Source organism: Abramis brama (assembly GCF_963993115.1).
Source record: "Abramis brama genome assembly, chromosome: 19".
NCBI lineage: Eukaryota > Metazoa > Chordata > Actinopteri > Cypriniformes > Leuciscidae > Abramis > Abramis brama.
Window position 1 is genome coordinate 6,783,748 of NC_139981.1, and position 104,452 is coordinate 6,888,199.

The window sequence follows — 104,452 nt, forward strand, 5'->3', positions numbered from 1 at the left end:
TCTTTTTTCTTTGTTTACATTTATCCAAAATAACAATAAGAAGGTGGTATTAAATGCTATATTTTATTTGTAAATTGATGTTCAGCTGATCTTTTCAATAGTCCACTTATTTTCGGGATCATCAGTCATCAAAGTTTGGTAAACTGGTGTCATGATGCTGGTCACAGACATGGAGATGTAACTGATTCCTTTAGGCATTTATAAATCCTGTTTACTTAATTTTATAGCCTACATATTTTATTTATTATTTATTCTGACGTAACTTTAATAATAATTTAAAGTATTTTTTTTAATTATAATTTAAAGTATTTAAATACTTTGCCCTCTTGGAAGCTGTATGGGCCCCCCTGGTTGAGAACCTGCTGTAAACTCATGACTCAGGTGGAAGAACATATTTAAAACACATTAAATTCATTCATTTTAGTCATGTTGATCAATTTTATTTTAATGTTTTGTGTTCGTGCAAGAGAGAGAGAGAAAAAAAAAAAAAAAAGATTTGTAAGGAAATACTTAGCAAGGCCCCTGTTGAGTTATTTGGAAAGCAGGGTTAATCTTTCACACAGCATCCTCGATAGTGTTTCCTAAGCTAGCCTATATCCAATTCACTAACGTTATAACCTTAAAAGGTTAATATCATAAGGAATCTATTCCTTGAGACAAACAATTTAAGACAAATATTTATAAAAAAAATTGTTTTTATTGTTACATTGTTTGGTTTGCTTTTTTTTGTTTTTTTTGATACCTGGCCACAAGGGGGAGACCCGTTCCATGTAGCCTAGAACAAAACAGCTGTTTCCCCAAAACTAATAAATCTAGTTTCCATCTCACGTCGGTACACAATACTTTTAATGACATTTCTCTGACGTGCATCTTTGACTAAAGCACACTGACCAATTAATTGAAAACCTTTGTCTTCATTTGCCAAACCGGTCAAACCATATATGATGAAATTACAATTCAATTGAACAGGGTGTGTCACAGTTGTTATGGTATGACGAAGTTTTCCCCTTTTTTCCATATGAACACCTACAGCTCCCTGAGGGATGCGGCGCTCTCCAATGAGCACAGGGATCCGTCTGTTTCCTCACTTCCTCTGTCTCGCTCAGGGCTCGGCTCGAAACTCCTGCGCTGTTGAGCAGCCATCTTGGATCTCGCTTTGAACCAGAGGCGACAGACGCGGCTGTTCGGGTGGAATGGAACCGTCAACGAGCGTGACTTCCCCGCGGACCCGACGCCTGTGATCACCCGCTTTACCCCGCTGCTGCCGTTACCACTGAATATACCGGACAGTCCGTTTGAAGGACCGTTCGATGAGCAGATTGTCTTTGGGGGGAGATCGCAGAGGAGGCCCCGAGAAGTGCAATTTTCTCTATTCTTACCTGAACCGGACATCCGAAATATGAAGCAGACAGCGACGCCAGGCCTGAAAGTATTATGTTTTTAGCAGTGCACAAGTTAACCGGTCTCGTTCGCTTTTCAGGGATCTTTTAGATGGCGTCCACTCGGTAATAAAACGCAGTAACGTCCGCGAGCGTCCGGAATATTTCTCCCAAACTTTTAACAACTTTGTTACCAGCTATAGAAGCAATTCAATGATATTGACCAAGCGTGTAATCGGTCAAATATATTTCCTATTCGTTGCACTGCAAAACCTGCTGCTCAAATTGTAATTCTGGGAAAGCAGCTTTCCATCAACACTATGTCAACAACAAGAGCCCCCCTGCCAACCGTCAACGAACGGAAGGCTGAAAACGTAAGTAACTTAGCCTGTTTATGTTGTAGTAACTGGTTAATAGCAAATGATAACTGTCGTGAACTGACCCAATTCTGTGTTGATTATTCACTTATTGGTGTATTATTTGATATTGTCGTGTCTGTGTCTCAACATCTAGTGAGAAGTCTAAGTTAACGTTACCTAGACAGCGATTTTAGTCAAACCGATGCTGCCGTCTAAAACCATTCAGCTCATTTCCTCCAGAATTAAGGGCAGTGTCGCATTCCACACCGTGTTTTGTGTGCTTTAAGTGGATTAGCAGTATCGTGCCAGTCTTTGGACAGATGGGGCACCAGGCTGAAGTGACGCATGGGGTCTGGGGCATCGGTACTTTGGCTGCTTTTCTGCATAATGAGTGCAACATATGCTCGATTAGTTAAAGTCCTGCACACTAGTGAGTGATCTTGCGTGGGTTTGCATGTTTAATGCGCCAATAGGATGCAGATATTGCGCATTGGCGTCAGTCTGTCCTATAGGTTACTGCTCATACGTCAGCAGTGAGGGAAGGTGACATGGGCACGCGCGCTTATGCAGGTCCCCCTTAAAGATGCCTGTGAATAATGAGCATTAAGTTACAGTCTTTGACTTTTCCACTGCATATATGCTGTCTGTCTGCCATTCAATCTGTTTTTCTATATGTCTGTCGTTCAGTTTGTTGTTCTGTCTCCATCTCTCAGTCTGTCTGTCGTTCTGTCTGTCGGTGTCTGTCTATCGCTCATATGGATGTGTCTGTTTGTCTGTTGTTCTAGCTATCTAAATATGTATGAATTGCTCTTTTTATGAATTGAGAATATTGTGTGCACCCTGTTCATATATTAAGTTAAAGGATTCTGTAGATGCTTCGGTGTGTTCAATATCTGAGTGAATGTCATTCTTTATGGATTATGTATTGATATTTATAATGTCTTACCAGAATGTACATATTTGAATACCCAACTCTTGCTCACTTGTGAAAATTAAGTCAAATGAGGTTTCAATCACCCATCCACTCAGCCCCACCTGCCCCAAAATCTCTAATACACACACACACACACACACACACACACACAAGCACGGTGTCAAAAAGACTCCAGCAGTGATGCAGCTCGTCAGTATCAGTGTTGCTGGATGAAAGAGTATTGATGAGTTCTTCTAATAGAAAAGACAGGGCTGTTTGGTTCAATGCCATTTAACTTGCAAACACAAAAATGAGAGGATCACAATCTAATATGAGGCATCGTGCAAGCTTAAGCGTAAGTGACCTTTATTCAAGATCGTTCTGTGCGTTTTATTGCAGGGGGGTCGTATCATTTCTATGGTTATGTTATTTAACGTTTATTATCAAGTGTTAGAGTGTTGGTGGATTTATAATCTATTAGGCAGAGCTTTGTGGATAACAGTCAAGTCGGGCGTCAGGGACAATATGCAGGATTTAGTGGGAACATTGTATAGCGCAGTGTCAGCGTACCCTTACAGAGGTGTTAGTACCACATGAGAATCACTGACTTAATAAACATCATCCTGTTGCACTCGTGACCTCTGAATGGAGCAATTTGTTTATTTGTAGCCTGGTGTATGTTGCACAAAGGTCCTGTCACAAGGTTACAAGAGACCTTGAGAAATGTTAGAGTAATGGAATTAACTTAAATTGTGTTTTTAATTTCAGACTTCGATTAACTTTTGTTAAACATGTTTGACGTCAAGGTAAATGCAGATGACTCATGATATAATTTTGTGACCGTGACGATCATTTGGGGTGATGATGGATGCGACTGTTCTAATAGAGCTCTCTGACACTGGATGGGTGCAGTCAATATTAGTGATTTCTGCTCTGGCTGGGACCTTTGTGTCTGTTGCCAAATACCTGGTCTTTGTGTGACTGTCGGAAATTGTGTAAATTCCTGGAGGGCAAATGCTGGGATAAAATGAGCAAGACTGAAATTATAATTTAGAAATTTAGTTTTTTTTTTTTTTTTTAGTTTTACATTTTTTGTTGTTGTTATTGTTTGTAATTTACATGTGTTTTGAATTCTAACAGCATACAACGAACGGCCATGGCCGAGGGGAGGTGACCTCTCGATCTGTGAGGTCAAGTGGTCGAAACCGGAATTCTGGCTCAGGATTGGATGATGTGCACCCTCTTGTTGGAAATTACCGGCTGCTAAAAACCATTGGAAAGGGCAACTTCGCCAAGGTCAAACTGGCTCGCCATATCCTCACAGGAAGCGAGGTGAGGAATCAGAAGTCATGAGTGTGTTTCCTGATCTGTGGGCTATGGGAGTTTTCCAGAGACGGACATATTAGCTTTTCTGCTCTCATGTTTCCTTTTGGAATTTTTTTGAATTACAACACGTATACAGACATTTATAATAATGTTACAAAAGATTTCTGTTTCAAATAAATGCTGTGATGTTGTACTTTCTATTCATCAAAGAATCCTGAAAAAAAAGTTTCACTGTTTTCACAAAAATATTAAGCAGCAAAACTGTTTTCAGCTTTGATGATAAGAAATATTAGCACCATATCAGGATATTAGAATGATTTCTGAAGGATCATGTGACGCTGAAGACTGGAGTAATGATGCTATGCATCGCAGGAATAAATTACATTTTTAAAATATATGTTTTTAATAGTAATGTTTCACAATATAAATGTTTTGAATAAATATTTTGATCAAATAAATGCATTTTTTTACAGCCTCTAATCCTTTTTAATGGTAGTGTATATAGTTTAGGTTCTCATTTTCCTCTTTTCCTCCTTAGGTGGCTATAAAAATGATTGATAAAACCCAACTGAATCCAACAAGCCTTCAAAAGGTGAGGTTCACATTTGATATTAAAATGTGCATGTGTTATACTGTATGTATTGAATGTAAAACTGTCATCATGTTTCAGGTTTATTCTTCCTCAATGCTGCTAGTGTTGTGTAATTTACCTTCAGGAAGTTCACGTTCTCTGTTTGTTCATGACTCTGGGACATTGTTTTTGGCTGTGCTATACTGTGTATTGGCTACTTGGTTAGTTTTGTGTTTGGTAGTGGCACAGTTCCACATGGATTCATAGGTAATGTTGGCTTTCAACTTTCAACAATCTTAAACTGAATGCAGATTGCAGTGCTGATCTTCTATCCAGAGCGTTTATCAGAGGCTTGTGTAGAGGAAATGGAACATCCTTTCAGCTGGTGTTCTCAGTCACCCATCATCATGAGGAGTCTGTTCAAACAGAAGCTCCTCCTGCAGTAACCTTCGCACTCTTGAGCACAAATACTGAAGTACACCAGCTGTGCTGCAATACTCTGCCCACCTACTGCAGGCTGCGCCGCCACTCAAGCCGCTCTCGACTGAAAACACACTTCCACACTTGTGCATTTGCAACCTTGTGTTTGGAAAGGTTTATTTCTAAATATGTACAAAGCTGTGTGGGAATGTGGAGCGAGCAAATGCTGTGATTTGTTAATGCAATTAATATAGCATGGGCAACTTGTGTTCTGTATGTTAAGACATTTTGTTCCCTTAAAGCGTTAGTTCACCCAAAAATCATTTACTCAACTTCATGTCGTTCCAAACTCGTAAGACTTTCGTTCATATTTCGTTCAACTTCCATTGACGGCTACGCAAATACCACTTTGACGGTTCACAAAGTTCATAAAGAGATCGTAAGACTAATCCATGTGAACTGAGTGGTTTAGTCCAATATTTCTGAAGACTTGATCGCTTTATATGATGAACAGATTTAATTTAGGGCTTTATTCGCATTTAAACATTGAACAGCGAACATAAACAGAAGCTTGACTCACGAGAACGAACCTCATTGGTTGTCACACGTCAAGCGAACATGCTTGAGTTTCCATTTACCACAACTGATGTGAATGTTTAAATGGGAATAAAAGCCTAAATTCAGTCTGTTCATCATATAAAGCGATTGAGTCTCTTTTCAAGCGATCCATTCATATGGATGATATGATGAACAGATTTAATTTAGACTTTATTCACATATAAACATTTATCAATGCACATACAGAGTACATAGAGCACATCAAATATGGTAAACGCAAGCGCAAACATACTTGATTGGCGAAACCTTGTTGTTTCATGTGTGTGAGTAAATGATGACAGAATATTTAATTTGTGGTGAACTATTCCTGTAATATCTGTATTCTTCCACTTATTTGGCTCAGACACAATCTTAAAATGCTTTGTGACACTGTTATAGATTCATTCAGTATTGCTAAATCTAAAGTGCCACAGTTTTTATTTTTTTATTTTTTTAAAGTAAGTTTTTGGACCCCAACAAAAACCTAAATTAATCAATTTTGGATTGCTCTGGTGGATTGCATGCAACAATAATCATACAGCGTGACCATTGTAGTCTGATTCATAAACTGATGATTCTTATGATTTTTAACAAACCAGAAGGACTAGTGAATCAGTTTTGACTCACGGAATAGTTTGGAGTGGCTCTTGTCTTCTTTCGGAGTCGCAAGTCATTACTTTCATCATGTCAAACTCAAAATGAATGAATAAATTATTATTAATATTACTTTTAATTAAGGAACTGAAAATTTTCCCATTTCAAATGTCTCTTTAATGGTGTGTTCACATTTGCGAAATTTTGAAAAAGCTCAATTGTATGAGGCACTGCTCAGTGCTCACACAAAAGTCACTGTGGTCTGTTGGTCAATGCAGCAAATTGGCATGGCCAACTGAACCTGTTGCCAAATCTGCGTGGATCTTTTCATCCTCTCTGGAAATTCCCAACCATGTGGATTCTTATTGAAATGACTGGATTTTGTCTGTGAAAATTTGCAGAGCAATGGTAAATGTGACTGTGCCTAAATGATGCTCCTTTAGTAGGAACTCTGGGATAGTAGTTTAAATGGAATTACCCAGTGCAGTGGCACAGAAATAAAAAAAAGATCAACTTATATTGCTTGTTGCTTTATGCCATTGCGCCTGGTTAGGACAGTGTTATGGTGGTGAACAGTTTGGTGTTCATAATCAGTCTTCACAACAGCCAAGATGAAGGGAGGAGGAAGAGGATATGAGGGGGAAGGACAGATGGACATTTTGGTGGGCTGACAGTGAAGTGACAGACTGGAGGGACCTCAAAATGGTATGAGATGGAAGATAAAGACTGGAAAACAGGCACAGACACAAACAGCCTGATGACAGTCTGAATGAGAGGAGTAGAAGATGTACATACAGTATGAGTGATAAATGTGAAATGAAAGGCTGGAGGGAGATGTGGGAATGGGATGATCAGAAGAATTCAAATGATAATGCTAATCAGTGCTCGCTCAGAGATACACAAGCCGAGTCGCGTCTCTAATTTTAGCTGGAATCTGCTCGCCGCAGCCACCATTAGTTTTTCCACAGCGACCATTGATTGGGATTCAGAGTATATCCTCTCTCTGTGGCCTGCTGGTCCTCAGCCAACACACGACTGTGACTCACGCACCGCAATGATGACAGACCGACACAACCAGGCCGTCTCTTTGGCTCTTTTTATGTTTTTGCTCTAATCCTCTATGGTGCGTGGTGTAACAATGATGTTTTTTTTTTGTTTTTTTTATGTATATATATGAAATTTGAGGTAGTGTACAGATCAAAAGTTTGGTGTCAGTAAGATTTTTCTCTTTTAAAGAAATTAATACTTTTATTCAGCAAGGATGTGTTAAAGTGATCAAAATTGACTTTTAAAATGCTACAAAAAATTTCTATTTCAAATTTCAAAGCATTCTATTTATCAAAGAATCCTGAAAAAAGCATCAGGGTTTTCACAAAAAATGTACAGCTGTTTTCAACATTGATGATAATGTTAATGATTAATGAATGATTTCTGAAGGATCATGTGACACTGTAGACTGGAGTAATGATGCTGACAATTCAGCTTTGCATCACAGGAATAAATCACATTTTAAAATATATTAAATTAGAAAAGTTATTTTAAATTGTAGAAATATTTCACAATAATACAGTTCTTTATTTTTTAATCAAATAATGTAATCTTAGCTACTCTGGAAGTGTAGCTTCTGTAAAAGTAAAAACTTATTTGGAAATATGGCATTAAAACTCTGAACCATACTGGAAAATGGTTGAAGTCCAATATTTCTCTTCTATTTAAATTATTTTGTGTGTGTGTGTATACAAAGTTGATGCATATTCTTTGTTTTTCATTTTCTAGAAGTAGTTTAAAAACCTTGCTGTATTTTTGTGTAGTAAATTAAGAGAAGGTACACCACCATCTTTCTCAGACGAAAGTGACTTGAACGCACCTAATGTCGCAAACACGACTCAACTCGAAATACGCAAATACGAACTTCCCAGGAGGACTTGAATGCACCATTAGTTAACGATAACAACACTTTTCTGAATAGCGTGAAAGTATGTGTCCTTTATTTCTGTTGTTGTCTGTTTGTCTTCATTTCTTTTGCCGTTGAAGCAGTGGAGCATGCGGTGATGTTTTTAGAAATTAGTTGTGTTACTCTAACACGTGTCCTCATGATTGTGCATGTGTGTTGTTGTGAGTCGGAGGTTGTGTAATTGCCCGTGGGCGTCTGAGCTCCACACTCGGTCTGGTTCCTCGACTGAAGTGAGATGTTCTGCTGTGGACTGGTGTTTTTTAGTCATCACAGAGGCGTTAAGATGGTGCACCAAAGGGAGGGAGAGTGTGAGAGCTGAGAGAGACCAAAGAAAATCTTAAGAAAAAGAGAGACAATCATGTGGAAAATATAAATCTGATATTAAATAAATTAAACCTGGAATAAATGATGTAAACAATGATGTGAAAGCATAGTTATGAAAACATGAAACGTGTAAGTGATTAGATATTGTCCTTTTTATCCCCCTTTTCAATATTCTGGTAGCATTTTACAATAAGGTTCATTAGTTAACGTATTAACTAACATAAAAATACTGGCGTTCATTGTCGTGTTAGTTCACAGTGATAAACAAAAATAACGTTCGATTTTAATAATGAATTAGTGAATGTTGAAATTAACAACTAAGATTAATGAATGCTGTTCATTCTTAGTTCATGTTAACTAAAGTAGTTAACTAATGAAACCCCATTGTAAAGTATTACCATAATTCTTTTATCTGAAATTTAAGAAAGCATTGTTCTTATCACAAACCTCAGATCTGAATGTCTTTTCATCAAGGAGTTGATTGATTCAGACATTTTGAAAGTGCCACTGTCTAATGACAAACGAGAGACCAGGATGGCATCATTTGAGTCATGTGTTATAAATCAATAGAAACACAGCCTTTTCTCAGGCTTCTGTTTTTCACCCAACTGATAGTACTGAGATAATTCTCTATTGATGTATCTTTATTGTTCCTATCTGTATTCTGAAGATTTTTAGAGAGGGGCTTGTTCAGATATAATTCACCTGATTTATAACGATTTATTCCTAAACTTTTTTTTTTTCTGACCGTTGATTAGTTTCTTATTTATGTGATAAAAAAGAGAGATCAAAAATCATCACTGTAAGCTTTGAAAGGTTAGTTCACCAAAAAATGAAAAATCTGTTATTTCCTCACTCTCCTGTTGTTCAAAATCCAATCCCATAAGACTTTCATTCATCTTCGAAAGACAAATTAAGTTATTTTTAATGAATTCTAAGGGATATCTGTCCCTCCATTGAAAGTCATAGGAGGTCAAATACCCATCAAAGGTAATTTCAACATTTGTTTGAATACAGTGGGTGTATTATCATGTAATTAATCGTGTCTTTAAGTTACCCTGTAGTTTCGTCAATCAACACCACCAGCTGGTTCGTCGAGTCAGCTGTTTTTGTTATGAGTCTAAGCTAGGCTAACTGTACGTTCACATCGCCGCCGGCGAGAGCGGCAAAATTCATTGAAAATGAATGACTTCCGGGCACTTTGACGCTCTCGCCGGTGGCAGTGTGAATGCACAGTAACAGCTGTCGTCTTTTGCTAACAACAACAAAAGTGTGTGATAGGTTGTTTTGAGGTTTGTGATATCTATGGTTTTCAATGAGAACCAGAGATGACCCAACAGTAGAGCTAGATTATTTATGGAGGAATTATTACTGCTCGATTATCTTAAAAAACCTTGTCTGCTTTACACAATTTAGCTACCTTGGAGTTAATCCTAGTCCATATTTATGCAGCTAGCTCGCTAACAGACTTGATAGCTACTAGAAAGACCTGGATCTACAGGACTCTATGTTGAAAATACCCGTTTGTTGCCCGCCAGGTATCCATGGTAGTCACGTGACTGCAAAGTATGAATTCACTCAAAACTTTGATGATTCATAAAGAGATCACAAAAGAAATCCAAATGAATCAAGCGGTTTAATCCAAGTCTTCTGAAGAGACACAATTTGCTTCATATGATGAACAGATTTCATTTAGGCTTTTATTTACATATAAGCATTGATCAGCGAACATGCATGAAGCTCAACCATCTTTGCTTGACGTGCGAGAACAAACCTCATTTGATTCTTGAGGAGCCTCAAACATGCTGTAACAAATGAGAATGAACCTCATTGGTTCTTGCACATCAATCACGCAAGCTTGAAAACTTCTGTTTACCAAATTTTAGTCCTCTGTACATTTGCTTATCAATGTTTAATGTGAATAAAAGCTGATGTGAATGTTTATGTGTGAATAAAAGCCTAAATTCAGTCTGTTCATCATGTAAAGCGATCGAGTCTCTTCAGAAAATTTGGACTTAACCACTCCATTCATATGGATGATATGATGAATAGATTTAATTTAGACTTTTATTCACATAAAAACATTGATCAATGCAATGAGCACATCAAATATGGTAAGCGCATACACAAACATACTTGATTGGCAAAACTTCATTGGTTCTTGTGTGTTGAGTAAATGATGACTTATTTTTTATTTTATTTTGAACTAGTCCTGTAATATCTGTATTCTTCCACTTATTTGGCCCAGACACCATCTTAAAATGCTCTGTGACACTGTTATAGATTAATTCCGTATTGCTAAATCTATATATATTTTTTTTTTTAAGTTGTAAAAAATTGGACACCAACAAAAACTATAAATAAATACATTTTTGGATTGGATGCAACAACAATCATACAGCACGACCATTGTAGTCTGATTCATAAACTAATGATTTTTAACAAACCAGAAGGACTAGTGAATCAGTCTCATGAGAGATGTTTAAATCAGTTTGACTCACTGAATAGTTTGGAGTGGCTCTTGTCTTACTTTCTGAATCATGAACTAATGTAATGTAATATAATTATTATTATTTTTGTTTAAGGAACTAGAAACGATTCCAATTTCAAATGTCTCTGTACAGGTGTGTTCACATTTGTGACAATAAAAGCTTAAATTAAATCACTTAATCATATTAAGTAATTGTGTCTCTTCAGAAGACTTCTGTTTGTTTCATATGGATTTATTTTACGATCATTATATACGTTGTGAAGCATAGTTTTGGGTGAATAGGCTTTCAATGGAGGGACAGAAATCTCAGATTCCATTAAAAAAAACATACTTGTCTTTCGAGGATGAACAAAAGTCTAATGGGTTTGAAATTAAATGTGGGTGAGTAATTTACAATATTTTCATTTTTGGATGCACTATTCCTTCAACTGTAATATGCCAACTAAACTTTATCCAATGTTCAGAATTCTGTTCTGCAAATGTATACAAACTTGTGCCTATTTAATGCCTCATTCGTATATTTCAAATGGAATAGGTGGAATAGGAATAGGTGTCCTTAGGAAAAAGTCTTGGGTGTCCCAGAATGTGTCTGTGAACTGAGTTTCAGCTCAAAATACAACACAGATCATTTATTATACCCTGCCCAAAATACCCCTCTTTGGGTGGAAGCAAAAACACGCAGTTCCTTTGTGTGTATCTTTAAATGCAAATGAGCTGCAGCTGCTCCCCACCCACCTTTCCAGAAGAGGGCGGAGCCTACAGCATGTGCCACCGAAACTCTGGAAACAACTAAACAGGAGAAACAAGAATGCGACTGTATCCACCGAATGCGTTTTTGCATTCCACTGTGCTGCCTTTCCATTATTTTCTGAACACGCATTAGATGGGGGGGGGAGTTTCTCCCATTAGCACACTACACGTCTTTGCGTCTAAAAACGCAAGACACGTGCAGTGTAAAACACAATGTGTCCAGACGCGTTTTTAAAAGTTAAACTTCTTTTAACTTGTGTGCTTCGTTTTTATAATACAGTTTCCTGTGCGAGACACAGTAAACGATGCAAGCGCAACGGTCAAACAAGTCCGTCTAATACATTTAAAAAGAAAAGCAATGGAAAACTAGCGCAAGTGAAGTGACGTAACTGACACTGGTAGGCTTTAGCTAGGAGATAAACATGGGCTGCGTCCAAAAGCACATACTCTTGAGTTGGTACTTATTTTGAACAAGTAATTACTTCACGGCCGCTAAAAAAATATGTTAGTGTGTATTTCATTTGCCATGCCGCCATTATCATGTGACCTACCAGTGTCAGTTACGTCACTTCACTGCCATTCACAAATCCTCTCCCGTAGCCTCATGGGATAGTAAAGTGTTCATCGTATGCACACTTCAGAATCTCGGAAGAAGTAGTAGGTCATCCGGGTACCTTTTGCCTACTCTTTTATGAGTACTGTGAATTAGGATATGTGATTACGGATGCAGCCATGGTCTAGTGTGTGTATAGCTCAGGATCTAAGCTAACAGGACAGATTCCATCACCAGTCATGGGTGGGGCTTGTTACATTGTGACAAACACAATGAATAGGAAAAGTGAATGGCTTATTTTGAGACACTGTTTATAATTTAAGGGGAATGTAAAAAGAGTAAAGGGTGGATTTTTACTATTAAAGGTGGTTGTGTACCCACTGCCGACACACATTTATGTTCAAACATCATGTAAAAGTGAATTTTGCATAATAGGTCCCCTTTAATGTACTCACCTGGGGAATTATGGTGATATCTATTCATTAATATTTACTGTATTCACCAGTGGATTCTTCCCTTAAAAGAAATCCCAGTCAAGCCAGTATCTGAGGGAGGAAATCTCTTGCTGAGTTTGTGTCTAAATGAACATGTTTTTATTGTATGTGAGTTCTGCAGTTTCCCATGAGTGGTGTAACTCAGATTGTAGTGTAGTGAGAATTGGATTGGGTTTATGCTGTACCGAAAGTGTTTCCCTGTGGTCCAGAAATCGCACTGTGTCTCTCGCACCCTCTCAGAAGCTACAGCTACACTTGTGAGAGCAGGACGTGGAAAGCAGAACATGCTAACAGCTCAGGAACACAGTCTGCCTACTATAGCGCTATTAAAGATGCATGACACTTCCATTCCATTGAGAGGGGAGGATTCAGCCTTTTTTTTTTTTTAGGGATCAATAATGAATAGCACTTAACGCTAGTTTCCACTGAAAAGCAAGCACTCTGTTCACTATGACAATGACACAGTCCAGCTGTATTTAGCTTCCTGTTCCATGTTAATGCTGAAAGATGGCACAAAGCTTTTGTTTAACAATACACTGTGACATGTTGATTACATTTTAATTGTTCTTCTCTTCAACAGCTTTCCAGAGAAGTCACAATCATGAAGAATTTAAACCACCCAAATATTGGTAAGTGTGTTTATTTGCGCCCACACACACACACCCCCACCACCTCCATAAGTAGAGGCTTAGATACTGTTCCTCTCATTTAGTTTAATTGATTCTTCCACATTTGTTGTTAGTTCCTGTTTGCAAACAGCATAATGTTTAGCAGAGCCAGACACGTCGTCATGTCTTCACACAGAGAGGGGCTTTATGTTTCACTAGCCTATATTTAGACACACTGTCGGTGGTACAGCATGAGAGAGCTTCGTGGTGCTTCACGACCGACAGACGTTAAACAAAATGGGATGAAGTGGAACCTTCTTTTAAATGTGCAGAGGAGTATTTATAAATAAGAAATGACTTCCAAAGAGATAGGAAAATAAAGCTCATGAGAGCGAGGCAGTAAAACCGCTCTTGTAAAAATGATTGTGGTATTATTATGGAACGGCGACAAGAACAGTTGATAATATCACAGTAGTTTGATGTATACTGAGTGATTGCCATATTCATATGCCTTCTTTACATCACAGTAGTTTAGTATTATTAATATACTATATTTTCAGTGTTAAAGTTTAAGTAATTTTTTTTTAGGTGGTTGTCATTTCTATTAGTTTTTATATATTTTTAGCTTTTTTTATTTCAGTTTTCAATTTAGTAATTTTAGTTTTAAAACTTTTGCCAAGGCAACATTTGAAAAGAATATTCATTTAATATTTATAGTCATTAATGAAAGAGATTTAATAGTTTTAGTTAACAGTAACAACATTGTTTAGATGGTACTAAAACTTAGCATGGTACAAAAACATGTCAATTTCATGGTAGGCTTTATTTGGTTAATTTTTTCTTTTTGACTTTATATAAAATAACAGTAGTTGCATTAAGGTTTCCTAAACACTCCCTTCTACTGTTTAATAACACAGAATTTCACTCCAAACCAGGGATGATGTTGACTTACATGAAAAAATGAACATAGTGCGTTCGTGCGTGTGTGTAAAAATGTATATAATATATAAAGAGTTCAGATGCAAAAGCCTCTAAGTGCCATCTGAAATTTTCTTCTAGAATGATCATTTTTATAAAGCTTGTTTATTTTAGGTTAAGTAATTTCACTTAAATGACAATTAATAGGTAATTTGCATTGCCATTTAAGTGAAATTATTGAACTTAAATATACGAGCCTGATAAAAATGATCATTCTAGGAGAAAATTTCAGATGGCACTTAGAGACTTTTGCATCTGAACTCTTCACATATTTCAGCCAAATACACAGACACAACTTTTTTTGAGAATTGGATTTTGTAAGACTGAGGCCCTATTTACACTTGTGCATTTTCATTTTATTCAAACGCATAACTTTTGCTACGGTTATGCCTGGTGTCCACACTACTCCGGAGTTCTCCACCCTTTTGGAAACGCTGCAGACCCCATTTTAGTTTGAAAACACCAGGGTTGAGTTTCGGTGTAGACGGACCAAAACAGAGACTTTTGAAAACGAAGGTGTGGCTGCCCACATTCATTCCCTGACTGGGTCTTCTGGATCATTGCGTATTCTTCCTCAACACACTACCTAAAGACGTCAATAACAGACCAGCCTCGACGACCGTGTAAACGATAAAATGGAGACAGAACTGCATTTTAAAACACAATAATGCGAAAACGCACTAGTGTGGACATAGCCTACACATAGCCAAGTTGTTTTTAAATGCATATGTGAACACCCGCCTAATAAATGTCTACTCGGGATCAGATGAACCTGTCCTTATGAACAAGTCTTAGAGATATCAAGATTTGTGCCTGATTTGACCTGAAAGAAAGCCCCTTTTCCTTTGCCTCCTTTTTCTATGTGTGCATTTTCATCGAATTCTCTCTTCTCCGTAACTTTCTTTATAGTCAAACTGTTTGAGGTGATAGAGACTGAGAAGACACTGTTTCTTGTGATGGAGTATGCCAGCGGAGGTAAGTGTATTTGTGTGTGTGTGTGTGAGAGAGAGTTTAATTTTGTGTTCTTGTCCACTCTTGGTCTTATCTTTGACCTCTCTGCTCTGTGTCGTGCAGGTGAGGTGTTTGACTACCTGGTGGCTCATGGGAGGATGAAAGAGAAAGAGGCCAGAGCTAAATTTAGACAGGTGCAGTTCTCTTACTGTTTTCTTTCAACATGTTAGGCAAACACATCTGATTGGTTTGCTACTCGGTGTGAGTTTAAATGAGTCTCATCAGCCCACTAGGCACATGCATATCGTGACTGTTATTACATTAAATCTTACAAGTGCCCTTTGACACAAGTACGTTGAAGAATGTGAGGTTACTCAATGTCACTGCATTGAAATGTGGAGGGACTGAAGACACTGACATCGTAGTTAAAGTAATATTAACGCTCAGCTGTGCCGTATTATCTGCACTTGGAGTGTATTTGTTGCTTTTGAGTGTGTTGCGTAATACTTGAACTTGGGACAGAACGGTTAGTCATTATCAGCATGGTTGAGCATGGCCAATTCTGTGAAAATAAAGAGTCAATCAATGCAAACCATTGAATTTTGGAAAAAGCTATTAATCCGAGTAGACAACCCATGGCAAGCCTGGTCTGGACCAATGTTCTTTTCCTGACGTTTGTTTAGAAATATCTATGCGTGACTACGGTCTGATTGGATGCGAACGTCAAAGTTTCCACAATATTGTTTTTTATATTAAGTGATCAATAGCTAAAGTAGTTACGGTTTTGCCAGTGCAAATGTTAGGTCAGGGTGCAGGCTGTGCTCTTATTTTTCGGGGGGTGTTATCATTGGCGCTAGTGGCCTAAAAAAGCTCATTAGCACAAATCAAAGTTTATTAGCGCACAGAGAAGGTTAATTAAAGTTGCTTTATTTTTCAATAAAAATTATATATAATAAATATTTTGTTTGGCATTCTTATGCTCATTAATTATTTGAATAAGAAACGGTAATACTGTGAAATATTACTACAATTTAAAATGACTTTTCTGTTTAAATACATTTTGAAATGTAATGTATTCCTTTGATTTAACAGCTGAAATTTCTGCAGTGTCACATGATCCTTTAGAAATCGTTCTAAGATGCTGGTTTTCTGCTCAAGAAACATTTATTATCATCAATGTTCAGAACAGTTGATATTTTTGTTGAAACTGCTTTTTTGTTGAATATAAAAAAAAACTGCTTTAATTTGAAATAGAAATCTTTCATAGTGTATCTTTTATCAGTGTCACATTTGATCAATTTAACATGCCCTTTCTGAAGAAAAGTAATTTATTTAAAAAAAAATCGTAGTCACCCCAAACTTTTGAACTGTAGTTTATAATAAAATAAAATGCATGTAATTGTTGAATCATTCACTCATTCGTCATTCACTCATTCATTGACCCACATGACAGAAAATCATACTGACGATTCACTTAGCCTACTTTAAAGGGGAAAAAAAAGAAAAATAAATTCACCCTCATGCCGTCTCAGATGTTTATGACTGACTTTCTGCTGTGGAACATAAAGAGAGATTCTCTCTGTGAGTCCATATAATGCAAGTGGATGGACAAAAACCTAAAAACATAACAAAATGGACAAAAACTGTAAACCACCATGTTTTATAAAATGGATAGTTCCGGTCCTTGATTCTGATTGGTTGAGCCGCGTTCGAAGCCGTTGTAAATTACGCAACAAACATACACCTGTGACTGCATTACATTAGTATTACTGCGCAACTGGCGTTTATGAATAATTGTATTTATTTTTATTTTGTAGCTGCATGTGTTGCTTGGCAACCTCTTTGGAACTACATTGCTTGGCGGAGGAATAACTGTTATAACGTTATATTTTTTGTTGCTGGTGTTTATTTTATGAATAAAATAAATATTAAGATGAATATTTTTATGGAGTAACCGTTTTATAAAAGCAATAAGCCCCTTGAAGACGTGTTTTATAGTGAATTGAGAATAGCTAGCTAAGGTTTTTTTTTAACAACGCCCCATAGCTGTTCTAAATTCACTGTAAACCACGGCTTCGCGGGACTTATTGCTTTAATAAGCACACCGTGAAACTCATAATAAAAATAATGTTTTAATAAAGTTATAAAATACCATTTAAAGGCAATACAATTGATTGAATAGACTATTTGATGACCCTAATCCTGATCATTTTTTTCCAATGATGATTTTTTTTCTCCAAACTCCAGACAGATGATCTGATTTATTAATTGTTTTGTACAGATTGTGTCAGCTGTGCAGTATTGTCACCAAAAACACATTGTGCACCGAGACTTGAAGGTAAGCAGTTGTTCTCATGTTTTTGTGCATAAACAATAAGAAAAGGGATATGACGTTGTTGTATTAAAGTGTATAGGTGTAAGAACTTACAAACAAAAGACGAAAAGGATTCTACAGTGGCTCCAAAATGTATTCGGACACCTCAACAATAATTAGAAATTACATTTCATTGGAAGATGAATTATCAAACCAAGTAGCATCTTCAGAAAATGATTCTCAAAACTAATTTCACTTTTCTTATGCCTTTTGGAGTCTCTCTTTTTTCCCCCTTCTTCTTCTTACCTCTGTGTTTTTTTCCCCAGGCTGAAAACCTGCTGCTAGATGCTGATATGAACATTAAGATAGCTGATTTCGGCTTCAGTAACGAGTTCATGGTGGGAAATAAGCTAGACACGTTCTGTGGCAGCCCCCCTTACGCTGCCCCCGAGCTCTTTCAGGGTAAGAAATATGACGGGCCGGAGGTAGATGTGTGGAGTTTGGGGGTCATACTCTACACGCTGGTCAGCGGCTCCCTGCCCTTCGATGGACAGAATCTCAAGGTTTTAACCTCCCTTTATCAATGTCTATATGTCTATATGTGTGTATGTGTACATTACTGTATACTTACTGCTGTTTATTACACAGGAACTGCGTGAACGTGTGTTACGTGGTAAATATAGGATCCCTTTTTACATGTCCACTGATTGTGAGAATCTTCTCAAGAGGTTCTTGGTTCTAAACCCAGCCAAGAGAGGAACGTTAGAGGTCAGTCTGTTTCCTTTCCACCTTTTTTTTGGTTGGCCGTACCTCCTTTTTTATCCTTAATAGCATGTCAGACATTTTTCATAATTAATGCCTGATTTGTACTGAAGAGAGAGCTGAGCAATATATTGACTATTCACTATGTATTTATTCAATATATATATTTTAGCAACATCATGCATTCATAACTTTAAATAATTTGTATAATTGCTCAAAAATATGTCTTAGTGAATTTATCTGTTAATAATGTGTATTGTTATAGTGGTGCATATAAATTTTCTTGTTCGTTTGATTTTTATTTTACAATTTTACTGTATTTTACTTTGTTTTAAACATTTGTAATCTAATTGGCTGCAATGTCTTTTGAGTTTTGGTTGAACTGATACAAAAAATATACTATTAATAAGAGTATTAAAAAAATACTCTTTTTAATATTTACATTACTGTTCAAAAATTTGAGATCAGTAATTTTTGGAAAAAAAATTATTCAACGAGGATGCATTAAATTCATCAAAGGTGACAGTAAAGACATTTATAATGATATAATAAATAATTTATAAAGAAAATTAGAGACTTTTTTGAAATTCTTTTTTAAAAAAACGTACAAACCCTAAACTTTTGAACAGTAGTATAAATTAAAATAATTATTATTATTCTGATGATGATTTTAAACATTTGTAATGTAACTGGTTTGGTCGCAAGGATCATTCCTCTGTAAAAAAAAATCACCCTTTTAATGCAGAGCAAATATATTCATATCTAGGTAACACTTTACAAAAAGGGCTCAATAAGGATAATGTATTAACTAACATTTAAATAACAATGAACAATACATTTGGTACAGTATTTATACATCTTTGTTAACATTAGTTAAATACAACTGTTCATTGTTCATGTTATTTCACAGTGCATTAATGGTAACAAATACAACTTTTGTTTTTAATAATGTATTAGTAAATGTTGAAATTAACATTAACTAAGATAAATAAATGCTGTAGAAGTATTGTTCATTCATAGTCCATGTTAATTAAGGTAGTTAACTAATGTTAACAAATGAAACCTTATTGTAAAGTGTTTCCCATATCTAGATATACTGAATACCAAGGTTTGAAAAATAGCGAGTTATACATTTTTATCGGCCCGCCCTAGAAATGGTGACTGTCAGTCTCAAGCTGGAGATGATTGTTTCTGAACTTTCTCCTTCAGCAAATCATGAAGGAACGCTGGATCAATGCTGGCTTTGAAGATGATGAGCTCAAACCCTTCCTTGAGCCAGAAGCCGACATTTCTGACCAGAAGAGAATAGGTAAGAGGAAACCTCACTGTAATTAGTTCTTTTGCCATCATTTCAATAGTCTCGTGTAGCCAGTAGCAAGGTCTGGACTCCATTGTAGCTTTCTTTGGTGAAGGACCGCCCAATGTCTGACCGACATGCAAAGCAACCAATCACAGTTTGTTTTGTTCCACGATGCAAAGTCGATGTCCCTACGACAACAGACCGGCATGCATCTAATAAATTATTCATTCAAGAACGTTGTGCAAGTTTACTGCAACAATGGCGCCACGAATTTCACATACTTTTTTAAACTTCAGCGTTTAGTTGATCCTGAGAAGCGCTCATTGTCATAGTTGTAAACACAATGGCTTTCTTCATCAATGAGGGGGTTTGGCATCACAACTGCTTTGTTTCAAGGCAGACAGTTAAAGAACACATCAGACACATCTCCTGGAAATCCTGTTGAATTCAACCAATCAGATGACGACTTTGAACATCCTGAGGTGTTTCCACTTTTGTCTGCCTTATGCATGAGATGTTCAGCCAACGGTCCGTGGGTCTGAAGGGTGAAACTACCATTTCAGTGTTCATTTGCATGCAAGAAAGGCAGCGGAAAGCATTTTGCCTAGTCAACTTTTGAGCTGCCCTTAGAGCAGGTTGAGGGAGATTTATATTTACATCCACTCTCTTATCACAGCACTTGAGAGAAAACATCCAGAGACAGTGATATGAGGGCTTAGGGAGCGTACTTGTTAGTGTGGGGTATTGCGTAATACCCAGCAGCTGGGTCCCTCATCTATCGACGTCTCTGATGTCTACTCCTCCCTCTCCCGCTCTATCACAGCGAGGATCTCCTCATGTAGCAATGTGATATGATCACATGACTCCAAGTACTAGAGTTTAGCTTGCAGGAGCACGAGGCAGTGCGGTGCACCAGAGCCCTTGCACGCTTATCTGCAATCGATCTGCTGTTCCGCACATATGCCTGTCAGCCTAACCACACACATGAGCACACACCTGGTTGCTTACTGAGGAAACTGCAGGAACAAGAACACTTGAATGTGGAAGCCAGAATTAGATGGTGACTGGTCTTTTCTAGCCTTCCGCCCCCATTTTGAGTGAAGCCTCACGTTGAGAGGAGCATGCTGGAGCTTGGCAGCCCTCAGCGGTCCTTTTGTGTGTGTGTGTGTGGAGAGGAGGTGAAACGGGAAGCTTTGGTTCTTTGAAAGAAAGCCCTTAAGTCAACCAGCGTATGGATTCCCATGAGCCCATTAAAAGTCAAATCTGAGAGAGGAAGAGGCTTAATTCAGGCTCATGAAATATATATTTCCATCTTGTTTCAATCTGGAACATGCATTAATAGAGAGAGCTCTCCATCACACAACATCCGACTGGCCCTTCATTCACTACACCCAGTGCTTCAACATATGGATGCCCTTTTGGAAACTCAGTCCTGAGCATCCTGACCATTTCTTTTAGTTCTTGTTGTGTTCTGTTAAAGTTAAAATAGTGTTTAGTTATCTGTCTCTTCAATTTATAACTTGTTCAATGTTTTTTATACATTATCGTTGAGCTGCCATAGCATTTTAGATTTTAGGTTTCCTTTTTGCTTAAATAATTGACACCTAACAATAAGATTCAGTTTATTAATATTAATATTAGTGGTTGCACTTACTTTTACAGTATGTTACCCAAGAAAGCACCGAGGAATATAGGGTAATGAAATGGACAATATGGGTTTAGGTTAGTTCTAGGGTAAGGTTTAGGGTAGTTCTTGTTATACCTCAGTTATTGTAATTAATATAGTGATGCTGTCATATGTACATGCAGAACAGGAGTGTAAAATTAGCATTAGTTAATGCATTACATATTATGACAATGAGCAGCACTTATTTATGAATCTAGGTTAAATGTTCATTCATAAATATACTACTGTCCAATTGTTTATTGTCCATTTAGTTAATGTTGTTTTTTGTTGTTGTTTTTTTTACTTCAAATGTTAAAAAAAATTGTATACACTACCCAGAGTGCCCGTGGGTCCTTAAGTCTTAATTATCATCTTAAGAGGTCTTAAATTTGGGGACAGAAGAACAAGATTAGTGATATGTCTTAATGTGTATAACCTTGTGTATATATCACTGGCAAACTCGTCATTTCAGAGAAATTCTCCATTCTCATAAGCGCAGCTGCTTTGTATTACAGGGTTTAACAGGGTATCTGTTATGCTTTTGCTGTTCCATAAGTGCCACCTACTGTCAGAGAGTGAATTTGGATTTTGATTCACCCCACAGCAAAAATGGACCCATATGTTTATGCAACATACACGCAGTGTTGTTAACCATTGGAATATAACTATAATCATTTATAACCTTTTTTTTTTTTTTTTAGTTTAGGATGTTTCCAAAAACATTGCCTTACATATCCCATATGGTCTTAATTTTATTTGGGGAAGTCTTAAAAAAGGTCTTAAAAAGCCTTATATTTATTTTTTAATTTTTAAAAACCCTGCAGATACCTACCGTTCAAAAGTTTGGTGCCAGTAAGATTTATATTTATGCGTATGCCCACCAAATAATTTGATCAAATAAAATAAAACATTAATATATGTAGTAGTATTTATTAATACATTTTAACGTAATTTATTCTTCAGTGTCACATGATCCTTCAGGAATAATTTTAATATGCTGTTTTGCTGCTCAAGAAACATTTATAAACATTATCAATGTTAAAAATGGTTGTGCTGCTTAATAGTTGTGTGGAAACTGTGATAATCCCCCCCAAATGTCAATTTTGTGTAACATTATAAATGTCTGTTACTTTAGGTCAATTCAGTGTGTCATTGCTGAATAAAAGTATGAATTTCTTTAAAAATTTAAAATAAAAACTTATTGCCTTATAAATATATTTTTCAGTTAAAACAGGAGGTACAGCTTGTTCTTTATTGAGTAACAGTGAATGGTTGGCTATTGGACAGATCTGTGTATTGTTAGCACATGTAGGTGGAACGGATGACTCATACATTCTTACAAATAAACTGGATTTATCTCTGTATATCAACCCTACTGGTTTATAGTGTGTATAACAACTGAGGGGGTGATGTGTGATATGATTATGCTAAAATTTAAAATATTGAATTATCCTCAATCTCTCAAAGAGTTGAATATGGTAGTCTTCAATTAGAGTCTCCTTTGGTAGATATCACCCCTCTTTCATGTTTTAGCACAAATGGTGTGGGATCACTTGTGTGCTCAGGTTTAAAAATACTTAGGGGTTTATGTTAAGTATTATTAAAACTACTATAATTATTGCTCATACTTAGGAATAATTTATTAATATCTAAAGCTTGCCTTAGCAAACACTAAAAATTTTAAAAATAAAAATAAAAGTAGACTCTAAAGGCATCTTTACACAGCTGGGTTAGGGCTGCTCTGTGCATGCTCAATTTTGTTTAAATGATATCTGCTCTGACACACTTCAGCCCCTAGTATAGTTATAATTGCTGTGTAAATGCATTCATGCCACCTCTGAGCAGCATTAAACAGTCTTTGTAAAGATGGATAAATGACCTTTCAGAAACACTTCTATGCCACCTTTGCAGTGTAAATTTGGTATTAAACTGGTCTGTATTTTGTGTGTGTGTCATTCTCCAGATGTGATAGTGGGCATGGGCTTCTCCAGAGAGAAGATCCAGGAGTCTTTGTCCAAAATGAACTATGATGAGGTCACAGCCATATACTTACTGCTGGGCAGGAAGACCAATGAGGTGAGCTGCTAATGAAGAGAGGTTCCTTATAACTGAGTTTATGGACCATAGTACAAGTGTGACTTACTGTTTTTGTGTGTAGGAGGTCAGTGACTCCAGTTCCAATAGTAATCTCTCCGTGGCCAAGACCAGGCCAACCAGTGAGATGAACGGCCAATCACCATCTCACCTGAAGGTCCAGAGAAGCGTCTCCTCCAGTGAATCCAGAAAATCCAGACGCCATAGTGACCAAGGTGACTTTATCTTTGCATACTGTCAAACATCAGATCCAAATTGCACGCATAAGCACAGGCCATAAGATGCTGTTTTCTGTGCTGTGAAAGCAAATCCATTTTGCATGAATTTTTTGAGTGATTGAGGACTCTGGCTCGAATTTATATTGTAAAACCGACACCATCGTTATTTTTCATATCGCTTTGTTTCAAGTGCTGAGGAAGTCTCTAGGGCTGAATATGATATGGTAATGGGCATTTAGTTTCCGACACGCTGTAAGCGGTAGACCAATCGCAACAGACTGGGCCATCTGACCAAAAAGAGCAGAGTAGACTCTGATTGGTCAGAGTTCTCGGAAAGGAGGGGTTTAGAGAGACTGAATCCTTTTATTCAGACACTGTGAGAAAGGAGGTGATGCTGCAATGTATATTATGAAAAAATGAAGTGTTTTTTGACCTTGGATGCATGTAAATCTATTGCAGGAGACCTCCAAAACAAAATCAGGAACCTTTAAAATAGCATAATAGAGGTGCTTTAATCAGTATGCTTGAGGATTTGCAGAAAAGCCCTCAAATGTTTCTCTCTCTCATTTACTGTCTTTCTCCTTCACAGTTAGTGTGGTCGCTAACTCGGCGTTGAGTAACTCCAAGAGGACTGTTCCTGTCACAGCCGACAGTGATGTCAAACAGGAAGGTGGAGTCACAGCACGCAAGGCCCCCACTCACAGCCCCCCCAGCCCACTCCAGGGTAACGCCAACAACCCCAACAAAACAGACATACCTGACCGGAAGAGAGGCAACTCCATCACACCTAATGTAAGTTCACCCTTGCTTTTTCCGTCATTATGAATTTCACAATATTAGTGTTTTTACTGTAGTTTCAAATCAAACAAATGCATCCTTGCAATGTCTCAAAAACATTTTTTTAAAAATCGGTTACACTTTATTTTAAGGTGTCCTTGTTACAGTTTAATTATACATTTAAGTTATAATAATAATGAACTACATGTACCTGCTATAGGGTTATAATTAGATTTGGTTTAGGGTTATTTGCATGTAATTATGAATAGTTTATAGTAATTTTTATAGAAACTACATGTATCATGTGTAACAAGGACACTGTAAAATAAAGTGTTACCAAAAAATCTTATCCCAAACTTTTGAGCAGTATTGTACATAAATTTCCCATGATGTAATAGAGCATTACTCTTCCGTTTTTTGATGTCACACAGAATAACTCCGGATCGGGAGGCATGTCAAGGAGAAACACATACGTGTGCAGTGAGAGAAACAACACAGACCGCCTTTCTGTCATTCCTAACGGGAAAGAGAACAGGTACAGGCTGCCCCTACTGTGTCCTGAGTGATGTACAGTACCTAATATTTAACACACTTTTATGCAATTTGCTACTTTTATCCACAGCCACTTAAAGGTGCAGAAAGCGATTTCTGAGAAACACTGTTGATATTTGAAATCAACCCAAGCAAACACACTGTCAAGTGTCTCGTCTAACTGTGCTTTCCCACACTTGAAAAAGGCAGGTTCTCACTATTTGAAGATGTAAACTGGATTCCACTCAACGATTAGGCCTTGTGAATTATTTCCATCCATTTATTTATTATAGCATTAAGCTATGTAGGTGAAAAACCTTCGAAGAAATAAACATGCATACAGTGTAAATCACCAGAAAACCCAATAAAATGCATACACTGGCAGGTTTAACCTAACTTAATTTTAACTTTTGCACAGAACTACATCGAATACATCAGTACCTTAAGTTAATGAACCATTTAAAACATGAATATTCCACCAAGCCTAAAAAATATTGCATGTAGGTCTGAGTTGGTAAATATTACACATTCAGTTAAAGCTTGTAGGTATTACACAGCCCAATAACAAAATGCACGAACACACAATGCAAGAGTGGATGTCTCTTTATCACAGCTGAAGCAAAGCATTTATTGCAAATGCTTTGCAAAAAATACAGTAAACAAGAGTACGTAGAGTACGTAGAGTACGTAGAGTACGTAGAGTACGTAGAGTACGTAGAGTACGTAGAGTACGTAGAGTACGTAGAGTACGTAGAGTACGTAGAGTACGTAGAGTACGTAGAGTACGTAGAGTACGTAGAGTACGTAGAGTACGTAGAGTACGTAGAGTACGTAGAGTACGTAGAGTACGTAGAGTACGTAGAGTACGTAGAGTACGTAGAGTACGTACAGCAAGAGTTGGTTGTCAGTCACCAGCTCCAGACGAACAATGACACTCAAACCTGTCCCGTTACTGTTGCTAACATTACAACAACAGCATATCTTGGTTCTGTGAAACTACAAAACCAATGTTACTCACGTTATGGAGCAGAAACAATGCTGCCCTGGCTTCCATTTCCAGGCCTTGCTGCTTAGGCATGATCGTAACCCTGCTTTTCCAGTGATATTCCTATGACCTTTTCTCTTTTGCAATGTCTCTCAGCCATCTCTCTTTCTACAGTCTTTCTTCAAATCTCCCTCTTGCTCACTTTCTCTCCTCCCCCCACATGAGTGGACACACCCTCTACTGCTGATTGGCTACAAGTGTGTTGTGGTGCTCGGTCCAATCCACTTTCAAAAATATTTCTCAGAAATCGCTTACTGCACCTTTAAAGTGCATTCAATGTGTATTTTATCATTGTTGTCCAAACTGTTGCTGGTGCCTTGCACGATTGAATTCAAGAAACCATGACTGATATTGTCTCTGTCTGTAGTGTGTCTTTGTCTCCTGGCTCACGCGACCCTGGTGCCTCCACTCACAGCATCAGCACTGCTGCCACACCCGATAAAACACGATTCCCACGAGGCTCCGCAAGCCGCAGCACCTTCCACGGACAGCTGAGAGATCGTCGCACGGCCACCTACAACGGCCCACCCGCCTCGCCTACGCAGCCTCGCAGCCGCGGAAACGCCAACAACCTGCTCACCAAGCTGACCTCCAAACTCACTCGCAGGTAAACGATCGTTCACAAACGCATCCTTTCTTACAGTGCCAATGCCATTCGTTCAATTTAGGCTTGACTTTTCCTTCCCGTTTCCTGACCTCTCTCTGCTTTTATTTGTATTTTTTTTTTCTAAGGGGTCATTAGAAATGGTTTAATTTTGTCCATCTATGTAATGTCTATCCCTTTTTTTTTTCATTCTTGTGTTGTAGAAATATGTCATTCAGGTTTTCCAAAAGGTAGGCCATTGAGTTCATGGGGTGTAAATCTGTCTTTAACGTAATGAGAAGAGTCCAGGGGCTGACGCACTAACCCATAGAGATTTGATTGCAGTGATTTGGAGTTTAATGCTCTCTCAGTGGTTGATTACAGCATGCTTTAAAACACTGCCTGCATCCTAGTGTGGCCGAATCAAATCAATCTACCGCTCTTTAACTGATTGCTACTAATCAAAATCTTTGCATGACACAAGCTGATTGTGCAAAATAATGTGTATAACTTAATCTGACATTATAAAAAACACTTCATTTAAATTATTCAACTGATTCCACAAAGGCTTTGGTACATTCTCAGCTGTACGGTGTGTTGAGAGATCAGATTCAGTAGCTCTGTATGATTCCTAGACAAAAAAGACAGCTTTTTTTTTTTCCAGTTTTCGTTTTCTTTTGTAGAACAGGGATTGATTTGCACTAATGTTCAAAAAGTTGGGATCAGTGAGATTTATTTGTGTATTTTTTGTGCCACAATAGGAAAATTACATTTTAAACCAAATTTATATAAATGTTTTAAAATGTAATTTATTCCTGTTGTGGAATTAATAGATTTTTTTAGTAGTTAAAGTAGTTAGGAGTAGTTAAAAATGCCTTTATGTGAAAACTAAAAAAGTAAAAAGAGAGAGAGAGAGATGATCCTACTGCTCATAATATTCACTACTGGCCTTAAGGCCGGTGACACACTGGCTGCGTGGCGTGAGCGTGGCGTTTCTGTTGCGTGTCAGCTGCGTGGCGTGTGCGTGGCGTTTTCCATGTCTTTGCACACCAGAAGCGTGTCTGACGCGGCGCTGCTGCTGCTAGGTGACATATGATAAGCCTCATTGGTGATATATTTGACATATGGGGAGAGAGTTGTGGAAAGATACTTCATGTTAAACATAAATATATAGCAGCAAAGACAACGTCGGCAGTGTTGACGGCAAAATAGGCTACAGAATATTTCGTTCTGTATTGACAGGTGCAGTATTTGAAAATCAATAATATTTTTTTAAATTGCATTTATATTTGCATTTATGTCAAACCCTAGACACTTTCAAACATCAAAATGACATTTATTAATATGTATTCGTGTCAAAATGTCATATAAATATCTTTTCCTATTCAATTTTGCTTGGAAACGCTTCCAAGACGCTTGCGTGTCGCGTGAAAAATAGGCGTCGGTTCTATTTCTAGCATGCACACGTTTTCCGCGCGGCTCGTGCCGCGCCTGAGACGCGCGTGTCACGCAGGCAGTGTGCAAGCTCTAACCTGTTAACATGGGAGCCGAAATAAAAACAGACACGCCACGCAGCTGAGACGCTTACGCCACGCATCCAGTGTGTCACCGGCCTAAGAGATACAACCATAGATGGAAAGGATCTCAAGCTGACTAGCTGAAGACGTTACTGTAGCTTTATCCATTAACAGATGGTACTTCCTTGAAAATAAATCCCAACACAGCACTACAACAACCATAATGACCCTTCACAATAGATAATGTCTAACTGTGATAGAGCTACATATGGTAATTTATCTGTTCAATAAAATTCCTTACTCACCTGTTGAGCAATAAAAACAGCATCTCCTCGTAGGTTTAACAACATTTCAAATCCCAGAATTCTCGCCATCTCCAAAAAGCCAAGCTAATGTTGATTCTTGTTTTATTACAAGCTCTGTTGCGTTCTCTTTTTGCCAACAGATTCTCCACTCTTTGTCATTTTTTTAAAAACGGGTGATTCCCAGAGATTTGAGATTTAGCTGCTCCATGTCAATCTTTCTCAGTCTTTGTAACAACTAACCTATGTCACTCCCACACCATACACAAAGTGGCCAGAGCAACTTTTCTATATTTACGGATATGACGAGACACGCACGGGTGAGGGACGTATGTACACAAATCCCCCCGAAAAGCATCCCGACATGTCTAAAATATAAACACTCATAATAGGCTTACCATAATGAATCAGGGTAAGACAAAAACGCATTTTGGAAGAAAGATTCATGTATTGACTCATTTAAATTTTGTTCATTTTGAGCTAAAAGTTACATAGTGTAGTTTTAAAATCTTGTGAAATGAAAATTCAATGGTTGAATTGGAAGGCCTTTTGATGCTGTGGCAAAGTGAAGAAATTACAACAGAGCTGGTTGTACTATCAATTAAATGTATTTTAATTAAATATAATGTTTATTTATTAATTTATTATTATTATTATTATTAGGTGAAAAGAGCTTGAGTAGTGTGAATATTTGTTCAAGTAGGTTGAGAGTGTAAGGAGACAGAAATATGGGAGGCTGAGCTAAATTTGTTTCTCTGGCAATAGCGATTTGGTTCATCTCTGATTGGTGGATCTCTTCAGATTTATGGGTACTGCTGTTCTTCACCAGATACATTAATACATATCAAAAGTTTGGGGTTTGTCAGATTTGTTTTGTTTCTGAAAAGTCTCTTATGCTTACCAAGACACATTTATTTGATCAGAATTACAGTGAAAACACTTCTCAATTTGAACATATATTTTTTAAATGTCATTTGTTGTTGTGATGGCAAAGCTGAATTTTCAGCATCATTACTCCAGTCTTCACTGTCACATGATCCTACAGAAATTATGCTAATATGCTAATTTAGTACAGTTCAGTACTGCTTAATATTTTTCTGGAAATGATGATACACAATTTAATTTAAATATATATTTTTTAAAAGCATTATTAATGTTTTGTTTGTTTCTTTTGTTCAATTTAATGCGTCCTTATAAACCCCAAACTTTTGAACAGTAATATATGCGCACCGGAGGCCTGTGTCCCTGCAAACAGAAGTCTATAAGAGCATATGTTCACATCCTAAAGCAGGGATCAGGTGGGAGGAGCCTGTTCTGGCTCATAGAGAGGATTGTAAGTAAAACTGCACTGTAAGCTGCAGCCGACTCCATGTTGAATGACCTTGAGGAGTCACCTTCAGATGATCAGATTTGTGCTATAGAATATAACTGAACAGATCACACACTTTCTCTAATAAACTTCTAACAATACGAAATGCTCTAATGTTGAAACTGTCTCTATCTATCCCTCTCTTCCCTGTGTTTCCTCCCTCCCTTCCTTCCTTCCCTTCCTCCCTTTCTCTCTTTCTCTGTCTGCCTTCCTCCCCCAGGGTCACTCTTGACCCGAGCAAACGGCAGTCTGCCGTCAAATCAGGGCCGGCTGCCCCCTCTGTGCCCCCCACCCTCACAGTCCCCTCCAACCCTGCGGCAAAGACTCTTAGTAAGTCTGCGCTCCACTCGTTTACATTCTTCCTCTTTCTTTATCATCCCCCTCTCCTCCAGCCTCTGCCCTTTCCACCACACCGCAGGGTTCCCACAGCATGGAAAACCTGGAAATATCAGGAAATTTTAAAATTGTGTTTTCCAGGAGTAATTTTTATCATGGAAACACTTAGTGTATATAAAACACAAGTGTGTATAATAATATGAACACACACACACAGAGTACACCCCTCACATTTCAGCAAACATTTTAGTAGATCTTCTCAAGGGACAATACTATAGAAATGAAACTTGGATATATTTTAGAGTAGTCAATGTGCTGCTTGTATAGCAGTATATATTTACTGTCCTCTGAAAATAACTCAACATACAGCCATTATTTTCAAAATAGCTGGCAACAAAAGTGAGTACACCCTAAGTGATAATAGCTGTACGTCGTTTAACCATGCATGTCCTATTCTTCATCATCATCATCATCATGTTTTTGTCTGCTTGACAGGACCATTCAAATTTGTATATCTTGAATTACAGCAGTTAAAATTTGTGCTTTGAGTACAATTCTCTCATACTGACCACTGGATGTTCAACATTGCACCTCATGGCAAAGAACTCTCTAAGGATTTGAGAATTAGAATTGTTGCTCTCCACAAAGATGGCCTAGGCTATAAGAAGATTGGTAACACCCTGAAACTGAGTTACAGTACAGGCCAGGGTCATACCGAGGTTTTCCAAGACCCATCATACAAGGTTCCACTTGGAACAGGTCTCGCAAGGATCAATCAAAGAAGTCGAGTCCTCGTGCTGTGCGTCAGGGGCAGAAGCTGACTTAAAAAAAACAGATGCATGAGTGCTGCCAGCATTGCTTTAGAGGTTGCAGAAGCGGAAGGTCAGCTTGTCAGTGCTCAGACCATACGCCGCACACTACAAGAAGTTGTCTCAGAAGGAAGCCTCTTCTGAAGCTGGCTCACAAGAAAGCCTGCAAACAGTTTGCTGAAAGCAACCTGTCCAAGAGCATGAATTACTGGAACCATGTCCCGTGGTCTGACGAGACTAAGATAATCTTGGTTGGCTCAGATGGTGTCCAGCATGTGTGGTGACGCCCTGGTGAGGAGTACCAAGAAACTTGTCTTGCCTACAGTCGAGCATGGTGGCGGTAGCATCATGGTGTGGGGCTGCATGAGTGCTGCTGGTACTGGGGAGCTGCGCTTCATTGAGGGAAACATGGATTCCAACATGTACTGTGACATTATGAAGCAGAACATGATGCCCTCCCTTCAGAAACTGGGCCGAACCGCATGATAACGACCCCAAACACACCGCCAAGATGACAACTGCCTTGCTGAGGAAGCTTAAGGTGACGGTGATTGAGTGGCCAAGTATGTATCCAGACCTGAACCCTATTGAGGCCCAGGATCCCAGCAACAACCTGTGCAGCTCTGGTGAACTCCATGCCTAGGAGGATTAAGGCAGTGCTAGATAACTATGGTGCTCACACAAAATATTGACACTTTGGACACAGTTTTGACATGTTCACTTAGGGTATACTCAATTTTCAGAGGACAGTAAATATATACTGCTATACAAGCAGCACATTGACTACTCTAAAATCTATCCAAGTTTCATTTCTATAGTATTGTCCCTTGAGAAGATATACTAAAATGTTTGCTGAAATGTGAGGGGTGTACTCACTTTTGTGAGATACTGTACATGCATACATACATACATACATACATACATACATACATACATACATACATACATGCATACATACATACAAATTATATTTAATAAAAATGTATATAACAAAATATATAATAAAAATTACCATTATAATAAAAAATATATAATTACCTGTCAAAAGTTTGGAAACATTAATGTTTTTGAAAATAGTCTCTTAATCTCACCATGGCTGCATTTATTTGATCAATAATACAGTAAAACAGTGATACTGTGAAATATTACAATTTAAATGAACTAGTTTGTGTTGTAATATATTTTAAAATGTAATTTATTCCTGTGATGGCAAAGCATTTTTAGCGTTATTACTCGTCTTCAGTGTCACATGATCTTCGTCTAATAAAAATTACCGTTATAATTAAAAAATATTAGCATTTTTGATAGATGGATGGATAGATAGATGTAAGTAAATAAATAAATAAATAATGGCAATTATATTTTTCCTAAATTTATTTATTTAGTTTTTCTGTTTTAGTTTTTCATCATTTTTTGCAGTAAGGGTATGCTTTGCTCAAAAATATTTCACACCATACTGATATCAAGGATATGAACACATTTGAAACGAATCTTGCCAATGTATCAGTCAAACCAATTCACATATTGGGTTTAAATGATTCATTAGCGAATCAGTTTTCATTAGTGAATTTGAATGAGTGGGAACCCTGTCTCTAAAACATGTGGCTCTGTATTGGCTTTTTGTTTTAGCTCCGTCCACCAGTTTAATTTTTTTTTTCTTTTTGTGGGCTTTGAACTGCTCTTTTCTTCCAGATTCAGCAGCTCTGGCTATAGGCAGTTGTAAGAATTCGCAGATGAAGAGTGTCTAGAGTAAGGGCTCGTTTAAACACACAAACAACAGCTACAACCACACATTGTGTTTAATGGAGAGCGAAAGGCTGTGTGTGAGAGTGAGAAAGCGAACGACTGTTTTGTCTGTCGATTTTAGTCCGACACGATGGTGTATCCATAAGGACGACGCACCCTCTGGCATGCGAAGAGCACAGTATATGTACAGACACGTCCTCTATATCTGTATATGCGTCTGATGTCAGGTCTCAGCCAATGTCTCACATCCAGCGCTCAGAATAGGCTTTTACCCATCATGCACTCTTTCAGTGAACTTCTAGATGTATATTGTTCTTTAAAGGAAGCAGCATGACAGTTCAATTGAGTGCATGGTGAAAAACTGTTGATTGTAAGAGTCTTGTACAAGTTGCTTTTGTGTTTGTCTGATCCAGCGTACTGGTGACATTGAGTCTATGGGAGGTTAACGTTTTCTGCTTTTTTTTGCTATCTCTTTCACTCTCTCTTTCTATCTATCTCATTGTGTGTGTAGTGATTTGCTCAAAAATGACTAAAAATTATTTCCTTTTCCTTTTTCTCTCTATCCATTCCTTTTTTGCTGCATTGTGAACTTTTCGACAAATTAACAATAAAAGAGTCTCAACCGAGTTTGAGAGAAGCGGGAGATTTGAGGGCTCAAGGTGAGGTGTCGTGACTTTGGAAACCCTTATTTCCTCTCCTGGCTCATTATTTTAGTGTGTTGTGGATGTATACTTTCTGTCTCCCACTGTATGAGATATCCGAGTGTATTTTAGTGTAGTGTGTACAGCACGAGGGCCATTAGTCTGCTTTAATAATGAATGCTCGAGTGATGTGTTTTTTTGTTTTGTTTTGTTTTTTGTTTTTTTATTTACATTAGGGCTGGGCGATATTTAATATTGAATATTCACTGTACTTTCACATTGATTCAGCTGGTTATTTGAAATTAATTAACACTAGCTATGTTTCCAACCACCTATTTTTATGCGCATTTTGGGATATCGCATAAAAAAACAGCTGGATGAATACGCCAAGATGCGCATAAATTACGAATGAAAAAACTAATGCGCTCGTTTGAGTCGGATACATTTTTTAGCCGATAAGAAAACATGCGCATAAACTATTATGGAAACACATTTACTGAATAATTTCCTCAATGCGCAAAAAAATCACGTGACTTTGCGAGATGGGACAACATAACTGGAATAACCAGCGGACTGATCATTTTGCATCTGACTTGTTTTGGTTGTTCTGAAATGCCTGAGCAAAGTCTGTCGTCAAAATTTAAACAGTTCACAACACAAGTTCACAACACTGGATGGAAACATAGCTACTGAGTATCACAATGATTTTAATGCACTTTATTTGGCCAGAGAGCATCATTAGACTAGTTTTGCTGAGTGTAATAATTCTCTAGTTTCGAATGTTACATCATAGTCTGATTATAATATCCATAGCAAATATGGCATCTTGTTGAGTTTGAGTTCAGTTCATTTCTGCGAATCAGTTCAACCTGTTTATTTGATACATTTGACTGATTCAACAATTGTTCAGTTTTCACTCAAGTGCCAGTGTGACTTTGGTGGTGTATTTTTAAATATTAACATGTAGAAAAATACTGACTTGCCCAGCCCTAATTCATGTTATATAGCATTAAAAAGGAGCTGCTTCTATGCATGACTTAGTTTGCTGTGCATTTGATTGCCATTAATTCCCATGTGTGCTGATAACCCATGCATGCATCCGCTGCAGTGATTCATCTCTACCATTGTGATTCAAGTCTTCGTGTGCAAGTAACCTCAGTATATAAAATGATCTTTATCCATTGCCTTAACCTTACCTTTCTCTCTTTCCATTCCCGTTCCGCTCTGTCCCGCAGTCGCCATGTATCTGGGGATCAGCAGAAAGATGAAGGGAAAGATGGAAAAGACGGGAAACCCCGCTCTCTCCGTTTCACCTGGAGTATGAACACCACCAGCACCTTGGAGCCAGCCGACATCATAAATGAGATCCGCAAAGTTCTGGACGCCAACAGCTGCAGTTACCAGCAGCGTGAATGCTTTCTGCTTCTCTGTACCCATGGGGACAGCCGCTCCGACAGCCTCGTCCAATGGGAGATGGAGGTTTGCAAACTGCCCCGGCTCTCACTTAATGGTGTCCGTTTTAAGAGGATATCTGGCAACTCCATCGCTTTTAAAAACATTGCTTCCAAAGTTGCAGGCGAACTCAAGCTATGAATATCTTTAATCTTACTACATAGAGGAATTTATGAAATTGTTCAGTTCAATATAGACAAACAAATTAAGCTGTACAATCGTTAAGTAGCAGTTCCCAATTTTTTTTTTTTTTTAAATAAACCACTTAACATGTATTTGAAAAAATGTATATACTGTAACATTGCTTAAAGCAATAATTTCTTTAACATTGGTCACAATTATCGTATTATTGCGCAAGTTGTTAAATGCTGTAAAAAGAACAGGTTTGAACCTTTCAGTGTTACGCTTGTATGCACATCTGAGAATGTTCAGCGATGAACCAACTCATTACCATCACCGCCACTTCAGACTAATGAGTTGAGACTGATCATTCAGGAAATGGACACTAGATGGAGATTTGTGAGGTTTTGTTTTATTTTAGCTTTTAAACGGGCACTATTCTGTGGTGGTTTTAAGTATTGCGTGTTTTGGGCGGCTCTTGTGTAAAGGGTGCACCCGAATCTGGACTTTTTGAAAATTTGCTCTGCACCTCTGTGTATTGAGGGTGCTCGTCTGTGAAAACGGCTGCAGTAAACCTGATTTGAGCTCAGTTTCACTGTTTGAATGTTATTAAGAGCAACATTTAGATGTTTTATAATTTATTTCATGTTATTGCCCACTCAAGTGTATTTTTTGTGTAAATATTGTACTTTATGCGGTAATTACACATTTTCATACTGTTTTGTTGGATTTCTTTGAAACCAAGAGGGCATCTTGTAATCTTTCACTTAAAAGACTCACCACAGATTCCATTAAACTCTCTGTAACTCGTCACGGTGTTCATAGCAGAGATCTAATACAGCTACAAAATGATCTCAATATTTGTATTGCCTCTTTTTTTTATCTTTGTTAACTCGTCTTTTTTTTCTGACTCTGGATCACGTGAGCTGCAGGTCCACAACTTGGAGATCAAAGAAAATGGTAGGAGTTTCAAGAGTTTGGGGTTGGCATGAAGTATTTTATGCTCACCAAAGCTGCATTTATTTGATCAAAAAATACAGTAAAACTAATGTTGTAAAATAGTATTATAACTTGAAATATATTACAATAAATAAATAAAAAACGGTTAATTTAAAATGCAATTTATTCCTGTAATGGTAAAGCTGAATTTTCAGCATCATTACCCCAGTCTTCAGTGTCACATAATCCTGATCTGGTACTACTTGTATGTATAAATAAATGTCTTCAACATTAATAATAAGAAATGTTGCTTAAACAACACACACTTTAACCGTATTCAGTTCTGAACCTTTACATTTGGTAGAAATTGCAGTTTGTGAATGATTTCTATAAAACTTTGATTATGATTCTATAAAACAATTAGTCCTTAAATGATTCTTAAATCATGAATAACTGTAAAAGTTAACAGGTAAAAGTTAAAATAATGTGGGAACCCTGGAATTGTGAACAGGATAGAACTGGGAATAAAGACAAAAAGCAAGTCATCACGGGTAGATATTCTCAGATATTCTCATCCATGTTTTGCCCTGTGACATCTGTGTAACAAGAACTGACCAGAGCAGATACAAAGGACTCTTAAATAAAACGTCTTCCAAGAACAAGTCAACAAACATTCAAATCAATCGGTTAAAGGGGAGGGGAGGTGGAGAGAGAAGAATGTGTGAAGTGAGGTTGAAATGCAGTCTACTTTTGGGCAGGCATAAGGTCATCAATGGACTGGCCTTTCTCCAGCCGTTTCTCCATCTCGATCATCAGCTTGACTCCATCCACCACCATCTGCACCAGCTCCACCTCAGAGAAGCCCAGGCGGTCAGCGTTGGAGATGTCAAAAATACCACCAACAGCTGCAGTGTCCACACCACCTAATGAATAGAGGCACCACTTTATTATTGCCATCAGTTTACATGATGCATCTCTGTTCTCGATGCCCGGTAGTAATAGTAATGTGCTGTTAAATGTTCTCCAGCTGAAATCAGTTCTTACCCGTTCCACGTTTCTGCAGCCTCAGTCTCTTTAGGATCTCTTCAAACTGGCGGTACTTGCTGAGATTAGGCAGTTTGACATGCACTCCTGCACGCAGGCCTGTGCCGAGGTTGGATGGGCAGGTGAGGACGTAGCCAAGGTGTTCATTCCACATGAACGAGTGACCCTTGTTTTTGAACAAATCCTCAATCTGAAAGAACAATCAGTGTTTTTTGCAGCTCTGTTCAAGCCATTATTTATCTAAAGTGTCTTGCATACACCAGAAATAAATTTCATAGATAAAGCATATTTGAGGATATTTAAAATATCTGTAATTAGTGTATTTCAATACAAGATGCTAAATCCAGTTGTTATTTAAACTTTGACAAGATGGTCTCCACAAGGGTTCTTCTCAAAGCGGTTTCAAAAGAATGTACTGGCAATAAAAAATTATTTGCAATGCGAAAAGCAAAAAACAAACAAAAAGGATAACTATAAAGTTTTAATAATCATACCAATTCTGTGAGAATAGGGAAGTCCATACCATAACATTAACGAGCAATGATATGTGGCCTATTTCACAAAGCCGGTTTTAGATGCCAATATCGTTTTTATTCATAGTGTGAATGGGTCTTAAAAGATTGCAAACTAAAACTGCATCAATCAGCTATGAGCAGTCAGATACTTTCTTTTAACTGCCTTCTTAAACTTTAGTGGAAGCAGCTGTTTTTCCTGCCTTGTAAATGTTTCAGTTTATTATATTTCATATAAAGATCTCTCAATCTTCAGATAGTGGATCAAATCAAATTCATGTTTTGTGATTGGCTGTTCACTGCAGATGTCACACTTTCATGTGGATGTGCTCCAGAGTGAATTAGTCAGCGAGTTAACAAATCATCAGTCATCAAACCCTAACCCCTCTTTCACACCGCAAGCGTGAGCGGCGCACAACTACATCGTCACTGCAGCAGCAGACTCGTGCGAGTATTCACACTGGAAGCATTGTACAGCATCACAGCAGCGGCTCCCAGACTACATATAAGCAAACATTTCTTTACAAAGACAACAGTAAATTTGTTTTTAGAAGTTGGTCATCAATAAACTTGATAGACTTGAAGTTTGTTTGAAGGGGAGGTGTACTATTGTATTGATGTAAACAAAAGCATCCAAGAAAACAGCTCTGATCTTGTCGTTTCAGTCATACTTCGATATGTTTAAAAGACAGCAAATATTAAAAAATAGTAATAATAAAAAAACCTACACTCAGGTTTGATTTGGGTAGTGCTATAGGCTATGTACCTGTCTGTGTATTACTTAAACTAAAAGAAAGCTTATACACACATAAACCAACCATTTTCTCAGCACATTTGATGCTGCATGGTTTTAGTGTAAGACTGCTAAAAATATGCAGATCAAATTGCTGTTGCTGCATGTATTTGTAGGATCTGGAACAAACTGACAGGAAGTAGGTTCTTCTCAACAAAAGTAGCACAAGCAGTGCATTAAGGACAATCTAGAACACTGACCAGATGCCCCTGGCGTCGGGCCAATCACGAGCCATCCCTGAGGCCAGCAGCAGGGGAGACACAGGCTTGTCGAACAGGAAATGGTCATCGATGAGCTGCTGCTGCTCGGCATCTGTCATGTTCTTCAGAGCGTATTTTCCCTTTGAGACCCCCAGACAGGACACCCAGAGCTACAGCAGACAGATCAACAAATCTTTTTTTTAAAGGAGGTAGCACAGGCAAGTGACTGCCTGCTGTGCATTTCTGCTTGCCGCACCTCCGACGGTGCCATTGCGGGTAGCTGCATGGTCGTCAGCCGGGAGCCACCCTTCACTGATGTTTCGCTCCATTAATCCCGGAACATCTCATGTGGTGGAGCAATGGCAGGGACGTCTGCAGCTGACCCTAGGACCCTTGCTTTCCCCACGCCTGGTCCTTCCTACTTAACCAAAGCCAAAAGCTTCCCTGCTCTGCCTCCTCCGCCAGGTCTTTCAAAGCCTTTATGATGTTGGGCCCGGTGACTCCCATGCTCTTCAGGAAGCGCTGGGTGGATGCTCCCACGAACCCCCTATACATTTGACTTCCACCAGGTAGCTGACAGATGACCACCCAGCCTCTCTGCATTCGGCTGTGAGGTTGAGGTACCAATCTTTTTTCCTCTCAAAGGTTGCCTCCATTCCTCCCTACCATGGGACAGTGAGCTCTGCTAAAATTACTGCCCGGGCTACGGGAGACCAAACAATAATGTCTGGTCGAAGGTTGGTTGTGGTGATCTCTGTTGGAAACCTTAGCTGCCGATCGAGGTCCACTCTCAGGTTCCACTCACAACTGCCAGCCAGGGCTGATCTCTGTGGCTGCGTGATGTTGGGGGCCCCTCCTCCCTCTCTGACTCAGTCATGGCGCCACCTGTACCGACCCTGGGTCAGTGCTTTTTTGCAGCTTGACAGGATGTGCTGTAGGCTCGAATTTGGGGCATTGTAAAGTTGGCAAGTCTCCTCTGAGCCATACCACAGACAGCGGTTGCTGGGGCTTGGGAGGGTGTCGTAGGTGGACCTTATGAGGAAACTCAGCTTGGCTTGGGAGATCTTCCACATGTCGGCCCAACCTACGGTCCTGCTTATTCCTTCCCAGGTCGTCCAGCGTCCTCCTTGCTGCCGCTGGCTAAGGGCTTTGATCTGATAAATAATAAATAATAAAAATAATAAATAATTTCTTAAAGAAACATCCTACAGATAAAAATTTCTATGCAAGGAATATTTATGTTGGTCCAATCACACATGATGATACTCATCACCACTAGAGGGAGTAACATGACCAAGTTTCAGGAACATAAGTTCTGAATGCTAATTTGCTATGCTATGCCCTAAAAAGAATGTACTTTGTCTGTGAAGAAAAAGTAAACACTTTGAGTGTGTAGCAGGAGAAAACAGAAGTTTTGGGACATACTACCACATAACTACATCTTTATCAGAACAGGTTGTAGCAGTTACATGCATCCTGTCACAGTAAACTCACCTGTCAATCATCTTGTCACTGTAATGATAGTGGCTGGTTTTTATAGAGAAGTGGCAACCCTGTCTAGTATATGTTTGCACATGTGCAGAGAGTGGGTGTGGGCCTAAAGAGTTTGGTATAGTGCGTGGTGGCAGCACGCCACTGTGAAAGATACTAATAAATGTAAACGTTACTCTTCAACCGATCTGGAGTTTGTGTGTATTGATAAAGGAGCATCTCGACCAAAACAGTCACGGTTAACATTCTCATATACACACTCTACATTTCAATTCATTTGATTTATGCTACTCAATTCTTCCTACCAGATTGGAGAGAAAAGAGGCATTACATTGATCTGCCAGTTATGGGTATATATGGGATACTATTATAGTTTTTATTCATATTTTAAATTAGTTTTCATTTTTATTTTAAAGTTTTAGTAATTTTGTTGTGCGTCATAGTAGTTTGAGTTAATGTTGTTTTTTTTAGTGTTTTTTGTTTTAGTTAACTCAGGGTTTTTCAAAGAAGTAAGTGATAACTTATCCCACCGCTATACAGTTTGATTGACAGGCGATCTGACCAATCATAGCGCCGATATTATGTGCCCCCCCCCCCCCCCCCCTATTTTTTACGAGCTGGTAAGTCCCGCCCCTTCCGCTAACCCCACTGGACCTCTAGGTTGAAAAATCGTCAATGCAAGTGAATGTGAGAAAATAATTATTTTCTGGTCTCGTTTGAATTTTGCCATGAATGTGAACATTATGTTGTCTGTGAATTTTTAATATAATTTTTCGTGTGAAGAATGCTACAATTTAGCGGGTAGAAGTTTGATACGGTTAGACTTTGTGTGAGAGCACTTTGTGGACTACAACTAGTTTTTCACATCAGACGGGAATCTGAAGAAAGAACAGCCCATTTGGTTTGAATGGTGACATTTGGGTACAAAACACACAGGCATCTCGATCTGTCTCCATAGATTATCGCAGCATTAGCACCGTGATTTGACAAGTGGAGGGAAAATGTGTTATGGGGTGACATCACATAGGCGACATGTAGTCTTTCTCGTTATGTCTTTTCCACAACTGCTAGCCAAATAATCATACAATATATTGTCAAACTCGTAACATGAAAAATTATATAAAAAAATCACAGACAACATATGTTCACATTCATGGCACAATTCAAACGGGACCAGAAAATAATTATTTTCTCACATTCACTTGCATTGACGATTTTTCAACCTAGAGGTCCAGTGGGGTTTTATGGGTTTTACGGATGGGCGGGACTTACCAGCTCTATCCGCCATTTTGTCCGACAAACAAACCAGTCCGACAAACCACCAGGCGTAGTAGACTAGCATTGGCGATTAACTTAGAAAATGGTGAAACGGTGCTCGTATGGCACTTGCAACGCAGACAGCAGGTACCCAGAAAGGCTGGGCAATGTACAATTTCATCCGTTCCCTAAACCTATCCGAAATCTGGAGAAGTGTATGAAATGGATACGTTTGTGTGGACGGCCTCACCAGCAACTGAGTTTGGACAAGCTGAGAAATCATTCCACAGCCAAACACATCTATGTGTGTTCAAAGGTAACGTTAACTCAGTTATACTCACTGCACATTTTTAACTGTGTAGCACAGTCTTTGTTTTATTTTGAACATGTTTTACAATTTGTCGTCACCGGAGAAATATATGTTGAATTGCCCTAATGTGGGACATTTTTTGCACTTTAGACTTTTGTGACATATTGCGAGTGTAACCAAACATTAAATCCACACCCAATACCATTTTAAAATCCCCAGGATGTGTCCTAATTAAATCAAAAGAGAAAATTCAGAAAACCCATTAATAAGAGAAATTATAGACATATTAGTGCTATTATTGCAAGTTGTCTGAGACAATCTGCAGCTTCCTAATGTGGGACAGTTGTGTCCCCAATGTGGGACACTGAAAAATGTATGATAAAAGACCAAAAATCACATTGGTACATGTAGAATAGTAAAATCTTATTTTGTTTTAGATTCACTGGAGAGTAGATTTAGGGACATTCCATGCCCTGGCCAACAGTCTCAGCTGAGGGACCCCACCATCCTCAACAATCTGCCTATACTCCTCTATGGCTCCTTTCATCCTGTCCTGCCTCCACTGATTGAGTTTCTTTCTCTTATCCTTTCCCTGTTTCTGCCTCTCTTTCTGCGTCTGACAATCTGTCCCTGTCTTTCTCACCTTTGCCATTATGATCTGAAATACATTTCATTGAATTAATCAGATGAATAAAATAAAGTCGAATGGTTTTATTGGTTTTCTTCTGCGTTTTTAAATTCAGAGCTATTTTTCATTTTAAGTCAACTACCTACCTTTTACACACACACGCGCACACACACACACACACACACAGAGAGAGAGAGAGAGACACACACACACACACACACACACACACACAAAGAGCCTTCAAACCGCCCTCCCAAGAATAAAACATTCACATGACTGTAAAAATCTGCATTAACAGTATTCTAATATTGCATTACAAGACTAAAACCATGTAAATAACCATGTTTGTCCCACAATCCATGCCCCACCACACATTTTTACTCATTGAAGTACTGTCCCACATAGGCTGATCATGCTGTCCCGGATTTGGAAACCACATTTCCTAATGTGGGACACTAGGAAATTTGATATAAATATTAAATATATAGTTTATAAACACAAAGTTACACAATTTTTTGATGGACAAACATTTCATAAGCATATTAGGCTAAAAAGTAGCAGGATTGCTTTGTTTAAAATGTATTTAACTCCTTAATATCAAATTTGTTAAAACTGGTCTTCACACAAGGTGCCTCCTGTTTGATGATTGCTCCACCCTCAAATATGATTGGACATTTGATAGGTCATGTGATTTTGATCACATGACACCACAGCTTTGTCTAACCCATAGTTTCACTGTCATTCATGTATTTATGGGGGACCTACAAACACTAGACCTTAGGTGTCCCACATTAGGGCAATTCACCATATTGTTAAAAGCTTAACGTAACTACGGTAGCTAACAGTTAGCTAAACATTAGCGAGCCTAATGAAGTTTTGCCTGACATTTCTGACCTTTGTCTGTACTGTATGAATTTCCTTTTAAGATACTTAAGACGTAATTTAGGATGACTAAGTCCATTCCTCTGTCATCAAACTCCAGCACTTCGTTGACGGCCGGCCGACACCCGCTCACCCTGATCCTCTGCCAGCATTGACACATGACGTTACGCCTGCGAGACGTCCGCCAAAGTTGCGACCAGTGTCAGTGCCACCAAGGAAAAGACTACGAGTTGACAGAATGCTGGATAATACTGAAAACATCAGGTGATTCTCTTATATGGGCCAATGATGTGACAGGTCTTTTTTTTATTCATATAAAGAAAAAGCAAATAACAATATTTATTTATTTTATACATATGAAATTACAAATTACATTCACATCAGATGTTATATAGCCTGCTAAGCATATTATTTTGTTAATATCAAATGTGTATAAATTATATTAACAGTGTCGGGGGTGATCGTACTACAGGAGAGATGGCAACAGAATCATTAATGGAGGATACCACTACAGAGGAGAGCACTCTGGTCACCGAAATTGGTATGTGTTTTATTTTTTGTTAGTGATGTCTAACTGCACAGGGCTGGTAGGAAATGCTCAAAAAAAGAACCAGTCTAGTTTAGATTTAATTCCCCCCCCCCACACACATTTCTGCATCAAATTGAATGCGTTCCAGATGGTAGTCATTGTCACATTTCACCAAAAAGTCACACCAGGGCATCCCAGTTCCCATCTGTCCTATAACTTGGTAATTGTATTCATGATTACGTTTGAGACTATATGTGTCACCACTGTGCTTTTGGAGGTATTTACAAACTGTAACGTTAGCTGTACTGGTCTGGGCACTTTATTTCTAAAAGTCCATAGCTTTTGTCGCAGCCACGCCTGTCAGGAGATGTACCTTAATGGCGGGTGTTGGAATTGACGACAAAGCCACACATGTACACTTTATTTTCTTGTGACCCCTGTGTATTGGGCTGCAGCAACTGGCTCAAGCTCCAGGCGTCTCTTCATTGCTGAGGTTTGCAGTGTTGTCTTCCTTGGCATGCTGGTGGCAAGCTGCTTATAGTCTGCTTTCCTGGAGTATACTCTCTTGAAAGAGGATGAAGTAAGACGAGGAGAGCGTACACAATGCCAGATGTTGTTGATGCTCTGTTGTCTGGTTTGTTTCTCCAGTGCCTCAGATTCAGACCTTGAGACCATCATGGCATTATAGCATTTCATCTGATCTTTTGTTAGGACCGTGCAGAAAGTGCTTGGCTCCTGTGGCAAAGGGAATACTGGAAAATCATCAGTAGGGTTTGATAGGGAGGATCTTGGCAAAGTGTTGTCCAATAATGGGAGCTACACACACAAGAAAGAAGAACAAAAAAATATTGCAATGTTTTTGAGTTATTTACATTTTATGTCCTGTGTTAATAAAACACTAGTTCTAATCATTTCATTCTTATGTTTACAGAGTGCACAGATTACCAACCCCAGATGAAAGAAAAACAGGAGGAACTGGAACGACTGAAGACTCTTCTTGCTCAAAAAGAAAAAGAAAATGACTTGCTAAGGGCGAAAATACGAACTTGTCAGACTCCTTACCCACTAACAGCCGAGGTGATAAATAACAGCAGTGTCCCTAACTACCTCCGATACTGCACTGGGTTCACTTACGATGAGTTTAACAAACTGTGTCGATTTTTCAGACTGCCAGATAACGATACAGTACCACAAACACACATCCCCTTTACATATGAGAAATTAAACAGGCATATCCAGCAAATGCCTTTACGTCAACAATTTCTACTTGTACTTATGAGACTAAGACAAAACTTTGACCTCAAAGAGCTAGCTTTCAAATTTCAAATTGATATGCAAAGTGTTAGCACTTTATTTAGTTCATGGATTGAGTTCATGTATGATTGGCTAGGTAATGTGATGGTTTGGCCACACAGGGACATCATCACAGAAAACATGCCAGGCAACTACAAATCAGAGTTTCCAACAACTTTTGCAATTCTGGATTGCACAGAGATAAAGATAGAGAAACCCAGCTCACTGTTAGTGCAAAGTCAGACTTGCTCTAAATACAACTCTACTAACACACTTAAGTCTCTGATAGTCTGTGATCCTCGTGGCTCCATTATGTTTGCATCTACACTTTACCCGGGATCCATTTCTGACCAAGACTTATTCAGACAGTGCAAAATCAAAGATTTACTGAAAGGTCTTCTTCAGTGTGGCTACCTTAAGAAAGGTGATGGGCTCATGGTGGATAAGGGGTTTCTCATTGAGAAAGATGTGAAGGAGCTTGGCCTTAATCTAAACATTCCTCCGTTTGCAAAGTCAAATCTTCAAATGCCAGTCCCAGATGTTGAGATGACAAAGAAAATAGCCAAACACAGAGTGCATGTAGAAAGAGCAATAGCCAAAGTCAAAAAATTTAAGATTGTATCTTGTAGGATCCCTAATGACATGTTAGGAAATATAAACCAGATATGGTTTGTGGTGTGCATGTTGTCTAATTTCCAGCAGCACATTATTCAGGCAAAGTCTGCTGAAGAAACCACGTAGTTTGCTGTCCGCAAAGTGCTGCAGTTAACTCGTGGCCTTGATTTCTGTCTGCCTGTCACACAAGTTATTAGAATGAATAAAATGTGTTAACCAACATGAACTAACAATAAGCAGTGCATTTGTTACTGTATTAGTTCATCTTTGTTAATGTTAGTTAATAAAAATGCAGCTATTCATTGTTTGTTCATGTTAGTTCACACTGCGTTAACAAATACAAATCTTGATTTTAATAATGTATTAGTAAATGTTGAAATTAACATTTAACTAAGATTAATAAATGCTGTAGAAGTATTGTTCATTCTTAGTTCATGTTAACTTAGGTTGTTAACTAATGGACCTTATTGTAAAGTGTTACTGAATGAATTTGCATTTTGTGTCTTAAAATTCTTAAAAAAGGTTCTTAAAATTAAAACAAACAATGGCTATTTGTGGCCACCGGTATTTTGCCTAGCTGTTGTTCTTTGCTAAGCCAGTAGGCTACACTGTTGGTTCCATTTAAGGCTTTGGTAATCCTGAAATTTGGTATTTGGATCACAGTGATCCAATCCAATGTTCCTTTAAAAAACTGACATAAAAGTAAGATGGATCAGGTGATCCTGGATAGCAAAACATGGGATTTCCAAATCCGGATCAGTTTGATCCAGATTACTTTTTTTTTTTTTTTTTAAACTGGGCCCAGGTGATGCGGTAGTTTTACCTTTTTATTTATTTTTTTATTTCGAATCACGTTCACAGCCTGAATATATACCTCGAACGCATATTGCAAACCTTTCTGTCTGAAATCAACAAGTCATTTTTCCAGAAATGATTCACTATTTCCACAGGGAGCGCACAATTTGACTGCAAGAATCGGATAATGACGCGAGAGACCATGATGACCTCGCGATATCACGATTGCGTTCTCAAATGTGATGCTGCCATCTAGTGACCATTGAAAGCCATTTAGATAAATCGATGAAACTAAATTTCAGATTTTAATAGCCTACACTTTGAGTACACGGGATACAGTGCCCCCTTCAGAAAATTGTACATTTACTAATCATTTTTAACTTCTTTATATACGAGTTTAGCATGTAAAGGACGATACATCATCCAATATGTTACTTAAATATATACATATATATTTAATAAACTGAAACATATGCTAATGTTGTACGATCCACTACTTGTGACATGCATGAATGGACGTTTAAGTAAAAAACAAATCAAAATTTAAAGTAACACGTGTCTCATAAGTCGTTTTATGTTTTTGTTTGTTTTATATTGTCTCAATTAGTGCCATATTTCTTTTAGAAATTGTAAATTGTTTGCAATTTTGTTTTGCTTAATCCCATTTCTTCACATGAATGTGATATATTAAAATAAAAATTACTTTTGGAATCAGTGGTGTCTTGTATAATAATAATGATGATAATAATATATGGTTTAATTTGTTTTTAACAAACCTAGAAATGAAGTTCAACAAAACTATTTTCAACTAAAAATAAAACAGTTACAGGTCACACGACTTTTATTTTGACATGATGTACTGATATGCTTGCCCGATGTTGACATTAAACGGCGAAGTTTTCTGCTTTTGAGCGTATGTAATTAATTTGTTATGTGGTTAAATACAAGTTTATATGAAAATATTCCGAGACTGGTCTGTCCATAGACATCATGATGTCTATGGGTCTGTCTGGTAAAATCCGGAAGTTTAGATCTGCGATTAGAGGAAGTAGCGTCACAAATTGCGTTGTCATCACGTCACATTTTTGTCCCAGCGCTGTACAGCTGGCAAAACAATTCACACAAACCATTTTTAATATCAAACTAAAATGAGCACCAGAACCAAACTATAGATTGTAGCGTTTTAATATTCTAGCAGCTAAAGTTTCTGCTTATATTCGTGATAGTGCAAAACAATGTCTGCATCACAAGGAAGCAAAAACACGAATACGGAACCATGGGGTGGTTTTGATGACAACATTATCCAGGTAATTTACCTCAACTCAACTCAACATTATACAGTCACATAACGTATGAAAACACTCGATTTTTCTGTTAAACAAACCTCACCATTGTGGTGGTAACGTTACTATCTTTATTTCTATTGGATCTTGCTCACTAATTACCATATTCATGCACCATTTGTGTACTATTCAAAGCTGCTTGAGATACAGTAACAGTTAAGCGAAACTGTGAAGTAAACAATTATGTACATAAAGGTTAGTATAAGTGGAGGAGATAAATGAGCGCCATTTTATTGTTATTAACATGTTACATGCTCATAAACATGCTAGCTTGTCATATGTACAAATAACCATGGTTTTACAATTGTACCATGTACAAAAACATTATTATTGCACTTTAGCATCCACAATCATTTGCCTACCCCCCAGCTTTGTAAGATAAAATCCTTCAGTAATCATGTCAATATCAAAAAGTAGCATTAAAAAGTTAATTTTAACTAATAGTCTAAATTTCTACCATATACAATTGAATAAAATTTGTAGCTAGATAACAACAACTTGCTTTGCACTTTTTTTCTGGTTTCACCTCACTCTGGTCTAAACTAAATTATTATTTTTTTGTAATTTTTCTACACATTGTCATATAAATAACCTGAAAATACTATAGTTTATTAAGGTTAAAATCTTGCTTACCACTCTCACTAAAGCACACTTACATTCTCATTTTATGAGGTGCTCTGAGTAAATAATTTGTTTGTAACACTTTACAATATGGTTTGATTTATTAACATTAGTTAGGCTAACTAATATGAACTAACCATGAGCAATACATGTGTTACTGTATTTATTCATCTTTGTTAATCTTAGTTAATAAATAAATACAACTGTTCATTGTTTGTTCATGTTACTTCACAGTGCATTAACTAATGTTAACAAATACAACTTTTGATTTCAATAATGTAGGCTACTAGTAAACAGTGAAATTAACATTAACAAAGATTAAATGCTGTAGAAGTGCAATTTATTAATAGTTAATGTTAAAATCTAGTTCCATTCACTCCAATTATAGAGCCAGGATATTTTTTAATATAACTTTGATTGTGTTTGGCTGAAAGAAGAAAGTCATAAATTATGGGATTATTTTAATTTTTGGGTGAACTAATACTAACTTTAATACTTACTATATATTTGCAGTATTCAGAAAACTTTAGCAAATTATACAAAAGTAAAGGGAAAATATTCCACCTCCATCACATTCTCTAACTTATTTGGAGTGTGAAAATTGGCTGTATTTGTGACAGAACTTTCTCTCTTTCTCGTGACCGACCCCAGGGCAGCGGCTCGGCTGTGGTGGACATGGAGAATATGGACGACACCTCGGGCTCCAGCTTCGAGGATATGGGGGAGATGCATCAGCGCATGAAGGAGGAGGAGGAGGTGACGGAAGAGGCAGCCGCTACGGAGGAGGACAACGGAGAATATGGAGAGTTCCTCGGGATGAAGGGCTTGAAGGGACAGTTGGGAAGACAGGTTGCTGATGAGGTGAGCCAGAGGGAGGGCTAGGAACCTGATTGACATGTGAGGCCTGTTTACACCTGGTGTTAAGATGCGTTTTCGTCGATCAGATCTCAAGTGGACGATGCTAAATACAGGTGTAAACGGGGTCTAAAATGTTTTGAGCTTGTCCACTTTCAACCACTTCCAGAGGTAGAGAACACATTCGACCAGATTGTTTTTGTAATGTAAACGCTCATGTGATCAAATGTGTTCAAACAGCCACAAAATATCTACTCTCCGCCTAATGAGTAAACATTATGGAAAGCACACTAGCCAGACGGGAGTCAAACTTTATCGGCTGAAGATCCAAGTTTGGTTTGAAGATGAAAAATATATCAAGCACAATGTTCTCTCACCATTTCCTGATTTCTAACACACACTCACACACTCACAGCATCCGGTTGGTCTAGTGGCTGTCAGAGCAGAAACTAAAGCTCCTGCTCTTCGTGTGTTTTTCCGTCATATCTGGTCACGTTCATATGTAAATTGTGTGAGCTTATTTTGTCCATTAGATTGAAAGATCTGAAAAAGCCTATAGGTTTACCCGCCCTCCATAGACCCTCAAAGAAATCAGGACAGAAGTGGTCAAAAGAGAAAGATTAAAACACCAGGTGTAAACTGTAACGCGTCTCCCTCGTCTACTTGTGATCTGATCGACCAAAACACTTAATCTTACATCTTAATACCAGGGCCCGTATTCATAAAGATTCTAAGAATCCTCTCAGAAAACTCTTAATTTAGCTTAAAAACGTTTACGTAGGAGTCTTAGCTTAAGAGCAATTCGGGACCGATCTGAGAGCAACTCTGAGTAAGGAAAAGACAAAAACTTTTATCTTAGTAAGGAGGTGGGGTTGACCCCGTTGCTATGTATGACACTATCTTTTGAAGACTGTGATTGGTTGGTTGTCCAAGAAGGGGAAAAAAAGTGATTTTAAGTAGAGGGTCTATTCTAAGCCTTCACTTTGAAATTACATGCGTAATTTTTCCTATTTGACCGTTCTCACACACACACACACACACACACACACACACACACACACACACACACTATATATATAAATCCTTTTTTAATTTTAATGTATCAAACATGGAATTTTCCCAGTTGCCAAATATCGTAATGTAATGATTACTTTCATTTCAGGCGCTATGGCATTTCTGTGCTGTGTTGGAGATGTTAGCGTGTCTCTAATAAGATCAGTCTCAAACATGATCCCTGCACGATTTAATCTATAGCGTCTTTAATCTATAACCTCTTTTAAGGGTTAAGATGCTTTCTGAATTACTTTTTTCTTTACTAGGATTTTTTCTTTAATTTTAAGAGTAAACGCCCACATTTCTAAGAATTTTCTTAGAATTTTGTCACTAGGAGCTACTCTTTGCATTAAGATTCTTTATGAATACGGGCCCAGGTGTATATAACAGGGCCTAAGTCACATGTGCATGAAATGAGGTAGAATGTCTGAGCTGCTCTTTTCCATTCAACAGGTGTAAATCATTTATACTGAAAAAAAAACCCCTTATCTTTATAGATTTCTGTTGAGCTGTGTGTAGAAAAGATTGTTACTAATATAGCATGTATCTACACAGGTATGGCAAGCAGGAAAGCGACAGGCCTCAAAAGCTTTTAATCTCTACGCCAATATTGACATTCTCCGGCCGTACTTTGATGTGGAACCCATTCAAGTCAGAAACAGGTAAGATCCATGTCAAGCATTCTAGCAGCGCTTTCACAATATCTACTGCAGCTTCACCACTGCTTCAGACTCAATGACCAACTGCTTAATACACAGGTTGGTGGAATCCCTGATCCCAGTCCGAATGATCAACTTTCCACAGGTAAGGCATTCGATCATTTTAGCCATGCGCAATAAACAATAGAAAGCAAGTTTAATTGTAATGATAAGAGCCGGGGTTTGGCAACCCTGAGCGAGAGATTAATATTATTAACCCTATAACGTCTACTGTATCATGTTTGATATGCAAATTTCTAAGCCCTCTAAATTATCAACATGATCAATACCTGTTGCACACTATCTACTACATTGCCTTCTGACATCAGATTGATAGTTTGATTATCCATACATCAAAAGTCACGTTAAAATGTGAGTATCAAATATGATCCATCCGGCTTTTGATTTGTTCATTTCTCAGTCATTGTATTGTATTGCATTGCATTATATGTTTTGCCCCCTACAATAAAAACTACCGAGCTTTGATCATAAAAGCATTTAAATATCATCTTGCTAAGACACATTTTTGGGAGATATAGAGTGACATCTGATAATTATATGCACTTTATGTAAGCATCTGCTAGACTGTTATAAAGATCTCAGAATTTCATTTTACTTTTTGACATTATAAATATCAGTAAATGCAACAAATTACAAATTTTTGCTCAGTTTGGGCCTCTGAATAAAATGTAGGTGTTTTTTTTCATCTTTGAATACACTTTATATTCACCAATATCATAGTATATGCACCATAAAAGCCTTAAGTATGAAATATGACACTCAAAAACAATAAAAAAATTCTTGTTTGTTTCTTTAAAGGCTCAGTAAACCATTCCAATTTAAATTGTTATTTCTTGTCAGACTCTACAGGGTTAATTCATTTTAATGTATTTACTTTTTTTTATTTTGCATATCTGCATTTCTTTTCCTCGCTGTCACACAACACATTTTATTTAGCTTTGAGCTGTGTGGAAAGCCGAAAGTGGGATGAAACCGTGTTACTCATTTCACTGGACACGACAGCGCAGACTTATAACGGCAGATGTTTTGAGCTCTTTTTGCTTCATTAGCTACTTATTTTTTCTTCTAAACCCAGAAAGTTGCAGGAGAACTGTATGGACCAATGATGCTGGTGTTCACACTGGTGGCTATTCTGCTCCATGGCATGAAGACATCAGGAACCGTCATCGTAAGCAATGTTCCATACATTTGTCAGTGAGAAATTTAATCCAAAATGAAACTCAGGCTTTCTTCATCAGAAGAAATGTCATTCTTGACTGGTGTTTGTTTGTTGAAACAGCGAGAGGGAACGCTGATGGGCACTGCCATTGGAACCTGTTTTGGATACTGGCTAGGAGTGTCTTCCTTCATCTATTTCCTTGCTTACCTGTGCAACGCTCAGATTACCATGCTGCAGATGTTGTCTTTGCTAGTAAGTAGCTCACATTACCCCTGGAGAGAGTGTATGATGTGCCCAATTCACACTGCAATGAAGTGTGTCTTATTATCTTTGTTTTCAGGGTTATGGTCTCTTTGGCCACTGTGTGGTCCTTTTCATCACGTACAATGTCCACTTCCACTCGCTCTTCTACATTCTCTGGCTGGTGATTGGAGGACTTTCTACTCTACGCATGGTAAAGCAAAATGAACAAGGGCCAAAATCATGCATGTATCACTGTAAGATGTGTATTCACATTCCTTGTGTTCGTGTCGTCCTCTCAGGTGGCTGTGCTCATCTCTCGAGCTGTTGGTCAGACTCCTCGCCTCATACTGTGTGGCACACTGGCTGCTCTTCACATGCTCTTTCTGCTCTACCTGCACTTCGCTTACCATAAGATGGTTGAAGGTAAGACATGAGTCCGAGAGCAAGTAGAGCTGGGCGATTAAGCTAAAAATGAATGTATTTTGTTGAATATATATATTTAATACCCTGAAAATAGTAAGAAATAAAAGTAAAAAGGCACATTTTCCACACTGTTCCACACATCGGTGGCGACATGTTGTGTTTCAGCATGTTGAATCACAGTTGGGGCCGTTGGTGAGAGAGCGCTCTAGGGTGCATTTCCCGTACGACGACGTAACTCGCTGCTTAACTACCATAGCACAATGCATCTTTGAAGAAATCAACTAGCTAGTCACAACTGTTTCCCGAATCTGTATTGTCGCAAATTGGTCGTTCAATCACGTTGGTTAATGATGTCACGCACATGGTGGAGTAATAACTTCTTTTAATAAATCTGTTTGAGATCGAATTAATGCTAGATGTTATGCTATAAATTACGGACATGACATCTGAGGACTGTTTCTCATTGTTCTCAGTTATTTTGCTTTATTTCCAGATTCATTCATGGGCTCGTTCTTACGACATGCGGACTAAAACTACGCTTTAAATCTCTCGACAAACTAAAAGACGTAAATTACATCTGTAGTTTGCACTGAATGTCAGCTTGCTTATTTTGCTCAAGATAAGGATTTATTGAGTCCATCTCATGCAAACAAGAAAATTTGCGATGCTGTTTGTGAAAGTTTTGTTAGAACTGTGTTTTCGGGAAACACTGACTCGCTGAACTATGCTAATAATGACGGAACTTGCAACCATACTTGGCTAACGATGCTTTTGGGAAACACACCCCAGATTAGCTCAGTCATTGCATGAGAATAAAAGCGGAAGTGATGAAGCGAGAAAGGAGGTCAAGACGGCACAGACCAGAGGTCGTGTTAACTGAATATTTTCCGTCATTAGTAAGTGACAGGAAAATTTGAAGATCTTCATTTTGACAGGTTACGTACCTGATATACTTAAAGTGAAATTTAAAGGAACACTCCACCGTTTTTTCCAAAATTTGGTCCCTAATGAATGAACTAGGCTAAGCTAAGTGCTATCAAAGTGTCGCCGCGCGCCAGAGCGATTGAGTGCACGCACTGAGACGAGAGAGGTGTGTATCAACTCGTCTTAGTTAAGGGAATAACACCGTTTAATATGAAAAAACGGTGGAGTGTTCCTTTAAGAACAAACTAATGTCATGGGGAAGCGTGTAGTCCAGCTCCCTCTCTCTGGTTGTAATTTGGGCGTAATAAGTGGAGCTAGAAGGTCCTCTTGCTTTGTTCGGTTTGTTAATCCGCAGTCCTAGTTTCGTTTCTCTTTTTGAATGACGAATATAGACTATTGGTACCTGCTGATTTAAGGTCCTTGCACTCGGAGTCTGAAATTCTCCTCCGAAATTTTTGCACATTAAAAAATATCTACTTTAGACACTAGGGGCTTTCGCACCGGAGGAACCTTTTCATAGTTCCTAGATCTATTGGCGGAAGTACCCGTTTTTTGCCATGTTTGCACCGCAGGAACTAGGAACAATTTAAGTTCTAGGAACTTCTTTTGGAGGAACTAATTTAGCTCCTACTTCAGATTAGGGTCTAAACCAGCACTATAGGAATTATCCGTGATGTAAGTGTACGCTGATTGGCCGAACGCATGCGAAACACCAGCACCCGCCATTTTTAAAAAAGCTGTGTAAATACACAGATTACAGCCTATTTATTTACTCCAGAAACTAACTCTACGAACATGGAAAACAGTGATAGATGGACCTCTTAACCTTTACGCTAACGAGAAAATCCAACACAACTTTGAGGTGACCAAGCAAAACATGATCATGTATTTCTGCTCAGCTAGCAACACTGGACGTCAACCACACGGCATACGCTAATAACCTTTCATATTACTGTCTACTTTTTATGCATAACAGTTCTATCTAATAACGTATTAGACAGGACTGTTAGACAGATCGTAAAATAATGGACACGGAGAATGCGAGCACTGTGTGCTCAGGCTCTGGCTGGCGTTCTCAGTGCTGACAAAATAAAGGTTTGCCGCGCCGCACCGCGAACTTCAGAATTCCATGATGCCGGTGCGAATGCAACCAGGAAAACGTTCCTAAAGGAACCATTAGTTCTCGGGGAACCACCCTGGTGGCTAGTTCCCAGAACTACCCGGTGCGAAAGCCCCTGCTGCCTCCGAAACTTTCGTCCATCATAAACAAAATCGGATGGGGTTCGATTTTCTGCGTTTTTCGCATCCATAGCAAGCATTTTGGGAGGTGTTTTGACAATTCAGAGCCACCGAATGACGAATACAAAAAAACGCATACGAAAATTTCAGACTCAGTGTGCAAGGACCGTAAGAAAGATATTTCCTTACAGCACAGAACGCATGTGCTTTGTAGTCTTTGTGGCCTGTTCAAGCGCAGGTTTTTTCTCAGCCGACGTGAGGCGGCGACAGAATCAGCGCTAGTTCTATGACGTTGGCTTGGTTTGTCAATGTCTCGGTCTTTACAGGCCTTACATTGCCATTTTGTCATTGTTGTGTTTTTCTGTTTGCAGGTATTCTGGATACTTTGGAAGGACCCAATATTCCACCCATCCAGAGAGTGGCCAGAGATGTTCCTGTTGTTGCAAATGCTGTTGTGAATGCAACCATCAATTCAATAGCTGCAATTGTACAGTCACAGTGATCATATTGGGCTTCTGGGTTGGTCTGACTGGTGTACATATATAGGGTCAGAGCAAAACAAAATCATGAGGCAGTCTCCATTGAGCTCAGTTTGTATCTCGTATATTGTTCCTGACGCTGTCAAACAGACCTAAAAGGATGCTTTTAGGTCAAAATGGCTTCACTTCATTTTGTCTCATTAATATGAGACAATAATTTTGGCACACTATCCCATTCACTGTATGCTTGTCTTAACCATTTTTGTTGCTAAGAGTTACAGTACCTATGACCTGCTAATGTTAGAATGGTTTGGTTTATTACGATGTGTGTGGATTCCTTAAGGATGCTGATACTAATAACTGAAATTATTCTTCAAAATGTTTTGTAAAACCCAGCTGGATGTTTGCGCTGTTTGAGAGTCCACTGACTGTCCTCACAAACCATCTCAGTTACTGAGACAGCTAATGACATCACACAACACTTGTGTTTTTAAATCTTGTTGCATAATTTCACAGTTGAGAAGGAAGTCTTCGTCAAGACTCGTTAAAGAAGTCTGTCTCAGTCGGAAGGCAAAATGCATAGATGCAGAAATGCAATGATATTTTATTTGAAGAGGAGAAATGGTGCATGCAGTCTTTTTTTCTGGTCCATATTTAACCAGCCATTGTGTTGCAGTCTGATTCCTGCTATTTAAAGCTATGGTTGGGTGTGAGGGTTTTCTGGGCTCTCTCTCATTATGTTGTATTTTACATGTGAGCTTATTTAAAGGGTTCTTGTAAAGAGAAAATAAAGAAACGCTGTTGTCCTTATTTGTGATCAGAAGCGTCACGTTTAATACTAGGGTTAGGGGTTTGTTAATAATCAAAGGTTTGGACCCTTAGGATAGGCAATCGTAATAGAGATACAAGTTAACTTATGACAATATAGACGAAAAGTTGATTCAGCATAAAGCTGGTGGGCTGTGGAATTTAGACTCAGATTAAAGCAATTAAATGATACCGACGGTTTTTGTACAAAACATAAGCGGAAACTGCACATAACAGCATATCTGATGCTTAACTCACACAATAAGGCCACTACTCGCATTACTCACATAATGCTTTAACATTTTGTAGCCATAATGAAAGCTGTTCTGAGATGGACATACTGATGTTTACTGGGAGAGTATATATCCAGGGGCTATATGCAGTTGAAGCTGATATGTATATGCCGTTAAAGGGACAGTTCCGTCAACTGTCTAGGTTGCTAATACAATGCTAAATCAGATATATGTACAATATGTATACTGATATTTTTTAAAGTGGATACTGGATTAAAAACAAACATAACACTCCAAGTAAAACAGTGCTGAACTGAAATGTGCTAAATGAAATAAATATATAAATATGAATATATTAAAATGAGAAGTTCTACAGAACGAACTCTACAGAAAATAATGTAAACATTAAAATATTACAGGTCAAATGTGTGTTTCTTGAGCTATAACCTAGAAACACAAGTAAATGTCATAGGTAACACTTTGCAAGTCCCATTTGTTAACAAGGATGTATTAGCTAGCTCTCATGAACTATATGCATTATGCAATATACATTTTTACTGCATGTACCTTTATCATTCATGTTAGTGCATAGTACATTAAAGGAACTGTATGTAAAGCCCTATTCGCACGGGATAAGTATTACCTGGTGACCTCTAGTAACATGTAATAATTGCGGAGGTTGTCTGTGATCTTAATCCCGTGCGAATCGGCCATGTCTAATTTGTAGAGTAAAAATTCCCCCGCAAATGACCTACCATATTTCGCCGAACACCGAGGTCCTGTGATAATATTAGTCCCGTGCGAATCGGCATCTCTGTGATTTGGCGGGGTCGTATATCATTTTTAAAGGTTTTTGTTTCCTGTGCGCTTTTTTATCCATCTTTCGCGAATAATGGAGGCTGCGTTGGGAGTGTTTTGATAGTATGGGTGCTGGGTCATATCGCTATACACCATTCAACTATACACAATTTACAGAAAGAGAAAGCTGACAACCATCAGAAGAGCAAAAAGAATGATTAGATGGAGATGAATGACACAGCAGCATGCGGTAAGGAACATTATTCTGTTTATGACGATCGCCTATAGCCTACCACAAATTTAATTTCTCGTGCTATTTATATGCCAAAAAGGTTTTTTTTTTTTTTTTTGCGTGCATATGCTACGCACTGTAAACTTTAGGATTAGGAGTGTGGAGTGCGTGCGTATTACACGCCATAAAGTGCGTATCATATGCACGTGAAAACTGTATCACATACACGCAAAAACTTTTTGCCATATAAATGGCACGATAAATTAAATTTGTGGTATAGATACGCACTTTCATGAGATCGGGCTGGATAAGTCCGTAAAATCGAGTAAAAATCACAGGCTTCATTTATCCCGTGCAAATGCGCCACACGAAAATCAGATCTGGGTGGGTAATTTCGAAATCACACGTGGTCCCCAGATAATACTAATCCAGTTTTAAGATTGTGGCCAGAACTGGTACTGCAATCACTTTCAAATTACTGTAGAGCGGTGTATCCCCTCCCCCTCCCCCCTGACTCGAGGTTGCCAGATATGCTGCAGAATCCATCAGGAACGTAGGCTGACACGTTTGTAGCTGCAGCTGTGGTAACTAGAGCAGAGCTGGCAACCCGGATGCTGAAACACAACTGACTTCGTGATTGGTAGATAGGTGGAGGGTGGGGCATCAGGCCAAAACACAACATGACAACATCAACATCAGTTGAGGGCTACAACTATCACTTTTAAATTACAATATCCTGGCCGATCTACTGTTGTCAGTGATATAAGTATTTGAAATGAACATGATTTCTTAATGTCTAGTGACATATCAGGGCCATTTTATGATTAATTGAAATACATTTCTTACATACAGCTCCTTTAACTAAGCAGGGCTCTACGGTAACTTTTAAAAGCACTTTTTTCCCCCTCCCTCTGAATATTACTCCTCAGCTCACAGTCTGTAAATTCTACCTTATTATATGTTGTTTGTTTGAATCCCTCTTTGTTTGTATCTTTAACCTAACTTTGTAAGTGACCTCTGTATTACTTTCAGCCCTCTACAGTCACACATTTTTCAGTAAGGGACAACACAATATTGTAAATCGATATTTACAGTGCATTTTTTACCTTTTCAAATACCTTTAATAAAATAAATAATGCTTTAAATGTTAAATAGAGAAATATGCAATGATTGTAAAAACTAAGTGATGCTTAAATTAAATCCGCCAGTAGGTGGCAGTAAGTCACTGTCTTTATGAGTGAGTCATCGATTCATTCATTCAGTAACGAAGTAAATGGCTGTAATTATAGACAGTGTGGTAATTATGAATTAATCATTGACTCACGATTTTGTTCAAAGCCGCAGATTCATTCACAAACACTGCTGTGGCTTTCGTTGGAGCTATTGTTTTGTTGCAAAAAATACAATACCGACAATACCGTGTTTAAAATGAACATCACTAGAAATCTTTCACTTTGAAGACTCACCACAGATTCCATTAAACTCTCTGTAACTCGTCACGGTGTTCATAGCAGAGATCTAAAACAGCTACAAAATTTGTATTGCCTCTTTTTTTAACTCGTCTTTTTTTGTGGTTGGTATGATTAAAAAAAAGTTATTAAAAGACGTGTTTTTATGCTCACCAAAGCTGCATTTATTTTATGGAGGGAAAAAAAAATACAGTAAAAACAAGTTGTAATACTATTTTACAACATTACAATATATTACAATAGAAAAGTTTATTTAAAATGCGATTTATTTCTGTGGTGGTAAAACTGAATTTTCAGCATCATTACCCCAGTCTTCAGTGTCACATGATCCTTCAAAAATCATTCTAATAAGTGTTTTGTTGTTTAAGCAACATTTTTTTTTTATTAATGTTGAAGACTTACATCTATAAATAAATGTCTTCATTAAAAAGAAATGTTGCTTAAACAACAAATCAGCAAACACACACTGTGTATGTGATGTATATATTTAATCATATTCAGTTCTGAACCTTTGCATTAGGTAGAAATTGCAGATTGTGATTTCTATAAAACAATTTCTAAAATTCCTTGAATAATTCTTAATCATGAATAACTGTAAAACTTAATAGGTAAAAGTTAAATTAATGTGGGAACCCTGGAATTGTAAACAGGATAGAACAGGGAATAAAGACAAAGCAAGTCATCACAGGCCAAATTTTATTTTTAGATATTCTCATCCATGTTTTGCCCTGTGACATCTATGTGTAACAAGAACTGACCAGAGCAGATACAAAGGACTCTTAAATAAAACATGTGTTCCAAAAACAAGTCAACAAACATTCAAATCAATCGGTTAAAGGGGAGGGGAGGTGAAGAGAGAAGAATGTGTGAAGTGAGGTTGAAATGCAGTCTACTTTTGGGCAGGCATAAGGTCATCAATGGACTGGCCTTTCTCCAGCCGTTTCTCCATCTCGATCATCAGCTTGACTCCATCCACCACCATCTGCACCAGCTCCACCTCAGAGAAGCCCAGGCGGTCAGCGTTGGAGATGTCAAAAATACCACCAACAGCTGCAGTGTCCACACCACCTAATGAATAGAGGCACCACTTTATTATTGCCATCAGTTTACATGATGCATCTCTGTTCTCGATGCCCGGTAGTAATAGTAATGTGCTGTTAAATGTTCTCCAGCTGAAATCAGTTCTTACCCGTTCCACGTTTCTGCAGCCTCAGTCTCTTAAGGATCTCTTCAAACTGGCGGTACTTGCTGAGATTAGGCAGTTTGACATGCACTCCTGCACGCAGGCCTGTGCCGAGGTTGGATGGGCAGGTGAGGACGTAGCCAAGGTGTTCATTCCACATAAACGAGTGACCCTTGTTTTTGAACAAATCCTCAATCTGAAAGAACAATCAGAGTTTTTTGCAGCTCTGTTCAAGCCATTATTTATCTAAAGTGTCTTGCATACACCAGAAATAAATTTCATTTACAAGATAAAGCATATTTGAGGATATTTAAAAAATCTGTAATTAGTGTATTTCAATACAAGATGCTAAATCCAGTTATTTAAACTTTGACAAGATGGTCTCCACAAGGGTTCTTCTCAAAGCAGTTTCAAAAGAATGTACTGGCAATAAAAAATTATTTGCAACGCGATAAGCAAAAAACAAACAAAAAGTATAACTAAAGTTTTAATAATCATACCAATTCTGTGAGAATAGGGAAGTCCATACCATAACAATAACGAGCAATGATATGTGGCCTATTTCACAAAGCCAGTTTTAGAGGATATACTATGAACAAAACTATGGTTTTTGGAGTTGAAGATAAGGGATTGGTAACTTGCGCTACGTGGTTAATCCGCTCCAGAGCAGGTTTCATTCTGAGTAAAGGCCTGTTCACACCAAGAACAATAACTATAATGATAAAGCGCTTGTCTGAAGTTTAAAATCATTGGTTACCCGTAAGCCAATCACATAACGTTTGGTTATGACGCGTGTTATGCACCGGCTCAGCCGCATCGAACTTCCACTGTAAACACATGTATGATGCGAAAACAAAACCATCGAGCGAAATACCGGAGTGAACATGGCTGTGAACGACTTTTGCAGATTATGTGAAGTAAATCTACGCATCCACGGTACAATCAGCATCTACGTCACGGCTCTGGCCGGCTGTTTTGAGGCCGGAGGAAAACTGGGAGATAGGTCGCTATCTCAGACTGAGTACAGAAGCGAACTGAAATTGAGCGGAAGTACGAAGTCTGACGTAGTCAGGCTATCAATTTTCAGTAAGTGAATCAAATTTATGTTTTGTGATTGGCTGTTCGCTGCAGATGTCACATTCATGTGGATGTGCGCCAGAGTGAATTAGTCAGCGAGTTAACAAATCATCAGTCATCAAACCCTAAGTGTTGTGAACACGCTGAACCTGATCTACACCAGGTTGAATTTGTTTGGTTTTCTCAAATCTAAACCTATTCTGAAACTCAAAGTTTGTTCAACTAGCAACAGGACAATAGTTGCAATCACTTTCAGAACAAGTCTTTCCAGCTGATGAATGATAAAAACTTTGACAGCCAATCAGAATTCACCCAGCTTTAAGGAGCTCATGCAGCATGCTTATAATAAACGTTAGTGTGTGTTGGGGTGGGCACTGATAGTGATCATTCTTGGTGTGAACAGGCCTTTAGGATTACAGGGATGTAATACCTTAGTGAGACCTGTGCAGAAACGGGTGAAGACCTCTTTCATGTTGCCACCTTTCTGCATGGAGATGACACGTAGGTGATCCTCCTCATTCACCCACACAAGGAATGTCTTGGTATCATTGTGCCTGGAAACAAGGAGAAAATAAGTGAGGGAATGTCTTCGAAGTCCAGCACAGAAATGCAATGGTTAAGCCAGAATGAAATGCTTTCCCAGTAAAGAACAAATGCCAGAGTGTGGTGTCTGATATATAAACACAGATTTCTATAAATCTAAATTAACAAATAAATATAAAAACTGGATACAAATTGTATCCAATAATAATAATAATAATAATAATCATATTTTTATAAAACTGAAATAGGACAATCTAGAACACTGACCAGATGCCCCTGGCGTCGGGCCAATCACGAGCCATCCCTGAGGCCAGCAGCAGGGGAGACACAGGCTTGTCGAACAGGAAATGGTCATCGATGAGCTGCTGCTGCTCGGCATCTGTCATGTTCTTCAGAGCGTAGTATTTCCCTTTGAGATCCCCAGACAGGACAGCCAGAGCTACAGCAGACAGATCAACAAATCGGTTATTAATTCCTTTATCTTTTTTTAAAATAAATGATTTCTTAAAGAAACATCCTAGACTACAGATAATTTCTATGTAGGGAGTATTTAGGCTTGTTCGACTTGCAGTGAACAAGCTCCCAGTCTGCAGTGATATTTTAGTATACTATTTAGATTCTATTATAGTTTTTATTCATATTTTAAATGAGTTTTAATTTTTATTTTAAAGTTTTAGTAATTTTGTTGTGCGTCATAGTAGTGTGAGTTAATGTTTTTTTTAATGTTTTTAACTAAAATAACCCTGGTATGTAGTTGAACCAAACCGAATCCTCCTCCAAAGCACAATGGGTTGTAGGCAATATTAGCTGTTAAAGTGTGCATGGACTTGTAATTTCTACAAATAGTAGACCATCCAAATTGGGATGCAGCAGATCTTTTTTGTCATGTTTCAAATAAACCGATGTGGTGCTGCAGTGATGTACCTTCCACAGAGAGCTTCTCAACGGCTCTTCTCTCTCCACGACTGCAGTGGGGCGGCAGACAGAATCCGCGGATGCTCCTGCCTGTTCTGACGCGAGAGCTCAGCACGTAATTGGAGTCCAGGTCATCACCACCCTGCAGGAACAAAAAGTTTGTCGTTTGAATAAGCAATATCACTGTATCAGTGATTAAGTACAACAACAAAAAACTCATCAGAAGGTTGTATTTTGAAAATGTCTCAGCGGTTTTGTCTGTACAATGAAAGTGAGTGGGGTCTAATGTAGTTTTGGACAAAAACATTCTTAACTTGTGTGTGTGTTTGAAATAACATGAGGGTGAGTAAATGACAGAATCATTTCTGGGTGATCTATCACTTCATCTTCATACCTTGAGGTTACTGGGGTTGAGGTCAGTCTTGTGTTTGTCTGTAGGCTTGTATCCTCCATGTCTGTCCTGAATAACAGGGTCCAGTAGGTCACTGAACACCTGATAGGTCTCCTCATCCCCAGCCACACAACCCACAGTCATAATGAAGGGGTGGCCTGACATGGGGAAAAAGGTACATGTACACAAATTAGGAGCCATGCACCTTAGAGGCCGGCACTTCTAACTAAAAACATCCATTCTTAACATCAAGTGCTTTCTCTTAAGACTATCTTAAAAATGACTGTCTACATGATCTACATCCTCAGCTGGCTGTTGCTTGATGACCAGCAACACATGACAACATGGGGTAAAAAAAAAAAAAAAAAAAAAAAAAAAAAAAAACAAGTTACCTGTTGGATTCTGAATAGGTTTAGCACCATTTGTCTCAAAAAATACTCTGAGCATTCTTTCCTTTCGGAAAAGTGTTCATGACCTGTTTTAGGCCAATTGTATTTTATTATCCATGCCAGGCAGGTTGGTCTTATCTATACAGGAAAACATTGTATTCGATGCCCTCTGCACTGAAACACGTGTCAGCAAGGTCACTGTCTAACACACAACTATATTAACACTTCTTTCTGATTGTAGTGTAATGTTCTAAAAATATAATATGTTCTAAAAGTGCATGAGAGGTGGTCTTTACAGGACTTTGAGTTGCTTCAGGACTTTACCTGGGTTGTCTATCCCGGTCTGGATTACATCATCCAGTGTAAACCCGCTGGGTGTCTGTTTGGAGCGCAACTTCTCATATAGTGCCGGTGTGAGGATCTTGGCCATATGGTTGTTGTGCTTGCTGAGGTCGGGGTATTCCTGCTCACAGGTGTTCTTCAGCTTCAACTGGTTGTGACTGTTCCCAAAAGGCATGGCTGCTGTTCGCTGAGTGCGGTGGGACTGGGATGGAAAATAACTGTGGTTACACTGAATGTGAAATAAAGCCAAGAGGCATCCTTGGCTTTTCATGGAGAAATATGCATACAGTTGAAGTAGTATCTATACAAGATGGAAACGGTTTTTGAGACTAATTTATTTATGCACGTGCATTACATTTCTACACAAGTAAAAGTGGCAAATGAGAAGTCTGACCAACATATGCTATGGTTCAACACAGAAATACTCATAGGGTAGAAACGTTGTACTAAAATAATGAATAATTTGTACATATATTTACAAAAAATACTGTACAAATTTTAACAATTTAAAATACTGTAAAATGTTGCAAATTGCAATACTCAATGTCTCAACTGAATCCATAGCGTCACGAATGACTCTTATGAACCGATTCTTTTTTTTAGTGAAACAAACGCGGCCAGTGAAGTACGATGCCCGAATGAATAACTCATATGTGCCGATTCTTTTTAGTGAATCAAGGACGAAACACTCAGACCGGTTACAGAAAAGTTAAACCGAAAGTTAATTTTGTCATGTCCGACTGGACTAATGTTAATACAAATTATTAAAACGTCTATGTAACGTCTTATGTTACCTGAAAAATGGCAATTTAAATAATTGTACATAATGAATTTCTGATTTGTTAAATTATGTATCTTTTAAAAACATTAACGAAGCTCGTCAGATCAGATGATTCAGGTCTACATCTAGACATCGTTGCGTTGTAAACTAAAATGCACAAACTTTCATGCAAAGTACGATCGATGCGGTCGATGACTTAAAACTGGGCGTCCACTGGACGGCAACACTTCCGAGAAAGGTTGAGCTGTCATTGTGGACGCTTTCATCCACAAGAAGCCTAGAAATGTTCAGAAAATGCATGATAGAAGACCTCCACGATGCATTAAAAAGCAAGTCTTTCTGATCAAAAGGCTTATCCAGAACCTTTTAAATCGCCGTTTATAGCGTAGTTGCAATACTTTTTCCAAATACAATTTAAATTGCGATCTTGCTTAAGCTCCTACATTAACAAGAGACGAAAACTTAATGAACACTCTTACCGTGGGTTGTGGATTACTAGAGCTAGGGGAAGACTGAGCTGAGACAAAGATCCCTATTTTTACGGTTGGAGTATGAACTCTGCGTGGCGTCCGTCTGTTCTCCAGCGCCAGATAATGATGGAGCGTTTGTTTTATAGTACATGAAAGCCGCTCCTATTGGCTGCTATTTGCAGTCCATTCATCCCATTGGTAGAATATGACACTGTAAGTTAATAGTTTGACTGCTCTCAACAAATATGTAATATATAAGATGTGCAAAATGCAATGTTAAGTTATATATCCTAGTCGGTTGATTCCCAGGACGTGGAAAGTGTTTGATTTTGCACGGTTAAACGTAAAAAATAAGTTGGTCACCAGCAACTGTTTGCTTACTAACATTCTTCGAAATCTCTTATTTTGTGTCCAATAGAAGAAAGAAGTCCATACAGGTTTAGAATAACTAGAGGATGAGTAAATAATGACACGTGAACTAACGTTATCCCTTTAACAGGAGTGCATTTCTGGTTTGAAGGGAAAACGTTAACTTACTTCCCTTCTTCTAAACGTTCTAAACCACCACGCAAATTTCTATTTGGTTTATCTTGACGTTTAAGTAAAACAGATACTGTTCCTTTAAAATACTCTTACATCATTTTCCTGAGACTGGTTGTGTCGTGAGAAGTAGACGTTTTGCGACAAGTTGTAGATTTGTATATGGCGAGCAACGCGTTCACATGCGTTTGAGTCTATCCAGATGAGGTAAAGAGCCGCTCTGTAGGACGGACCGCGTCTGCATGCATGCGGTTTATCAAGCAAACTAGCCGCACACACGTGTTGTACTTTCTTTCTGCTCTCTCCCTAATATAAAATTATAGAAACGGTGAGTTTTTGAGTTTTTCTTTATGTTAAACATATCTTTATGTCGAACGATGTAAGTTACGTTCGTTAAGACATGTCAGTCAGACGCTTCCTTTCCAGCAATGCGTGAACGGTTAACGTTACTCTGTTTACGCTTTGAAAAAAACACTTCAGTTTGTGCTCGATGTAGCCTAATGAATGGTCTTTTTAAAAAGTGTTAGTTCACATTCAGTTTAGCCCTCCTGTAAAAACGATAAGTTAAAAATATTTATATTTCTCAGTAGTCGATGGTTTGTAATGAAACCGGTGGTCGCTGTTTAGCGAATCCGTTCCTCCTGTTCACCTTGCTGAATCAAATACCTAAAATAACAAAAATGTTCACAGATATCAACAAGTGCGTTATTATCAGATTAACTTACAATATTGTTGCCCATTTTGTTTTTCTGTTCTGAACTGTCTCCGGACTGCGGTTACACAGAAGGTGCTGGTAATGTTCAGTTTGACAGGTTGGTAACTTAGTTACGGTGACTAACAGTTTACAACTAACGTTAACGTTATTTAAATCAAAATACGCACTGACTGGATTTTGAGTAACGTTAAGGTAGTTGACGTGCGTGTTTTTATTTGAAATTATGGGCTATGTATATGTATATATTGGATAAAATATTAAACGTTTACATTTGTAAACCGTTTACTTTCAGCAATATTAGATTTGTTTTTTATTTTAACTTAATTTTAATTTATTATTACTTTTAACTTCCATTTATTTATTTTTTATTTTTTTATTTTAATTTTTACGTTTCTATTTAATTTTTTTTTTTTTTAACTGCTTTCTTGGCATTATTGCTTTAATTGCTTTAAACAAAAGCTATAATAGACAATTAGACATAATCCTCCAAGAAATGCCAACAGTGGAATTTTTGGTCCATCTCTCTAAAAGTACAGAAATTAGTTTGACAGGATTTTAAAAGGATGACAGCATAGCTCTTTATTGCCATGCTGTTTATAATCAAGTTAAAATTAATAAAGTGTCTGAGTCTGTTTTATGCTTTTTTTATCAACACAAATATATATTTTTAAAAGATGGGAATATCCTAAATATTCAATTTAGTCTATGAAGTAATATGATGGTATATAAATATTAATGTAAATGTTTTGTCCATTAACTTATGATAATAATGTGTTTGTGTGTTTTCATTTATGACAGACCAGTGTAATTTAATCATCCAAGGCCACACTTTTCACTGAAGTTGAAACCCAGCTGTGCCTCATGAGTTTTGTGGAATACTCCGAGCTCATCCAAGAAGGGGATGTTGTCATTATCTTCCTGGGTCATGATTCCATGATGCCTATCAAAGTTCAGTCCGGAGCTCAGACGCAGACCCGCTATGGGGCTATCCGCCACTCCAGCGACCTGATTGGACAGCGCTTTGGTACCAAAGTGACTTGCAGTAAGGGTGGTTGGGTTTATGTGCTGCACCCCACACCAGAACTGTGGACTGTTAACCTTCCCCACCGAACACAGATCCTCTACACGACAGACATTGCCAACATCACACTGATGCTGGACCTCAAACCGGGCTCCGTCGTCTGCGAGTCAGGTAAGAATGAGAACCATCAAAGGATTTTGGTCATCTGAATTTTTAGAGATCTTCTATACAGTCTTATCCTTGCTGTAGCAAGGAGATACTTGACTTTCAAGTGTCAAGCAGGTGAACTCAAGTCATACACAGAAGGACACTTCATATTCATATTTTGCTGATGGAGGTTTGATCAATGAAAGTGCTCCATATTGCCTGACAAGCAATATAACCCTAATGCAATGTAACCCTACTCTTACGAGTCTCAAAAACAGCTCAGCCTGTCATATAATTGCAGCCCACTTTTCTCCAGTGTACTTCTGAAATCCACCCTACAGCAAAGCTCATTCTAAAGGCCCGTTCACACCAAGGACGATAACTATAAAGATAACGATAAAGATATAATTCTAAAAATCGTTCTCCATATTAAAGAATAACAGAGTTCACACCACAACTATAACGATAAAGATATGAGGAACGATATCGTTGGGATCACTTTCAGAACGATTTTTTTCCAGCTGTCGAACGATAAAACACTGACAGCCAATCAGAATCCATTCTAATTTAAAGGTCTCGCGCATTTAAAATGGATCTGGATCATCCGGGCGCGCGCATGCTTAGAATAAAAAGACCGTTATCGGTCGTTGGTGTGGACGCATATATAGTTATCTTTATCGTTATCTTTATAGTTATCGTGTTTGGTGTGAACGGGCCTTAAAAATGAGAGGAGTGAAGCAAGTCTGAATGAAGATTTGTTCAGATGCTTTATTTATTGAATAATTTCTGTTCAACACAATAACAAAAATATATTGGCCCTGCAGGTCCTTAAAAAGTCTTAAAGTTTTAAATTCAGTTTTATCAAATTGAAGGCCATAAATTATCTTTAAAGGGGTGGTATAATGCTCTTTTCACAAGATGTAAAATAAGTCTCTGATGTCCCCAGAGTGTGTATGTGAAGTTTTAGCTCAAAATACCCCACTGATATTTTTATATAGCATAAAAAAAAGCATTTATATAGCATTAAAATTGTCACTTTTTAAGGGTGAGCAAAAATGCATCGTTTTTGTGTCTGTCCCTTTAAATGCAAATGAGCTGCTGCTCCCAGCACAGGGGGCGGAGCTTCAAGAGGTTGTGTCCTGAAAATTTCAAAAACTTTTTTGTTTATGTTTAAATGTATGTAGCTGATGTGGAGATAGACCAACGCTACTTTTGCGTCATCGAAGGGTAACGCCCCTTTTTGGGGGAAAACAAACGGATTCCCCTGAGAACAGAACTCGCTCGCTCTAGACCTGCAAAGTTTCTTGATAGCAAAAATCGCACAAACACACACTCTCTTTGGACTATTCAGACATCTACCACTATCTTGTGGAATCACCAAGTAAGTAGCCTATTTTTTTTGTCATTAACAGTATGACAAAACTAGACGATAAGGCCATGTCAAGAGGAGTCGGTGGTTTAACTTAACGTAACGTTACTAGTTAGAAAGACGAAGCTGTTAGCAGCTATGTGATTAACGTTAGCTCTCACTAGGCACGCTACCTTGGCTGTTAACTGATTTTACTGTTGAAATAGTGGCAGGCTAGGACTAAAGTGGACTTGGCTGGTTTCTGCTTGTGTCTAGAAAGTGCTAGGACTTTGAAAGTTGTAAAAAGGTTTACAGTGTACGGCAAAATATGTATGGGACCTATGTATGGGGCATGTTTTTCATTGTCTCTTCCCCACTTAAAGGGACACTTCACCCATTTGCATTAAGCTTTGCATTGTTAGAAACCCAGTCATACTATTGAATGGTCATGCAACATTTTTTCATTTTCCCCCGAGACGAGAGAAATCTGTATTTACCTCTTTACACTTCCTCCTACAATGACGCAAAAATCGTCATTTTGCGTCATTGTAGGAGGAAGTGTAAGAGGGGGGGATTTCTGTTAAGACTACAAGCACTAGATCCACCCTTTCAAACCCGCCCATAGGGGGTTGGACCTAATGCGCTAACAGACCTATCACAGATCAGTTCGAGTGCGTTTGATTTCAACGGCAGAAACCTGCAGAAAACAGGGACGAAGAAAGCTGAGTAGTAGGGGTTACTCTATTTCCCGGACATGTCCGGCCGTCGAGATCGACAAAAATGTCCGGGATTCAGCTTTTGCTTTCTGCGGTCGCCATCCATTGTTTACATGCTCACCTTTTGTTTCAATCTAACTGAATTCACCCCGATTGGTGAATCTGAATGTAATGTTTACATGAATGCTAAACAAGTGATCGGTTGATTTGCGTTTTAACATTGCTAAGAAAATACCCGCACCTCCGTGAGAGATAGCCCATGAGACCGGTGCATCTCACAGGCGCGCTCATCAGTAATCACAGTAATACAGGGAGCAGGACGAGGCTAGCGCCGCGGGAGAAAGACGCGAGGCCGGTGGCGTGATCGGTTGAAAGACGCGAGGCCAGTGGCGTGATCGGTTGATGTGTGTTTTACCATTGCTAAGAAAATACCTGCTGCTCCGTGCGAGATACGAGAACAGTGCCTCACAGGTGTCGGTCGTCAGTAATCACGCCACCGGCCTCGCGCCGTTCTCCCGCGCCCCTCAGCCTCGTCCTGCTCGCCACAGTAAACATGATGAATGGCGACTGTAGAACGCAAAAGCCGAATCCCGGACATTTTGGGCAAACTCGTCACGGAGACTCACTCGTAGCCTAGCCTTGCCTTGATGTTTTTGTTTTCAACTGCACTCTCTTACCGGTAGGCGTGGCTTGGGAGTGGCCTTGTAGGGCAGCGAAGCAAGTGCATTCTGGGAGTTGTTGTCTTTCATCCACATAAGCCAAAAATACATTTTCTGGCTTTTCTCAGTCTAGAAAGCTCCAAATTCAAAAATAATTTCACATTTCTTCTACATAAATGACCCACTTTCAATACACATTCATGTCTCCACGGGTGAAATGACCCTTTAAGGTACGGACTATTTATGTTTAGCCTCTGACATGATTGTTCTGATTACAGTGTTTGAGGGTTTCTTACTAGTAGCCTATAGCTAGTCGACAACAAAACTGTCAATAGCTTAAATCAAGTGAAATATGATCCAAGTAAACCACCGACTCCTCTTGACATGGCCTCATCGTCTAGTTTGTCATACTGTGAGTGTGTTAATGACAAAAAAATAGGCTAACGTTACTTACTTGGTGATTCCACGAGATAGTGGTAGATGTCTGAATAGTCCATATTTGGCCACTGCGTGGGGTCATTAATCCAGTTTTCGACCATTTCAAAGGGACACCTCTGTAACTCCCTATCCAGTAGCTTCTTTAAATACCGCTCACGGTCCTCGGCCGGCAAAGAGAGTGTATGTTTGTGCCATTTTTGCTATCAAGAAACTTTGCAGGTCTAGAGCGAGCGAGTTCTGTTCTCAGGGGAATCCGTTTGTTTTCCCCCAAAAAGGGGCGTTACCCTTCGATGACGCAAAAGTAGCGTTGGTCTATAACTATCTTCTAATCGTGTTCCGGGGGCAGGTTTATGTAAATTCTAGGGTTTGTGATGTCACTAACCCGGGAGGAATGTCGTGTAGTCTCTACCAGCAGTTTGTTGTAGTCCTTAAAAAGCTATTTCTTTAAAAGCAAATATCTCCCTTTGCTTTGAACTTTGAGCGTTGTAACTTTGCAGATGTTTGTTATGCTCAAACAGCAACATTACACACTAACTAAAGTTAGAAAAGTGAAATCATAATCAACCACCCCTTTAATGTTTCACACAGTATATGAAGGTCTTAATGATCATTTCAAGATACCTTACATTTGGGTACAGAAAACAGGAATTGCGACACGGTTTAATGTGAATATTAAACTTTAAAAGGCTATGATTTAATTTATAGCACAATTAATGAGCACACACATTTCAAAGTACAAGTTACACAGCTGATGTGGAGGTCTTCTATCTGTGTTTGTACTTTGAAATGTGTGTGCTCATTAATTGTGTGTGTATGTATGTATGTATGTATGTGTATATATATATATATATATATATATACACTGCTCAAAAAAATAAAGGGAACACTTTTTAATCAGAGAATAGCATCAAGTCAGTTAAACTCCTGGGATATTGATCTGGTCAGTTAAGTAACAGAGGGGGTTGGTAATCAGTTTCAGCTGCTTTAGTGTTAATGAAATTAACAGCAGGTGCACTAGATGGGCAACAGTGAGACAACCCCCAAAACAGGAATGGTTTTACAGGTGGAAGCCACTGACATTTTTTCCCTACTCATCTTTTCAGACTGTTTTTCACCAGTTTTGCATTTGGCTAGGGTCAGTGTCACTACTGGTAGCATGAGGCGATACCTGGACCCTACAGAGGTTGCGCAGGCAGTCCAGCTCCTTCAGGATGGCTCATCAATACGTGCCATTGCCAGAAGGTTTGCTGTGTCTCCCAGCACAGTCTCAAGAGCATGGAGGAGATTCCAGGAAGACAGACAGCTACTCTAGGAGAGCTGGACAGGGCCGTAGAAGGTCCTTAACCCATCAGCAGGACCCGTATCTGCTCCTTTGTGCGAGGAGGAACATGATGAGCACTGCCAGAACCCTACAAAATGACCTCCAGCAGGCCACTGGTGTGAATGTCTCTGACCAAACAATCAGAAACAGACTTCATGAGGGTGGCCTGAGGGCCCGACGTCTTCTAGTGGGCCCTGTGCTCACTGCCCAGCACCAGGGAGCTCGATTGGCATTTCCCACTGAACACCAGAATTGGCAGGTCCGCCACTGGTGCCCTGTGGTTTTCACAAATGAGAGCAGGTTCACCCTGAGCACGTGACAGACAGGAAAGGGTCTGGAGAAGCCGTGGAGAATGTTATGCTGCCTGTAACATCGTTCAGCATGACCGGTTTGGTGGTGGGTCAGTGAGGGTCTGGGGAGGCATATCCATGGAGGGACGCACAGACCTCTGCAGGCTAGACAATGGCACCCTGACTGCCATTAGGTATTGGGATGAAATCCTTGGATCCATTGTCAGACCCTGTGCTGGTGCAGTGGGTCCTGGGTTCCTCCTGGTGCACAACAATGCCCGGCCTCATGTGGCGAGAGCATGCAGGCAGTTCCTGGAGGATGAAGGAATGATACCATTGAAGGGCCACCACGCTCACCTGACCTACATCCAATAGAACACCTCTGGGACATTGTGTTTCGGTCCATCTGACATCACCTGGTTGCACCTCAGACTGTCCAGGAGCTCAGTGATGCGCTGGTCCAGATCTGGGAGGAAATACCCCAGGACACCATCCGTCGTCTCAGTAGGAGCATGTCCCGACGTTGTCAGGCATGCATACAAGCACGTGGGGGCCATACAAACTACTGAGAACCATTTTGAGTTGCTGCAATGAAATTTCAGCAAAATTGACAAGCCTGCTGCATCATTTTTTCACTTAGATTTCCGGGGTGTCTTTGAATTCAATCCTCTGTAGGTTGATTATTTTCATTTCCATCAAACGATGTGGCATCCTTTCGTTCATAACACATTACCCAGTCCATATTAGTATAGATATCCAGCATGATATTTTTCCCCATTGAGATCTGATTTGTTTTCAAAGTGTTCCTTTAATTTTTTTGAGCAGTGTATATATATATATATATATATATATATATATATATATATATATATATATATATATATATATATATATATATATATATATATATATATAAACAGTAAAATCCCATAATGAATGCTGCCAAAAATAGGTCAGATACATGCAATGCTTGGCTTGCATTTTGATCATCATATATTAAACTTAAGCAACGTTAGCCATTATATACATATTTATTCAAATTAACTGAATCAATAGGACTTAATAGGACCATTAAGTTCAAATGTAATAGCCTATTATAAACAGATTTTCTCAAATCAACCCTCAACAATGCGAGTAAATCAGTCACATGTGCGACAGAATTTCACACTGGCCGACTAAAAAATTTATTTAATTAGCCAATGGCTAGTAAATTGTACGATTTCTTTCGCCTGATTGAGTTGGAGGCAAAAAAATAAGTCTAGCGCAGATATGTAATTTAATTGCCTAAGTTACTGAGCTTTACGCACTGTAGCTTGGCTGAGAGCGCCCTCTGTCGTTTTCTCTCACACTCTGCACTATCGCACTCACCTTGAGAGAAAGAGAGAGGCTTTTACACATGCCATGAAAAGAGAATTGACGCTGTCTCGATCAGGCAAGTACTGCATCATCGTTAAGTTTATCATTTGCACGTTTTTAAGCCTAATTAATTTGAAGTGCAAGAAGACGTGAAAATAACTCGATAGCCAAAGCTGTGTCTGACAGCACGCAAATACTGAATTGAGCTCTATTTCACGTCTTCACACAAAATTGTCAACATGCCTGTCTTGACGAGTATCCTAGTAAACAAAGTCAATTATGTCTTAATTGAACATAAACAGTCGAGAAAGAAAACGCATGTGTGCAGTATCAGTATAATGGATCCGTGCATTGTCTTACACCGTGTCCTATAACCAGCCGCAACACGCAACGATACTATTTTAGAAACGGTTTCTATTTTTCTGCAACGTCGCGGCTGGAACAACAAACACAAAGTGTGGCAATGATAATCTCAGGTACTGTTTATGTGCTTTATTTAAAGCTGCGCTATGCAGTTTTGGCAATTTCTTCGCTGTTTTCTTGCTTTTTGCTCGCTGGTTTCTCTATAGAGCTCCCCCTACAGCTTCGGAATAGATATTTGACAACACTGTCGTAAAAACCTGTTGGCGACTCTCCCCCCCCCCTCCCATCTTCTCCCTCTGGTCATGTGCATTTGTTTTCAAAGAAGCCGGCGAACGCACAGAGCCATGTCCACTGAGGTATGTTGTATGATACACAGAAGGCTAGCAAATAAATGTATGTGTACAGTGCCGTAAAGCTATTCGTTACATTACGAGACCTTATATCACGCGATATGCCCGCCGCCCCAAAGTTGCAAGGGTGTTTTTTTCGCTCACAGGCGCTAGGGGGAAGCGAGACGGCCACCATTCAACCTGAAAAAAGTAATACAACCATTCCACTGACTCCGAAGCTGTTCAGTTAAGGTAAATGAAGCTAAAAAAAACTGCATAGTTCCCCTTTAATATTAAAAGCATGCAATGTGACTTTGAATATCATTTAGTGCTCCCAGCTTTGTAGCTGTAAAAGCAACAATGGATAATTCTTGAAATGAAACAAATGGAAACGTGTTGCGTCTAGTGTGGACAGACAAATTATTTGTCGCTGGAATCTTATCATCGCGTCTGGTTAGGACACGGTGTTAAAGTGACATCAGCCTAATATTCCTGCTTCTGTCTGTTTTTAATGTTAATCAACAACAAAAGACTCACTGCAAAAAATCCCTCAATGCTCTTGTCTGAATAACTTTTGTAACTTTAATAAGCATCCATCTATTTAATTAAATACAGTGAAGACTATGCAGTGTTTTTACATTTGATTATTCAATTTCTGTGCCTAATACCTAATCTGTATCTAACTACTCTTAGATTTACCTGAAAGCACTGTTTAATTAATTTGCATCTTTGTTCTATTGTTTATTTGTGCTATTGGTTGTAGTTTGTTTTTATTTTATTACAGACTGTTAATTTGACTTTAATAGTGTTTGAAATGAATATTTTATACTATATTTATGTAGAATTTTTTTCAATTTGCATTGTTCTTGCATTCCATGTAAAAAGTCTGGTGAGTAAAATGAAAAATGTACTAGCCAATGACGACTCAAGCTTCAGTGTGTCCATAGAGGGTTGCAAATAAAAGTTAGTCCACATAAAGTTAAGGTATTGTTGTTCGTTACAACGGTAACCACTTGCGTGTCCGGGTTTGAATGCACTTCTCATGTATGAAAAGTATCTGTACACATGATGGGTGCCAAAATCGCAAGAAAGCTTGATGTGTACTGACAACAATACATTATGTAAGCGTGCTCTCTTTGTTAGGATATTGATATAGCAACTGTTCAAGTTTCAGTTAAGTTTCATTCTTCCCGTTTCTCCTTTAATCCGATATAAAATTTCATACCGTATTGTCCATACATAACCGGTAGTATAACAATCCTATAAGCAAGCTTAATTATATGCTAGTTTAACATGACGTAGAAGAAAATGGAAAAGTTTTGGCTGTCAAAATACTCCCTCACCTTGCTCATCATCCAAGTGGACATTTCTCTGAACTCAGGTGATTTTTGTTTTCTGCTCCAGATATACACTTTTCAAAATAATATATTTATTTTAAAATGTAACATTAATATGACGATAATTTAAACGTAGCTTTTGTAAATAAAAGCAAAACATTAAATGTGCAAAAAAAAAATATATGTGTATATACTGTTTATTTAAACGACTAGTATTTTCAAGTAGACTAGCAGCAGCAGTATTGTTTAATCGACTATTCAACTAGTCTCGCACATCTCTTTTATAGAGAGAGAGAGAGAGAGATGGATGGATGGATGGGTGGATGGATGGATTTTTCTGAGCTCACTGGCAAATATTTGTTGTTGTTCATCTTGAAATAAGGTGTATTGTGAAAAGTGCAATACAAATAAAATTGACTTGTCTAGTTGGAGTGGGCAGAGTCGGCTCGGCAGAGATGAGTTAGAGACGAGACTCTTTTCAATTTGGCTCATTCAACTTGTTGGTCCTCTTGTATTCTGAATGAATCCATTAAAGGCTGTTGAGCGTGTACACACAAAACACACACTCTGCTCTGTCCTCAGTGCCCTCCAAACGCATTGAGCTGGACAAGCATTTAACACTTAGATATCAGTCCTGTGTTCAGGTGAGTGTGACTGTCCCACAAAATTGGCACATGTGCAGGCTGAAGTTTGCTTTTCATCATTTAAGGATACTATTAGATATTTCTTTTGGAATAATTCAGTGTGTTCTTTCTCCCCTGCTGAGCCTCTCGTTCTTACGTCATTCACTGTTCTCTCTGAATGCAACGCTGTGGACTAAACATTGACCCTATTGTTGCCATGAGAACAAAAGCATACTAATGGGTTCTTGAAGAGGAAGATGGGCTATTAACACCAGAGCTTGCTCATATGCACGTGTATCACAATGTACATGTTCATGCACACGTTATTACTGTGTTTAACTCTGTGACCATGTATACATGCATGTGCACTATTTTCTGATTAAGGTCAATATTCCTCTAATAAGATGGGTTTTTTTTTTTGTAATATTCCACATGTTAGTGGCCCAAATACTAAAATAAAACATGCATGTACTTTTCCTGCTATTCTCTTGTGGAAATACTGGAGAGGCTTGCTTTTGCCATTTATTGCGGTGCGTGATTTTCTGCACAGCAACTTCATCAACTCATTAATTCTCATTCATGTCATAGACAAAAGCACACAACAGTGCAGTGAATTGTAAAATGTAGAGCATGAGACACCATAGACACTATGGAGTTGTCAGTCCCTCTTATTTCTTATTCAATTACTTATTTCTCCCTAGTATTGGCTTAATCACATTGAGCAGATTCTCCCCTTAATCTGAATCCTGGTGCATGTAAAGGTACTCTAGTTAGTGTGAACTGTGAAGGGTCTTGTCTACATTTACGTACACAATTTTCCAATTAAGGACTTTATTTTGAAAGAGACATACAGTACAGGAATATTACAATTGAAATTAAACATGTAATCACCCAGAATTACAATTTGCACATATTTAAAGACTGTTCATTATGGTGCATATTCTGATCCAAATATGGAGCATAACGATATGGTGCATATTCTGATAGGCTTATTCCAGTCTTATTCTAGAAAATGAAATATTGGAATAGTTACATATAATAGTTCACCCAAAATTCAATCCAAGCCCATATATTTTGTTAATCTTTGAAACATGCATGAAGAGATTTTTAATGAGATTTCTGTCTCTCAATTGAAAGTCCATGCAACCAAAACTTTGATGCATTAAAAGGTTCATAAAAACATTGTGAAAGTCATTTAGGCTTTTATTCACATAGAAACTAAACAACACAAGAGCACATTAAACATGGTAAACAGAAGCTCAAGTGTACTCAAGCGAACCTATGAGGTTTGTTCTTGTGTGCCAAACAAGTGCTTGCTTTTGAGCTTCTGTTTACAATATTTGGCGTGATGTATGCATGTTGATCAATGTTTATATGTGAATAAAAACCTTATTAAATCTGTTCATCATATAAAGCAATCCTGTTTCTTCAAACACTTGGATTAAATGGCTCGATTCATATGGATTACTTTTATAACCTCTTTATGAACTTTTTGAAGCTTGAAAGTTCTGGTGGAATAGACTTTTAGTGGTGGGACAGAAATTTCTCAGGTTTTATTAAAAAAGATCTTCATTTGTGTTTTGAAAATGTTCCTTTTGGGGTGAACTATCCCTAAAATTAAAATTAAATCATAATTTACTTACCCTGGTGTTCTAATGCAATATGCCATTCTTTCTTTTTTGGCTCGTCCGACCAGCATCAAGCTAGCAATAGTGACCAGCATCAAGCTTTTTTTTTTAAAACACAAAAGTATTACAGAATGATCCCATGCGACACATACCGTATATTTTTTTTTAAGTGTTCTGGGTGTGTACGATAGGATTTGGTGAAAAAACGAAATTTAATGTATTATTTAACGAAAATCCTGATCTTGGCCATTGGTCTTCTGTGCACAGCTATGCAACGTGTGTGTTCGTGAGTCTATTAGCACCACAGTTCACTCTGACTCGCCCAGAAAAACACACAAGTTGTGAGCAATCAAGATGAACAAAAACGCAACATGAAATACAATCCATGTACTTTCTTCTCTGAGGTTAATATCTGTTGTGTTTGTCGCAACAAAAAAGTTATCACATCTGTCAACTATCATTCTGACTGTCATCAGACAAACAGAGTTCTGGAGATATTCAACTCAGTGAAGAAAGTACAAGTATACTGTTTTGGGACACATATTTATTAATCTTGATTTCTCACAACTTGTGTGCTTTTTCTGGGCGAGTCGGAGTGAACTGCGGCTCACGAATGCGCACGTTGAGAAGAGGTCACATCGAGGTCAGGATTTTTGTTACATAACACATTTCGGTTTGTTTTTCACCAAACCCTATCGTATACCCCCAAAACACTTATTTATATGGCCTGTGTGTCATGGCACCATTATGTGATACTTTTGCATCTTTTTTAAAAACTTACAAAGCATGATGCTGGTCGCTAATCACTACCATTATATGGACGAGCCCGAGCAGGACATTTAAATTAAAAAAAATTACCCTTTTGTGGTCTGAAAAAAGAAAGAATTGCATACAGCGTTAGAACAACAGCAGGGTCAGTAAATTATCATTTTAACTTTAGGGTGAACTATCCTGTTAATGTGGTTATAGCAATGAGGTGAATGTGTTTATTTTTATACTTGTATAATTGGAATATGACCAGATTTTAAATATTTTATTTAGTGTCTGAAACTGTTGCATTCCGAAAAAGTGTAATTTGATATTAATTGAATAATCTCAAACTCAGACCACTTATTCCCAGTGGTGGGCTTGTTATAACAGCAGATTTTGTGTCTGTTTTCCAGGTACAGGCAGCGGCTCTCTGTCTCACTCTATTTTGCGGACCATTGCTCCCACCGGTCACCTGCACACAGTCGAGTTCCACGCTCAGCGAGCCGAGAAGGCCATCCAGGAGTTCAAGGAGCACAAGGTGTCTCACCTGGTTACTGTTAGAAACCAGGACGTGTGCGCGGAGGGCTTCGGCATCACAGGTGTAGCTGATGCGGTCTTTTTAGACATCCCTTCTCCGTGGGAGGCAGTCACACATGCCAAGAGGGCCTTGAAACGCAAGGGTGAGATCTCAGTACACAACTGAAATAACTAAAGAGACATTATTACCATATTAATGCTAAATGGCATGTGGTTCTCTGTCGCCATGACTAATGTATGAAGCCACTAAAGTGAGTCTTCAAATCACAAGATATAAATGCTACTGAAGACTACAGTGACCTTTATGAACACACAACTTTACAGGCATATAAATGGTGCCGTTTTAAAGTTATCAATATGCACACACTTACAAAAAGTACTTTATATATATGGTATTTTGATATACAGTATATACCATGGCATTTTCCTGGTTAACCAAGGTAGGTTTTAAGAATACCATTGTAAAATCAAGGGACATTTCCAAAAAAATAAAAGATGTGTAATATAAGTCTAAAAACTCCCCTCATCTGCCGTTGACCTCAATGAAATGCCCAAATAACCTCTATGGAATGGGAGGTTTGGGGTGAGATTCCTAATTAAATTGTGAATTTCTTGTTTAAATTTGTGTAGGTTTTCATCTCAGTTATTGAGGCAGCTTCTATGAATCATAGACATTGTTCTGCATAATTACATCTTAGTTTTGTACCAAAATGATGTCACACCAGTAACTTTAATTAATCATGAAGACTTTGGCTTGAGTTTGCTCGAACAGATTTCATAGTTGTTTTGTCTGTGGTTTCTCTCATTCTGTTGGAACAACTATTTGTTTTTTATCGAGTGGGCATGTCAGAAATGGTTTCTTCAGAAGTGACCAGACCACTTGGCAAGAGGCTGTTTCCATGGGAACTACAACTCACTTGCCCTACTGGGCAGGCCTAGACTAGTCAGTGTCCCAGTAAGGGGTCAGCAGTCCTTGTGTTATTCCCCTGTGTCAGTTTTCATAAAAAATTTTGATAAGTGGGAGGTTGACAGTAACCAAAATATTTTTTCATTTTTCATTTTTTATTTGATCTAATTGTTATTTGGGTAAAATGTTAAATAAATTAATTAAAAACACGTACAATAATTTTACAAGATAAATGTCAAATAATTCATTTAAAACCATTTCGGTTGAAGTAACGTCATACAGTGACGACAATTTCATAACTACCCAAATACTTTGAATTTGTCTACATGCATGTAAAGATCTGCCTTGGCGGAGTATAAGATTAGAGAGGATCTCCTGGAGGAAATCGAGTCTCTCTGTCTCATTATAGTGGAATTTCTGCAGCGCTCTACGTTACACCCCCTTTTAGAGACTCTGATTTATATACACACATGCAGAATGTTTTGCTGGCTGGGTAATAATGACCATAAAGGGGCATGCGGTGAGACTTTCGTGAGCATGGGCAAGGCTCTGGAATTCTCATACATTAGCTGGTCTCTATCTGATTCTTTTGACTATCTTGTGCGATACTTATCAGGAGTTCAGTGCAGAAAACTTTAGCATAGCTCTGACTATATAACTTTGGTTAACTCCAAGCCAGTTGTCCTTGACTAATAACATGTTTCTCACAACATGTACATGTTATTGTTATTATGCAACAATCAGAGTGTGTAGTGATTTGAGATGATTCTTTATCCTGCCTGTTTCTTTATTCCTTTTCATTTTTGGCCTTTCAGTCTTGTTACTCAGTTTAAGTGCTCAGAGAATCCGAGCTGTTGGCGTAACTCATGTCTTACTCAGACCCCTGTTGCCAGGAGACCTGATGTCTCTGTTTATGACTGCGTTTTCATGCAAAGGCCTTATTTGTCAATGGAATTGCACAATCAACTGCACAATCTCTCTCTGTCTCTGTCTCTCTGTCTCTCTGTCTCTCTCTCTCTCTGTCTCTCTCTCTCTCTCTCTCTCTCTCTCTCTCTCTCTATCTCTCTATCTCTCTATCTATCTCTCTATCTCTCTCTCTCTCTCTCTGCAAATTTTCCCCCGATTGCAGTCTGGAGTCAATGCTAGTTGTAAAAAATCAAAGCTGTTCTGCAGATTTTGGGCATTTAGAGTTGACAGATTTCACAGAAATCACGTAGTGTATGATGGGCACAGACCACGATTTGATTCGATTGACCTAAACTTTTGTAGTGGGACGTAAGCACATTGTACAAATTTGCTACCAATTCGGCAAAACGAAAAATAGTTACAAATTCCTTTGTCCTTTTTAGAACACCTATTGTTTCCATTAGTCATACTCCTACGAGGCGCATGTTTTGGCATGAGTATGTCGGAACCACTTGAATGTCTTGTAGTTTGTGATCCTCAGTTTTTTTTAGTATGATGTCCACATTTTCTCTGTAACCATTTACAAGTCAAATGTATGATACTCTTCAGGTTTTAAAAGTTGCGTAGTGTATTCCAGCCTTAAGATAGATGTGCTTTGTGTGAGGAGTGCTATTTGAGTTGCCTATGTTGAATGTTTCAAATCATTGTTCATCCATCAACACCTTGAACTCTGCATTATGTTCCTCAAACCATTCCTGAATAGTGTGGCAGGGTGCATTATTCTACTGAAAGAGGTCACTTCCACCAGGGAACACCATTGTCATGAAGGGGTGTACTTGGTCTGCAACAGTGTTTAGGTAGGACGCAAGTGTCAAATTTACATCCACATGAATGGACGGACCAAGGGTTTCCAAGCAGAATCCTGGCTTGTCATTGTCCCACAGCACATCCTGGTGCCATCACTTCCCCAGGTAAACAGCGCACACGTACACAGCCGGCCACATGATGTAAATAAGACGGGACTCATCGGACCAGGAAACATTATTCCACTGCTCTAAGGTCCAATTCCCATGCTCGCGAGCCCATTGTAGGCGCTTTTCGACAGTGGACAGGGGTCAAATATGCACAGCCCCATACGCAGCAGAGTGCAATGCACTGTGTGTTGTGACATTCCTCCCATAACCATCATTAAAATTTAGTGTGTTGAGCCACAGTAGACTTCTGTTGGCTTGGACCAGACAGAATAGCCTTTTTTGCCCTTGTGCATCGGTGAGCCTTGGGTGGCAAACACCCTGTTGCCAGTTTGTGGTTTGTCCTCGGACCACTGTTGGTAAATTTTCATCACTGCTGACCGGGAGCAACCCACAAGCCTTGCTGTTTCAGAGAAACTCTCACTCAGTCGCCTTGCCATAACAATTTGGACCTTGTCAAAGTCGCTCAGACCTTTACTCCTAACTATTTCTTCTGCATCCAACACATTGATAATGAGAACTGATTGTTTGCTTGCCATCTGATCTACCCACAAGTAGAATCACAATTAGACAGCAGGGTAGCAACAGAAGTTGGGTTGCACTTTATTTTTAAGGTGTAATTATAAAGTATAAATTATAAATAATTATAAAATAATTGTAAGTACTGAGTAATATCATTTAACAATATGCACTTACTATAGGATTAGGGTTTGGTTGAGGGTTAGTTGCATGTAATTATGCATACTTTACTGTTGTAATTACTATGGTAAGTACATGTAACGTGTAATAAGGACACTGTAAAATAAAAAAGTGTTACCCAGAGTTGATATTTAAGCAATTAGTTATAAGAGGCTTTATTGTGATTTAGAATTATATCTGGATACATTAGATCGGTCTTGGGCGCTGTCTCACACCTGGTTGCCCGTTGACGGCAACATTGGCCAGCAACAAAGTTGCCCCGTATATCATCACCTTTACTGTATTGCAGATTTTAGGATGGTCGGAACGCTGTATTTACCAATCAGCATTGAGGGCCTGAACTATTTGTTTTATAAAAGTATTTTTTTAGGCACCAAGTGACTTTGGATCCCTGATGCATCCCTGTGAAAATTGTCAGGCTCAAGAGAAGAGAGTGAGACAGTTCTGCATTGCTTTCCTACAGTGGTTCCCATTCATTATATTTCTATAGCGAATGTTGAGAGTGAAGGATGGGGTCATGCTGGATTAAGTGAATGTGATTGGATTGAGTCTAAAGACAGTTTCAAAGAGTAAACTATACCCATTAAGGTCTCTTTCTCATACTTCTCTCCTCACATAACCCTGTCTATCTTCTTACTCTGATCAGCAGTGGCTATTTTTGTGCATGTTAGTAATACCACCTTAAGCCCAAATTCCCTCCAATCGTGTTAGTGGAGCAAGATGGCAAAGGAGTGGAAGAGATTGCTGTTTCAGTTTTACTCCTCTGTTTATCATGTTATTATGAAACTGTTTAACAGTAAGGCAACAATATGCAAACATGTGCATGTCGACTGCTCTCTAACCCTTAACAGCTTAGTGAGTTATTGGTTGCTTCCAGTAAGCCTGTTGAGGAACCATATTCTTTACGACATCACTTATATTCTCAGCAGGCCTGCATGTAATCTGCACCCACAGAACTTTATTTGTTGAACAGCCTACTGGGTGTGATGTGACTATCTCCTCGGCCAATTATGTGATTTTGGGGCGGGGCTACCTACAATGGTGGATGGGTGGGGGTGTACTCACACTAGGCACGGTTGCCTTGTACCGTGCCCTGGCGTGATTGTCCCCTATTTTCACTTGATTGTGCTGCACGTATCAAAAGATTATTACAGAGGCAGCTGACTTTAATGGAGGAATTTGCAGCTTTACTTACAATTCAGGTTCATCAATAAGGTGAGAACCAGACCCGTTATAAACCTAAATATACTTGAATTAATTGAATTAATTCAAGTGTACTATCCAAGTAGTTATAGAAGATGTTTGCTGTCATGATGACAGTAGCGCACACAAAAGTAGCAGCTGTTCCATGCTCCGGCGCGGTTAGCGATCACACTACATGCTCTGGCCCACCTCTTCCAAGCGGGCCAGGGATGGTTAAACAAAAGAGAGATCACACTAGTCAAACGAACCAGACTTTAGGGGTCAGCTGTGCTCGGGCACAGTTCAGATTGCCCAGTGTAAGTACACCCTTAGACTTGTTTTAAAATGTTCATCTGTTCTGCAGTTCTGTTTGATGCCCCTAGTGACACTTCAGCTTTACATCCACTATACAAGATTCTGTAGACTTGCACCTGAGATAAGTGCAGAAATCATGTAAAATAAAAGTCTGCCCCTCAGTTTACAGCAATAATTACTGCATGAAATGTTTGGATCTACTGAGGAACACTGTCGCGGTCAAATGGCCATTTCTTTTAAAAGAGAACTGAGCAAAAAAAAAATCCTGTTCCTCATTGCTTTTCAAGTAGTTTCAGGTTTGATTTGACGTCAGCCACAAGTGTGGTCTTGTCTGGTATTTGATAAGGTTTTACAAATAGTAATTCTTGTTGCTGTCAAACAAAGAGGTTCATTTAAACTACTAATAAACTGCTATTCATGTTTGCACAGAGTGTAGCACAAGTGCTGGAGACTTGTGTATCTGCTCAGTGGTTTGATAAAGAACAGATGCAAACTTGTAGACAGACATGGTGAATCACAGAGATCCAAATTAAGTTTTTGGGAATTTTCTAAATCATAGAATGAGAGGCATTCTCCAGTCTCAGGAGACCATGGATCACACCGGATGAGGAACACCAGTGCAGCGTCAGTTGTGACTCAATAGTCCAGTTCGAGTGTGAGAGTGGCTGTCTCTGCCACAAAACCTGCAGTTGAAAAATGCATTGAATTTTTTTGCATTAGTTTGTCTGCAAGTCTGCAACACTGGCCCAGTCTGTTGTTTTACACTGTGTTGTGATGAACATTTGAGTTAGTTAAGAGAGATATGCCATTCTAGTTTATACGGAATGCAAAAAAACGCAGACACACAATGAAACTTGCTAGTGTGAGTGGCTGTGTTTGCGATATCAAATGAAGTATACTTTGAAAGGCAATGCGTTTGACTGTACGCATATGCTAGTGTTTGTGTCAAAAATGAAGTATACACTCTTAAAGGATTAGTTCACTTTCAAATGAAAATTAGCCCATGATTTTACTCACCCTCAAACCATCCTAAGTGTATATGACTTTCTTCTTTCAGACGAATACAATCAGAGTTATATTCAAAAATATCTTGGCTCTTCCAAGTTTTATAATGGCAGTGGATTGCAACCAACAGATTTGAAGCTCAAAAACGTGCATCCATCGTACACTCCAAATGTAAAGGCCTATATTATAATAAAGGCCTTCTGAAGCAAGTTTGTGTAAGAAAAATATTCATAATTAAAACGTTACAAAATAAATGCCTAGCTTACAGTCATACGCAGTCTACTTGCCCCTAATGCGCAACTTACAAAATTGATGACGTCAGAAGTAGCGTAGTGCGTCATGGCATAGCGTAAATATCAGCAGTACGTCACATTACTCGCTTAAGTTGTGCTTTACACTTAAGTGGAATCCGTATGTTTGTTTGGCCGGAAGCTATTTATTTTACTTTATAAAGTTTTAAATATTAATATTTTTCTTACACAGACTCATCGTTTTGCTTCAGAAGGCCTTTATTAACCCCCTGGAGCCGTTTCGAGTTCGTTTACAATGGATGGATGCATGTTTTTGAGCTTTAATCTGTTGGTTGCAATCCACTGCCATTATAAAATTAATTTTTGAGCGTCGGTCGGCGTAGGACGCGTCTGGGTTTTAGCTTAGCGAACGAGTCATTGCACGAGAATAAAAGCGAAAGTGATGAAGGCGAGCAAAGAAGTCAAGACGGCATGGACAGAAGGCTGACCTGAGCATTCGAATGCACAAATATTTTCATAATTACATGAGCCGACTGGAATGAAGAAGGTGATCTACATGATTTATAAAGCGCTGCTTTGTTTTACAGTTTGTATATCTGCAGTCTTAGTTTCAGTTTCCCTTTTTGATGAAAGTAGACTATAGAAACCTGCTGATATAGATGGATATTTCTTACATGCAGGCGCAGAACGCACATGCTATTTGATGGTCGCCTTTAGTCCTTTTGGTGTGTTCAAGTGCAGCTTTTTGGCTAGTTTCTTTGACTTCGGCTTGGTGTGTCCCGGAAAAAAAAAAATTCTTAGCATGAAGAACATTTTATATTCTAAAGGACACTTTTTCCAGTATAAAGAACCTTTTTCCAGTATAAAGAACCTTATTTTTTCAGTATAAAGAACCTTTTGTGCATTGAAAAGGTTCCATGGATGTTAAAATTTCTTCATGGAACCATAGATGCCAATAAAGAACCTTTATTTTTAATAGTGCACTTAAGGGTTTAGTATGATAATTAGCTAATATGCTAATAATACGGAAAATATTTTCTTTTTCACTGTCTTCAGGAGGTCGTCTCTGCTCCTTCTCACCGTGTATAGAGCAGGTCCAGAGGACTTGTGAGGCTTTATTGAACCATGGCTTTGAGGAGATCTGCACACTGGAGGTTCTGCTGCGGGTGCATGACGTACGTTCTGTCACTCTGCCCTTACCAGACTTTGGACCAGAGGAGTGCTGTACTAACAGCACACAGATGGCTTCAGATCTTAATCAAGAGGAAGTCCCAAACACTGGGAACACCTCTGTAATCTGCAGGACTGCCACACCACCGAGAGAAATGGCAGGACACACTGGATACCTCACCTTTGCTACCAAACCACGCGACTAGAAGCATTGCTGAAGCCTGTTGTAGAGTGTGAGTAACGCAGACTCGCTAAATGTCATGCAATGACGTCATCTGTACACAGCCTCAATATTCGGGATGCCCAATCTTGTTCCTGGGGATCTTCCTTCCTGCAAAGTTCAGCTCCAGCCCTGATCAAACACAACTGAACCAGCTAATTAAGATCTTCAGGAGCACTTGATAATACAGAGAAGTGTGTTTGATCAGGGTTGGATTTGAACTCTGCATGTGGGTGGATCTCCAGGAACAGGACTGGGAACCCCTGCTGTCTTGTTTAGCTTCATTTAGATATAAAAGATTGGTTAACAGCTAGATGAGCTTTTACATCAATGTAACCGTTCAGTGGAGTACAGATTGATGTTCATGTTTTTATTTTTGTGCTTTTTAAAAAAAAAACTGGTAGATCTTTTACTTCAATAAAATATATTGAGATGGAAAAAGCATTGTAGTTTTTGTATTTCTTTCTCGTGCTGTGGCAGGTTTGTATGACTGTCAGCTGCTGTGTGCAAATACTGCCACACGTATTTGACCTCTCTGGGAAAACAAGGTAGAGTGGCTTGGAAATGTATGCTGTCCATGACGTTTATGTGTCATGATAAAATTTAGACCAGACAACATCATATAAAGCTTTGTTTAAATGTGAGGTTTTTATTTGTGCTCATTATGTGATATCAGCAGTTTCTCACCACTAGCTCTCTAAATTCAAGGTTGTTACGGTCTGTTCTGTATTTGTGTATGTTACTTTCTTGCATGTGGAATGCAAGATACTGAAGAAGAACTAGATGCACTAACATCTGGTAAATGTTATATCGGAAACAAACTGCTGAGAGCTCCTCTATCCACGAGTCCAAAAAAGGCCGTCCCTCTGCAATCTGATGCCTTCATAGATGCTGTATAACGGTGAAATTATTTTATTATTCTCTCTCTTGCTCATTGTGTTTTAAACCTTTTGTGCTCTATTTTGGGAAACGCAGAGGATCGATTTTATAGTTGGAGACAGTCATAATCTGAGTTTGGAATAAGATACTAGTGTACTGTACATGATATACTTCACACTGCCATTAGGCAATAGATAATGCTTTTAAACAGTCATGGTGACTTTGTTACATGATCATCACATTGCACAATGTAGTTCAGTGTTTGTTACCATCGTGGAAACCAAATTTGTACTTTTTGTGTAATATTATTATTTTTTTTTTTTTTTAATTCAACGATATTACATTTCTGGCTCATACCATATAATACTACATTTATTTTCATTATGACTACTAACAGATAAATGTACAATATTAAAAAAATATATATTCAAGTGAATTTTGGCATCACATAATGTATGAAAAATGAATATTAATTTTTATATTTAACTGGTATTAATGAACTATTAAAAAAAACAACTTTTAAGTGTGCATTATATGACAGCAAATCTAAATGTAAAACTAGCTTTAAAAAAGCTTGAAATGGAAGTTGCTATTAGTGTTTTCTTTGTGACGTATATCTGAGTCAAATGGCTTCTCGAATAATAAAAAATGTAGGATGGGACTATATTTTGTCCATAAGGAATTGATTTGATCTTTTGAAATCGGCTCATAACAATATGGTAATGATATATTGTGCATCCAAAGTAAAAATGTCTTTTGATATTCAGATTAAATAATGAGTGAAGAAGTTAAAACTCCTGGTTTATTCATCACACTGGCAGTGTGCTTTGTATACTAAACAAGTGTAGATCAGTGTACTATGAATACAGAAATGTTGTGACTGCATACATTATAGTGCAGTAATGGTAAGAATAATATGCAGTTCCTTTCAGGGCTCTGTGTTAACATGTTCAGATCCGTATGATTCTCTTTATGTATGAGGGATTGTGGGTTATGTAATGCTGGTACTCAATTGTAAAAGGCTCTTCCCATATCTGTTTATTAATTGCATCCATATGTGGGGGATGGAGACTTGATGATGTAACAGAAGAATGGGTGTGTGTTACATTTAAGCCATCTGCTCTCTGTTAACACATTATACAGTGAGGAATGAGAACGGAGAGTGGTCCCCCCCCCCACATCTGATGATCTAAACCTTTGCACAAGACTCTAGAATAGCAGCTCTTAGTGCCTACAAATACTCACTTTAATCAGCTTGACAGCAAGGCCTCGATTGTAGGTTCCTGAAACAGACTCCGGGTGATAATGATAATGATGTGGTGGGTGCAAAGTGTGTGTTAGTTCTCTGATAAAGTGAGAAGCAAGACAAATAATATAGGAATGGACAGAATCAATAATAGAATCAATTGGAGCCAATCCAAAAAAACGATCACATAAGAAAACATGCATCAAATAAAATCCTATTGGATCGACAAAAATTTCTATTTTTATTTATCAAGTTGGATATCTGTAGATTGCTTTTTCCCTTTTGAGTAGGGATATACTTTGAGTTTAAATACACTAACATTCAAAAGTTTGGGGTTTTTATTTTAATATAATATAAATAAAATGTAATTTATTTCTGTGATGGCCATTACTCCAGTCTTCAGCGTCATATGATCGTTCAGCAATCATTCTAATATGATGATTTGCTGCTCAAGAAACATTTCTTATCTATGTTGAAACTTGTGCTGCTTAATATCTTTATGGGAACTGTGATGCTTTTCCCCCAGAATTCTTTCATGAGAAATTGTTTGTAATATTAAAAATGTCACCAATTTAATGTCATTGTTGAATAAATATGTACTTACTGTAGTAATAACAGTAAATAGGCTATTATGTCTAATTACATGCAAGTAACTCTAAACCAAACCAAACCAGAGTAGTGTACATTATCAAAAAAGAACTTGAGGACTTGAAAGCAAATGAGTATTGACCCACCACCATCTTACTGTTAACAGCTTCATACTTTTAAGCACAGTGACTGGAATCTATTCTTGACCCACAAAGGTGCTTGTGAGCTATAAATACTCAGCCACCCTTTCTAGCACATTCTCTATATAAGCATCTCTCTCTCTCTCTCTCTCTCTCTCTCTCTCTCTCTCTCTCTCTCTCTCTCTCTCTCTCTCTGTCTCTCTGTCTCTCTGTCTCTCTGTCTCTCTCTCTCTCTCTCTCTCTCTCTCTCTCTCTCTCTCTCTCTCTCTGAGTTCAGCCCCATTAATCCAGGAGCAGGGAGGAGAAAAAGCAGCAGTCATGAGCTAAAGCAAAGCAACTTGAGCGCAAAGAAGGCTTGTGCTGGTGATACTTTAGGCCGTTAAAACACTTACACAAGCTCAGATTATCAGTTAGGAACGCCTCGCCGTCAGTGTGTTTACGCAAGTTACGTAATCGGATTACTTTTCCCCAAGTAACTAGAAAAGTAACACATTACTTTTAAAATTACAAGTTTTTTTTTAAAATAAGTAACGCAAGATACTTCTTTTCCCATTTATTGACTGAAACCTTTTCTGTCCCCATGTTGAGAGAAATCTAGAGTAAGTGCTGAGGTGTTGTGTGCGCTGTGTAAACATGATGGTTATTGTAGTTCTCGACTAAATGTGAGGATGCAGTTACTCATCTCACTTGCACAAAGACAGATTTAGTATTCCTCAAAATGAATAATAAGAGTGAAATGCAAACCCAGAACATTACGCAAAGTTGCAAAAATTAAACATTAAATAACACTCATATAATTTGTGTTTAATCTCACGTTATTAATCAATGTCTTTGCTGCTGATCTTTCAACCATAGGAACAAGTATAATGATTTTAGTTAAACATCACATTCATGTTTTTTTATTGCTGAAGTAAGAGTGTTGAACTTTCTTCTCTTGCATCCTGTTCCTCTGCAATCCAGAATGGCAGCAGGGCTGAAAGGTTTGTTTGAGCTGCACCCACTACACGCGTAGGCTTCCTTGAGCCTGAGGATTATTCATTGCACTTTTGTCATGAAAGGGCCTTTACAATTACCAACAATTTAACTGGAGTAACGTAAAAGTAATGTAACATTACCTTCCATAAAAAGTAACTAAGTAACTTAGTTACTTTTTATGGGAGTAACGCAATTACTTTTAATAACTTTCCCCAACATTGCTCGCCTTATACAGATACGAAACCAAGCACAATTCTAACATTATTAGAGAGACAAACTGCTTGAAGTTTTTGAACTCAATACATTATTCACATTCTGAATAATGTGAACATTTTAGCTCAGTAAAACGATAGCAGTCAATGGAAGGTCTCCACCTTGACAGGAAAACAAAGGCGTGTGTGTGTTTGATCCATGTGTCTTTGGTGGATATCATGAGCTCACAGGGAACATATTGTTCTTTAAAAGGGAAGCAGGATGATGCTTTTCCATGACTGAAGTTATTAATAGTAAAGGCACTTGTGTGTAAATGTCAACATCAGGTTAAAGTGACCTACAGTGTGCATTGTATGATTTTATTGTGGAGTGCTATAATATTTCTGCAGCTTGTAACTTTTGTTTAAAAAAAATAACAATACAGTGAGACGAGGATAACCCTTTTTTCGGTGATGGCGTTATGTTTGGCACAATTATGAAAAACTCATAAGCGGAGTCGTGTCTCCAGGTTAGAAGTTATGATCTTATATCCGTGAGAAGCTCATTGTTCAGCTTGCTTTTGGTTTGTTTGCTTTAAAAGGCCTCAAGCCACTTCAGATATCAGATTTTAAAGAAAAAAATGTGCATGCTTTGTCTGATTCACAGGTTTTCCATGGAGACCGCAGAGCTAAAATGAGTGAACAGAATGATTTCCATTTGTACCCGGAAAAGCTTAAAAGTACAGTAAAAACAGCACAATTTGCAATGGATGCAGACGAAATGATAAAAGAAGATTTTGCTTTAAAGGTCAGCAAAACATTGGGTTGAGCCTTCGTCCTCCATTGCGCCACTGAAAAGAGTCATGTGATCGCGGTTGGTGTCCACCTGAATTGACGTTCATTCGCCACCATCGCTTTTTCAATGACGTACGACTCGCATTGATGGGAATATCCAATCTGTCTGCTTACATGTCTGACGCAAATCCGATTCATATTACATTTATTCCCACATATGAATGAGGAGTGAAACCGATCTTAGACTATCAGAATCCATGTGTTTTTTTCCTGCTTACACATTTGGTCATATCCAATCTGTGCCACATGGGAGGAAAAAATTGGGATTGGGTCGCTTGAACCATGTAATGTAAATGCGGCCCGAATGTTATCACGTCTTTAAGTGGTTGGTTCAAGTCATTTCTAACTCCTTTCTCGGTTTCATTTTTTTATTCTGGTGTTTCACCCTAACATTTACTATAGTGCTATTAAGTGTACAATAGTACACTTTTTGCCCCATGTCTCTTTCAAATTGAAAGGAATAGTTCACTCAAAAATGAAGTCGGTCATCATTCACTGCCCCTTATGACATTAGAAAATGTGCATATTCTGTTAACCATTTTTGTTTTCCATGGAAAAAATGTTTTTGGGTGAACTATTGCTGTCATTTTCCTCCAGTTTACTGTCTTTCTGAAGTCTTTGATGTTCTGTTGTATTATTTATTGGTTCGAAGCTTCATAGCTCAGTGCCATTTTTGATTTACATTGTTTAATGTGAATTTTTGCAAAGATATGTACAGAAATAGGAAGTTGCATTCAGATTTGTTATCTTCCCCTTAGTGCCCTGAGAGTTTCAGATTCAGTCCAGATCTGGAGTGCTGCCTCGCTCCTCGGGTCACTCCTCAAGAGCTCCTTTCAGCTCATAGTAATTGAACATTGAGATGGATGCTGGGAGTTTATTGATAAATCACAATTCAGTTAAATTCCTCCCTGTTCTGACTCAGATATCATTGAGAAATTCCAATTGTATTTCATTTACTGCTCAGAGAGGGAGGATGAACCATCAGTTATGTCAATAAAAGGTCAGTCAGCTGTTCTCAGCACTCCCACAAACCCACAGTTTGTTCACGGATTGTCTGATCATATTCCGTGCCGAAATGGCAAGAGCTGAAATCGTACTTGGTTTGATGCAGTTCTTGGATTTTTAGTTAAGCTGATACAAAAAGCATTTGTTTGATGAAGGATTATCATCGTAACTAAACTAAATGTATACAAACTATTAAAAACTGTTTAATTAAAATAGAGCTGAAGTTATAATTATAGATGGAAAAAATAAATATTGCCTTGGTAACTTGCTGAAATAATTTAAGTTTGTAACTTTCAAATTGTCTTTAGTACTGTATTAGTGGCAGTTTAGCCATAATTAGTGAATCTAATATATAGATCTATATATTCACTTATATCACTCAATAAGTGCATGCCATAATTAAAGTGGATAAAACTTTCACTTTAGAACAGGGGGTCAAATTGTCTTTATTACACTATTTTAGCTATTTATAACTAAAACCAGCATTAATTAAACATAGTTGCTTCAAATTGTTCAGTTAACTTAATAGATGGTGGATCACTGAAATATAACTAAGTACATTACACAAAAATAATATATAGTTTGCTAAGATGTAAATAATGGCTAAAAGGCGTTTACTGTACATTCAGTTGATTATTAATTGCTTATTTATCACATGAATGTGAATCCTTAAATGGCTAATATGTCCAATATATTTTAAGTTAATCATTAGTTACAAGTGTATTTATGCTTAACTAATGCATAATTCTGAACCCTTAAAATAAAGTCTTACCAAATGTTTCCATCCAAAGTTGCGATTTTAACTTGTGCACAAATTGGAATATCGCATAAAATTTGTGAATAAAGCAGCGTTTCTATCCCATGTGTTCAAGAGAATGAAATTGTCACTTCCTGGGAAATTGGCGCAAAATATCTGTAATAAAAAGGGAAGTTGCTGCATTTGGAGAAGCCACTGTGGCTCTTTTATCCTACATCATAAATGGCATGTGTCTCAACAAAACGCAATAAACGCAGTCATGTTATCTTACATCTGGATGCCTGGTGTGGGAATGCAATCGTGTGAGATGCTTCTGGAGGGAATTAAACCAAATCATTCTGATGACAAAAGTTTTGTGAGGTTTTTGTCTGCGCATTGAGGGATTTATTCTGTGAATGTGTTTCCATCATAGTGTATGCGCATATCTTCATATCAGATAAACAACTGATCTGCCTCAAATGAGCGCTTTTTTTTTTTTAAATGCGTTTTTATGTGCATCTTTGCTTTTCCATCCAGCATTTTTATGTGATATCCCAAAATGTGCATAAAATTGGTGGATGAAAACAGCTATTGTTGAAAGGTATCGCTCAGGTGAGGGCTACAACAAAAAAATCCCAGAACACCCCCAAGCCTGGCTAAACTTTACAAAAATCTATATCCAGTCTCCCAAAACCATGTGGAAAAATATATGATGGTCTGAGACCAAGACTGAACTCTTTGTATTGTGCAAGGTATGTTTGGCGCAAAAACAACACGGCACACCAGTAACACCAAACCCACGGCGAAGCATGCGGCGTCAGCTTTTCTTCAGCTAGAACTGGGGCTTTAGTGAAGGTGGAGGGAGTCATGAATAGCTCCAAGTACCATATGATTTTGGCAAAGACCTTCTGGCGTCTGCTAGAAAGCTGAAAGTGAAGAGAACTTTCATCTTTGAAAGTTGTTCAGCATGGCAGTGATCCTAAACACATATAACTCAACAAAATAATGGCTTCTGCAAAGATAGATGAATGATTTGCAAAGAAGAGTAGGAAAATATTCCCAAGTCAAGATGTGCCAACTCCTATCCAAACAGACTGAATGTTGTGATAAAATCAAAGTATTAGTTCAGGGGTGTGAACACTTATGCAGTTGTGTCTTTTTATATCCACTGGCACATCATTATTCAATTTTTTTTCTTACTGATGCATGTAGTATCGTGGTATATCATCTATTTGAGATAAAATCACTGTTGGCAGGTTTTTGTGGTTGTTTTACATATGAGTCAGAAGGTCTCTTTCTGTAAATCTCTTCCTGTTTGTGTGAGTTCCACATTGGGACAGTTTTAGTTCCCAGTTTGGTCTGAACTGAGACATGCTCATGTGTACATGAACCATATGGACTTAAAATAAGTGGCACATTTATCAAACTCCTCAACATATGCTGATGACCAGTAACATGGTGACTAGACTGCTTCTCTGTTTTGCTATGGCTATTCTGTCAAAAAGTACAGCTTAGCACAGCTAGGTTATCGAAAGTTGAGCAAACTTTTGATGATTTAGGTATGATCTCAGTTGAAAAGTCAAAAGTCTGAGTTGTTCATTTTGAGGTGACGAAAAGCACAAACACAGACAATGTCCAAACCGACTGCCATAAAAAAGCCTGGTGCATTGTAAAAAGCACAAGGAAAGATGCAATAAACTTGCTTTTATGGGTCAGATTGAAGGATGATGTGAGACGTGTGCAGAGGTGCACGTATACTTGTTGCTGGCCAAAGTACATGAGAGCAGGAAAACCTGCCGTTCCTGTTTTACTGTGACAGTGTTATCATATAAAAAAAAATCCATTGTCAATAGAGTGGTGCAGGTATAACTTCAAAACCCGGAAGACTAATTTGCGCTACTTCTAATAAGTAACTGAGAACGTTTGGGGTGTGAGTGTGTGTTTTTTTCCCTTTTTTCTTAAGTGATGGAAATGGGCTTCCATTCATTACCAACTTGACCCAAAACACCCAAACATGTGGATTCCTATTAAATGTGGCCAGTTAGTATAACTTGATAATGTGAAGTTCTTGAAATGTTTTTTTCTTTTTCTTTTTGGCACAAGGGCAGGACAACCTGTCACTCACATGAGATCACAACAACAGCAAACCGCAACAATCCAACCATCCAATCAATTCCCAATGATTTGAGTCCCACCCTACATGTATTTCTTGTTTCAGAAGTTGTTTCACTCAGATGTGTCACAATAAGGAAGCAATATATATTTTTTAAAAGGTCTGGAATATTGGGATGAATGTCACAGTGTCCACTGACATGTGGCTATAGTTCTGTGCTTTGAATCATGGGTCATTTGACAGTGAGTCACTCTGCTGTGCCATTTCACAACATAATGAAGGACATTTTGTTTCAATTCTCCTTACAAATACTACAGTGGCAGTAAACACTACAAACTGTTGATCTGAATATGTTTTTATGGTCTTGTGGTTTGTTATTTGCATCTCTCTTGCTGATGACTAACTGTGTGGGACAGACTTCTGTTTGTTGAGCAGGTTTTCCTTGGATCACACTTTGGCCTGTGCCTGTTTGCTAGTCTTTGTGTAGGGGTGTTTACTTAAATCATATTTTCTATGCTGAGCTGAATTGAACATTATAGGGTGTGCCACATTCCACTCTGTATTCAGTTTTGCGTGTACTCCCCTCTGCCCAACGTTCATTACACACTGGAAAAAGCCCTCATGGTTTCAAGATGTGCTTGTGCTAACTGTGATGCCTTAGAAGAGGCTGCTCTCTAATGGACAAATGAGGGAAATAAGCCAATAGAAATATACACTGCAAAAATGAAAAAATCCTGGAGGAACCTTTTGGGGTTCTTCACTTTGGAACTTCACTTTGCCTCCAGGAACTGAATTTGAAGTTTTATATAATTTAATTGGTAACTCTTTAGTTTAGGGTCCAATTCTATTCTATTAAAGTTGCTTATTAGCATGCATATTACTAGAATATTGACTGTTTATTAGTACTTGGCACATATTAATGCCTTATTCTGCATGACCTCTATCCCTTAATCCTACCCAATACCTAAACTTAACTACCTTACTAACTATTAATAAGCAGTAATTAAGAGTTTATTGAGGCAAAAAAGAAAAGAAAAGTATAATAGTTAATAGTGAGAATCTGACCCTAAACTGAAATGTGCCCTTTTTATTTTTTTGTAGGTTTTTATTTTTTGGTACTTACCATTAACTTCTATTATAATAAACAAACTGAAAAACTGAACCAAATACAAAATAAGATTTGTTTGCATATTAAAGATCAATTTTAATACATACACTTGCATGCACTTAGCTAATAGGCTTAAAAACAATGAATACATAGAAAAACAAATAGCTGCGCAATACATAAGCAACATGAATAATCAACCATTAAGACATCTCAACAAAATGCATGGAAACACAATGTGTTCGATGTAATAAATCGATGCAAAAAAAACCCAACAACAATTGGCATTAACAATACACTAACAGTGTGCTGTAATACTACTGAAAAATCATAATCCTAACCTTTATCTCTATACCGAAAACTCAGTTGGTCAAACAATTATTCAGCTTTTATGAATCATTAGTGAACAGTGCTCATAAACAGTTGTTAAATATTCTCACTAGAAACGAGTGGAGGCTTAGACCTGGAAACAGTATTATTTACATCATAAACAAGCGGAAAACATTTTTCCATATAATCAGCAAATTTTCACAGGTGAATTCCAGTTATTTAAATAGGAATCGACAGGATCAGGAATTTCATGTGAGGTCAAAAACTGTCAGTATGGGTCATTGTTGGTCACTCAGAATCGCTGCATTGATCAACAGAAAACTTCTGTGTGAGCTATGCTTCATACATTACATCGCTACACTGTTGACATTGGAAAATTGACCTTTTTGTCAATGTTATTTCACTGAAATTTTGCAAATGTGACCACACCTGTACTGCTTTGCAGCATAAAATGCAATCAATATAAATTGATTGCAGACCAAACTTGTGTAACACATAATTCATAATTACATAACATAATTTCCTTTACAAAAACATTGAGTTTTGAATTTTTAATGAACATTAATACGCCCCATGGCTCACCATGAATAGTTTTATCTTGCATTTTGTCTTTTGAGTGCTACATGCCATGTGTTGAATGCGTGAATGCACTCAAAGACCTGTGGGTAATATCCAGCTGTTGTTTGGCTGCTGATTTCATCCAATGTTCCATTCAATGGCAGATTGAGATCACATAAAACAGATGTGTCTTAAATACATGCAAATAAATGTTTTATTGGACTGCAACACTTCCTTTAATGCATTTTTTTAATAATTGCGATACAAAATCATTAGTCATTGAAAAACTGCTAAATTTCGGGACAGACTTATCTTGAGGTCGTACACTGACCTTGGGTTAGCAGGGGTTTCTCGCAGAAAGCTTTTGCAGCATTTGAAGCTGTCTGTTCCAAACACTGTGATTGTCAGTTGTTTAGCTTTTCATAACCTATATTTGCCACTGCATTCCACAGAGGCATAATTTTACTTACATTTAGTCTGTGTGTAAGAAATCTTTTGAAAACATTTATTTTTGGGAAACCCTTGACGAATCCCAGTTCCACAAACAGCTAAGAACGTGATTTGATGTGGGTAGACAACCAAACTTTCATATGCTTCTAAATTTGCATACACCCTGCAGAGTCTGTGACATGTTTTGCTTTTTATTTATTTTTTATTTTTACTGAACTAAACAAATTATTAGGTATAGTGATTATTGCCCATATTGTTTTTTGACACCTTGACCAATAATGGCTGTTTGTAGGGTTTAAAGTTTAAAGGTTTTACCATCAGTCTGACAGTTATTTTATATATATATATATTTGACAACTTCAGACCCCATTAGACCTCAATAGAGCTCCAAGAACCCACATCAAACAGCTTCAGATCGCATTAGACCTCAGCAGAAACCATTTCAGTCAGGGATGGATGGATGGATGGATGGATGGATGGATGGATGGATGGATGGATGGATGGATGGATGGATGGATGGATGGATGGATGGATGGATGGATGGAAATAGAACAATTGATAGACAGAGAACGACTGATCGAAAGACAGATTGGATGGGATCTGTAGAATAATAGCTATAGATAAGAGACTGTAGTATCATGAACTAGATTTGAGTTATGGAACTGAAAAAAGTGATTTTGTTCAGTTGAATGTTACACAACACTTAAGTTGTTATTAGAATGAGCTTTATAAGAGAGGAAAGTGAGAAGCCAGGCGTAAAAACTAATCAGGGCAAACATGCATGTGCGTAAGTGTGATCTGAATCAAATGGGAATAGAGTTACATAACCTATAATGGCCCCTCACATGTGACCGTCACACAGATTACAGGGAAAATGCAGGAAAGATCAGATGTAACGGCTTACTGAGTGGGGGTTGGGCACAAGCATACATTACCTGGAACGGTTAAACTGGGCCAGTCAACACACGTGATGAACAGCTGAAGGTTTTAAGATCAATGTCATTCTTAACTACTCAACTTTTAAAATGAATATGTGAGAACAGATCCACAGAGACAGATGATAGGGAAGAGGAGCACTGCTACATACAGTACCGATAATACAGTACAATTTCTGTACTGAACATCACGGTGTTAGTGTCTGTCTAATAATCTTATTTTTCCATCTCTTCTGAGCCAGTTGGTCAGTGGATTTAAAGCCCTGTGTCGTTGGTGTACTTTAAATGATCACCTTTCATTGCAAGCAGTGAACTAAACTATTTAACCATTTAGCATCTGACCCCAGAAACTGACGTGTGGACAGTGTCGAGACTGAATTAATATTCTTAGTCACATGATGCCATCTGGTGGTCACATAATAACTAACAAGATTCATTTCCTAAGCATTTTTTTTTTTAGGCCTACTGTAATCATGCCATTGATATAGGTAAAATAAAACGGAGACAGTGAAATGAAGAAGTATGTGCCTAGTGCATTATTACAGGCCTCTATTAAAAATGCTTTCTTTGCTTTTATCATTTTATAATGCACAAACACATTAATATATATAAGCTTTGTATTAATCAGGATGCTTTATATTAATCAAAAGTGACAGTAAAGATATTTATAATGTTTAAAAACTTTTTATCGATCAAAGAATGTAAAAGAAAAAAAAAAATCACGTTCCATCAAAATATTAAGCAGCACAATTGTTTTCTTCTTGGATAATAAGAAATGTTTCTTTAGCAGAAAATCAGCATATTAGAATGATTTCTGAAGGATCATGTGACACAAGGAGTAATGATGATGCAAATTCAGCTTTACCATCACAAAATATATTACAATAGAAAATGATTATTTTAAGTTGTATAAATATATATATATTTTTTACAATATTAGTTTTTATTTTTGATAACAAATGCAGTCTTGGTGAGCATGAGACACAACATATGTACATTAAAAAAATTAGGGCTGTGAAACGATTAATCGTGATTAATCGCATCCAAAATAAAAGTTTGTGTTTACATAATATATGCGTGTGTACTGTGCATAATTATTTTGTATATATAAATATTATACAATATTATATATATAATATATGTGTGTGTATATATATATGTATGTGTATATATATATGTATGTGTATGTATATGTATGTGTATGTATACATGTATGTATATGTATACATGTATGTATATGTATGTATGTATATGTATACATGTATGTATATGTATGTGTATGTATATGTGTATATATATATGTATATGTGTGTATATATATATATATATATATATATATATATATATATGTATATATATATACACACATTATAAAAGCAACTATTTCTTATGTAAACACAAACTTTTATTTTGGATGCGATTAATCGTTTCACAGCCCTAAAAAAATGAAATCAGAATGTCTTTGAATGTAGTTTGTCTCTCTTTTGCTTTAATGATTGCAGCATTCAAGCATCTTATGTTGCTTAGCTTTTCTTTAAAAAAATAAAACTTTTCTTATTTAATTGAAAATAAACTTTGATTTTCAATGCAGTCCAAGTTATTTGGACCAGTGGCTGTGCTTGTGTACTGTATTTTCTTCCCTCAAGGGCCTTGATGTCCTTGCAGTCATGGGGTCATGAGCGTGTGTTGACTGTCCCTCATACGCTGCAGTGATGTTGGTGGAATCAGAATCAGACAGATGCATTTCTGTCAGATCAATACCCCTGGCAAAAAAATTTAATAATTTGAGGCTAAGTGAATATATGGAACAAATGTTATGTAGTCAGAATAAAAAAGGTTAGTTTGTCCCTTTAAAGTTACATACAAAATATACAGTAGGGGTCAGTAAGTAAAAAAAAAAGAAAAGAAGTTGCTAAATTAAAAGTGACAGTAAAGAATTTTAATAGACCATTTGGGTGTTTGCAAACAGCACTGACGTTTTTTTGTGTGTGTGTGTGGGCGGAGCCTAAAAAAAGTAATTGAGTTTATATCTCAAAACTCTCTTTAGATCTCAATTCTCAGATGAAAAATCTGAATTGTGAGATAAAAACTCGTTATTATATAGTCTTTTTTCCTCAGAATAGCGAGTTTATATCCTGTAATTCATATCATAAAGTCAGAATTTGTGAGATAAATTGTTTAAATGTTATCAATGTAAAATGTTATAGGTTTAATCATTATTTCATGCTATAATTGCATAATACATTGTCCCCTATGAACTGCATATGTGAATGATATGTAGACCTATTGTTTACATCAAATTCATGCTCTGTATATGTGTACATATGTCTACATTTCATACAAACGCACTTTTTATTATAATTTGTATTGCTTTTCTCTTTATTTGCATTAGTGTCAGTAGCGCTATTGCATTAACATCATGTTGCAATATGTATATTAGGTTACCAATTACATTTATTTGCTAATTTAATTTGCAATACATTTTAAAATAAGCATCACATTTCTGCTCTGATTTGCATAAAGCACTTTCCAGCTGCTGAAGTCTTTTGACAGATTGTTGATTCATGTCATCTTACACATGAGCAACACAACCAGGAATGTTAATAACTATATCAGTTTAGGCAGATTTATTTAGCCAACTAAATGTGCAGGGATATTTTCAATGCTCTGTGTTTCAGGAAAACACGATTCTGTTTCTGAACACCTATTTTGTGAGCACAGAGAGAGGTTGCCATGGAAACAGTTTGAAAGATCCCAGGCCATAATTAATACCTTGCCACAAACATAGGTTATTTCCAGATCACCATCTTTTATTTAGCATTGTAGACATGTAAAAACCAAACAACCCCGCTGACCAAAGCATTCACACAGCAGTTTGAACTTGATGGTTTTTTTTTTTTTAAACAAGCATAAACCAGACAATATACACAATGCGTCGAACATTAGATAAATAGCATGATGACACATTTAAACAATCTCACAGTTCACCACAAAAACACATTCTTCCAGACATATAGTCAGATAAGGAAAACCAAAAGCGAGAATGAGAAGTTTTACCTTTTCTGGTTTGTATAGTGTTAGTGATTATAAAGATAATGGAAGTTAAAAACAGGAAAGAATCAACTTTGGTATATAAAAAAAGATGGACATTCTTCATTACATTCTCTTTTTTAGTTTTTTTCAGATACTGTAATGGGTTTTCAATGTAATGGGTGTTGTCCAAAGCTTGTGTGATGAACTCGAGTATGGCATCCAAAAAGACTTAGCAAATCACACTGCATGGTGTTTTACACCTAACAGCAATTTTGACGCCTGTCATCTCACATCAGCCATGTCACTACTAATAAAGACTCTAACAGCTGTAAACTAAATATTCAAAGACAGGTGCAAGGCTCGCTCATTACATTAAAGCAGGAATAGAGTCCTGTAACAAATGAACTTGGTCTTCATGTCAAATATCTGTTTTAAAGCTCATCCTGTAATACAATCAAGGTAATATTAATTCACCACATACAAAAGAACCGTAATAGCTCTAGATGACTGCCATAAACGGCTGATGAGTGGCATTCAACAATCGGAATGGATTTGATTTGTGACCATAACCATGGAGATAGTTCAGCAGAAATCAGTATGACTCAGATCTGACAGACCAATCGCCTGTGTAGAGATGAAGCTCTGGCATCTAATGGAATGTGGAACGCAGACCACAATGATGTAGATTAGATTTACAATGCATGTCAAGTATGAAAATCCTAACAACATTTTATGAAAGAGAACTTGGATTGATACCCCTCAAACTCAATCAAACTCCCCATCAAACTCTATGAATGGACCTAAAGCTCCAGATGTGGGCACTATATAGGCTACTTTAGTTAGAAACAGTACTGGTAATTTTCTGTCTGATTATTATCGGTTAAATTGATTTCTTTTAACCCTAAAACACAAGACAATGCAATGTGCAATTCAAAATACGGGTAAAATACCTGTAAAAAAAAAAAAGAAAAGAATTTTTTTTAATGGACTTTTCTTACACATTCACGCCATGTCGTAATTACTGTAATTAGGTGATTTCAACTTCCGTCCTCGTAGAGCCGTTAATAATTTGTAAACTGGGAATTTCCGGAGAGCTCCTACTTGTACCACGTGACTGCTGCAGATTCAGATTGCCTAGGGCTGCACAATATATCGAAATATCGCAAATGTATATATATCGCGATTTGCATATCGCAACAGCTTGCAATAACTGGGATCATGAACAAAAGAGAAAGAGAAAATCACTCACTGCTCTTGGCTGAATAACTTTTGTAGCTTTAATAAGAATCAGTATATATATATATATATATATAATTCATACAGTGAAAATTAAGCAGTGTTTTATTTTTACATTTGACAAAAAGAATGTGAAACATGTAGGTTATATAATTTTAAATATTTTAAAGATAATTTAAGTTTATTTTACACACTTTAAACATTATCGTATCGCATATCGAATATCGCATTATTTAACGAGTTATCGCATTTTTCTTCAATATCGTGCAGCCCAAATAGAAACGCATAATTCCCAGTCTGAAGAAGTGAACAGCTCAGAATAGATAGTCACATGTTGTCATCCCGAAATTACGGGCAGATTCATTTAGGTGTTGACAATAGTATTGCCATAGAAATGCATAATTCCCAGTCCGAGGAAGTAAACAGCTCAAAATAGAAAGTCACATGTTGTCATCCCGAAATTACGACATGTCGTGAACACAGCATTTAATCCCTTTCTTAAAATCAACTGCAAGCTCGCATTCAGATCCGCCTCCATCCAAATAACAACCAACGGATAGAACCAAATCCAATTTTTTTTCTTTTTCGAAACAATCCGTTTCAGTCGGATGTGCGTCACATCGTAAGAAAAGATCCCTCGCTACTTCCGTTGCATAATGACTTCAGTAGTTCAGCTTTAAAATAAATAAATCTCCAAGACCCCATCTTGTTCTCCATCGAACTCTTTTGAAAACAAGGATGAACAGCCCCTTACAGCTAAAAGGTTATAGAAATCTCTGGCGATCTCAAGGCTGAGAACCTCTGATGTAACTACGGTAGACAGACAGGTATAAAGATTTGCATAACTGTGATTTTCTAGCACTGCACTTCAGACAATCTGCCTGTATATTAGGCAACACTACTGCATTAACAACTAGTTATACCACATGGATTTAATGAGGAGCGTCAGCCATATTTACCTGTAGTGTGTATGTGGCCAATGCATGTTGTGCTGGTAAAACAACAAACAAACAAAAAAGTCTGGTTGCGCAGAACTGACATTGCCAATATTAGCTCACATCTTTGCCATCTCTATGTGGGTTTAGAAGAGGTGCACAAAACAACGCCAACGCCTAGTGCAAGGTTGCTTTAAAGTGCTGTTGGAGCGTGTATTTCACCTTGACGGATATAGGATCCTCCTCAGCTGAACTGCCAGTGCTGCCCACCACAGGGGACTCTGCCAGACAACGGCTGTCTGATGACAGAGTCTGGATTAATCTCTTCTGACCACGAACTATCCTTTCCAGCAACACTCACTTCTGGCCCCTGCGTCTTTATTGTCATTTTTTCGAGAAGAATGCCCTTAAATAAGAGTGTCTGGGTTTAATCCAAGCACAACCTGATTTCTTTGTTGATAACTGTGGTGTTGCTTCATGACTGCTGATGGTCCTTTTAATTGGACGTTCCCCTATGTGGAGCAGGACAGAGGGTAGTGACCCCACAGCAAGTGGGACACGACCGAAATAAACACCAA

General features: G+C 38.0%; 5 protein-coding genes across 15 annotated transcripts; 4 read left to right on the top strand and 1 right to left on the bottom strand.

Moving 5' to 3' along the window:
- Nucleotides 1-1,045: 1,045 nt before the first annotated feature.
- On the top strand, nucleotides 1,046-35,702 carry mark3a (MAP/microtubule affinity-regulating kinase 3a). 9 transcript variants are annotated; one of them, XM_084092767.1, is made up of 19 exons: nucleotides 1,120-1,753; nucleotides 3,792-3,983; nucleotides 4,516-4,569; nucleotides 13,306-13,354; nucleotides 15,221-15,286; nucleotides 15,386-15,456; nucleotides 17,544-17,600; nucleotides 17,903-18,139; nucleotides 18,225-18,344; nucleotides 19,548-19,647; nucleotides 23,268-23,380; nucleotides 23,463-23,613; nucleotides 24,206-24,408; nucleotides 24,825-24,928; nucleotides 26,337-26,576; nucleotides 26,777-26,803; nucleotides 29,961-30,070; nucleotides 33,246-33,290; nucleotides 34,508-35,702. In XM_084092767.1, the coding sequence occupies exons 1-19, from the start codon at nucleotides 1,700-1,702 to the stop codon at nucleotides 34,594-34,596; spliced, it is 2,082 nt and encodes a 693-aa protein (XP_083948893.1). In that variant the 5' UTR covers nucleotides 1,120-1,699; the 3' UTR covers nucleotides 34,597-35,702. The 9 variants fall into 9 exon arrangements, with proteins under 9 accessions (XP_083948889.1, XP_083948888.1, XP_083948891.1 ...); XM_084092769.1 differs by lacking the exon at nucleotides 33,246-33,290; XM_084092768.1 differs by lacking the exon at nucleotides 26,777-26,803.
- A 710-nt stretch (nucleotides 35,703-36,412) lies between these two features.
- Nucleotides 36,413-64,951, bottom strand: ckba (creatine kinase, brain a). 2 transcript variants are annotated; one of them, XM_084092773.1, is made up of 8 exons: nucleotides 64,830-64,951; nucleotides 63,552-63,771; nucleotides 62,842-62,996; nucleotides 62,457-62,589; nucleotides 61,800-61,971; nucleotides 61,420-61,543; nucleotides 36,828-37,017; nucleotides 36,413-36,706 (listed from the first exon to the last, which is right to left on the bottom strand). In XM_084092773.1, the coding sequence occupies exons 2-8, from the start codon at nucleotides 63,742-63,744 to the stop codon at nucleotides 36,528-36,530; spliced, it is 1,146 nt and encodes a 381-aa protein (XP_083948899.1). In that variant the 5' UTR covers nucleotides 63,745-63,771; nucleotides 64,830-64,951; the 3' UTR covers nucleotides 36,413-36,527. The 2 variants fall into 2 exon arrangements, with proteins under 2 accessions (XP_083948899.1, XP_083948898.1); XM_084092772.1 differs by lacking the exons at nucleotides 36,413-36,706; nucleotides 36,828-37,017 and adding exons at nucleotides 59,409-59,797; nucleotides 59,919-60,108.
- Nucleotides 41,054-45,904, top strand: LOC311069683 (uncharacterized protein). The gene is made up of 4 exons (XM_084093023.1): nucleotides 41,054-41,396; nucleotides 43,001-43,164; nucleotides 43,350-43,441; nucleotides 44,361-45,904. Exons 1-4 carry the CDS (start codon nucleotides 41,184-41,186, stop codon nucleotides 45,461-45,463), a joined length of 1,572 nt encoding a protein of 523 aa, XP_083949149.1. The 5' UTR covers nucleotides 41,054-41,183; the 3' UTR covers nucleotides 45,464-45,904.
- Nucleotides 46,997-56,000, top strand: LOC311069547 (protein YIPF3). The gene is made up of 9 exons (XM_084092774.1): nucleotides 46,997-47,439; nucleotides 48,748-48,957; nucleotides 50,560-50,666; nucleotides 50,763-50,808; nucleotides 51,799-51,891; nucleotides 52,003-52,134; nucleotides 52,223-52,336; nucleotides 52,425-52,548; nucleotides 55,083-56,000. Exons 1-9 carry the CDS (start codon nucleotides 47,368-47,370, stop codon nucleotides 55,211-55,213), a joined length of 1,029 nt encoding a protein of 342 aa, XP_083948900.1. The 5' UTR covers nucleotides 46,997-47,367; the 3' UTR covers nucleotides 55,214-56,000.
- Nucleotides 64,952-65,540: 589 nt separating the features above from the next.
- trmt61a (tRNA methyltransferase 61A) lies at nucleotides 65,541-87,005 on the top strand. Of its 2 annotated transcripts, XM_084092776.1 has the most exons (5): nucleotides 65,541-65,688; nucleotides 66,145-66,172; nucleotides 66,874-67,267; nucleotides 78,815-79,081; nucleotides 86,231-87,005. In XM_084092776.1, exons 3-5 carry the CDS (start codon nucleotides 66,937-66,939, stop codon nucleotides 86,548-86,550), a joined length of 918 nt encoding a protein of 305 aa, XP_083948902.1. In that variant the 5' UTR covers nucleotides 65,541-65,688; nucleotides 66,145-66,172; nucleotides 66,874-66,936; the 3' UTR covers nucleotides 86,551-87,005. The 2 variants fall into 2 exon arrangements, with proteins under 2 accessions (XP_083948902.1, XP_083948901.1); XM_084092775.1 differs by lacking the exon at nucleotides 66,145-66,172 and having other exon boundaries at nucleotides 65,553-65,688.
- Nucleotides 87,006-104,452: the final 17,447 nt, after the last annotated feature.

Bases quoted from the DNA above. Each gene is read 5' to 3' on its own strand.
- ckba (XM_084092773.1), bottom strand. From the start codon at position 63,744: ATGCCTTTTGGGAACAGTCACAACCAGTTGAAGCTGAAGAACACCTGT. The intron at 62,997-63,551 runs GTAAAGTCCTGA...TCCCCATGTCAG, and splicing joins GACCGGGATAGACAACCCAG to GCCACCCCTTCATTATGACT. The intron at 36,707-36,827 runs GTAAGAACTGAT...TCTATTCATTAG, and splicing joins GCTGCAGAAACGTGGAACGG to GTGGTGTGGACACTGCAGCT.
- LOC311069683 (XM_084093023.1), top strand. From the start codon at position 41,184: ATGGTGAAACGGTGCTCGTATGGCACTTGCAACGCAGACAGCAGGTAC. The intron at 43,165-43,349 runs GTGATTCTCTTA...TTATATTAACAG, and splicing joins GATAATACTGAAAACATCAG to TGTCGGGGGTGATCGTACTA. The intron at 43,442-44,360 runs GTATGTGTTTTA...TTATGTTTACAG, and splicing joins CACTCTGGTCACCGAAATTG to AGTGCACAGATTACCAACCC.
- trmt61a (XM_084092776.1), top strand. From the start codon at position 66,937: ATGAGTTTTGTGGAATACTCCGAGCTCATCCAAGAAGGGGATGTTGTC. The intron at 67,268-78,814 runs GTAAGAATGAGA...TCTGTTTTCCAG, and splicing joins CTCCGTCGTCTGCGAGTCAG to GTACAGGCAGCGGCTCTCTG. The intron at 79,082-86,230 runs GTGAGATCTCAG...CACTGTCTTCAG, and splicing joins GAGGGCCTTGAAACGCAAGG to GAGGTCGTCTCTGCTCCTTC.
- mark3a (XM_084092762.1), top strand. From the start codon at position 1,700: ATGTCAACAACAAGAGCCCCCCTGCCAACCGTCAACGAACGGAAGGCT. The intron at 15,457-17,543 runs GTGCAGTTCTCT...TGTTTTGTACAG, and splicing joins CCAGAGCTAAATTTAGACAG to ATTGTGTCAGCTGTGCAGTA. The intron at 17,601-17,902 runs GTAAGCAGTTGT...TTTTTTCCCCAG, and splicing joins TTGTGCACCGAGACTTGAAG to GCTGAAAACCTGCTGCTAGA.
- LOC311069547 (XM_084092774.1), top strand. From the start codon at position 47,368: ATGTCTGCATCACAAGGAAGCAAAAACACGAATACGGAACCATGGGGT. The intron at 47,440-48,747 runs GTAATTTACCTC...GACCGACCCCAG, and splicing joins TTGATGACAACATTATCCAG to GGCAGCGGCTCGGCTGTGGT. The intron at 51,892-52,002 runs GTAAGCAATGTT...TTGTTGAAACAG, and splicing joins AGACATCAGGAACCGTCATC to CGAGAGGGAACGCTGATGGG.